This window comes from Phaethon aethereus (assembly GCF_964289735.1).
Source record: "Phaethon aethereus genome assembly, chromosome: 3".
In the NCBI taxonomy this organism is placed as follows: domain Eukaryota; kingdom Metazoa; phylum Chordata; class Aves; order Phaethontiformes; family Phaethontidae; genus Phaethon; species Phaethon aethereus.
In genome coordinates this window covers 87,958,707-88,066,723 of record NC_138576.1, presented here as the reverse complement: position 1 = coordinate 88,066,723, position 108,017 = coordinate 87,958,707, and the positions used below count along the sequence as shown (strand labels likewise).

General features: G+C 38.7%; 1 protein-coding gene across 1 annotated transcript; it reads right to left on the bottom strand.

Annotated features, from left to right (window-relative positions):
• Positions 1-23,032: 23,032 nt before the first annotated feature.
• WDR64 (WD repeat domain 64) lies at positions 23,033-102,703 on the bottom strand (the record flags this gene model as incomplete). The annotated part of the gene is made up of 27 exons (XM_081998567.1): positions 23,033-23,116; positions 23,741-23,821; positions 27,532-27,631; positions 29,873-30,058; positions 30,857-30,966; positions 31,369-31,430; positions 33,117-33,222; positions 34,304-34,437; positions 35,726-35,765; positions 37,157-37,250; positions 38,945-39,037; positions 40,336-40,466; positions 41,384-41,560; positions 43,840-44,009; positions 45,264-45,387; positions 47,331-47,479; positions 49,274-49,400; positions 65,475-65,614; positions 73,126-73,205; positions 75,889-76,023; positions 76,495-76,709; positions 78,346-78,453; positions 87,367-87,396; positions 91,408-91,511; positions 92,018-92,120; positions 101,603-101,733; positions 102,553-102,703. 27 exons carry the CDS (start codon positions 102,701-102,703, stop codon positions 23,033-23,035), a joined length of 3,165 nt encoding a protein of 1,054 aa, XP_081854693.1.
• Between the last annotated feature and the right edge of the window lie 5,314 nt (positions 102,704-108,017).

Genomic DNA, 108,017 nt, shown 5'->3' with positions numbered 1-108,017 from the left:
CAAAACCATCAGAGAAACCACCCTAGGAGCAAGAATGTATTTGTGTATGTTGCTTCTTACAATATTTACATGTAAAGAAGCTAAACACCAGTAAAAGTTACTTGGTCTAAGTAGAGATACGAATAAGGAACTTGTTATTTGGTCTAAGCAGAGAGATGAATAAGGAACTTATTACATACAGTAACCATCAGTTTTGTACTACTGCTGTAACCTGTATTCTGAATTAGTCATTTTGAGATGTCAGACTGAATGATCCGTTTCTGACAATATTCTTCACAGCGATTGCTCCAGATCGGTTCTATTACAGCAAAGGATCCATGGCATGCAGTTGAAGACAGCACATGTGTAACACCAATGAACATGAAAATTATAAACATTAAGTATACTCAAATCAAAAGGCATCACAGAATTCTGGCAGGACAAAGGTCTGAGTGCTGCAGCTAACCCAGAGAGTGGGGAGGGAGAGAGTGGAAGCAGGTCACTGACTGCAAAGGAAGCCGTGAGGGACAGGTGCTAAAGCAGTGAAACCCTAGGGCTAACGTAAGAATTGATGGTCAAAGTTAGAATTTTAAATCTGTATTTACATACTACTATAACTGCTTTCATTTTAAAAAGCCATGAACATCCATCTCACATACTGAAATCTGAAGTGGTTGCACAAGGGATTTTTACAAAATAGTCAAGTACACACAAAATCATACAATCAACATTTTTTTTTCACAGATCTAGTTGATGTTTTGGGACATCTAATGCATGGGATTGAGTTCCTATTTAAGCATCTGTAGCAATATTTCATTCTGCCTATTTGATAAATTAAATACAGTAAACCATAGTTTGATAGCCAGCAGGTGGTCGGCACATACACAGACTAGGGTGACAAAGGACTCCACAGTGCCAAACTTAATTTCTTCCTACTGGCAACACGCATGCTGGAACCTAGAACAGTCTCAGATGATCTTACAAGATGTTTCTTGTCCTCAGGAAATAACGTCTTCATATCTTGCTAAAAAGAGCAAGCATAATCTAGAAAGTCAGTAAAGAATGAGGAGAGAATTAGAACAAAAGAGAGACTACATGTGCAAGACTGAATTATGCAGATTTCCTCTGCACTCATAAAAGTGTGCTGTTTGCCTCATTTGTTGAGATAATACTCAGATAAGACTGGAACAAATGCAAGAGTGTGTGCGTGTTTCCAGCTGCAAGTAGTGAGATCACTGGACCAGAAGTCTGGCGAACACTTGAGAATAAAAATTACTACTGCACTGGAGTAGGTGTTTTTATTTACCGATTTTCTGAAATGAAAAAAGAAAGCATGATCTTTAACTGCTTTATTAAGCTGCTCATGGTGAAGATCTGTGAAGCTGGTGATTGAATCCTGATTAGGGGACATGTCTGTCTCTATGAAGAGAGTTTGAGAAATCATGATACTGTCTTGGACTGGAGAAAAAGTGGTAAGAGATGAAGAGGAATCAAATGTGGTACTTCGCTTGAAATTTCACAGAGTTTGAATATCTGGTACATTTGTAATTGCAAATAGGAAATTACTTATTTCTATGTATAAAGTTTTCCATTACTGAGCAACATGATTGTACATGCCCATCCAGGCCTCAGGGAATAGCATAATTGCCATAAATAGCGTAAATAATTAAATATTGCATAAATGTAATAACTAGTATAAAAGCAATAGCATAAATTCACTTCAGAGTACCTTTAAGAGCTTGCTTTTTTCTTTTTTCCCCTCTGTTTCCTACACAGGGAGGAACTATCAGATGGGCTTATCCTTGTGTGACGTGTCTGATGTGTCCTGGTGAGATCCTGCTCTCACTCTAGAAGGCCCAGCCAGACGTGGAAATGAAGAATATGGCCCTCTAGCAGTGGGCTGGCCAGAGCACACAGTTACGTTTCCCACATCAGGGCCAGCATCAGTCATGTTAGCCACAACACAAGCCATCTGAGATGTTAGTACTGCAGTTTGGCTGCAAAGATTTCAAGTTGGAAGTGAAAAATAGATTGTCTAGTGTAAAATGATCAGCAATTGACACGTTTTGAGTTTGAAATATGTAATAAAGCTTCTTTTTTTTGTGTGTTAGTTAACATAAAGGTATGCTTGCTTAAATTAAAACAGAATTTGCAGTGAGAAATGTATCTAGGCTAATATCTACCAGGTAACAGTTTATTTTTCTGCTTGCCATTTTGAAGTCAGTATAGTTCTTTCGATATTTTGACTCTGTTATATGGATGACTCAGTCAGCAGGGCAAAAAAGCAATGTTTCCAGAGAGTGGACAGCAAGGCTTAAATTCAATGTATTTTGAAAAGAGCACATATGAATTATAACTTCTGAAGAATAATGTGTGTGCATAGAAATAATTTGGGTATGGTGACAGCATAAGATGTTTAAAAACTGAAAATATTTATTAAATTCCTCTTTACTGATTTTTTTTTTTCACTCCATGATTCTGTCTATATTTGACATGCTCCAGAAGTTTTAAATTCAGTTGCAATTAGAATTCTGTTTGGATTATGATCGCTTCTCTTAAGAGTGATCGGAATTATGGATGTTGTCTATCTGGGCTTCTGTAAGGCCCTTGACATGGTCCCCCACAGCATCCTTCTCTCTAAATTGGAGAGATATGGATCTGATGGATGGACTGTTTGGTGGATGAGGAATTGGTTGGATGGTCACATCCAGAGAGTAGTGGTCAACAGCTCAATGTCCAGATGGAGATCGGTGATGAATGGTGTCCCTCAGGGGTCCGTATTGGGACCAGTACTCTTTAGTATCTTCATCAACAACATAGTGGGATCAAATACACCCTTGGCAGGTTTGCAGATGACACCAAGCTGAGTGCTGTGGCTGACACATCTGAGGGACAGGATGCCATCCAAAGGGACCTGGGCAAGCTCGAGGAATGGGCCTGTGTGAACCTCATGAGGTTCAACAAGGCCAAGTGCAGGGTCCTGCACCTGGGTCAGGGCAACCCCTGGTATCAGTACAGGCTGGGGGATGAAGGGATTGAGAGCAGCCCTGCCAAGAAGGACTTGGGGGTACTGGTGGATGAAAAGTTGGACATGGCGCCGGCAATGTGTGCTCGCAGCCCAGAAGGCCAACCATATCCTGGGCTCATTGAAAGAAGCGTGGCCAGCAGGTCAAGAGAGGTGATTCTGCCCCTCTGCTCTGCTCTGGTGAGACCCCACCTGGAGTACTGTGTCCAGCTCCAGATCCCTCAGCACAGGAAAGACATGGACCTGTTGGAGAGGGTCCAGAGGAGGGCCACAAAAATGATCAGAGGGTTGGAATACCTCTCCCATGGACAGGCTGAGAGAGTTGGGATTGTTCAGCGTGGAGAAGAGAAGGCTCCGGGGAGACCTTATTGCAGACTTTCAGTACTTAAAGGGGGCTTATCAGAAAGATGGGGACAGACATTTTAGCAGGGCCTGTTATGACAGGACAAGGGGCGATGGTTTTAAACTAAAGGAGGGTTGATTTAGACTAGATGTAAGGTAGAAATTTTTGACAATGAGGGTGGTGAAACCCTGGCACAGGTTGCCCAGAGAGGTGGTAGATGCCCCATCCCTGGAAACATTCCAGGTCAGGCTGGACGGGGCTCTGAGCAACCTGATTTAGCTGAAGATGTCCCTGCTCATTGCAGGAGGCTTGGACTAGATGACCTTTAGAGGTCCCTTCCAACCCAAACCATTCTGTGATTCTATGATTCTAAGAATATGTTCTTATATTAGTTCTGACATTTCTTTTTCCCTCAAACTGCTGAGTTCATGGGAAGAACAATAATCAGGGTAGACTATAATATATACATATCATTCAGAATGTCATGTGCAATTCAGTTAAATCTGCTTTTGACTATTCTCTGTAGATTAGATTAAAAATAGTCAAAAAGTGAACCTCTGAGTCAGAAGCACTGGAGCCAAGGAACTTGCATTGAAGGAAGCCAGAGCTACAGAATTCTTGCCCAGCTCAGATTTTCCTCTTTGATTTCTTAATCTGAAAGGGTGGATACCTTGGAGCTGAAGAGTTAGCATGATATGCATTAACATTCAGTTTGTTACAAATGTCTTCAGCCTGATTATCCATGACCTCTATCATTATCCATATCATTACATCTCCTAACTTCTATAAAATAATGGAAGTTTTATACAACAAGCCAAGGGCTTTGTTGGTTTCAGTAGAACTATCTTAAGTGGCCTAAAGATACTGCTCTTTAAGATCACCAGTGTCTCTTGGAATGAAGTAGTCAGATGATAATACTTTGATGACTTATTCCTTTAAAGAATACTGAAGTATTGCAGTTTTATTTTGCATAGATACCAGATGAAACTGGGTACTAGCACCACAGTGTGATTAGGTACAAGACTTATAGTAATATATACAATCCTTTCCTTTCACAAGGAGCTTGTGTATCTGGAGAATTTGCTATAAATTACTATGCCAAATCCCTGTTGTATGCTTTTCATTTCCTTGGGCAGTTTTGTAATAGTGACTGGCAGAAGACATTACAAATAGACCTGGAAATAGAAAGTGTAGCAGAAACATTTTTTTCCTTTACAATTCTTTTGTATCATAAATAAAAAAGAAGAACTCTACAGAGTATAGACCTGTTGATCCGTAATGAACATTTAAGACAGGTGCCAAGATAAGTGCGCTAAAGTATCTCTAGAACTGCTTCTTTCTCAACACTGCCTATAGAGAGGAAATGGGATCACTAGGTCTGATGTAGACAACTAACCTTTACACAGCCAAGGTAAAGCAAAATTAATTTTGTCCTCACTATGCATTACAGTGGACAAGAACATCTTACAGATTTTCAGTAAACTTCTTTCCCTACATTGTCTGGCACTGCTGGAATTGTCTTCACAGGGTAGATTAAAATTCTCACAATGAAAACGGGCACTTTGCTGAAGCTCACAGGTACAACATCCGCTATGGTGACATTAGTAGATCAGGTTTTTGGTTTGTACTAGTTTTTTTCCAAAATTTCAGTGAGTTCGTTATTGTTGCTACTATATTGTCTTCACTGCTTGAGAATTTGATCACTTTTATTTCAGAAAGTCTGGTTGGCAGTTAGTTGGACCATTTCATCAATTTGTTAGAAAAGAAATTTGATTTCTCTTTGATAGGTAGCAGTATTATGTTTACTGCACCATTTATCTGCCCTTTATTGACATTTCCATTTATGGACAGAGTATTTTCACACTTTTTTTTTAGCTTAGCTGAAAAGCCAGGCCTTAATACCACAAGCAAACTCATGTACACACTCGTGCAACCTTCAGAAAAGTCTAGAGGAAGACATCCTTAAACTACATTTAGTAGCAGAGGAAATTTATTTAAAAGCTCCTCATTTATCAGGACAATATTGTACCAATAATATTAGTAACGTCATTAAAACCTGGATTATCCACTTAATATTGCAACTGCCAACTGCTTCAGTCAGCCCACGCCAAGAGCACAATTTATGTGACCAGTACCTAACTTATCAAATAATTAGGTTAAATTGCTAATGCCATTTGCAGGCTTCAGCCCCTGACAGGTACAGAAGGGAATAGAAGAAAAGCCATACTAATTTCCTGCATCAGAATCCCAGGTACCCTCATTAGTCTGGTCACAGTTCCTATCTGCTCACTGCTGGCTGAACACACCATCTTACTGCCAGTGGCAACCTGCTCTCAGCCACCTCAGTGTGTTGCCAACATTCTGATTTGGTCATCTGCTCCTTTGCTATGAGTTCTCCGAGCTTGCTTTGAGTGCTCAAGCAGTAATTCTCAGCTATAAGAAGGAGCAGCCATGGACAGTCTCCTACTGATGTTCATCATGAAAACAAAGGTATGTATCAGTGTATAGGAGGAAGGCTGCCCACTTGTTCATATTCCAAAAATTCTGAAAAAGTGGAAAATTTAAACAAAAGTGTTTAAATTGCTGTAGTGCCAAGCACAGACTTATTCTGAAGAGTTCTTCTTAGTAGGAAGAGACTTAACCCTCTTTAGTTGCTAGTCACTGAGAAATAGCATAGCAGTAATGTGGTCCCAGAAAGTGCTCTCTCCTCTGTGTTTCTAACATCCCTCTGCTTTTGGCCATTTTGCCAGAAAAGTTGAAGAAAGCTTATATCCTTCTCAGGTCCCCATCCCTTCTACTTGCTTCAGTATTAGTTTTCACTACAGGACATTAGGTGAGATTGAAAGCAGAATGCAGAACAAGGACATTTGAAAGGTATTGAAAATAAAGTGCTCTCCAACCCATTTTGTGGGAAGATGGTGTCTTTAAATTCCATCCTCTTTCTGGAATTTCATTAGAGCCCCTGCTTCCAAATTAGTAGTGTCTGAAGGGAGGGAGCAGGTAGAGGTTCGTGACTCCTCCAACTGTGCTCCCTACCCTAAAATCTGGGGTCTCCTCTCATCCCAGTGAGTCCACAGGGACCTCCAACACAGTGGGATACACAACGGAGAGAGTCATGGCACCCAAGGGTGCAGGGACATTGTGGGGGTCATGGCTGGCTCTCCTGGCTGGGGGCACACTCTCTTCTACTCTCTGCTTGTTTTTTAACAGATAATGCATTTGGGACTTGCCTTTTGTCAGCTTGTTCTTCTAAGGAAAGAAGACTTACATGCTCATGCCTCTTGTCTGAATGTGTACCTGCAATAAATGTTGAAGCTGTAGAGTTATTTTCATGTAATTTGACAAAGGGCTAGAAGTCTTGAAGATACTGTGTCCAATTCATGAAAATGAGGAGAGGAATAGAATAGAGTAGACTAGACTAGACTAGACTAGAGTAGAATAGAATATATCAAGTGGAAGGGGCCTACAACAATCATGTAGTCAACTGCCTGACCAATTCAAGGCTGACCAAGATAATGCATGTTGTTAAGGGCATTGTCCAAGTGCCTCTTAAACACTGACAGGCTTGGGGCATTGAGCAGCTCTCTAGGAAGCCAGTTCCAGTGTTTTGAGCCACCTCTGGGTAAAGAAATGCTTCCTAATGTCCAGTCTAAACCTCGCCTGGTGCAGCTTTGAACCCTTTCCACACACCCTATCACTGGATCCCAGGGAGAAGAGATCAGTCAGCACCTCCCTCTCCACATCCCCCCCTCAGGAAGCTGTAGAGAGCAGTGAGGTGGCCCCTCAGCCTCCTTTTCTCCAAACTAGACAAGCCCACAGTCCTTAACCACTCCTTGTAGGACATTCCTCTCAGCCCTTTCACCAGCTTTGTTGCCCTCCTCTGGATGCATTCAAGGACCTTCACATTCCTCTTAAATTGTGGGGCCCAGAACTGCACACAGTGCTCAAGGTGAGGCCGCACCAACACTGAATAGAGCAGGACGATCACCTCTGTTGACCAGCTGGTTGTGCTGTGTTTGATGTGCCCCAGGATGGGGTTTGCCCTCTTGGCTGCTGACTCATGTTGAGCCTGCTGCCAGCCAGCACCCCCAGACACCTTTCTGCAGGGCTGCTCACCAGCCCCTCCTCTCCCAATTTATACTTGTGCCTGGTGCTACTCTGTGGTAGTGTACAGAGCTTAACGTCTGGTCCATGCCACGGAGTGCCCTAGGGTCTTGCTGCCCTGATCATGCAGACATATAGATCATGATTTACAAATCACAATCAGTGCCAGCTTTCCTTTGCATGAAAGCTACAGAAAGGGGTGAGCCTGGGGCACTCTGGTCTCCTCTAGATGTAAAGTTGACATGTATGCAGGGAATATACCTAGACCTGGAAAACCTGCTTTTCGGAAGTAGATTGCTGTCTATACCCTACTAAAAGAAATGTTTTTCCTAATCTGGAAATCAGGAAGATTGGGGGGGGGGGGAGGGGGGGCGGGGCAGGCACGAAATGAGGCTTCATTAACTCTATTTCTAACAGAACTGCTTTTCTCCTGCCACTACTTGCGTGTTACCTAAGTGTATTTTTCCCTCCAGTGATACTTTCTGTCTACAGCTGCAAATGGTGATAAAATCAGACTGTGCCCAGTAAAGAACAGCCTTGTAGACCTCTAATGGAAACTCAGGTGTGCTTGGATACAGCATGCGTGGCTCAATAAGTGGCAGTCCTTCCACTTGCTTATTAATCAACCGATACATAGCCTGAATTAAGAGAATGTTGTTCTCATATCCAGGTAACAGATTTTTTTAAGGTGGAAACATTAGCCTGAGCAGATTCCACAAGTGGAATAATGGCATTGTGACTAGTTACACTTTACTTAATGGTTTTCTCTTTGGAGGAAGTAAGATATGAGTAGTGGTAAGAAAAGGAGTTGTGGAATAATCACATCTGTCTTGCACCTAATTAGTTTATTTTCAGTAATCATAAAGGCTATTTTCAGATGTTTCTGGTAATACATTTAATCTCTCCCTCCAGGGCTACAAAGAGGCCTTTGAGCTATGCACCTGGGAGTCTGCTCCTGCAGTTCCCTTTTAACTTGCCATGTTTAGCAGTTTGTTGCTTTTGCATAGGCTCCACAAAATTCAAAAATTTTCCACTTAGGGACTAGTCTTACCCATTTATAAACAGACATACTAGTGACAGGGTGTAGGTTTGGTGAAAGAATTGTATTATCTGGATTCATAAGTGGTTCCACAAGAATTATGCTGAGCAACATTCACTCTGATGCATATGAATGATACTAGCTAATAGAGTTAATTGCTGTCAGTTATTGAGAGTCTTTATGAAGCTCAGCTTTATTAGTTGCATTTATCTGACAGTGTATACTGAGTGTGTTCTTCCTGTCTTACTAATCTGTAGTTTACCAACATTCAAGTAGTCTAAACAGGGATCATAAATTATGTCAAAGAAGTTAAAGCAGATCACCAACTGTAACAGAATGAAACAAGACATGGAAGCTCCAAATCAATAGTATGGATCACCACAATTATTCAGTAACCAGTCTACGTTCCAGAGTGCAAAGGGGTATGTAACACATCTATTGATGTGTTCACCAGCCACATTTCAATTTCCAGGAAGGCAGAAAAGCAAACGCCTGAGGTAGTCACTGCTTCAGCCATCTCAATCTAATCTATTTCTATGTTTGTCAGCAGCCTCAGGTCCTCACATAAGCCCAGTACAGTGCTTTGTCTTGATAGCTTGTGCTCTCTTATGGGTGTACTGAAAACAGGGAAAAATGCAGTCTTCCTTGGTCTTTACAATACAGAAGAGGCATAAAAGAATCATATTTCAAATTGCTGTTTAGCTTCATAGAATACTTTTCTTGTGCACATTGTCAGTATGAGGATGTATGAGCCACAGACATATCACCCAGTCACTGACTGTCTCTCTGAAACTTTAAATGTTTCTCTAATCACCTAGCACTGACTGCATTCATTTTGAGTACCCATAAGAAACAATGTCTTCCTGTGGCTAAGAGTATATGGACACAACATTTGTATAATGCACTAATGCCGTGAAATCTCCCTTGACAGTCTTGTTACTCCTCAGAGGTTTTTCAGTGCATCTGGTAGGGATGTATAGGAGAATTAAGCCAAGGAGGACTGCTATTTGTAGTATAATCCCAAATCCTAGCAGAGCCCCACTGAAGTTTGTGAGACTTTTGTCAAACCAAGACTAAGTAGCTCAGGGCCAGTTTACGCTGGTTAATATACCCATGCATTGCCTATTGATCTTTAAGAAAATATTGAAAAGGACAGACAGCACACCCAATTATCACTACCAATAGACAATGAGTTAGGTACCTGTTGTTCTGCACTCCTTACTAAAAATAATGTGAAGTGATACATAATGAGCAGCAGAATGGGATCCTGTTAATCAGCAACATGTAGCTGTGAACTGCTACATATCAGTACCAAAGTGAGAACACCAGGAAAAGAGATCATACCATGCTGGGTCATGGATGCAAAACTGAATAAGCATTGTGGAAGACTCTGGATTGTGTCTGACTCTTGCATTTAACTCTACTTTGGTTGATTCACTGTGAAAAAAACCCCCGTAGTCTGCCGCATCTTCCTCTACCTTTCTTTCATGCCTCTGTGCCTTCTTGTTAGAAATTGCTATATTTCCTCCATTCTTCATGTTAAGGTCCTTCACCTACTTTCCGTATTCCAAAGGACACCCCACCCCCACCCTGCCAATTTGCCCTTTTGTCTTTATTTCTCAACTCGGAGGTCTTTTCAGTCCTCCATCTCCAGTTGTTTCAGTCCTTTTCTCTGCCAGGCATACCTTGGAATGATTCTGAGTGGAGAAAATGTATTTTTCAGCCAGGAAGAGATAATGGGTGCCTTCAAATACATAGACGAGTGTGCATGCAAACAAATGTATCCTATCACCTTTCCTAAACTGAAGTCTCAGAAAAATTCCTATACTTCCCCCAGAAGACCCCAAAACCCAAAACAAGAATTAGGGCACCTATTTTTACCATTAAACCTCAAAACCCTCTGCATTACCAGTTTTGCCACCTTTATTGACTATATTAAGTATTCTGAGCTTACCATTGCTGCTTGTGGCAAGTTTTTTTGATCTCTAGAAACATATATCAGTATAGAGAACAAAAGCATGCTAAGCTTCTAGTATACCAGTGCATATTTTTTTCCCTTTTTGTGATCCTTTGTTGTGAAATGATATATCCCGGTGCAGATGAAGCCTCTGTGCCATGCAGCTGCATGGCTCAGCCTGGCCTCTAGAGACCTCTGGGACAGAGGGAGCCCCAGCTGAAGCCAAGTGCAATGGTCGGTTCAGTTTCACTTTTGAAGGTGCAGAGGCAGGAGCAACTCTCTCCCCCTTTCTTTATAGGTAAATCTTCAAACTAGTCCTGCAGTGACTACTAAGAGTTTAAAATACTCTGGATTTTTTTTTTAACCTCACTATAATGTAACTTTCCCTATGATCAGCAAAGAACTTGGAGCTTGTTACAGTTATTTTGTTCCTTATGCATGTGGACCTCACCCTTGTGCTGAAGAAGACAACAGGTAAATTTTCTAGTATATTCCTCCCTAGCTGCAGGTGCTTCTGAGAACACCATCCCTTTGAGTTAAAATCCTTTGGAAAGGTGTGTGTTTTGCTATGATTAAGTCCAGAATAGCAGTTCTAGCCTGTATTACTGTGGCTTAACATTTTTCCTCTGCATGCCCTGTATGTTGTCCAGAAAACTCTTTAAACCACTCCATGGTCATAGAGTTCCTCCGGACTCTCCAAATCTTCCCAGAGCCTGAGCTGTGCTAAGACAACTTTCTTCCAGTTTGGGAATTACACAGAGCGCTCTCTCCCCATATAACTTTAAGGCATGATCGAGTAGTGTTAACAGCTTGATTCAATCATTAACAAGAAGTTGCAAAAAGACAAGCAAACTACCACAGATGACAACAAATCGTTTGGCAAGCAGTGGGGAAGCAACAGCTGTGTCATCATATTTAAGGTGAGAGCCTGAGGCAAAGAAAACCTGAGTCCTTCTGAGGCAGGTGACCAGCACCTGGGAGTTGTTGCTGTTGATTTATTTAACTTGGTGCTGGGCCTCACTGCACCTGAGGTAAGCTGTTCCTAGACTTACATACTCTGCATGTGCAGTCTATTTTTCCACGAAAAGGGATTTTGAATAATGCTTGAAAATATTCCTTTCCCCAATGTTTCTGGTAATGCAAACACTGAACTAGCAAGTGAAGGTCTGTGTCTCAGGGAAATCTAGGGAAGCATGAACTATACAAGGACTTGGATAAAAGCTTGTTTTAAGTTAGTGGCTCAAGTAAAAGGACCTTTTAACTGAAAGGTTTAAAAGAAACTAAAAAAGCTGTTAATCATGCTCTGCAGGAAAACTGTAGACTAGATTTGCAGGGATCTGATTCCAGCTCACAGACTTTTACATGACTTTCAGTCCAGAAAGAGGAAAGGAAGATTGATGTTTGCTTTTTGTGCACAGGCTCCTCAGTGTGGACCAGCTTCAGTGTCTCTAAAAAGCCAGCAGGATTCCCTCATAGCAGGAAAAGAATATTTTGCTGCATTACTTGGGTGAAATTGCCCCCATCTTTTCTTAGGGTAGGCAGCTGGAGGGAGGGTGCTTCCATACTGCACCCTGCCCTCTCACTATAACTGGCTGCTCTCATACACACTCTCAGGCCAGGTGTTGTGGACAGATTCTGCAGCTCTTTCTTACTCTGTCCCTTGTCTGCTCCTCTTATCCTCTGCATTTCTGCATAATGATAAGGGCAGGACAGACAACAGGGCAGCCTGCCTCCATCTACAAATGCCTCCATTTACATACTCCTCATATGGCCTATATTGAGGTTTTTTTTAATTCATGGAAATGAAAAGTATCCTTTTTTGTTCTGCTCTTCACTGACTTTACTCATTTTACATCTGTCCAACACAGTTACACTCAAGGCTGATCTTTCTAGAGATGTAATGACTTCAAACCAGAAAGCATTGTCAGCATCTTGGTGAATTCCAGCTTTCCAAAAAATGGCAGAATTAGCAAGGGCTTAAAAATATCTTATATCCCTTGAAGAGAATGGAGACTTGAAAACTAAAGAGAATAGAGTCACTCCTTAATGTATTCACTGGTACTTATCTGTAATGCTATCAAATTAACTCAGCCTGGAGCATAGCTAGAGATACAGCTTGGTAGCACTCAATTTTTATCAGACTGCTTATTTTAGACAAGGCCAGTCCTGGTCTGAGCTGACATAGCCTCTAGTTTCTGTAACCATGTGAACAACAGAAAGATAGTTTACACAGGTCAATGACATGCAGATGTTCTATCAAATTTTGTTAGAATATTCTTATATTTCAGAGGTGAAAAAAAGGGAGGTTTTGGTGGTAAAAAAATTATTTCAAATATTTTTCTGGGATCTAGTGATTCTCTAGGATCAGACAGAATGACCAAATAGTGTTTGTGCTTTCTGGGGAAATGAAGGAGGCCCAGTAACCTACCATTTTCCTTGCCCTGTTATTCTGGGAGAGTCATCTCTCTTGGAAACACTGCATTAGTTACATCTAGCCACGCTAAGTGCCCTGTTCATTTTTGTTTCTCATATAAGTACTCTTCTTTGTGCTACATGGAATAAGATTAAAATAGGTTAATCAGTAACTAATTCTTCCAGCAGCAGCTGAACAGTCTCTCATGTGTTCCCAGCTGTAAGTAATCTAAAATCTCTTTTTTGCTTTTATGTAGGTACTGATATATTCCATACGGCTGAGTCTTCCAGCAGCAAATGAAGAATATGTATCTGTTCCTCCTTTCCATTTTATGTTTGCTTTTGAAAGCCACTGGAACCAAAGAGGTTATATTTGGTTATAATAATTTCACAGAATATCAAGTGGGCAACATGAACCTGATTCTCTCTGTTCCACATGGTGGGTCAATGGAACCCAAAGACATCCCTGATAGAGAGGCTGGCTGTTGGGATGTGAAGACATCCGCTTGTATTTTCTCTCATGAGTGTCCTCCTGGAAGTATTCAAAATTATAAGAAATGCAAAGTGTCTACCAATCAAGACAGGTATACTATAGAGGTGGCTCAGGCTCTCGCTGAAGAAATCAACAAAATTACTGATGGCTTCTTCCCGCATATCATTATAAACCACCTTCAGAGGTTCAAGATGGATGCTAACAGGGAAAAGGAAGAAGCTTCCTTTGGATTTCCCCAAGCAGAACAGGCCTGGGAGGAGTATATGGGATTTTTGACCACTGCGAAATCGCAGATGACAGGGGGACTGATTCTGGATATCCATGGACAAGCACATCCTGAACAGTGGATAGAACTAGGTTACACACTTTCAAAAACTTCCCTTAACTCAGACCTCTCTTCTGCATTGTGTTCCTCAATTAGCCATCTGGCCAGTCAACTAGACAATGTGCCTTCCGAGACTTTGGTTGTGGGAAGCAGAAGTTTGGGTAAATATATTGAAGAACAAAATAACAGTTATGTTTGTGTGCCTTCTCCATCCAATCCTAGCCCAAATAATGGGAACTATTATAGTGGTGGATACATAACAAAGACTTTTGGTTCCCGTAGTTCTGGCACCGTTGATGCCATTCAGCTTGAACTACCTCAGTGGGTAAGGGCAGCTGAAGAACGTCCCAGATTTTGTAAAGCCGTAGCAAGGGCTGTAATGAAATTCTGGCAAACTAACTACTGCAGCCAGTACCACCATGAATTTCTGCCATGCTGAAAGAGGCTCTCTTGTTAAGGTATCTTTCCATAATACAATAATGATCTGGAACAACAGAACAACTGATACACCTCGAACATTTAAGCCTGCAGTAATTGTGGATGCTGGTGGAAAGAAACTAACCTGCAAAGGAATACAGAGACATCGACATAGAGAAAATCCACAGCTAATACCAGCAAGTCCAGTAACACACAGCTTTGTACTAGGCCCAGCATTGAAAAGACTGCTTGAAGATGAGTGGGTATATTTGGAAGCATCACTTGCTTGGTATGCTTTTCTGTGCTTAATTTCTTTCCAGTAGCATCTTCTATTTCTAGCATACAATAAACAACTAATCTTCTAATGAATTCTGTGCAGTGCAATGCCTTAGTAGATTATCTGTTCAAAGAAATGAAGTGTCTCTCCTTTTCTTGTGACACTTAAGATAATTGGACAATATAATTGTGTAAAATGCTTGGGGCTGGGACCAGATTCTATTTGGTGTTTATAAAGCCCTAGGAGTTGGAACTCTTCAAGTAAACAGTAATGCTGAGCAATGACATGCAGTCAACTACTTCAGGTTTTGTTAATTTGATGAATTATGAAAAAAAGTCTGAGAGCATTATAGCACTGTAATTTTGTCACAGTTTAAATAGCACAACAGTAAGGTAGTAACTGGATGGAAGGCTGCTAAAGATATCACATACATATCATACATTTTTGACAGTTTTCCTTACAGCACGGTTCCCTCCTGAGAGCTGGTCCATTGATTTCATTCAGCATAGGATTAAACACTTGATTGTTATTGGGAACGATATTACATTATAGATGGGCTCTTCTGCACAGTGGAGAATACAGTGACATGAATAGACATGAGTACTAATCAGCTCTTGGAAAACACAGGCAATTAATAAGGAAAACCAAAGGGAGCAGGCAGCAAGACTGAAAAGAGTAAAATTAAAAAATTAAGAACCTCTGAAATCCTATCAGTGCCAAAGGTTGGGTAAAAAAGAAAAGAATGAGTAAATAGTCAATTCTGAGTAAACAGTCAGTTCTGAGGATGTAAATAGTCAGTTAATAAATTGAAGTGGGCTGTCTTACAACCACAGTAAAATTCTTTAGTTCTAACTATATGTAGGGACAATACAAAAGAGAAAATCTTACACAATTATAAAACATAAAAGCATCAAAAGAAGTGGGTAAGGAGCTCTCTGAATCTGAATTGAACATTTTCAATAATCTTTGAAGACTAGGCAATTTTCAGGTAACTGGAAGAGAGCTTATGTAGCTGTCTTTCAAAGGCAAATAGGACTTGGGGAACTACAGGGGTGTTAACTTTCATATGCTAATTGTTAATCATGGGGTGGATGAAAGGAACACAAGTAGTACATGGCAGATTACCTTTTGTCTGGTGCCACTTGGTTTGTCTGACAAGCTTGATTTTAGTTTTAATCACAAGGTTGCTTAATGCAGTAGGTTGAGCCTGGCAGACACTAAGTGCCCACCCAGTTGCTTGCTTACTTCTCCCAGTGGGATGGGGGAGAGATTTGGAAGAGCAAAAGAGGGAAAACTTGTGGGTCGAGATAAAGACAGTTTAATAGGTGAAGCCAAGCTGTGTGTGCAAACAAAGCAAAATAAGGAATTCATCCATTATTTCCCATCAGCAGGCAGGTATTTAGCTACTTCCTGGGGAGCAGGGCTTCAGCACGCTTAATGGTTACTCAGGAAGACAAAACCATAAACATCTTGATTTCCTCCTCCATTCCATGGGCTCTTATTGCTGAGGAGGACATTACATGGTATGGAATAGCTCTGGTCAGTTCAGGTCAGCTATCCCAGCTGTGTCCCATCCCAGCTTCTTGTGCATCCCGAGGCTATTCACTGGCAGTGGGAAAAAAACCCCATATTGATGCTGTGCGGGCATTGCTCAGCAATAGCCAACACAGTGGTGTGTTATCGACACTGTTTTAGTCACAAATCCAGAACACAGCACCATACAGGCTGCTGTGAAGAAAATTAGGTTCATCCCAGCCAGACCCAGTACCGTTGATCGTAATATTTTAAAATATACTCCAAGATATTTTGTTAAAAAAAAAAAGCAGTATTACCTCTAAATCCATCAGAGCCCTGTAACAAGTTGAAGGCAGGTAAATCATTGCAAGTCATTGTATAGTCAATTCATCAGAAGACAGTCTTTCCAAGAAGGCCAGCAGATCACAGAATCACTAAAGTTGGAAAGGACCTTCAAGATCATCAAGTCCAACCATTAATCCAGCGCCACCATGTTCCCTAAACCATGTCCTGAAGCGCCACATCCACTCGTTTTTTGAACACTTCCAGAGATGGTGACTCCACCACCTCCCTGGGCAGCCTGGTACAATGCCTGACCACCCTCTCAGTGAAGAAATTTTTCCTAATATCCAATCTAAACCTCCCCTGGCGCAACTTGAGGCCATTTCCTCTCGTCCTATCGCTGGTTACTTGGGAGAAGAGACCAGCACCCTCGTCGCCACAACTCCCTTTCAGGTAGTTGTAGAGAGTGAGGTGGTCTCCTCTCAGCCTCCTCTTCTCCAGACTAAACAACCCCAGTTCCCTCAGCTGCTCCTCGTTAAGACTTGTGCTCCAGACCCCTCACCATCTTTGCTGCCCTTCTCTGGACATGCTCCAGCACCTCAGCATCCTTCTTGTAGTGAGGGGCCCAAAACTGAACACAGGATTCGAGGTGCAGCCTCACCAGTGCCGAGTACAGGGGCACGATCACTTCCCTACTCCTGCTGGCCACACTATTCCTGATACAGGCCAGGACGCTGTTGGCCTTCTTGGCCACCTGGGCACACTGCCAGCTCATATTCAGCCGGCTGTCAACCAGCACCCCCAGGTCCCTTTCCGCCGGGCAGCTCTCCAGCCACTCCTCCCCAAGCCTGTAGCATTGCATGGGGTTGTTGTGGTCAAAGTGCAGGACCCTGCACTTGGTCTTATTAAACCTCATACAGTTGGCCTCTGCCCATTGATCCAGCCTGTCCAGATCCCTCTGCAGAGCCCTCCTACCCTCCAGCAGATCAACACTCCCACCCAACTTGGTGTCATCTGCTAACTTACTGAGGGAGCACTCGATCCCCTCATCCAGATCATCAATAAAGCTATTGAACAAGACCAGCCCCAGAACCGAGCCCTGGGGAACACCGCTTGTGACCGGCCGCCAGCCGGATTTAACACTGTTCACCACAACTCTCTGGGCTCGACCATCCAGCCAGTTCCTCACCCAGCGAAGAGTAAACCTGTCTAAGCCATGAGCCGCCAGTTTCTCCAGGAGAAGGCTGTGGGAGACGCTGTCAAAGGCTCTACTAAAGTCCAGGTAGACAACATCCACAGCCTTTCCCTCATCCACTAGGCGGGTCACCTGGTCATAGAAGGAGATCAGGCTGGTCAAGCAGGACCTGCCTTTCATGAACCCATGCTGGCTGGGCCTGATCCCTTGGTTGTCCTGCACATGCCCTGTGAGCACTCTCAAGACCAACCGCTCCATGATCTTCCCTGGTACAGAGGTCAGGCTGATAGGCCTGTAGTTCCCAGGATCCTTCTTCCGGCCTTTCTTGTAGATGGGCGTCACATTGGCAAGCCTCCAGTCTTCTGGGACCTCCCCTGTTAACCAGCACTGCTGATAAATGATGGAGAGTGGCTTGGCAAGCTCCTCCGCCAGCTCTCTCAGTACTCTCGGGTGGATCCCATCAGGCCCCATAGACTTGTGGGTGTCCAGGTGGGTTAACATGTCCTTAACTGCTTCCTCCTGGATTATGGGGGGGGGGTATCGTGCTCTCCATCCCCGTCTTCCAGCTCAGGGGGCTGAATACCCTGCGGATACCTGGACTGGCTATTAAAGACTGAGGCAAAGAAGGCGTTAAGTACCTCAGCCTTGTCCTTATCGACAATGTTCCCCGCCCTATCAAGCAGGGGATGGAGATTCTCCTTGGCTCTCTTTTTGTTGTTAATATATTTGTAAAAACATTTTTTATTATCCTTTATGACTGTGGCCAGACTGAGTTCTAGCTGGGCTTTTGCCTTTCTAATTTTGTCCCTGCTTGACCTAACGAGATCCTTGTACTCTTCATGAGTTGCCCATCCCTTCTTCCAGAGGTGGTAAACTCTCCTCTTTTCCCTGAGTCCCAGCAAAATCTCCCTGTTCAGCCAGGCTGGTCACCTTCCCCGCCAGCTCTTCTTATGGCACACGGGGACCACCTGCTCCTGCACCTTTAAGATTTCCTTCTTGAAGACTCTCCAGCCTTCCTGGACCCCTTTGTCCTTCAAGACTGTCTCCCAAGGGACTCTCTCAACCAGTGACCTGAACAGGCCAAAGTCTGCCCTCCGGAAGTCCATGGTAGCAGTTTTGCTGACCCCTCTCCTTACTTCGCTCACAATTGAGAATTCTATCATGTCGTGATCGCTAAGCCCAAGACGAGTAATATAGAAAAACCACTATTTTCCCCAAAATAGTAGGTAATAATGGCACTAGTTACATGGATTTTCCAAAACATTCACTAAGGTGACACACTTGGCAAAGATTTGTAACTTTAGCCAGACAAAGGATGATAGAATATGTGTTCTGTGACCTGAGTCATGTTGTGACACTCCTGGAATGCTGAAATGCCAGGAAGGATTCAGGGAATCATTACAGATTATTAATTGAATATGAGCTCAGTATGCACTGTTCTGGCTTAGAGGATGAACATGTTCTGAAAGCATAAGCAAGGAACTAACAGGCAGAAACAGCAGGGCGTATTAACTCTTTGTTGCATATCTGACGCTCGTAAGATTGTGAGTATAAAATGGAACTCTGAGGCAGACACTTAAAAAAAAGATAACTACTATGATGGAAATAAAAAGGCTACAGGAATCTGCCTTGTAGTGAGAGACTCGCAAAGCTCAAATTACAGTTAACTTTGCTATCAAGAGTAATTGGAAGGCTGATAGAAGCTGGGTAATGGAGAACACCGTTTGTGTTTTGCTTCTGCATTCAAAACAGCTCACAGAGCACGAGGTGTAATTTCTCTATCACACTCCCCTGAGTTTCTGTTTCATAGGGGCTTTTTGGGAGAACAGAAGCAAGGCCCTGGGGAGCATCTGCAGGGATACTGGAGCCGGACCTGTGCAGGACCTATTGGGTGCAGGACCTATTGGAGTTTACAGGGCTTGTTAGTTCAGACTGTGCCATGTTAGTGTAACACTGCTTACAGACCTGAGCTGGCTCCTAAAGCTGCCATGCGCTGCCCCTCAGTGAAAATGCCCAGCCTGCTCCTTACTCTCAGCTCAGACACACTGACCAAATCATGGAGAGCAGACACTGACTTCTTTGATTAAGAATAATCATCTCTGGAAAGGATTTTTGAAGGCTGATGAAGCTTAATCTGGCAGAAAAAAGGCAGCAATAATATTCAATATATGAAAGTCTAAACTGGACAAATTTGGAGCAGAGAGGAAACTTGTGGTTTTGACATGGAGAATAACTGGCAGCAAATGTACATTAAGAACCCTAGGATGCTCCCTTCAACTTGAAACCAAAATAGTAACACAAATAGGCATTTGGCCACAGAAGATATTCATGACACTCTGCCTTGTGCCACCCAGAAGGTTAGACTGGATGAACAGCCAACCTCCTTTGGCACTAAAATTCATATATTATTCTGTCAGAATATAAACCCAATTTTATCCATTCCTAATTATCCTAAGGAAGCAGATGTCTAATCTTAGATATCAGGCAAGAGTGTTTTCTTTTACATAACATATACTACACTGGTCCTGGTTAAGATCTTTGCCTCAGGGCCATAACAAATTCTTAGATGTTGAATGGGCTATCCAGTGGTTTCAACAGGAATGATTTTTACATAAACCCAAGATCCCTTCCCCTTTTGCCATATGCTTTCCCAAGCAGAAAGGCAGCTCATTATGCAGCACAGGATGAAAGATGCTGTTCAATATGATGCTATTATAACCTGTGCTAGTTAAAGATTTGGATTTCTTATTTAGATGAAAATAGAGAATAAAGCTTAAGAAGAGCAAAGCTTTCTGATGCTACTGGGCCATGGAAGAAGGGACAAACCTGTGTATTGGTTTCTTAAATGTTATAGAGGAGATCAGTTTCCAACATTTGCCTGTTCTCTTCCAGTGCTATCCAAAGATTCAGTTTTAGATTAAGGGTTCAGGGTCAAATCATAAAAATAGGGAAGATGTTAAGTAGGTTTTAGCACATCCTAGAGAGGAATAGTTTAAGACTTTCAATTAACGCAAAATCCACCAGAACAACATTGTTACTAGCCTCTCATTAAGTAAACAGCCACTGGCAACTGCTGAAAAGGAGCATGATTTCTGATCACCCCCAAAATATACCAAGTAACTTTTAGAAATTTTGGTCTTGTTTACAACAGTTCAGTGTAAGGAGTTCATATTGAATCACACTAATGATAAAATAATGCTATTATACTTTCACATTCATTACACCCTGAATCATACACTGACCTTCCCTTAAACACATCTACCATGCCCTAGGCTTGGTTTGTACCATATAATACAAATGATGAAAATAATATGTGTTAATTGAGTTGACCTATAGTGGTTTTTACTGTTTTAAATCTGCATCTGAGATTTCAATTAATGCAACAAGGAATCAGGATTTTGCCCTGAACTGACAGGCAGTAAATTGATCAGAAAAACTGATTTTAAAAAATCTTATGAAAACAGGTTTTCCCTACTGTGACATGGTAGTGCACTTCTGCAACAAAGCAGCATAAACCAGAAGGAATCTGAGCTGTTGAAAATTATTTTTTTGGGTATTATGGCCATTTCATTCTGTTAAAAGATCTGGTCAAGGCATCTTCTAAACAAACAAAAATACTGGTGCTAAGAGGTATTAGAATGATAATTCTGAAGACTTGTCTACATAGCATTAACAAAACAATTGCAAGGAGCTTTGCTTGGGTTTTGCTTTTTCCATTTCTATAATTGTGTTTAATTAATATAGTTAGCTGAGCTGAAAATAGTGCAGTTAAAGATGGCATGTTCTACAATGCTGTCACCTAAATCCAGGTATCTTTAAATAGGGCTGTTTCTCATTATTTGAACGTAGATCTCAGTCTTTCTTCTGTCTTATCTCCACATGATTAACAAGGAAATCTAAGTGTTTCTGGAAGAAGACATTTGACTAAGATACTTGTTCAACATCTTCATCAATGACCTAGATGAAGGGTTGGAATGTACCCTCAGCAAGTTTGCTGACAATACAAAACTGGGAGGAGTGACTGATACACCAGGAGGCTGTGGGGCCATTCAACGGGATCTGGACAGACTGGAGAGTTGAGTGGAGGGGAACCTCATGAAATTTAACAAGGACAAGTGTAGAGTTCTGCACCTGAGGAGGAACAACCCCATGCACCAGTCCAGATTAGGGGTTGACCTGCTGGAAAGCAGCTCCATGGAGAAGGACCTTGAAGTCCTGGTAGACAATAAGTTATCCATGGGACAGCAATGTGCCCTGGTGGCCAAGAGGGCCAATGGTATCCTGGGGTGCATTAAGAAGAGTGTGACCAGCAGGTTCAGAGAGGTTATCCTCACCCTCTACTGTGTGCTGGTGAGGCATCATCTGGAGTATTGTGTCCAGTTCTGGGCTCCCCGTTCAAGAGAGACAGGGTACTTTTGGAGACAATCCAACGGAGGGCTACGAAGATGATTAAGGGACTGGAACATCTCTCGTATAAGGAAAGGCTGAGGGACCTGGGGCTGTTTAGTCTGGAGAAGAGAAGGCTGAGAGGGGACCTTATCAATGTCTATAAATATCTGAAAGGTGGCCGTCAGGAGGATGGAGCCAGTCTCTTTTCAGTAGTACCACTGACAGGACGACAGGCAATGGGCACAAACTGCAGCCCAGGAAGTTCCACCTCAACATGAGGAAAAACTTCTCTACTGTGAGACGGAGCACTGGAGCAGGCTGCCCAGAGAGGTTGTGGAGTCTCCTTCTCTGGAGACCTTCAAAACCTTACTGGACATGTTCCTGTGCAACCTGCCTTCGGTGATCCTGCCTTGGCAAGGGCAGTGGACCAGATGATCTTCAGAGGTCCCTTCCAACCCCTACCATTCTGTGATTCTGTGGCATATATGTCTATGGAACATCCTATCAACTCTTTGCCTATCCAAGGATGCCAAAGCTCCTGAAACATGAGAGAAATGTTAGAGCAGTACCTCTGGAATAACATTTCTTGTTCTTCAGAGAAGACTGTATGGCTAGCAAAAGAAGAATTTTTGCAGATTTATGGCTCTGAATCTTTAAGTAGTTAATCATAGTGAGGTGCTTTTCCTTCTTGGCCATCAAGAAGTGGAGTGAGAAGGGCTTTTTTGTGAGTATCTTGTTATAATCATACACTGACTTCATTGGATTTTTTTTCTCTGCATGAAGGACTGGAATAGAAGTAAAGATTTGAGTTCTATCTGTTCTACTTAATAATGAAATTGATTTAAAAATAATAGAAAAAAACAAACAGAGAAAAAAGTTGAAATAAGGAACCTGCTAATCCACTTTCCTGAAGATGGATGGTATGTTTATTTGTCTTGACCCTATTCTCCACTGAAACCTGTCTCCATTGTCCATCCAGTGGTACTGGATATATCAGCTTTGTTCCACTGAAGACCTTTAAAAAATAAATTGCAAAATTTCAAGAACTAATTAATATATTCCAGTGAACAGAACACTTTGATAGTGTCTTGTAACAGCATAGAGAAAAAACCATTTGTTGTGCATGTAGCTCACAGAAAAAGTCTGATCTCATTTTTTTGTAAATCCATTGCAGTGCCATTGGCTTCAGTGTAGATGCTTCTAACTTGCCAAGGCACAAGACTCCCAGTATTCTATTTTCTTCTTCCAGAAGAAAACAAAACATAGATTTCCAAGGCACATTAACGATCAGAAGAATAGCACATGTGCCAACTATTTGAACATTGTGCTCCTGAGTTTTCTGTTTTCTGAGATACTCTGTAATGCTGCATGCACAAGCATTAAGTCATACATATTTGAATGCAGGGTACCCTATTCATCCCACCTAACTAGCCATATAGATGTTGGGAGTCTCATCCAACCTAGTTCCCTAGGTATCCTCTATACAAAGAGATCAGCACCTCTGCTAGGGGGGACTGTTTCCATCCTATGATAGGTGGGATAGACAAGGCTATGGACATTCCGGTCTTTCTCCATAGAAGAAACGACCTAGAAAGCCTTGCTAGACAGCTTGCAATACATCAAATCAATAGTACCCATAAAACAGTATTAACTTACAATAGCCAAAGCTTTGTGCAGATAAGAATCAATAGTTTTTGGGCTAGTTAAGAGTCCAGTCTGAGTAAAAAATTAGTGACATGAGGTTGAACAGGAGAAGTAAATGTCTGGAACACTCACTTTGCAGCACGCTCCCTTCAACTGGCTTCCCAAGCTTCAGCCAAATGAAGAATGGAGTTGGATAGGTAGTGATGCAGACCATGTTAGAAAATTAAATTGAGAAGCAGACAGTTAACAGCAGAATGTCAGAGTATGTGATTCTAATAATTTACCAGTGCTAATGGCTTTTGCTGTGTGAGCTACCGCAAAAGGTAGAAAACACTTGTGCTTACCTCATATATAGGAAGAGACCCAAACACTGCACCAGCCTCTCTGTTTCCAGACTCAAAACTTTCCAAAGGTTGTCTGTGGATCTGACCAGGAGAAGACAAAGTCAGTGCATTACTAGCTGAAAACAAAAGGTAATGAAGATATTACTTCTGTTATTGAATTGCATGGTAATATTTACGGTATCTGAAGAAATGTATATCATTACTATGTAGGGAGATTATGGTTTATGCACAGGTTTTCTTTGTACCATGTAAAGGCTGTCTTGAACTTTTTTTTAAATTAGGAGGGGATCATTCTTCTGCTATATATATTATAAAATGCATAACCAGCAAAATTCCAGCTTCCCAAAATCAAGACAGTTAACAACAAAATGCTTTTTATCACCTAAGTTAAATCTAGTTTTAAACCCTTAGTTCTCTCACCTATTAACACCTTGGATAAGCACAGTAAAGGAATAATTTTCAGTGTACTTGTCAGGCTTGGTGGATGCATGCTATCAGAGGACAGTGGAAGTCTAACCAAGGGGTAATGGAGTAAGAACTCCTTCCCAGATTCTAGCTTCATCACAGGGTTCTCAGTCTAGCTATCCTTCTGTTGGGTTTTGCAAATCACAAAAACTTCAGCAGCCAGTTGGGAAAGATGCAGATGAACAAGACATTTCTGCTGTTAACTGTTGAAAGTGTTGCTTTTTTTTTTAATACCTCAGGTACCTTGACAGTTCATCCACACTCACATGAATCCTGAGACTTACCTAGGTATTTGTCCTGGTTTCAGCCAGGATAGAGCTGGTTTTCTTCACAGAAGCTAGCGTGAGACTGTGTTTTGGATTTGGGATGAGAAACTGTTGATAATGTGCTGATGTTTTGGGTTGTTGCTGAGCAGTCAAGGACAGTCCAGTTTCTTGTGCTGGCCTGCCAGCGAGCAGGCTGGGGGTGCACGGGAAGCTGGGAGGGGACACAGCTGGGACAGCTGACCCAGACTGGCCAAAGACATATTCCCTACCATACGACGTCATGCCCAGTACATAAACTGGAGTTGGCCGGGGGGCGGAAATCGCTGCTCGGGGACGGGCTGTCGATCACTGGGTGGTGAGCAATTGCTGTATTGGGCATCACTTGTTCTTGTACATTCCTTTGTTGGTATTATCATTGTTGTTTCCTTCTTTTTTTGTGTCCTATTAAACCGTGTTTATCTCAACCCAGGAGTTTTTTCCCAATTCTCTCCCCCGTCCCACTGCGGGACGGGGAGTGAGCAAGCGGCTGCGTGGTGCTTAGTTGCCGGCTGGGGCTAAACCATGACAGTATTATACTTATGGACAGGGCAGGAAGTGAAACTGTCTTTACATAATATAGCTGTGATTTCACCCTAGGAAGCCAATTTATGGTCCTCCAAAAAGGAAAAAAACCCCACATCTACAGCCTGAAATACTGCAAAGAACTCTTGTTTCCATCAAATTTGAAAACATGAGTTTAATTTGAAAAGGTACATTATACAGAGATTTTCTACTTACATTTTTTCATGGTCTTACTAGTATGTTACTGAGTGTGCTGCAGTAGTAACAGTTTAAGAAATACCGTATCTTCAACAATGTAAAACATTCCAGTGTCTGCCAATTCTAAGCATTACTCATGTGCATTAATTACTAGGCATTACCCATTTCAGAAAGACAGGAAAACTTAATTATGGTGAGCTAATCATATACTCTAGGTATTTGCACAGCCACTGAATAGCACATCTCTAGTCTGAAGTGCAAACTGAAGTCCACTGGTTTGTTCTGCTCTAAGGCAAACAATAGGAAATCAAACCTTGTTCTCATCAAAAGCTTAATCAGAAGGGGACTCCAGTGTATCAAGTATCTTCTGCTATAAGACCTTCAGTGAGTCCTCTTTTCAAATGACTAGGTAAAACTAGGCAGAACCCACCTCTGCTGACTTGTCCCACAACGTATTCAACCACTGACTTTGCTACAGTAAATTTCATATTTTATACCCAGCATCAACATATTTTTCCCACTAATACTGTTCTCTTATTACACAGTGCTGTATCTACAGCTGTTGAACAGCAGGGGACCAATGATCAACTCCCATTACTTTGTAGTGCATGCCTCTATGGCACAAAAGCAGCTACATCAGTTTCCCTGTGGTTTAAACACAGGCTGTTCTGGAGACTGTGCAGCACCCATGACTGGTATAACTGTGACTTAAGTGAGCTCATCAGCTTGTTGCTGCCTTGGGGTGGAATGACAGAATGCCTCAAAAATGCATGCCTGACTGCCTTTGCTTAGCAGCAAGTAATCTACTAGTTTCAAATAGTCAAGCACCCAGATGAGATGAGAGCTGATCTTGTATCTTGGTGTCACAGTCAGCAAGCACAAATGAGAAAGGAAGAACTGGCTGGCAAGACAGAGCAATAAACAGTGGGAAGGTGTGTTCCACTCACCTTGTCATCTTTCACCCAAGGTACACAGAGGAAAGTAGCTGGTCTCATGGAGTAATGTTGTCTTTTACTGACTACTGTTTGGACATTAGGCTGGCTGCATTAGGATATCAGATTGTGGTACTTAGAAGACTCACAGTACCACAAATTTTAGAAGGGGATGTTAAGAGTTCACACCCCTCACTAGCTGTTGACCACTAACCTTTGGGGCAGAATGGTCAGAAAAGTGTTAATGGAAGCTTTTTTTGGCAAATGGCCACAGGATTTGTACGTTTTTCCTTTTCTACTACAACTGCAAGAAAAGTTTCATCTGTTTCGATGACTTCTAAGGGCTAAGTTGGGTAGACATGGAGGAGCTCCACCATTAGTCAATTAGGGCTGCAGAAAGTATTTCAAAACAATATCTAAAGTAACTCATAATTCTACTGGTTTCTGATTTGATGGGAACCCTGAAAGAACTATAGCGTATAACCAGGGATTCACTGTTGTTCTAGTATTTTTACACTTCCTCCAAGTAAACTTAAGATATTTAGGATTTCTATTGGAACATGTGAAAATTCTAGGTTTTTTTTAATGCCGTTAAACGAAATAAATGAATCAGTGTATGCTATCTCCTTTGTGGTGAGACCCCACCTGGAATACTGCGTCCAGCTCTGGAGCCCTCAGCACAGGAAAGACATGGACCTGTTGAAGTGGGACCAGAGGAGGGCCACAAAAATGATCAGAGGGATGGAACACCTCTCCTGTGGAGAAAGGCTGAGGGAGTTGGGGTTGTTCAGCCTGGAGAAGAGAAGGCTCTGGGGAGACCTTATTGCAGCCTTCTAGTGTTTAAAGGGGGCTTATAAGAAAGGTGGGGACAGAATTTTTAGCAGGGCCTGTGGCAACAGGACAAGGGGTAATGGTTTTAAACTAAAAGAGGACAGATTTAGACTAGGTATAAGGAACAAATTTTTCACAATGAGGGTGGTGAAACACTGGCAATGTTGCTCAGAGACGTAGTAGATGCCCCATCCCTGGCAACATTCAAGGTCAGGTTGGACGGGGCTCTGAGCAACATGATCTGGTTGAAGATGTCCTTGTTCATTGCAGGAGGGTGGGACTAGATAACCTTTAAAGGTTCCTTCCAACCCAAACTATTCTATGATTCTATGAAACTGGAATTTGGAAGCGTGAAACAATGAGAATGAAAACAAGAGAGGTTTCTTCAATCCCTCTGTTTATGCATTTTTGTTCTAGCTTGTCTATTGAATGAGAAGTATATGTAGGGTTATTTATAGCTAATTTTTAAATGAGAAATCCAATTGCATTTCCAATATGTTGTAAGAAGAGAAACAAATTTGTCATATACATTAGCTACCTTTGGAGAAGCCAGAGCTTTGAAAAACTTCAAGTCCTGAATTATGTCCACATGTTTAGTCTTTTTTAAAGCTGAAGGTGATCTGGTCAGTGCCTTCCACCTGTACACACAAGACAGAAAAAATCTGATGCTCCCATCAAAATGGCAATTTTGAGTCCAACATTCTTAGCTGGCTCCAAAATAAAATGATTTTGAAGTACAAGTTATTCCTTATATCTTCAAAATATAATTTATATTAGGACATTCATATGTGTCATGAAGTGCTTCACTAACACTTTGTAAATCCAGATACTGGCTTGTCATCTTTAGAAGGCTGGAAATGTTGATATAAGAGACACTAGTTACCACAGCTGGGTGCTAACTCACTGTCTGATAATGGCTTTTCATCATTTCTGTTAGTTCTGACTACAATTCCTGTATGCCATTTTCATAACAAAGAAAGTTTCCTCTGCTCATATATCTGGTTTCTAAAGTTAATCACAAGAAGAAATGATCTAGAGTGTCTGTTAGTGTAGGTTAACAGTTTCATTTATAACCAGAAAAATAAAGTCAGATCACATAAGCTAAGGAACTATAAACTACAGAGAGAAACAGAGACTATTCTTCTAAATGAGTCTCTCTACCTGCTGACATTTTTCAATAGATCACCTGAAGTGCTTGTTTAAACTGTAAGCACCTATGCTATTCAGCTGGGTTTGTACCTTTTCAGTGTATGTACATTCGGGGAATATCTGTTAGTAGCATTTATAACTTGATTTGTTAATTGAATTCTAAAACTTATTTTAGTGACTTATATGACAGCTATCCATTAAGCAAATGGTAGCAGCATTATGAAGATAACTGACTTGACCCAAGAGGAGCTTCTGTATCCTGTAAAAAGAACAAAGCCTAGCATCCATAAGTAACACAGCCTTTTGGATGACAGTTGGCTAGCTATCCATTACACCATTTGGTACAATTAATCCAGAATAATCGAGTTACTCTTGAGGTGACAGCACACAGAATGTATAGAATAATAAGGCTGAAACTTTCTATTGCGCAGTGCGTGGCCACCTTTTTTTTTTTTTTTTTAGTTCTCTGCACAGTTAAGCAGGCTTCTCAATTGCTTCCAGTCTGTTTAACTGATGTGTTTTAAATGTATGACAGCCATTCTCCTTTACTGAAATATTTGAAGAGTCCTCAAAAGTAGTCACAGTTTGACACAAGCATGTCATTTATGGAAAGTTTCTTTAAGGTTAGCTGGCTTAATTATAGTATCTTTGATTCCAGAGGTTTCAAACTAGCTGCTAACTATTTAAAAGGACTACAGGGGTTAGTCCTTCAAACACAGCCAAGCGCTTCTCTATATTGATGAATTACTGTTCTGACTTCAGTGAGGCTACTCACATCAGTAAGAACTCTATGGAATAATAAGTGTTAGCAGGATACCGACCTAAACAGGGTAAGAGTAACACACCTTAGAGATTTCCCATTGTCCCAAAGTGCTTTGGTTAAAAGGCAGCCTAAGAATGCTCATGGTATATGAAACCTTACCACTAAAGCATGCATAACTTTTTAAGCCCTGAAGTAATTTCTCCCATTTGGACTGCTTTGTTATTAAAGGCACCGTGCATGTTGCCTCTGAAGATTCCTGCTTCAGTTTTTCATATCCATTTGGTCAACTCGCTAATTAATGAACCAGGGAGCTCCAGTATTAGAAATACGACTTAAGATAGAGGGTCAAGGCTGTCTGGCTTGACTTGTAACTAACCCACATCCCTTGAGAACTCTACCTAGAAGGAGAGAGGTCCAACACTGCTGTTGAACACACAACATTTATGCCAGTATCAGAACGTCATGATCAGAGGTATGTGAATGTATCCATATGTGTTATGTACCTATAACATCCCAGCAAATTTAAGATGACCATTTTTTAAACTGAAAGATTAAATTTGGCTTATTCTTACAGAAGGATTTTGTAACTCTTCCAGTTAAGCTTTTCAATAAATTTTTTTGAACCCACAAGTATATCAGCTTGTGGAACTGGAAAGGAAACAGGCTGCTAACGTGAACAGTGTACATAACATACAGACTCTAATTGTGCTAAAATCTGAGACGATTATCTAGCCATCACTATTACTGAATTCAAATCCTGAATATCACCTAATCTTGACTGTCCCCTAGTCATAACAATTAAGAGTTTTTTCCGTGCTGTGTAAAAATGTTTTTTAAAAGGATTTTTCTAAATAACTAATAGGAAATACTAATATTTTTTCTGACCTTCAGGTGAAAGGTGCTTTTTAAGTATATTTTCAGAACTGTTCCTCCAATCATACACGTATATAAATGTATGAGATCTTACTTGTCCCTGTCCAGCATGAGAGGATATTCAAACTTCTTCTTTTCCATGTGCTTGCTTTCCTCTTTAATTATAGTAGGAAGGTTATTAACATCACAAGGCAAAATCAACCGACTGATATCTGATAATTCAAACTTCCTGAGTTGTCCGAAGTAACCAAGATAGTATCCGTTCATGGCATGCCAGAGCCTACAAACATAGAAGCAGTGCCAAAGGAGAGAAAGGAAAAATGGATACTTTTAGAAGTGGAACAAAAGTGAGAAAATATCTGTCTACACTATCAAGTTCTGCAGCACTGTTCTAGAGTTCAGTAGCTAGTCATAAAAAAAAAAAAAAGAGATTGAAGTTCACTGTTTATAATGTAAGTAACTTGAGAGTAAAAAAATCTCAGAAACATGTTGTAAAAAAATCAGAAAACAAACAAACAGTTCACCTTTATAATTATGAAACTGAAGAGTAAAGGCGCCAATATTCTGAACTGGTCCTAGAGTAAGGTGCTGCCACCAGAGCAGGATCCACACAAAATTTCCTCACTGATTCTCCCCAAAAAACCCAAAGAAACCCCTTCAAATATACTTGTTAGTCAAGAAGGAATTAGTTGTCTATAAAGCATCTTCAGACTGCGATGGTTTAATTGCATAAGCGTTGGTTAGATGCAATGCTTAGGACCCATGTCAATTTAACAAGTATTGAAAGCTAAAATAGGATTAGACCAGGAGGTCATTTAAAAAATGATGGGACTATTACCTATGCATTCAAGGTCACCTTGCTGAAAGAAAATGACAGTCTGCAAGAGGTCTGACTTCCTGAGAAAACTGGAAGTGTTATATCAAAAAATTAGTTTCTTTCAGGTGCAGAACAGAAAATGTACCCAATGTTATATTTTATTTAAGTTCTAGCCTATATACAAGTCCAGCAAGAAGAGGAACTTTGGAGTCAGTTCAATTGATTGGCCATAGCAGTAAGAAATATTAGTCATTTTTGTACCTGACTGAACCATCAATAGATGCTGTCACTACCACATTTTTCTCCTCTTCATGAAATAAGTCAACTACTTCAGTAGAGTGTGCCCTCCAGCAGAGCTCCTCCTTTATTTGCTGAGGGAAAAAAGCAACATAACCACATTTCAGGCAGTTCCGTATGCCACCATGCTTGATAGCTTAGTGGATTTATCAGCATGGCTTTCTGAAAATTAAGAGAGGTGAAAAAGTAATCCTTCCATGAAGTAGCCTGCAAATGGCATATCGTAGAAATGCCTCTCAGGGGACATGGAAAAATTCATTCTTAACGTAGCCTCTTTGAACACAATGGAATAATGCTAACAGCATTTTACTTCTGTTTTTCTTGTTTTTCATAGCATCAAGTTATTATTTTAAGCAAAGACATGACCTTTATGTGCAGGAAACATTTTTAGTCCCTGTAGAGCTCTGAATCCATTTTTCTCTGACTTATCTTGGTATACTGTTCAAGTTAAGAAAATCTGGCAGATTTTTCCTTACATTTTTACTATTTTGTGGATCTTCTAAGAATGAGGCAATGCTCCAGCGCATAATATGTCCCTCTGTTTATGAAAGGGAAAAACAAAACATCAATAAATTTCATTAGTTCTACACATTCACTGCTTGCTGCCATATGCCCTTTGTAAACACTGGGCAGAATGAAACAGAGATTACCAGCTAGTGAAAGTTATTTTAAGATGATTGTCACTATCTCATTGTCAAGCACAGAGTAGAAAAGAATGGACTATTCATTAATATGCAAAGAAATATATATACTCTTTGTAAGCAATGTGTTATTAACTGGATAGGTTTGAAATGGAAAGAACGTAAAGTTTTTTCTTTAAATGACATGAGGAAAAAGTAAAAGTCATCTTGTCAAGACAGTTATCTATTGCACAAAGTAGGTATGAGAGCTTCCTGGGGATTAAACTGTTTGTAAATCCTGGTAAAATGGACAAAGTTTGATTAATTGCATACATAATGAAAGCTTAATGTTTTACAACCTTTCAGTGCACTCATGTGAAGCTAGAATCAAAGAACCATTTTCCTTATTACCCACAACTGCTCAGTTTCCTGCCTAGGGTCCCTCTTCCCTGATGAAGTTGCCTCTTATCTCTTGTTTCTACTACGAAATAGAGGAATCTTTTGTGTAATTCCAGCTTTCATACCGGTCACATTTAGTTTCTAGGATGGTACATTTCTAAGCAAGCAAGGAGGCTGGCAGAGAAGTTAACCTTTTTCTAACAGGGAAAAATCTGTAAGGGGAACAAGACATTGGCAGTAGCACTGCAGATAAAAGAGAAGGGTGCAGAAAGCATGAAAAGCAAATACATGGTGGCATAAACACAAAAAGACAAAGGGAGAGTATCAGATGAATAGGTAATAGGGTGAATACTTTCCCACAACTAATTAAAAACCTGTTCAGTGCATGTTGCCTTCCTGAACTCATTTACTGACTTAAATCAATGGGGAGTGGAATCTCCGCTTCATTTTCAGCATCAACGTCAAGCTACTGCTCAGTTTTGAAACAAATGGGAAAAATCAAACTTCTGACAGCATAAGAGCAGGAAGCTGGCAGGAAACAGTTCTAATAGACATTTTAGAAGAAAAAGTGACACATTAAAGGACAAAAATCTCATATGACAGATGCAGAAGAGGAAAATTGCTAGGGTGATTCTAAAGCTTTGGAGGAGAATCAGACAGCAGACAAACTCTTGGACTTTCTGTTAAATGAAAGCCAGATTTGGTGTGAAATTAAAAATGTAACAATGAGCTTCTAGCACAGACCACAAGTGCTTTCTTTCATTGTATAGCAGCGTACTGCTGAAGCCATTGCTGTGCACTCCGTATCAGTGTCTGAAGCATGGCTCTTAGTACAGCCACAGCTGCAGTTTTTTTATTTAGTTTTATTACCACGGATGTGAATTTTTTGCTTGTTCTCAGCAGTAATCTTTGCCCTTGGTGTTAATACAGTAATTCAGATGGAAAGTATATGCAGGGCTTGTGAATGAAGAAAATTGTAAAATCTTTTATGATATCAATTCTACTGAAAATGCTATTAACACTAAGTTTTCATCTACCATCCTTTCATACTAGAAAATACCTTTTTCAATTATTTAATTATAGCTTTGATGGAGAAAGTCTGGCAGCATTTCGACCTTCATTTCCACATTTCTGGCACATTTACAGAATGATATTTTGTGGTCCTACAGACTGCCCTGAACCAAATGACTAACATGTTTACTCACCCTTACTGCCTGCCAAAAGCATTTTAGTGGAGATGTCTGTACATAGTGTTGTCAGAGGAACTGAAGGATATTTTGAAAATGGCAAAAGTTCTTTCACTAAATTTCCCTAAAATAAACAAACACACACATATTTGTCTTTATAATATCTACATGAAAAAAAAAAAAACAATCAATGCATCAGAAGTTGAGTGCCATTGATTTGATCTATTCAGCATTACTCAGCTCATATCTGTTCAGGAAGCTGCTAAAAAGGCAGTTTCCTAATCTACTGAATGACCCAGATAGCTGGGGTATATTCTTCTGGATTGCTCTCTCTTCTACATCAAAAGAACAAGTTATTCCACTCTTCAGGCAATTCAGTCTAGTTGTACCTGCCTCTACTTCACCACTTACCTCTCATTTGCTGTGCAATATCATCAGTATGCATCTCATTTGCTACTGAAATGTTGTTTCTTGCTGCAAATGGGCCCATGATGTCTCTGTCACCAACTTGTTATATTTTTCAAGTAAGTAGCAGCAGACTTTCTCCCTTACTGCCTCTTCAGGTTTGGGAGGAAGTGAAGGGGAATGCCTTGCTGATAAAGAGATTCTTGACTCTCTCATTCATGTATCATACAATGGTACTCCCCCTTCTTGCTGTATTTACTTTGTATCTCTTTGTTAAAGTAATATGTTTTCTGGAATAGTTTTATAGTTCTGAGGTGATATGACAACTAAGCCATTGGCACTCTGTTGCATGACTGGCTTTACAAGCTGAGTATAGCTGTAGCCACTCTGTGTTAGGATTCTATTCTCTTCTGATTTGTAACCCTACTAGTGCTAGCTGGCTTGTGCAATGTTCTGGACGTATTTCTCCTCTTCTGAGAGCAGGACACTCTGCCTTGTCTATCATCCTTTCTTAGAAGGCAAATGTGGGTAAAATATCAACTTCTAGACTTTCACATAACTTCACACTCAGTTTTTTTATAATTCTTTCAAATCATGTTTCTTCATTTTCCACTTGCCATTACTCCCTGCTACAGTTATTAAAGCAGAACAAATTTGTGCCTGTGGAAGAAACTATTAACCAAAAAATGCAATAAAATATCTACTGCTGCAATTGCTAGTTAAAAAGCATGTTTCCAAAGATTGGTAAAATTGTCTTCTCAATGGTCCAGTCCCATCCCAAAGACATTCAGATAGCTTACCTGAATACTCCATAGGCAGATACAGCCATTTTCATGAGCAGAAGCCAGTATTGGTGAGTGTCCTGCTACAGCTTTGGATAACTGTACATTCATCTTCAAGTATTGGATATTCTTATACCGAGTTGTGCCTTCTGCTTTGGAACAGAAATAATTATACATTTTCTCAACAATTTTTAGTACTGCTTTTGAATGCACAGAAATTACATAACACCAGGAAAAAAGTAACTTTGAAAATAAACTCCATCATCAAGATGATCAAGAACATTACAGATACGGGTAAAATTAAACCAAAAAGAAATTAGAACCATCTTCCTGCTTATCTAAACCAGAAAAAACTATTGCTCTATGATGCAAGGGAACATTAGAGTACAGCAACAGATTTTACAGAAACTGCAAGCATCAGTGAGAGTGGAGGAGGACTGCAAGACAGTGGTCATCAGGACAGCTGAGAGGCAGTTCTGCAGCCTCTACATGAGGCTTCTAGAGATTATTATAAATTCAGCAATGAAGTGAAGCTTAATAACTAAATGACACAACAATTCTGGAATCATAAATTTCTATACTTACTTCTGCAGTTCACAACTTTTGCTAAATGCAAGGTGGTGGTCACAAAGAACCTTTTTTTAAGTTCCTGCTGTGACTTCCCCAGAGCTGGAGATGCTGGGGGGTCCCATGAGGGTCCTCAGTGAAATAGACATTCAGTGGATGCAGGACCTAACATGAATGTCTATTTCATTGAGCAGCTATAAGGCTTAGGGATGTTCTGGTTTCAGGACATGTTTTCTTTGCAAAATAAATTCAGATTAAATCCACATTTCAGCTGACCAAATTTCTTGTTACTGGGAAAGTCTGCTTTCCAGCAGAGGATGTCTAAAGGATGCAGAAGAATCTAGAGGATTTGCTTCTTGCAAATTCATTGATTCCATTTGCACAGTTTTAACTCTTAAGCACTTGGCTCACTTTTGTTTCTGTCATTTTAAGGATATATACGATAGGGAAGATTTTTCCTTCTAAAATTTCATCTGCTTTTGAAGATCTTGTCTCTGAAGCCATTCACTCATACTTCACTCAAGTTGGCTCTTGCTATACCATTTCAATAATTCATTCCTCAAATATTTATGTGGAAAAGAAGTGTGTACAGTTGACATTCCCAAATTCTGCAAGTTTTTCAGCAACATGTCTATTTAGAAAAAAAACAGCAATTAAGCCCTTACATGTCCAGCATCCTGGCCTGGCTTTTGGGAAATAGCTGCAAATCAGGAGGAAGCAGAAGATGTTGAGGTGTGTCATCCACATACCAATGGTATCCAAATTATCTAAACACAGTTTGCCAGACAAACTGACAAACTCAGTTTCTGTGGTAATCATCTGGGCAGTACTCATGGATCAACAACATAGAGAATGAAAAACATCTTTCCATACCTGTTATCTGAGTATTAATTTCATCACTTTTTACATTTTCCTAAAAGCAAGGAATAAAATGCAGCAGAATTAGAAAATGGAACTTGGGTGTAACTACAGAACAGTTCTCTATTTGAAATTATTTTAAGGACTTTTTTTTTTTGATCGAAGGATTTAAATATTCCACCACTTTCCATTCAGTCTGGGAAAGCACTGAGTGAAAACAAGAAACATTCCATCTGAACAGAAGTAAAATCACAGATGAACAAATGAAATTAATTGGAATTTAGGAGCATGCTAAAGGTAAATCTGGCTGAATGGCACTAATTTCTTGGGACAAGCAAAGTTGATCACTTACAGTCATGTGAGTGTAACCTAGTCTCTTAGTTTAATTCAGAACATGCATATAGTCTTGTTATTGCCTTGAGTAAAGATGAACAAAGCATAAATAGCAATAACATTTACTCACATCTGCATCTTTAGTATGAGAATTGCCACAGTCCTTCATCTGTGCCTTACTATATAGGCTTCTGAGAATCCCCAGGGCTGACAGTAATCAGTATACTGGCCTCAGAAATTGCCAAGTCAAATAAGGCAGGAAAAACTATGCAGCCATGAGCGTTTGAGGTATCTTAGAAGAGGACAAGCCATGTCAATCTCATCCTACCTATTGACCTGTAAGGCTTGATGTGTTGGGCTTTTGGGGGTCTTTTTAAGAGCTGCAAATGACCATCCATTTTGTTCTTCTAATGACTACACGGCACAAGATATTGTATACTTTAGTTTGCAGGTAACAGTTAGGCCTGTGTCTACTTGGGAGTCTATGGAAGTGCCATGCTCTGCTGAAACAACATGCTGGAAAGAATCTGAGAGGTAGCAGGATTTTCCTCATTTTGCCTGCTTGCTATTTGTTGCTCTGCTGATGTGGCATGTTCTTCTGGCATAAAAGAACAAAAAGTGTCACAAAAATCATAGTGCTATACTTAGCAAAAATACACTAGTTGAGACACTGGCACCTTCATGGTAAATTAAAAAAAAAAAAAAATCATATTGTCATTTGAAAGAATGTATCCAAGCAAGTGTGGCTGCAATGTAGATGTGGTTCCACTTCTATTCAAGTACTTCATGATTTGTCTATTTTACCTTCCCCTTTGAGTTCTCTGTATGCCCATTTGAAAGTCTGAATTGCTAGTGATAAGCATCTGACGAACACTCTGATAGTCAGCTATTCCATGTATCACAGAGCCAGCTGCCTGACAGAATGTATTCTTAATTCCCCACCTCATTCATCTTAGGTGAACAAAGTTAATTTCTCTGTAATTCTTGATATTTAGTTTTGTGCATGGCTTTATGGAGGGATTTTAGTAAGCTACAGAATTTTAAAACCAAAACCAAAATGAAAACAGAAATTTGTTTTGAATGCTACCAAATCCATGAAGCCAATATACCTACCTTATGTAGGTTCAAAGAACTTCTCTTGTTCTCTAGAATGGTGCTGATATCACCCCTCACAGTAGCAGTAGTAGAGGGCAGGGAAGTAATTTTCCTGTGTGAAAGAAATTATTGGAGATCACTGACATTCTTGAAGATCCTGTTTGCTATTTGGAAATCAACATCATCCAGTGAAATAAAGCATAATAAAATAATGCCTGAATTGACTGGACTAAGGGTTGTTGGTGTTTTAGAAATTTATCCTACTAACTAGGCAATATTGCACAGCCAACCTCTCGTGTCAGGAGTTTCGAGCAAATTAAATCCATAGTAAAATTAACATTGGTGTTCATCCTCAAGAAGTGAAGGGGGAAAATTCAGTGCATGCCAATGGTTTGTTCCCTTCCATTTTACACAGCGTTTTGCTCTGCAAATAGTTTTCAATTATAGAAACTTATTTTCAATCTGGAAAAAAAAATCTTCAGAAATGGGATTCTATGGAAGAAACTCGGGAAAAAAATTTGTATGTGGTCTTCAATGTTTGTCATTCTGAGTCAAGAAAAGTTCTGACTGTGCTAATGAGAGGTTCTTGCCACGTAACTTACATTGGTGTCACAGCTGCTCTGTTTTTGACAAGTGTCTGAGTAACTGGGATAATGTAAAACCCACATAGAAAGTATGCAGCTGGGGTAGCCCACTTAAATTTGGACAGGTGGGCATGACTTTGTAATTTTTCAGTGTTTGAATTTACAAAGTTGCTAGCATTCTTGAATATTATGTGTATGTATATGACCACAGTCAAATTAATCCAGCTACCTGCCCAGTACATACAAAACATTCTAAGCCTATATGGTTCAAAGACATTGTAGGATCCTCTTGCCTAAGCATAATCAGAACTTTTTTTGATTTATAAAAAATCCTGTTTGTGAATTGTAATCACCACATTTTTAATTTAGCTAGGATTTCTTAAACTAATCCTTAAGCTATAATGTCAAAAAGCAAATTTATGTTCAATTATGTGGCACTGGTACATTTAGGGATGTAGTAAATGCATACGCTACTTGAAGGTTTTAAAGCAGCATAAGACCGTAAACTATCCTTATGATTCAGGAGAGCAAAAAGTCTGCCTAATTGCTTAATACATTACAGCTGCATAAGTATTTAAAACATACCAAGTCCCTTTGGCTACCACTGCCTTTGCATATCCATTGGAAGACAAGCACTTCTGAAATGATGTACAAGGTGCAATGCCTTTCTCTCAAAATGAGCATATTCGGTAAAATTCTGTTCTCCATCCAACACTACCAACCTATGCCATCTTTTAGTTTGTTTTAAGATGAAACTTGAGGCTGCACACTTCAATGAGCTTGCCTCTCTCTTCTTGTTTGCTGAGAGTATCTAACAGCATGAGGATTGTATCAGATTTAAAATAAAGCAAAAACCTGCTGCCACACGGAGCTATCTCACAGAGATAAAAATCAAAGAAGGTACAGTACACAGGAAAACTGATGCCTGACAAAAGCTAACCTCTGTTGAATTCTTCAACAGAATTGAGACCTAGGAGATCATTTAGAGGATAAAAGGATAGCTTAGTGGAGTGGTAAAAACAAAACATATAATATGGACTGATAAGCATTACAAAAGTTTAAGGATGGGAAAGTTAATTAACTGTTTGAACTTGAATTGATTACAAACAAAGAAAATCTCAATTTAAAACAGCTATCTTAGACAAACATTACATCAGTTTACTACAACAAAATTCCAAATGACTACACTTGTCCTGGGGGAAGATAAAATACACACAGTTACCTGGCATAAAAAGCACTATGTACAAGGAATAACATGGCATTGACCCCAGATGCTTGAAGAACTGAAGCCTGGTTGTCTTCATTAATTTTACACCTGAAAATAAAGATGCTTGTACAGGTTGTGTCAGATAGGTTGCATATTGTTCCCAGGAAAAGTTGCAGACTTATTTGTAATAACAAAAATTAAACATTTCATTTCCCAAAATGCATGTCACCTAAATGTTTTAGACACAGTTTTTCAGAATCAGCTAATCAGTTATAATGGATTAATGTCCATTAGTGAAGAGTAAGTACAGAATGTGCCTGTGCCAGGAAAAAAACAGGAAACTGATGGAATGATGAACATTCATTCAGCTAAGTATTTTCTTGAGAATTAGTATTTAAGAGAAAAGTAAAGTAACTTATGTTGAAGTTATATAGCTAATTTTATGTTAGAAAAGTACCTTGTTCCTGGCATTCAAATCAGACATGTGAACCCTGGGTAAAATACTCTACTTACAAAGCATTGACTTTTCTGTCTTCCATGCATCCACATGAATTGGCTCCCTCATAAATGGGGAGGCAAAAGCAAAGAAAGAGCCAGAGCCAGAAGTGCAGTTAAGTTTTGATTATTTCCTGTGGTACAGGGAAATTCAGCTCACTTTCTCACAAACATGCCAATTTTACACGTGAAGGATGCTGTGAAACTATTGGGTAGGATAGTTAAATATTGACTTTGTATGGTCTTAAAAGGCATGTATTCCATCACCAACACAGAAATACTGCCATGCTGCTCCACTCAATCTAACCAGACATATTGTCATTGTTCAGTTTCCTGATATAGCAGCTTAATCTGCATGAGAATATCTAGAACCATCCTATGCTCACTTTTTGTCACATTCCATGAAAAATTTTTACTCCCAAACCTCCAAAATCGCTTCAGATTTCTCCTTGTTGAATGTGACTTCTAGTCTTCTAGGTATAGACAATCATACTGATAATGTAGAGTATCTGCCATTATCATCTGAAGTAGCATTATTCCCAGATGTCCGCCCCAAACACAAAACTTCCAAAAAAAGGATGCCTCTACAGCTCAGTAGCAGCTTCTAGTCAATGACAGAGTGACTTACATAATGAGTTTCCTTCAGTGGCACTGCTGAGTTATGTTAAAACACTGTTCTTAATTACATCATCCCTTCCCCAAATGAGTCTCTCTCCATCACTTCTCACACCTGCAATATCAGGACTAGCTAGCAAAATAATGTGAAGTGGGGAGGGGGCATAAAATGCTACTTTAACTCCTGCTTGTCCATCACCCTTTACAGTTGGGTATCTTAGAATTTCCTGTACGCCATTTGAAAAGTTTGTATGAAATACTGCAGATCAAAATGAGTCCATGAAAGCGATACTTACAGGCATCTCACAGAGAGAGATTCAAAATCCCACAGAATTATTGCACCGTTTGCACTTCCTGTAGCTATCAAACTGCATCCTTCTACTTTTAAAACATCAAAACACTTCATTTCCACAGAAGGTACAAAATTCTACAAAGAACATTAAAAAAAAAATTGAGTAGGAGCAATGAGGACACTAGAGAGTGAAATGTTTTCACCGTTAATTTAACAAGATGCCTAAATTGAGAGTGTAATACAACAACTGCATATTGAATGCTGTTCTAATATTATTGTATTTGAGCTACGCAGAAGCACCAGAGAGAACCAGGCAGTGATAGTACTTGGAGACTCCCTGCTGCAGAGGACAGGGGCTGCCATCTGCTAACCTGACCTGCTAACTATGGCACAGTTGCAATTACAGCATGTAAGAACAGCTGTAAGAACTGAAGATTAATCAGAAGTAGGTATCTATGGAGCTAATGGAGATACTCTAATCAGGTTAAAGGAGTAAGTCACTGAACAGAGATATAATGACCTTTCCATAAACATCATTTAGATCTGCTACAGAGTCAGTGAAATTATACAAAACAAAACTCAAGTCTTGTGGAGTATTCAAGTTAAATTTGTCAACAATTGAAACATAAATTTGACGTACTATTTTACCAAAGCAATAAGAAGAGAAAATGAAACCACTTTAACACCCAGCTTGATCTTCATGTGCTGCTCTTACTGAAGGTCAGTCTAGCTATAGTAATGAAGGGCATTTCATTTCCAGAAGGCTTCATACAAGAACCTCAATTTACTATTTTGTACAGGAATATGATGTGTATGTTCAGAGCAGCTGCTTAATCATGGCAACAACCGTGCAATGGATTATTAGGCAGATAAAGCCCTTAGAAACAGTAATTTTCTTAAATGATTTATTTTAGACCTTCAGTGTATTGAAAAGTTTGAAATACGTATCTGGTTCTCATCCTGTTGCTGAAACATGAAATCCTTGAGGGCACAGTAATCATTTTACTTTCTAGACTTCTGTAAACGATGTGGAACTCTGAAATGTTTCTCACCTCTGTATCGTTCCTCAGAAAACTGGTGTCAGACAGCAGCTGAATATCCGGAAAAAAGTCACGTGTTTGTAAGGTGTCAGGCTTGAGTGACAGAGACACAACTGGATTCCCTGGTGGAAATGACACGGCCTCTGGAAGCACCCATGTGACATATAGATGCATTTCAACTGAGTTACCCTATTAAAATAACTGACTTAATGAAAGAGGAAGAAAAGGGTTTCTCTATTCAGAAGAAGATTATCAGCACATGTGTGTCAAAAGCTTGTTTTCTGTGCCAGACTGTACAAAAACAGCATATGCTGTTTAGGTATCACCTAGCATATGCTTGCACTGCAAACTGAAGTGCTAGACAGAGATATTCCAGCTCACTTTAAATTACCTGCTGTTATATTAGAAGCTGTCCAGCTGTGGAGTTCAGAGCTTTTGATTTTATTCAGTTTAACTACCCCCTTACAGTAAGTTGCCTCTTCAGTTATAGCTGCTTATTTTATTAACATCTCTGGTCTCCAGTTCATATTTACCACACCAGCAAAACTGGAGGTTATTCCACTTGTGTGAGAAGAAGCCGCCACAGTTCAGCCATGGCCCCGAGTCATTGATTCCTCCCCACTGTGCCTAGAGGCTACTGGGAGTTACCCTGATAGTTCTTCCGACTATAACAAATTCTCTTCAGTATCTAGTTTCTGCTTTAATTTTGGTATTTCTGTCTATTTTGGGAAGTGTTACTGAAATCAGCTCCTTAGGTTTTCTGCTGTTTTCACAGATGTCTTGAACTCCAGAATGAAGCAATGATTAAGATTTTAGTAAATCTTATGATGTTAAGTGTATCAAACAAGAAATACATTGGGGGAAGGACTGAAAATTGAGAGATCTATAGTAGATTCCTGCAAAGGATGAACTGGTTTTTGGGTGCTACTCAAGTTTACCTTGCTAACTTCTATATTCAGAGCCTCTTAAAAAGCTAATAATAATAACAACCTGTATTTCTCTTTATCACTGAATATTATTCAGTATATATTTTGTATAAAAAAGTTCTGCAATTATGTGAAACAGTATTAATGTATTTAGATTCATAAAGACTTGGAGGAGATTCAACTCCTCACCAATCTGTTTGTCAAGGTATACATTTACATTGCATGAATGATTTAACACTTTCAGTAATAACACTGTGAGGCAATTGGTGTGATATAGTATTTCAGAAAAATTTGAATATCAAAAGAAAACCCTGTATAAAACAGCTTTTTATTAGCTGGAGGCTGAAAAGTAATAAATTATTTACCAAGATGAGAGCTTATACATATTTTTCCCCTAAATGTACCATCTGTCTAGTAAAACTTACTACTTCTCTCCACAACCTTTGCTCCCTTGCACATAGTGGATTTAAAGTTTCAGAAAGAGAATTTTGTCCCAAGTAAAACATTCTAATTTGAGGAAAAAAATTCTACAGAAACTGGTTTGTCTGAGAAATGAAACCACAATTATTGTGAGCTCCAAATGCATCCTGTTAATTTTAGCTGAAGGAAACACAGGGGAGACTCTCAAAATCAAGCCAAGCAAGTCAATCTGATTTATTACTGTCTTGTTTCTTTGTATCAGTTCTTAAGCAGCCACTGTCTGGTAATTTTAGACACACACAAAAAAAAAATCTTTTAGCCAAAATCTTCTCCAATATTGCATGGTCACTTAGTCTCCATAGAAGGAAAAGAGGGATATTAGGCTACAGTTGAATAGGCCTCTGAGGTTTGTGAAACTGAATCCTGAGTCATGGGAGCTTCCTATTAGTAAATATTAAACGGACCCTCTATGGCATACAAATGACTGTCATGGGCCAGCAATATCTGAGTCTGAGGGCTCAGCTGCTGAACTGGGACAGTGATCTCTACAAAGGACAGGTATCCAGAACCCAAAAAGGTGATGCTGTGTCTTCTGCTGGCCAAGGAGCACACTAAGGCTGAAAGGCAGCGGTGAAGGCAGAAGAGTATGGCTGCCTCACGAGAACATGGCCCTAGGCCTGAGGTGCATTAAAAAGCAGGGCTCTGACCAGTGCAGTGAGGCTAAATTAATGCAATTAAATTAATGAAATTAACGGCAGCAACAGTTCTAACCAGTCTCAGCTGCTGGTGAAGTAGAAACTGTTTAAGCAGCGTAAACACCGTCTATAATAACAACAGCAATATTTTAAAGCTTTTACATTAAAGGATCTATAACTACTGAACCTCAATCACAAACAGAAAAGCAAACACAAGGAAAGAAATGATCAGAATGCTGAAAACTAGCAATGGACTAACAAACATATTAACACTTAGAAAGGCAGAAAGTGAATTTGATCACATGCACAAAGAGGGTTGTTCCTTGACAGTTTCTAAAAGTTTATCTACTAGTTAATGAAAAAGTCCTATTTTATCTCGAAAATCAGGAGCTACCATACGAAATTAGAAAAAGTATATTTGAAAAACCTGAATTAGTTTCATCTTCCCACTCTGCTCCAAAACAAGAAGTGAATGTTGGCTCTCATTAGCCTTCAGATAAACTATCTTCAGCAGACGACACTTGTCTTTGCTGTGCTGGCCCAAAGGCAAGGCTTTAACTTCCTGCCCGCTTTCAAACTCCCAAATTTTCACTGTTCCTACACACGGATAAAAAAAGTATACAAAAAGGAATGAACTTTCAGCAATAATCTGTGCTTCAAAGACATAAACTTGAACTGGATCAAACAGGGAAAGGAGAAGAAAAAAGAAAATCCAATTGAAGGTTCAGAGCTAGGTCACTGTCTTTCAAAAGCTGTAACAGTGTGTGTGTTTCTTAGGAAAGCACCCTTAGGGACAAAACTTACCAGAAAACATCTCACCACTAGCCCCACCATTTTTCTGTCTTTTTTCCATGTCTGTTTTATGCTGCAGCCCCGCATAAAAGACCACTGCCTATCTTACTTATGTTTCTGGACTAACATCATCAGAAAGCAAGCAGGGTGTGAGCTGTCAAGCAGAAGACTTCAGGTTCTGAGCTACAGCAAGGAGCAGAGGGATGTGGTTGCTGGACTTGTACCACAGAACTAGTGGGGAGAAGGAGCTACAGATACTGTCTTAAGTGAAACAGTTATTACATATGAATTCTCTTTTGTGAGACTTGATAGCATTCACCTTCTGTCATGCTCTTAAGATCCATAAAGGGTGCAGTCTCTGCTCCCAAGTATAAACAAGAAACATTTGCCAGTATGCTGTGTGGAAAAGGCCATCTCCTCTTTATGTGAGGCAGCTTTCACATATTGCATATATTTTAATACTTCAGGTGTGTACTCTTCAACATTTGAATGTGAGAAGAATTACTCAGTGATGTTAACAGATTACAAAATTATTAAAGTTTCCTGCAGAAGTCAGTGTAGCACTTGTGTATTGGAGAGGTCTTGTCACATTACCTAAAACTGATACACCTTAAATAATACATGTGAAAAATTCAAGAAGCACGTAGATATATATATACTAGTGTTCAGTGCCTGCAGATACTATAAAATTGAGCTTAGATACTACAAAATTGAAAAATTACTGCTTACCGTCTGCAGCCATTTAGCTACAGATCTAGGTCCTAAGTCCTATGAGGAAACATTTTTTCAGACCAAGACCTTTGAAGGTAGTCCTCCAGGGAGCAATAGGGTCTCTATTCCAGAGAGCAATAGACCAAACCAAGACACCCCCCTGACCCGCTCTTTTCCCACGACGGACAGCTGTGCATTCCTTTCTGTGCATATTTCCTCCCACCTTGGAAGGAAGACAAAATTCATTCTTCTGTCACTGAGACAGTCAAGGCAGAGTTCTGTCTGGTCATGTAGTATGTAATTTTAAATAAATGTAATAAAAATGTGGTAATTATTTAATTGCTTTACCATCACATGCCCCAGTGGCAAGATAAAAACCCTTTATTTCAACGGCTGCACAGGTCACTTCAGTATTCAGACCGTGCGCATCTTCAATCTGATATATTTGATATCCTGTTTCTAGGTCCCAGACCTGAAAAAATAAGATGGTAATTATTTGTACTACATACTCTAAAACTCATCAAACAATGTGTTCTAGTTTAATTGGAGAAAGATGACTACTTTCAAAGGCTAACTTTCACAGCCTTTGAAACAGGTTCTCTGTTACAATACCACACTACCATGTTCTTTTACTGAAATACTAGCGTAATTTCCCTGAAAACATCCCTCTCCCCAGAGAAGCCACTCTGACAAGAGGGGGCTTTGTTTAGTATGCTATGAGAAAGACCCTTGTTAAGTCTGAGAGACTTTTGTTAAATATAATGAGTTTTTACAGTGCAAAAGCAAAGAAATCTAACTAGAAATAATACTTTGAGCTATAATTTCTATGCTGAATATCAAAATGAGGATTTTCATAAACACTCAGAACAACTATATCTGATCATTATCTAATCCTTTTGGGAATTTAAGCAATGCCTTATAACGAAGTACCAGTACGAAGTTCAGTCACTATAGTGCAATAGCTCAGATTCAACTGGATTTATGAAGTAGCCAGTCATATACATAATGCAGTATTTATGAAGTAGCCATGTCATATGCACTGTCTGGATCTGATTTTCTGCAGCACCAAGTGCCCAGAACTATTTTGTAATGGTGTTGTAGCCATTGTGGTCTAAGGAAGGCAGGGTTTACAGTGAGAGCAACTTTACTGAGTGTATAAAATGAACAAACCTTCAGAAAAACAAGCCCTTCTCCACAGGAATGACATGCATCACCAGCTGGCCCAACAGAAGCTACCTCTCCCAACAAATCTTGCCATCTAGCCCCATCAACAGTTGATGAAAAATGCAGGTCCTCAGTACCTCTGATGATCATTGTCACACTGTTAACTACACCAGTAATGATTCATTTTATTCATCTGTTGGTTTTCTGACACTTGCATGGCAACTATTTTTTAGCAGTTCAAATGCAAATGGTAAGTAGGCAAGTTTAATCCTTTCATTAATGTTTCAACATAAACAGAGCTGTGATAAAAAGTGATAAAAGTGATCTTCATCACTTTATTTTTCTTGTTAACTGGCCATTACATTCAACACTTCTCCCTCACTGTATGACTTGAAATTCTTAAGGCTCAAAACAACATGTTCTAGGAAATCATCTGAATGAGAAAAGGATCTACAGAAGGTCAGCAAATTGGCTCCAGAACTGCTAGCCAAATAGAAGCAGATCAGACAAAAGAATAAGAATAATACAGGAAGATAAAAAGTCAGGTTTTATAGTTTGGGCACACTCTCTTGTGCCAATGAAACTTTTCAATTTTAGTGAAGGAATCTTTTTATCTGAGAGCAGCATCTTTTACACAGTCCTGTTTTTACAAAGTGGCTTTTTTCATGTTTTATACCAATCCATAGGATGTCTAAAGTACACATTTATATTCTACTAATCTGACTGGGACTCAAGCACTTCCTAAACTTTAAAGAGAAGCTTATCAGATATGCCTTCTGAATTGAAGAACAATATGTAATTGTGCTTGCATGAATTGTTGACTGGATGCACAGTTTGACATCATTGCAGTTAAAATTTTCCTTTGTAGCTACTGAACAGCCATTGGACTTTCACTACTATTGCTACACGTGCAAGAATCCATTGCAGGAACAGGTGAAGTATACCTGTTCAGCCAAAGGAAACAAAATTACAACCAAATCTGAAGCCTTGCTCAATCTGCCTGGTGTCTGCAGTGCAATTATGTCAGTGCAGGTCAGGGAAGTAATTATCTGAGGAAAGTAATACTGCTGAACCCAAATACTTTTTTCATCATGGCTACCACTTCCCTGGAGAATTTGAGCACAAAAATAGCCACAAAACCAACTCTTTGAACAATAAACACTAATAACTTACCTAATTGCCCACTAACTTATTTGTCATAAAAACCCCTGAGATTTTTCCAGTTTAAATGGTGACAAAACTTGCACTCACCTTCAGTATTGACTTAGAGCAGATAGTGAGAATCTGGTGAAAAGCCCTGTTGTAAACCAGAACATTGATGCTTTTCTCATGTGTCTGTGGCACCTGTCTTGCATCTTGTATCATATGAGTTAGGGGATAAATATCAATGACAGCTGAACCTGCACAGGTTGAGAGGAATGAGAATATATATATATGTTTTGTGTATAATACCAGTTACTTTCCCTGCATATAAAAAGGTTTTATGTAAACCAGAGGGTTCATATGAGTTCTTACAAAGAGGATAAGGAATGTGTTCTGTTTCTTGAAAACACCTGTTCTCTAAACCAGAAAACATTCACACATGCTTCCCACAAAGCACCAGTTAAACAATGGCTAAGTATTTACCTGCCTTAAACAACCACCTGCCCACCTTTGATGGGATTGATATCCTGACTCCAAATCACTAGGAGCCACAAATCCCCCAGTTCCAGAGTGGGTTGGTATGGAATGGAATGGAATGAACCCAAATAAATAAAAGTCTAATTGGCAGATAAATACTGGTATCCACTTTCTTAGAGATAAAGCAATTCTATCTGCAGGCAATGGTGATGTCTTTCCAGTACCTTCCAGTGCTCTCGGATCAGAAGGGTTGTAAAGACAGAGAGGCAGATGGGGATGGCAAGACAAAAGAAAGGACAGGGTTTTTACAATGAAGGGTGACAAGCCAGACTACACGTGCAGCCTCCTGTTGCCGTTCCAGTATTACTGTGGCTCTACCAGTAGAGGAGCAGCCGTCAGCAGTGAGTATGCAGCAAAGGATGAAATTACCTAATACTTGGCATAAGTTCAGGCGTAGAGGCCAGCAGCTTAGAAAAGGGCACAGAAGAAAAGCTATGGCAGTATTCAAATGAAGCATGAAGGTGAGCCGTGATTTATGGATGTTAGTGAACTCATAACTGAAAAACTCCTCTGTAAAGCCAGGTACATAGCAATGAGAATTAGTTCGCCCACATATAGCCTCAGTCTCTTGCCCTCTTCAGGGACAAGGAGACATTCACTTAGCCTTTTAGTGGAATCATTAACAGAGTCCAGAACCAGATTTTTACAGATATTTAGGCACTGCTCCAATCATTGTTTATAAGGGCAAAGTTACCTCATTTTGTCAATGATTTCTCCGTGTAAAATCCCTACATTACTAAGGCTTGAAAATCTCACTAACTTAAATTTGAACTGAAGGTCATATCTGTATCCTTTAGTGATTAAAAATCTTTAAAAACTGGACAAATTAATAGTCTGGGCATTTTAAAAATAAGACCTAGAAGCTGAAGTTTCTTAACCTTTGCAGTGTTTGCCAAATGTCCAAATACATATAACAATTTGTGGACTCTAGTCCAATGTATATATTTAGGCTTCTAAAACAAGTTTATTGGCACAAAGATTCGGCAGAAACTACCAGGTAACCTGAAAACAAAATGTTTCACATTCATTTTCTCAGATTTGACAAGCTTTGGAAGCTTTGCGCCTTATTCCTAATCCAAGGACAGAAAAAGCTGTCTCCAAAGACAATAACCTTATTTGCCTGCTATCTCTCAGGCCTCTATAGTCCCAGAACAGGTTCAAAGCTGGTTTTTTTCAGTGACTATGTCTCTGGAGCAGACAAATCCTGCTGGTTTCCAGAGTCTGTGCAGTAGGTACAGAAGGCTAATAACCTTAGTGATACCTGTGAAGCTCTGGTTCCCGCAGAGGTTCCAGGCTCCCTGCTACAGAGTCAGGAAACAGAGCCCAGAAATCTCAGGATGAGTTCCCACAGTATTTTATTCCTGATCAATTGGACATTGTGTCTGTTGACACCACAGATTGTGGGGCTTATTATTACCTTATTCCTGGACTCTACTTCAGTTGTATGTAATGATAAAGGAAATCGCATTCTAGGAAAAGGGGCATGCCCTCAGACATCAACTGTGGTAACATACCAGTGATAAGCATGCCACGATCATTGTCAAATACCATGGCAAAGGTCTCCATCTCCCCAGGACTCCCTTGATTATCATGGAAGACCTGCAGCAGTGAAAGGGTCTGTATATCCCACACTCTAAAAATCTAAAGAGAAAGAGAGGGAAGAAAATCTACTGTATCATGATTGGATTTTCAATCACTTTTTGTTTCTATGACAGTAATATTATAGCCTCTAATGGAAATCACATTGTTAAGCATGGTACATCCCAAAATAAGAAAGACAAATATCAAAGGTATCTTTATCCCCATTTTACTAAGGATAAAAGGCACAGAAAGGCTGAGTTTTGTAATCTAGAGCTGACAAATCTACAGCAGAATCAGATCTCCTGAGAACTGGCTCTACTCCTTAATGACAAGATGACTTCACTGTGTCATGCTTTTCAGTCACATACAGATAAATGCCAATAGTTTAAAAGCTTGTATTTGAATGGGACTATCAAATGGTGTGCAACAGTAAAAAGATAAATTTCAGAGGGTTCTGGAAAAAGGAATTCCTGAAATCTTTGACTGACAGCAGGTGCTGGAGCAAATCAGGATCAGGTCACACTGCAGAACGATCATTTTTATGCATATATAGTTCTTGTGCTCTCCATAAGCAAATGCTACTGATCACAGTTGGGGTACTATCCTGCAAGGAGCACTAGATATATTAGATATATTTGTTCTCACTTTCAGTTTCAACAAAAAACACAACACTTTCTTTGAACTCTAGAATTATTCATCAATAATTATATGTTAGCATATTATTCACCCTGCCTGGACAAAGCTATATTGAACTTACTGCTATCTCATGCAAACTGCTCTTCATCCTGCAAGAAATCATGATTTACTTTCTCAGATCCCATGGCTTTTAGTGTGGTGTATTTCACAGAATCACAGAATCACTAGGTTGGAAAGGACCCTGCAAGATAATCTTACTATGCTCTCAAAAGTTATTCTGTCATCAATCTGTTTGCAATTCTTATTCAGCTGCCAAAACTGTGGTGAGTTCTATATAAGCATTTGTGCAAGTGATTTGTATTCGTTCAATTTTGTTAGTAAAAGGTGGGGCTGCATTTTTAATTGGGAGTTTAACACAAAGACACATGTTGGTGCAATGCGCCCATCAATACTGGGAATGCTGTGGGCATTGACAAAAGTCATTGAATCTTTGCATCAAATGCTCCATATAATGTAAGTTCTTAAAACACATCAGGACAAAACCATGAAATATTTAACTCAATTTGGTAACTGAGCTGTGTCTCAGACAGAAATTTCACATGAATAATTCTGCTTCCTGAGCTACAGTCCCTGGAGGTCTTCCTCTCTCAGATGTTCCTTATTCTTTGTCACTCAGTTGAGATGTCGGTGGCTTTTCTTACATGATCTTGATGCAGTTAGTCAAATTCTAACTTCACAGTGTTGGCCAGGGAGCATGGCAGCATTAAGCAGCCAGCCTGCCCTGACTGGGGCTGGGCTGCTCTTCCTCTAAAAGAGCAATAGTTTTCAGAGATCTGATGAGAGGAAAAAAAAAATCCTAGGAAAAATCCTAGGGAAAACCACTGCTGTTTCTTTGATTCATCCCAGGATCTCCTGTATGGAGACAAACATTATGATAAAGGTAGGTCCAAGTCCAAAGATGTCTGCAGCAGACAGCTTAGGTGCAGATTCTTGCATTATATTACTGAAAACCTACTTAATTCACCCACAGGTAAAAGCAGCTGTGTTGGTACCTTAACTTGCCCACTGTGGAAAGACCATCCAGTAAGCCTCCTGAAACAGGCCTGAGCATCTCTCCATAACAGATGAGCATTGTAACAGAGAAAGAAGCAAGCGAAATTGGGACAGCAAGACTGCAAGTTCATTTTGAAATTACTGTTTTTTCTTTCTGACTGATATATTAGATAGAAGCATGGCTGGCACCTTAGAAAAACTTAAAAGAGATTAACCAGAAGAAAGAATGTAAAGCTCTGTTCATCACTTTCATACATAAAATTTCATAAAAGTTTTAACGACATAAGCTACTTGGTAAGGCCATTAACAAGTTATGCCCCAGGAAATTACTTAGAGCCAGTCTTATATCAGAAGTACTAGAAACTATTCTGATGCTTAACTCAAATTCAGCACAGTCAGGGTGTTGACCTGAAATGCTAGTGACCGGTAGCAGAAAGATGGATTAAATTATCATTAAAGACATTCAATTTGCAAAGTAATTGCTTTTAGCTCATCTTGCCTAACACCAAGCTAGAAATCCGATAGGAAGAACTCTGAAGAAAAAACAAGAACAATCTGTCAACCTCATAAAGAAAACAGCTACAATCAAATTCACTGCTGAAAACTCAGTTCCGTAACATTACTCACCTTTTAATACAAAGATCTTTGAAAACCTAAAACAGCCCTGAGAAGCACTTTCTCTGCTAATTTAGGATTAGAGAATTTTACATCTGCAGAGTATCACTTGTATCTGTCCATTTGATCACATAACAGCTTAAACTCTTTTTTAAATTTCTTAAAAATAACTACTTCAGGAAAAATTTTCATTTTACACCTATAAGCAGAGAAAGTAAGTGGTTTCCCAAATGACACACAGCAAATTGTAGTCTGAAATATAACCCACAAGTTTTGACTATTTCAGCTTTCCTTACCACAGCCCATTCCCTTCTTCATTTTGCAATCTATTTATTTTTCTGTTGAACAGAACATGTGCCCATTATAATTCATAGGCAGTATATGTCATATCCTTAGAAATGCTTTTAATAACGAGCAAGACTTCACTTGTGCATATGTTCATGTTATGAAAAGTTGATTGCAATTGCCAGGAGTTGTTTCTTCCAAAGACACACACTATACCATTGAGAATGAATGTTTGTTACTCTGGATGTTATAAAATGTTGAAGTATCTCTCTTTTTTTCACTTAAAGGAGGATCTCAGCATAGAAAAAACACCGTTGCCAAAAAAAAAAAGCCCAAAGCCCAAATAGAAGACTGTTCACTGTATGCAGAATAAAAATAAGGGAGACAGTAGTGGATGGAAATTATTCAGGGAGATAGATACACAGATTTTGAGATTACTGGAATTTCCATCAGTAACCTGATTTGAAAGGCAGTTACAGTGGATCCAGCAAAATTCTGAAAAGGAAGGGAAGAAAAGAAACAGATACATCAGTCAGTGTTTAAACAGATCACCTTTGGCACCAGGGAGAAGTTCATACATGGGTGTTTCAGAATTTTAAGTAGAAGAAAATGTCTCTGACTATTGTGTTTTTTTTCAGGAAAAGTCAAAAGGAAAAGGCTCTAAAGAACTTCTTACTGATATTAAATTTTCTCTGAGACAGTGCTGAGTCAGAAGAACCATGTCCATCACATTCCTCTGATGGACTTCTGATTACATTTCAGGAGTTCACTCAGACATGCAATTTCTAAAGCATACAAAAAGAGAAATAGTCATTGAGAAGGCTTGAAAAAGGAAATCCAGTTGAATAGAAAAAATTATGAAACTGTTCATCCAGCTGATAGTAGACCAGCAAAAATAGAAAGAATTGGTGATGAAAGTCTAGAAAGCTAGGGCCATGTTGTAGGTAGAACTTCAAGCTCAATTCTGGCACAGTCACAGCTAGAGCATGTAAAAACAGCTGTAAGAGCTGAAGATTAATCAGAAGTAGGTATGTATAGAGATACTCTATCAGGTGAAAAGAATAAGTCACTGAACAGAGATGTAATGACCTTTCTATAAACATCACCCAGGTCTGTTACAAAGTTGGTAAAATTACACAAAACAAAACTGAAAACAGACAATTCTAATAACCTCATGGACTATTCAAGTTAAATTGGTCCACAGTTGAAACATGAATTTGACATTTTAGCAAAACAATAAGAAGAGAAGATGATTTTACAGCAGAAGAACCTCTTGCACTATTTCTTGCTGCTTGTTCAGCTATTAATGCCAGTACCACATTCAGAAAATGCAGTCACTTAAAGTGACAGCAAAAATCTGGGCGCATCACAGCATTCATAAATCTCTTCCATTCCTTCCAGCCTTCTTACTTTCCCAGCCTGTGGGCAGGGATGGGGAGGTTACAAAAACAGCTGTTCCACATGAGCAATTCCCATACAAGGCGTCACCAGCATGGCCGCAAGATATAATGTCACTGCTGTTCCTCTGCATCAGCACACATGACTGTGCATGAATTCACGCATGAAGAGTGGCAACAAAAGGCATGCTTATTTAGAAATTAGGAGGTGACTAGGAGGAGTTGCCTTAAGAATGTTTTGTTAATAGTAACTTTGCTGTTCTACTTATTTATTGAAGAACTTCCCACAGCAGCCTGACAAATGCCAGGAATCCCTGAAGCCCTCTGAAAACATATTCTTTATGGCAAAACGCTTCTAGACTGTGTCTTCTGAAATCACAGAATACAGACTATATACAAAATGAACAAAACATATTAGGGAGAAGAAAGAGTGTGAAGGAGCTTCAAGTGCTTTTGGAAACAACTTTCCTTGTTACTGCTGTATCCACTTTACAGGAAAAGCTGAGCTGTACTTAGAGCGACATTATATCTCCAACACTGGCTTACAGTAATGAAAAAGTTGTTGGTTCAGTTTGGATACTAGCAGAATTGGCCTTGACCAACAGATATACCTTTTAAGAGTTAGTAGAGCAGGGATTCTTGCCTGTGTCCCCACATTGTGGCCAGGCTCCTTCACACAGTCGGTAACAGGCACAGAGAGGCATTCGAGGAATGCACGCTACCTCTCTTTCATATCTCAGCTGCAACAGCTTCAGCAAAGCACTCTGTTGTCCTCTCCATTCCCTCTGTTCTGGGGTACTCTTCCTGTGTCTTTCATTTTTCAACCCGATGGCAAAGCCACATAGTTACAGATGGAATTTCCCCAGACGCTAAGCAAAATTTGGAACCAAATTCCTCCAGAATTCAGAGGGAGTGCTTGCCAAAGCCTTCTGAGATCCCTTAACAAATTTAAATGTGCATATTTGCATATATAAACACTTTTCTCTGAATTACCGCCTTCCCTCAAGCACTAGAACTCAGAACACAGAAAAAAGCCTGAACTATTTTTTCCATCTGGTCTAATGCCTATGTTTTAGAAGCATGTAAAAACAGCAACACCCCTCTCTCATTTTTCTTCATACACACACAGAGACAAAGAGCAAAAGATTATTCTTAACAACTAAAATGGGAGCAGCAGAGGGAGACAGAACAAAGATAGGAAATAGGGCAAGACATAATTGGTAAATAAATGTTTTACATGCTCCCAGTACTATAAAGTTCAGTCTTGAGAACACTTATCTCCTGATGGGTTGTTACAAGGAGGCCACTGTGGAAACATGCTTTGACTTTGGAAGAAGTGAATCCTCTTCTGCCCCTTTCTGTCTGTAATTAACTGAGATAGAAAAGGACTAAAGTAGCCCAAGATTTGCTGACATGCCCTCTCCCCTGCCAAAAGTTAATCCCTTCAAATTACTGCTAGTTAAGAATGTGACCTTAAAACACTGCTTTAAAGAAAATATCTCAACAACTCTCAAGAGAACACAATAACTTCCTTTTAAACTTCCAAACTCTCACATCCTGCTGATATTTTCCATAAGTTAACAAAAACTTGTTTTTCAAAAAAGGCAGACCACTTTCCTCAGTTTTACAGAATGGTGATGCTGCAAGTCTTTAAAACAATTTATGAAAATACACTTGTGCAGGAAAATCCAAAATCCAACCACTCTTGGGGCACAAAGCAGCTGATTTTCTGTTGAAGTGTTTAGTTTATCTGCCCCTATTTGCTACACTGTTCAACTGTTTCAGGGGGTCATTGAAGACTCCAAGATCTAAGTGAAAAAAATTACAAATTCATACAGAACATTGAAGCCTTCAAAGACAAAAATCACTAGGCATGAAGCAGAGGTCAAACTGCAGTTATTTAATAGAGTAAGTTATCTGCAGAGTGCCGTTGTGTGTCTTGTGATCCCTGAAGGTGATCCTGCAAAGTACTACAACTCCCTGTAGTTATTAGAAGATTTAGAAATAAATTGATGTCAATGGGATTACTTGTGAGGCTAAGGCAAGGAGGATTTACCTCTAAGCATATTAATGCAATGTGGTGCAGCAGATGGTACTGTAACTAGTGCCTTATTGAGACAGTAATTTGGCAAAGTTCAAAATTATGAACATTTCAAATCACTTCCTCAGATAGTACTATTAACCTGGTAATATATAAGGTTACTTTTTTTTTCCCCAAACATGGAGGAATGCAGAAAAGAAATCAAACAAGGTTACATGCAATAGTGAGTCTAATTGTATAGCAGTGAGCCTGCAGGATATTTACTGGGTGCTATGCAATGACAGTCAGTGTATGCCTGTCTCTGTACTGTGTGCTGGGTGTGTTGACAATAGACCTACCTGACCCCTAAAGCAAAGATAAAATAAACCTCAACACTTCTCGAGAACAGTTTCAGTGGACATTTAGATGGTATGTGGGTCAGAAACAGGAAGCTAGACATGTAGGACAGAGGTGACTGTCCACGAACACCTGGATCAGAGAGTTCAAAAACCAGTTAGGTTCCTCCTGTCAATCTTCAGCCAATCTTAGAATGAGGCTCTCACCTTAGACATAGTGTTTGAAGTAATTTTCAGGTATACAACACGTCATTTACACTTTGAAGATCTCCTTTATCTTCATTGCCCCACAGAAAAAAAAGCAACCAGAAAGCTACAGGTCTGGAAATTTATTTTTAATATAGCTTGAGTCTTCTGTTCTGTAGGCTAATTTTGTAGGGTTTTTTTGCAGACTACCCATGAAAAAAAGTAATTTGAATAATGGAAATTGGAGCAGGAAATAACAGAAAATTGGGTAAGTTACATGAAAAATCTGAAGAAGACTATTCAATGTCCTTGAAGGATTATGCAATATAAGAGTAGAATAATATTCTTAATATCTGGGAAGAGCAAATAAACCAAAGAGAATAAATACACAGCGGCAAGGAAAGGATTAACTTTGACTTTCAAAGTGGTATACAAAAAATGTATCTGATATAGATGTGGCCATGTAATTTCTGTGAAGGATGACTGGAGCAGATTTACCAAATGCTTCTTTTCCAAATTATCTAGATTAAATGTAATATTGTTGATATACAGTACATTCCAGTAACAGCCGTGATTAGCAATGGTTTGACATAAATGAAGCATGCTTCCAGCTCAGCTGCTCCCATTTATTGGGAAGACAAATGACTGTATTATAAATATATCCTTAAAACAATGTCATGTGATTTCAAAATAGGTTAGATAAACATCCACACTAACTTGCACAGGCATTGATACAATCACCTGCTCAGTTCCAGACAGGCAAAAGACATTTATGACTTCCCACTGGGATATTGCACAGCCAGTTTCCCAATAAGCAGACCCAGAGAGAGAGGACTGGAGACTTGATAACATTAAGGTTTGAGTAAATTTGCAAAAGTCAGAAAATAAAAAAATTCATAATATATCTTACCTCCCTTTATCCTTCCTGAAACGCTAAAAATGTGCCCTTGGTTTCTGTAAGAATAAAACTAATATATATATATGAGTTAATTTAGTATGGGCAAATTTCAGCAAGGAAGTGTTTATGTGCTTGCATCAAGTTGGCTGCATCAGATTTTAAAGAAATTTGAATGGAATGAAACTCTGCCATGTCCCAGAATGCAAATGCAAGAAATCACCATGTTTATTGCACTATTCTCCTGCCACGTGTAAATGTGTGTATTGCTCTTTCAGTGTTGGCTGCCAAAAATGAAATTCCTTTTAAAGAGAAAAAAACGAAAGAACATTCCCTTCACTGATTTAAAACAAAGGTTTTGTGTTGTTTACACGATACTGTACAGTGGGATAAAGGCTGGGAATATGCTCCTTACCGTAGTCCTACTGATCATCAAACAAAATTGAAATTGTTTTTATGCACTGAAGCCTGTAGGCTCAAATCTTGCTCACGTGACTCACTTAAGTAGACTAATTCCACCAAATCCACCACTGGAGGTGTTCTAGTAAAATCAGTGGAACAACTGGTGTAGCAAATTTTGGCTTACTGACTTCCATTGACAACTCAAGTAGGAAAGACAGTAGCCTCCACTGTTCTAGTTGTGAACACTCTGCAGTAAGTGAGACAGCGAGCGGTTGTCACATTTCCTGAAAACTGCGTTGGTGACTTCTGCAGAATAATTCCAATCAAAGAGTTATATACATTTATATTTGTGGCTAATACATACACTTTCACTTTCATGCCAGTAACCTAATCTATCACTACAACATGCTGACACTTTAGAGAAGAGTCCACGTATTATATTAAAACCTGAGTCTGTATTTTGGTGCAACGACACAAAGGACAAGTCAATTCCTTCAGAAAAATTTAACAGTGTTCCCTTTTTTGGAAATATTTTCAATCAAAACGTAAGTCAAGAAAGACACACTGTAAGTGTAGTTGTGATGAATGTGGTTCCTGTTGGTTTGTGGTATATAATTTAACAGAGAGAATAGTTTGTGTTTGTGGGAAATCTCAACACAAGATTTGGAACATGTTCCTATGATTAGGAACAAATAGACCACACTGATATTTCAGATCTCCTAGTAAATTCACTTAACTAAACAGCTGCAGAAAAAGACATGGCTGTGGACTACAACTGTAACTGCATCTATGCACACTGTTATCTTTAAGGTCTTCACAACCTGGAAGATCAGGAACAAATTTATTTCCAGGAACATTATATTCTGAAGCAAGTCCAGCAGCACAGAATTATGACAATCACTGCCTGTGCTGTCCCCTCGTCCTCAGTGTCCCTGCTATGGAAGTACTAATTCATATTACTAAAGGACATACAGAAATTATTTACAAATCTGTGGCTCTGCCTAATTTTTAGATATTCTTATGTTACAAAACCAGGACAGTAAATTTAACTTTGGTGATAATTCAATGTACACATAATTTTTTCATAGCTGCCTGATAGCAGTTCACTAATAATTTGTTCCATCAAAAAATTCTTACAATATTGGAGCCAACGAAGTGCTCATGTGCTGGACTAGTTTAAGGAATCTTCGTTTTCTTAAATGGAACCATCATTTGAATTCAAATTCCAAACCACCTTCTTAATTGTTGTGATAATAATGATTTTTTTTGTTTTTACTGGCTCAGGGCAATCTCTTTTCAGTTACATTAAACATCACAGAAGTTTTCTTCAATGTTTTCCAGAAAGCTGTATTGCACACTGGCCAAAATGCCCCAGTGTAAATAAAGTCTGCTCAAAACAATTCACATGAATTACAAGTTTCAGTGCAATGTGTCCTGGGCTTGTCTGCCACCAAATACAGCACTGATTTTTGACACCCATGTGAGTGCGGTCTCTCTGCAGATCTATTGAGGTCTATCACAAAAAAACCCAAAGTGCTGCAAGAAGACAGGACTTCTCAGACAGCAGATGCTTCCCATGCTGATAAGTGGAACTGGTCTAGGGAAGAATAAGGAAAACCTTTGATATTATTTTTCTTTCACTGGATGTATTTGACCGATGTTAATTTTAAAACATCTCATGATTCTAGAAAAATGTGAGAGCTAGTGGCTAATTCAGCTCTGGCAGTGACTATTTTTCTTCTTGCAAACCAAGAAGCCATGCATATACATTTCAGATTTTGGCACAAGCTCTCATTTTAGAAGATACTGTAGAAAGATCTGGACTTACCTCCAGCTGTCTATGAATTAGATTGTGTAACACCACTTTGACTGGTTAAGAATGAATGAGGGCCAAAGTGATCTTGGTTCTTGTTTCTTGAAGAATATCTATATCAAGATCATCCAGATTACTTTAATGTTATTATAGTAGAGCTGTTCTGATTTTTATACTTAGTTTACAGCACTAAATAAATAATCAGTATTTCTTTTAAGATTACCTTATATACAGGGGGACTGACAGAAACAAGACTAATTGATAAGAAATGTGTTAGCCTCAGATTTTTTTTGTTTTACCACAGGCAGTGCTGAGAGCACAATGTCTATAGCTAACCTTGAGCAGAGTACTCAGGTCAGGTGCCACAATGGTACATGTAGATTTTACCATTATGTCTGAATTTCACAGTACACTGAAACAATAGTGTGCTACAGTTCATCCCATCAAAATCTCTGTTTTGTTCATGCCTAGGTTCATTTCAGTGGCAGTAACTGCTGGAATGTCGGGTGCAAGAGAATGGTGTGTACATTAGTCCTTATGCTAACGCTAAGTGGGGATGAAGCCAAGTTTTGCACCAGGATGAGAAAGCTGGACAGAATTCTTGAAATTCACAGTTTAGACACAGCCTGAAATTATGGCCTATCATAATGAAAACTGTGGTGCATAAGAATCTGATTTAAAGAAAATAATCCACATAGTACTCGCATTTTACTTTTCAGTAAAGTAATGCCAACACACAGTATAGCAAGGCCTATGTTAAAACAATTGCCAGTCAAATTCTCCAGTTCATTCAGGAAGTACGTTGCACATTTATCATAATAAATAAAGGCTAAACTATACTCTGCTGAATGAATGTAACTCATTCAGTTTCTGCAGTATTTTTAATCTTTGTGTATGCGATTACTAATTTACAGAATTAGAGACTTTCAGCTTGTCTATCATTTAGTGGGATCGAGCATGGGTTCACTGCAAATAGAGATTAGTCTTCTACTTAGAAAGGTGGGGTTTTTAAGTAGACTGAGACAGTAAGCCTCTTTATATTGGAGATCTGCATTCACTAAGGGCTGCCTAAACCTATGATATAACACTCAACCCTATCAAAGCTCTGCTCCACCCTTTTCCTCCCTCCCTCTGTACCTCCCTCCGCTACCACATACACATGGGACTTCTCCGTAGACACAAGTCATCTGCTGAGTAATCTGTACTTTTGGAATCATCTGTCTAACTCACAAAGTTAAGTCACATGAACATACTCAGGCAGTGTCAGAAGAGGTCAACTGAAATCCAGTCAGAGCATTGAGCAGCAGATGAAAAGCAAGCAGAACAGTCCTCTAAAATAAAGCACATGCATCTTAAAAATAACTTGAATAAAACAAGCATTGTGTAGGTCTAATTGATCCTTGGCATATTCAACAATTGGACTTCCAGACAATCAGACTGCTTTTTTTTTTTTAATATTGCAAGTTGTCACAGATCAAAAAGGTTAAATTGTTGTGTAGTCATATTTCATAATAAAAAGACTAACTCATGGAATGGAAATTAAAAGCAGACTTCAGAAGTGAAAACTGCAGCTGCAGAAAACACCTGAAATACTTGGCAGTGATCAAACCTACCACTTGCACACAGTGCACATAAAACACATGCTACAAGGTCCTACAACAAAAAGGCAACAACGTACTTCCTCATTTAAGTTATGGCACTGGGACAATCTCCATCAGTGCATAATATTGACCCTTGTGTTAAAAACGTTTCACTTATTTCTATTTACAATTTAAAGAGAAGGTCTTAAAAATGAGCATAATACAAAATAGTTAGTTTATGTCTGCTTTCCTAGACTTCTTGGATAACTTTAGTATTGCCTTTATTCTAGCATACTGTTACAAGTAACTTACTGGTTCTGAAGAACACTTGCACTTCAGAAACAAACACAACCCCTGTCCTTTATGGTGTTTTAGGTTTTTTTTCCATGTCTGCACGATTATACTGTTCTCTTCACAGAGACGTTTGTTTTGTATCTTGGCCACTGTGTTGCATAAGAGGTTTCTTTTGATACTTCCTTAACACACTGACGACTCCCTCCCCTTCTCCTGGGCTCCACTCTGTTTTCCATGCTCTGGGATGTTAAGACTATTTGAGCTAATAATCTGGTAAACTAGCTCTTCCACTGTAATATAAATACCCTGTGATTTCTATTTTTTTTGCACTAGTGCTGTGAAACTATGGTGTAGGATTGGTTCGTTTTTACATTTCTGTATAAACTATGGCATACATTAATGTTCTATAGTATGGAACTAAGGCCAATACCATCAACTGAATCCCCTTGTACTCTTGTAAAAGGTGTGTAACATTTGATGTACCTTTAAAACCATTCACTGGAGATTTTCACCCCCTCAACTCAGCCATTACTTCTTCAGGCTGCAAACGTTTGCTGCAGCACAAGTCTGAAACCAACAGCCAGTGTGATCCCTTACTTTTGAACTCTGCAATATAAATCAATTACAAATGGGCTGTGGAGATATTCTTGTGAGTACATTTGTGTATGGCTTTTCAGTCTTAAAAGTCCTCTGAGGTCAAGTGAGGGCAAAGCAAGGTAGTAAAATTCTTTGAATACTTGTTTTAATACATTTTTACACTTTGTTAGTATAGAAAGCTAATGCAATGTCCAAAACATACCAAAGAAAACTACCAAAAGACTGACTATTTGATTTTCCTAAACAGAAGCAGGAAGAATATGCTTTCTAGCTTTCTACCTCTATGGATATTAGTCCCTGGGAATGTAGCTCACATAATATCTTTAAAGTCATCTATCCAACATGAACTCTTGTCGTTCTTTGTAAAGTAATATGTAACAGATCATAGGAAATTACGTGTTACAATTCTAGGGAGTACAAGCCAGAAGTTAAGTGCAATATATGCAATCTAACTTAAACCTGGTTCTCTGATGGAAGATATAATTGTCCGCCTGTGAAACTATAATTTTCTCACTACAGTCACTTATGTCAGAAAATAAGAACTATCTATCCCTGGTGAGAACTAAGAAACTAAACTTGACTGGGAAGGTGATGCTGTTGTCATTCACATCTCACTTCCTGAAGGAAATGGAAACAAACAATATGCAGAATAGACAGAAATTTACTGCATTTCTGATAGAGGCCTTGACAGTATGAAGAATACCCCAGTTGTGAATACACATGTACCTAAAGAACATAGTGTTTAGCCTGACAATGCAGGAGAAATATTACAATCTTCTTTCAGGTTCTGTCATCAGAAAAAAATATTTCCCTAGTGCATTAGACTTAGGTTTACCTTTATGATGTTGTTTTGAAGCTTTGTAATTTATAAAGCATAAAAATATTTTTACAGTAAATCAAGAAAAATTTCAATATAGTCAAGAAAAATAGCCATACAGTATAAAATGAGCCTAAGCCTTCACATGTGGTAATATAACAATTACAAATCTTAATTTAAAAAAAAAAAGTATCCTCTACTTTTTACCTTGTTCTGTAGTTTTAGCTGAAAAATGTCACGATAATAAAGCCTTTATTTTAATATGAATATCTGACGTGCTTTAGGTTAAATTTAATTTTGGGAATGTCCAGAAAAAGTATCAAATTAATTTTCCTAAGTTTTTCCCTAGTTCTGCTATTCTGTCAAACAGCTGATGCAAAATCTGTTGAACATAAAGAGATTTTGTTTCCCTTGGTTACAATGCTTCCATGAGATCATTGATATCTCTCTAACGCATTTTCAGTCACGATATATAGGCTCTACTTGTTTTGCTTCAGTGGCCTCCTATATCACAGTCACTGAAAGATGAAAACAAAATAGAGAAAACCATTTTGATTTTTCTTATGCTAGGCAGATTGGAAAGCAAATTGGTCTTTGCTTTTTAGGCGGAAACAAATCATGTGCTTAACATAACTTTGAAAGTTCCCTGGGAAGTTGCACACTTTTGTGTAATATCTGGTTCTTGTCTATACAAACACAAATGTGCTTTAACTAGGTTGGAAGCTATCCTGTTACAGATAACCTTCCTCCGCTATTGTGTATACCTTATATCATATACAGATTGTAAATTCTTTGAGGCACAGAGTGATCAACACTTTATTTGTAAAGTCCTTTAGACCTTCTCTGTGAGGGATTCCTTCTTTTTTTGATATAGTTTTCAACTATGACAGCAAGATTTGCCTGACTTTTGATAGTCTAGGAATTTATCTCTATTTCTTTTTTATTTTTTAAGAAGTGAAATTTATGCCTTATAACTCACAGCCCTGTTTAAAGACCCATAGCTTTTAATTAAAACATACCTTCACATATTCATTTTCATGTACAAGTGATCTTATTGACGTATGTCATTGGCACAACTCAGCTACGTTTAGTTAAGGTCAGATGTCCACATACTTGGAGACTTGTAAAATGTATTTTGCTTCCCTCTGAGTCATCATATTGAATGACAGAAAGGCCCAGAAGGGACCTCAAGAGATCTTCCAGTCATTTACTGCCCCAGGGGCTTCAAGTCTTAGTTACTTTTCTGTAAATATCTCAGTGTACATTTGTTCCCCTTAAGTCATGTTTTATGTCTCATTCCATTTTTCCTACATGTATAGCTTGCAGGTTATCTGCTAAAACCCTTCTTAATTAGGCAGTAAAGAATGCCTGCAGCAAATGTATAGCGTTACCTACAGAACAGATAGGTATAGATGTGACAAAGGGGGAATGGTTATGGCTCCAGGATTATGTGAACATGGGAGATTTCTGACAACTTATTTTCAACTAGTAGTACTTTTAGAAGTGTGTGGGTTATTTTAAGAACAGGATTAAAGATATGGTATTTACTGGCACCTCAGTGAGCAGTGTAGTCAATTAGGGCAGAGGAGCAGCACAGACAGAATAGCTCAGTAATATTTCCTACATAACCCAACAAAAAGTTGGAAACCTTTGAGATAGATGGTTATCTCAGAGGACTTGCTTCATAGGAGGTATTTTTCACAGATCATACCTTCAATTTTAATGACCATTCTGAACTAATACTTCTGCTCAGGGCCTGCAGCCTTAACGAGTTTGGGGTAACTGGTTAATTTAGTATGTTCTCTATTCCATCATTATAGATGTTAATGAAAATACTGAATACTACTGAATATTGAAAATTTTGCACAGGACCCCTCTTGAACAAGCTCCATAGCCATTAATAACTACTTCTTCATGGGCATCTTATTTATTTTTGCACATATTTTACAAGTGTTTGTTCTCCCCTGAACAGTCTCATTTTCACAAATGAGATAAACCACTGGTGCCATGATTCCACCAGTAACTTAAAGGAAACCCATCCATTTCCAGCAGAATCTTGCAATATTTGGTTGAAGAAGTTTTATTATTGTTTTTATTAGTATTTCTGTTGTCCTGGTTTCAGCTGGGATAGAGTTAGTTTTCTTCACAGAAGCTGGTATAAGGCTGTGTTTTGTACTTGGGATGGAAAAATGCTGATAATGTACTGCTGTTTTCAATTGTTGCTAAGCAGTCAAGGACTGTCCAGCTTCTCATGCTGGCCTGCCAGCAAGAAGGCGGAGGTGCACGGGAAGTTGGGAGAGGGCACAGCCCGGACGGCTGACCCAGGCTGGCCCATGGGATATTCCCTACCATATACCATCATGCTCAGTATATAAGCTGGAGGAAGAAGAAGGAAGTGGGGGGACATTTGGAGTTACGGCATTTTGTCTTCCCAAGTAACTGTTATGCGTGATGCAGCCCTGCTTCCCTGGAGATGGCTGAGCACCTGCCTGCCCATGGGGAGTGGTGAATGGATTCCTTGTCTTGCTTTGCTTGTGTGCACGGCTTTTGCTTTACCTATTAATCTGCCTTTATCTCAATCCATGAGTTTTCCCACTTTCACCCTTCTGATTCTCCCTCCCATCCCACTGCAGGGGAGTGAGCAAGTGGCTGCGTGATGCTTAGTTGCTGGCTGGGGTTAAACCACAACACCTGTACATGGACAATGTTTTGGATCAGTAAGCCACGTAAAAGACACTGTTCAGGAAGAGGTCAGTAGTTGAACATGAGTCATCAGTGTAAGAAAAACTCCAGCTATGGATTTAGCAGGCTGACAGGCAGAGAGAGGGTAAATGAAACTGTAGGAAGTTTTGCAGGTGATCACTACTGAGTGAAGCATTCAGGTACAACTTATGTTGTACTGGCAGTTGCCAAAATAATATGGAAATTACCAGAATGTTAATATCTACTATTGTAAATATTCTTTTGTCACATTCAGAAAGAAAATATGTCAAATAGTTCCATTCTAGTCTTGCTTGTCAATACAAAATAATTTGGAATTTTTAAGCTAAAACTCCACCTTTTTATTATAATAAATGAACTGATAAGCAGTGAGATTAGGACTAGATACTAAGAGAAATACTTACTCAAAAACATTCCTACTTGCATATATAGCATTGATTTCCATGAGGGTAAGAAAAGTGTTTTACCTTTGCAGAGGAAAGGCTGATGACATGTTGATCTTTTTCATTTGTCACAATTTCCACAACACTATGTCGGTGTCCTGATAACTTCCCTGTAGGCCTACTGTTAATAGCAGGATGCCACAAACGAAGGAGTTTGTCATGACCTGAAAGAAAAAAAAAATATAGTAGAAAGACTGAATAGTCACTGGTATTACAAATAAGCTTCGTAATCAAGAGCTTACTGTTGATACGTCTCTGCTTTCATCATATAGGCAACTCCCACATAAGGATGTGAATTTTTCATTCTAAGGGCTGGATTCCAGCTTATGTTTTCATTGCTTGTACCCAAACTTGTATAAAAACACATAACTGATTCACCTTTCAAAGCCTTTTTATTTTGCTAGAGGAATGTCAGTGACACTGGATGTGACTACATGTGTGTATTGGGTGTGCGTGGCAAGGTTTTGGTAGCAGGGAGGCTGCAGGGGTGGTTTCTGTGAGAAGCTGCTAGAAGCTTCCCCTGTGTCCAACAGAGCCAATGCCAGCCGGCTCCAAGACGGACCCGCCACTGGCCAAGGCCGAGCCCATCAGCGATGGTGGTAGTGCCTCTGGGATAGTGATTTAAGGGGGAGGGGAACTGCACAACTGCAGCTAGGGAGAGGAGTGAGGATATATGAGAGCAACAACCCTGCAGATACCCAGGTCAGAGCAGCAGGAGGGGCAGGAGGGGCTCCAGGCGCCGGAGCAGAGATTCCCCGGCAGCCCCAGATGAAGACCATGGTGAGGCCGGCTGTGCCCCTGCAGCCCATGGAGCTCCACGTGGAGCAGATCTCCATCTGCAGCCCGGGGAGGACCCCATGCTGGAGAAGGTGGCTGCACCTGAAAGAGGTTGTGACCTTGTGGGAAGCCCGTGCTGGAGCAACCTCATGGCAGGACCTGTGGACCCATGGAGAGAGGAGCCCACGTTGGAGCAGGTTTGCTGGCAGGACTTGTGACCCCATGGGGGACCCACGCTGGAGCAGTCTGTTCCTGAAGGACGGCACCTGTGGGAGGGACCCAGGCTGGAGCAGTTTGTGAAGAACTGCAGCCTGTGGGAAGGACTCATGTTGGAGAATTTCGTGGAGGACTGTCTCCCATGGGACCCCACGCTGGAGCAGGGGAAGAGTATGAGGAGTCCTCCCCTGGAGGAGGAAGGGAGTGGCAGAGACAACATGATGAACTGACCACAACCCCGATTCCCCGTCCCTCTGTGCTGCTCAGGGGGAGGAGGTAGAAAAATCAGGAGTGAAGTTGAGTCTGGGAAGAAGAGAGAGGTGGGGGGAAGGTGTTTTAAGATTTGGTTTTATTTCTCATTACCCTTCTCTGATTTGATTGGTAATAAATTAATTTTTCCCAAGTCGAGCCTGTTCTGCCCATGATGGTAATTGGTGACTGATCTTTCCCTGTCCTTATGCCAACCCACAAGCCTTTTGTTATATTTTCTCTCCCCCATCCAGCTGAGGAGGGGAGTGATAGAGCAGCTTTGGTGGGTACCTGGCATCCAGCCAGAGCCAACCTACCACAATGTGCTGGTCCCATAGGAGCAGAATACTTCATTAGAAATAGAACTGGGGCTCATATTTTTTTTCCTTCAAACATCTAACTTAGAAAAAAGTCAAAACAATTTTTGTGTCCACTTAGCCCGGGAATGAAGGCATGGCCACCTCTATGGAAGAGTGTGGACATGCAGAACAGGAAGGGGAGCAGGCATGAAAACTAAGGGCAGAAACAATAACTGCTGGTGAGTGTGTCTTGTGTCTTGAAGTAAATGAGAATTAGTTCTTTCATATTTATTTGTATGTTCAAACATTAAATTTACCTAAAATTTAGGGAATAATCCTTGATTCCATTATAGATTAATCTTTTGGTACTATTTTCATAATAGTTTCCATAAATATTTCAAAACACAAAGATGTTAAAAATGTATCGGTAAACTCCTGGTTTTACATACTGATGTAAACACAACTGTACCTAGTGCACTGAAGTATTTCATATTTTTCACAGGAGTTTTATGAGAACATGAGCCCAGTTTAAATTTGACATTAATTAATTTATATTTTAACTTTCAATTGCTGGCAAATACTGCAATTGTATGAGTTGTATGCAATAAGCTGAACACTCTATTTTGACACATTATAAATGAAACAGCCACATTTTATCTAGATTTCAGTTTGAGTTTTAGTTTTATCTCAGCTTAAGGTGAAGTGCAGAAAGCCAAAAAACATAGACTAGGAAGTACATGCCCCAGAAGAACATTCACCCAACTTCAAGACTACAACACTCAGCTCAGTTATGTTAGCAAAGAGAACTTTTGCAATCTGCTCTCCACGGAACTTCCTTAAGCTTGTTCAACCTACTGTCACTGGTTAGTTCCTCCCTCTCTCTCTCCAGAAATCTATTCCTTTCCTTCTTAACACAGCAATATGTGATTCATTTAGGAGCACCCCATCTCCCTTTTCCTCCATTAAAGATTATTGTCCTCTCAGTTAAATTGATTCCACTGTTTATGTAGCTTCTCTCTAAATGAGAGAGGCTCACTGGAGAAACGATCTACTCTTAAAATAGCTACAACAGAAAGACATTTTGGTTTATGCCAGCTCATTTCACAAGTGTGACTGAGAATCCAACCATGCAAACAGCTGTACTGGCACAATGGAGGGATAACTTCTGCATAGGAAAGGGGAGCCATGGATAAGTAGCTGAGCAGCAGTAACTTCAGTGGGAACCAGTTTCTTTGCAGAGGAACTTTCATGCAAAACCATTCTAGACTAGCTGTCTATGCTGTAAGCATGGCAGGAAGTAGATTAAAAGGGCTATAATTGCACAACTGGTTTGTGAAGTCCTTTTAGATGGGGAAACTGCAAAACACGGTGGGCCCCTGCTCGCTTCCCTGGATGTTGTGTTAGGCCATCATAGACATGTTCTGCAGGTTAGCAGTGCCCTTGTGACTGGGCCAGTGTACATTACTGAGAAACAAGACCATGGGAGTAAAACAGCTTGCAGACCTTCCATGACATCAACAGGCGGACACAAAAATGGTAGATAGAAGCCTCCAGTGAGACTGGTGAGATCAGTTATAATGTCAAAGGGAACAGACACTGCTCCAACAACATGTCCGTTAGCAGCCCCAAAGATAAACTGTCATGTCTTAAAATGGTAGTGAACAAGGCAGAAGCTATTGACAGTATCTGACCAACTCAACTACATACCAGCTGCACTTTGGAGGAACAGGATTTTTCTTAGTCTTCCTAATTGCTTTGTTTATATTCCTGAGGTGATGGCAGAGGAATGAAGGGGAGGATAGTGCCCTTTAATTGTGGCACAGAAAGTTTCTTTTAGGAATAGGATCACTAATATATGTTATTTACTTAAGATATTATCAGAAAGAACAAGTGTAATTAGGAAATAAAACATTCCCCTACATTAAAAATACAGTTTGCTTCTCATGTGAAGTAGTGGATAGTTTTAGTTCCTTTTACTGATGTGGAGATAATGGTGGATTTGGTTATAGTAGAGATGTTCTCTTCCCTCTTTCTGGACTAATGCCAGATTGGCCCTAACATTCACTGCTTCGTTGCTTCACTGGAGCATTTGCTAGAACATTTATTCTCTCTGTGCTCCAAATACGCCTCCGGGATTCAGAATCCTGACACAAAAGGCATGGGTACTAAGCATATTCAAGAAAAGCTTGAAGATTAATTATCTGTCTACATATCTGACAGCAAATTTTTAAGATTCTTTGAAATCAATTATTTGAATCATAATGGACTCAGTTCAGTGTTCTCCCTTCCAAGATAAATAATTATGAAAGCATATGTATAAGGTTTTTTTAAAAGTCAGATTCTATGACCACAGCTCTGTTCTAGCTAGATGTTATGGATTCCAATATCTTCTTTGAACGTGTGACACTGTCAAATTGTCTCCCTTGCTTACACAGTTTTGCAATTTGTGTGGTATTACTAGTCTGCTGAGATGGCTCCATTTCAGTGGTGTTGAAACCCCCTTGAGAATAGCATTTTTTAATGGAAAAATGCTAGGCTTAGATTGGCATCCTCTGATAAACTAGGAATTAAAAATATAACTCCTGGTTTCTCTCTATGCTGCTCCTTTCACACAGAAGGAACCCTTATACTTTAAAACAACTTGTCATTCCTTCAAGCCTGCCTTTTAAATAATCTTGGGTTATAATGTCTGCAAAACCTCTTCAGAACAGTTAGACATCTGGTAAACTAACAGAAGTTCAGATGTTTATCATATCGACCAACGTCTCGTTCTTTTTTCTTTGTGCTGCCTTGTCTGTCTGCATATGTTCTTATTAAATTTAGACTGCATCATAGAAAAGAGTCTGCTACACTTCTGAGGGCTAATATTAGTGGAGTCCTGAGATGTGATTTCTATAACTAGGATTCATGGGAATTCCTGAAAATGTCAATACCAATGTATAGTGCCGGTAAAAAAAAAAAAAGATAGATGTTACCAGTTACTTCACTTGTGCCAGGAATACACAAAGGATACTGAGCAAGCACAGAGGACTTCCTTTTATCAGTCTTAAGCTGCTACTGCTAGATTTAAAAATCACTAATAGTTTTTCTTCTTCTTTATTGCTCACAGGAGAACAATAGCTGGATTTGAAGAACTAATAGTGTTAGAAGTTGATGTATCACATCATTTAAAACTGATCATCTCCAGCTTTTATATGCATACATAATTTGATTTTAACTGTAGCTGTTCCCTGAGGTTATGATTAAGACATAGTTGGAATTGAAATGGATACAGCACAAGAACAAACCCATATCACTTTACCATTCAACATAATAATGCAAAATTCTACATAGAAAAGTTATTCTAAACTACTGTGGGCTCCATATTTTACGCCACTATCGGGCTTTTATCATTTTACTGGTTGAAGTCTAGCTTTTAGCATGAAAAGTGAACTCTGTACCAGCTTTGCTTTTATTTTTCTTATTCATTATTATAAATGTCAAATATCTGGAAGACAAAATTAGGTGGTGTCACTGACAAAGTCATGAGCATACTCAAATACAACTAAATAAATGATGGAAGAGTAACTGTGTTAAAACATTACTTTTTAAATAGTCACTTCCCAGTGTAATAATACATTGTAGTATTCTGCATACCATTTGTGCTATAAACACCTGACTAAACAACCATAGGTTGGGGCTTAGTAAAGCAGATTTATCCCTGCTGAATACTTTACAAGCTAGCCTGCAATCAAAGGTTGGATTTTTCTTTTAATTGCTGAATCTGACATATAAACATAGCTTTTACAAATGTTTGTACATGCCACCAAGAAATCTATATATTATGATTCCTGAATTATTTACCTGTTCTAGTCTTTGATTTTTAGGGTATATTACAGGTAAAAATGCAGGATTCCTAATCAACAAGACTAGCCTATGTTAATTTTAACAGTTTAATTCTTTCATTAACTGGATCATCAACATGCGTTTCTCAGCCAGACAAGAGAGAAAATTGCCTTTTAAGATACAGAGACAAACATAGGTGCTCTAGTCTGACTGACTGCTGTGCTATTGTGAGCAGTGTATTTTACTGATAGAGCACTGAACTCTAAAGCTGAAGTTTTGAAGTCTTTAGTAGATGAATCTCTCAAGCGCTGTAGCATTATTCTTAATTCTGGGTGCAGTTTCGTTTTCACCTGGCTGATCTAAACTTCACAGTGCAATTGAAAGACATGATCCCAAACTGTCTTTGTCTTTGTCCATGCATTCCCACTGTCTCCTGCGACTCTCAGTAATCCAGCTCAGGAATAATTTACTTTTGTGTTCAAGGGAAGCAGCAGGGCCAAGCACTGGGAATGAAAGTGAGAGGCAGGAGGATGCCTTTTAATATCAAGATGAAGGCTAGTGGGTGAACAAGAAAGACAGGATTCCAACTCAAGGATACGTAAATGTTATGACCCAGGAAAAGACTGGAAGATTGTTAGAATCAAGTACAATTCTTACACTTTTTCAAAATCATCATTACAGAGTCCTTGAACATAATATTATTAAAGTTTTGTCATGTTGCCTATGCTTTCTGTACTTTTGTGCAGTGAAAGTCAAGACAATTTAAAATGCAGTGTTGAGAAAGCCCATCTCTTTCTAAAATATTTTGATTAGGTAGCTGTTTAGATGGGATAGGAGGTTCTACATTCCAAGTCTAGCCCCCAACCATCACAGATAAATATGCAATCTATCCTTTTAAAAAGTTCAAGCTTCATTTTAAACTGAGGAGGATATTTCTTTCTGCAACTGCCACTATTCAGAAGACTCTTTCAGAACATCACTGCTCTAATTTTTGCTCTAATATTTATTCTCCTGATAGTTTTATAGGTAGCAATGGTGTTCCTTGTTAATTGTCATTTTGCTAGGTTATAGAAAATACACTTTTTAAATCTCTCTATGATAGGTTTATTCTCTATGTGATAGGTTTCCTCCACCCTTTTTCCATATTCAACTAATCTTTGTCAAGCATGGCTCATATCAACCATACAGTGGATTCCAGTTACAACATGAAGTTTTACTAGTGTCAGATTCAGAGAAGCTAATGCTTTCTTACCTGCAGAACAGATATTTCAACTAACACAGATACCTAGGGCAAGTATTGCTGCATGAATGCCCTATTCCTATACTCTGACATAAGTGTTTATTGCTGGTCACTGTCAATGAGGGCATAGTGTGTTAGGCAAACCTTTGGTATAGTGTACCATAGCTATTCTTATTTTCTTAGGAAGTTTATCCAGATTTTTATCTTCTTCTGTTTCTGTAAGAAGCATTTTCAGTGTGTAACAGAAACTTTTATTAGTTCCTGTGTAATTGACCTTCTGTTCTATTCAGACACTTTGCCCTGGTTTTATTATTACAATAAAATCTTCCAGTTCTACCTGTAGGAAATACTAACCACATTCTGTTTTATAGGGCCTCCCATCTTTATGTCATCAGTAAATTTCTCCAGACTACTTTTCGTGACAAGGTAATCAATGTAAATAAGATCTCCTCCAAGGCTGAACTTCAGAATTTTCACTAATAACTTTCCTATAGTCCTATTGCTTTCCCATTAAATCTTGTGTCTAGAACATCAATAGAACTGCCTGATATTTATTTTGACATCTATCGCAGTTTTCCCTTCAGTAAACTGCTACAATTCAACTTGAATTGCATTATTTCCCATGTCTAGGTCTTCTTTTTTTTCCAAACTTATCTCACTGTCTTGCATACTATCAAGGCTGGACAGCAGATCCTTGGCCATTTTTTTCTTGTCGTTAAATATAGACATAAGAATTGCTATGTTTGCTATTGCAATTTTTAACAAAGTTTTAAGCAAGACTCATACTGAAGACTTGGAGATAGGCAGCATAAGTGTTACTCCAGGGTAGCTCAACATACGGTTTCTCCTGTTTTATTGTATAAATAACATGATACTTGAATGAAACCCAGACTGAGCCCTTCATAGATTCCTGTCAGGAAGTATCTCTTTTCAGAGTGAGGCTCCCAGCCATTAAAAACAAGATCTCTGTTTCCTATCATTTAAGACAGAAGCCATTATTTAAATTCTTAAGACACTAACTCAAATTCACAACAGAACAATCTCTTGGGAAAAAACCCCCAATACTTACCCCCAGTGACAATGACTTTTGCTTTTCCACAGTATGTGAAGGCATTGACTCCTCTAGGGACGGAAAATTCCTTTACAGGTCTGTAGTCATTAACAAAAGAGTTAATCAGGTAAGAAACATCAGGAAAATACAGTTTACTTTATTTTCTGTAGTATATAGAATAGCTGTTTGCATAATGTACACAATCTCTTGTTAAAAACAAATTGATTTATAACAGTGGTTTATAGTCATATAGACTTATAGTGATACTAGCATCAATAAAACAGGAACAGGGTGCATTTTCCATTAAAGTAATAAATCTCTGATTTGAACACCTGAATCCTTTATCAGTCATACTCCAAACAGAATCCTAAAATGGTAGCTGTTGCCAAAGTAAGCATTCACACATGTCTGCGTGCTTAAAGCAGTTCATCACTGAGGAAAGGCATCAAAGCAACTGCCTTTGCCTGTTTTAGACATGGAGGTTATTGTGGCCTCTATTTTGCGTAAAGTAAGTGCAGTTACTTTTCTGCTGCTTACATATAATGTATTGTATAATGCATAGTCTCTATTTTATCTATTGTGTGTTGTGTAATAACATGAAGACACTGCAAGTTTCTGAAACTGAAATGAACTATTCTGTTGTATTCACTGTAATGCACAGGAATTATAACAGCCAACATTGACTCAGTGTCTCTTCTAAAACCATCCTTTGAGCAACTTCTGCTTGTCTCTCGACGTTTCATACATTGCTACTAATGAGTGAATATTTTCTTGATTTTTGGATTCAGCATGGCTGACACCTGTCTCCCCAGGAAACGACTGTCAGTGTAAATAAGCTATAGAGAATTAAATGAGTATACATTTAAATTATTTCTTTGAAATCCAGACAAGTAGGTAGTTCATTTATTCTGGGCTAAAGAATAGCCATTAATATTGAAAACCATAACTGGGGATGAAGTAAATTTGACAAAAGACTCTGGAAACTTTGAGGATTAATGGAAGAGCTTGTTCTTTCTTGGCAGGTATAAATAAAAGGCTGTTCACTCCCTATTAGAGGGAGCAAAGCTTTCTTTCCAGAGCTCTAACAGAGGACCCTTAATTCTCTTGATAGTATAAAAAAGCAATTAATTGATTTAAATGTGTGATTGACAGATTTCCTCAGGATTTGTCACCTTTTTTCTTTAATTCTTAAATTTAATACTTCTATATAACTGTCTATCGGCTCTTTAATGAATGTTCTTGATACTCTTCCAACATCAGTGTGAATAAGGGGGCCTTTCAATAAGGGGTTCAGTGAGAAGTCCTGCCAAAGTCATGGCCTTGCAGCGGAAGCACGCTGTGATCCCATTCACACCTTTTTTTTAGATACTTTACAAGAAAAGAATATAACTGCTTATCAGCCATTATCCACAAAGAAACCTAACAGTCACATAGAAGACAAGATACATTGCACTCCTCTTCAAGCACAATAACAATTTCTTGCTGCAAAGTTAATTGGGGAAATTTGTAAATCATATAAATCAGTAAATCATATATTCAACCATAATTACTTATGGAATGGGCATTTCAAAGTGATTTGATCCACAGCTGTTTTTAGGCCTATTAATATAATTTTAACAGCTGTGTAATTTTTCAGTTGTCTAAATATAATTTCATTTAGCTGCTGCATGAAACTGCTTAAAGAAATGTGTTTATTGCAATTGGAGACATGATTATAGTCAGTGTTAAATGAAAAAGACCTACCAAGATATTTGCAGTTTATGTTCTGTACTACAAACAGTGTATGGTGGTAGCATATACCCTTTTGACTATACTTTGTTTTCTTTCTCCTCAAATTTATTCTATTTTTCCAAAACTCCCAATAAAATCAAATAAATAGGATTTCTCAGCTTTTCTCCTGACACAGTATGTGACCTTGGACAAACTATAATTATTTCATATTTCATTTTCCCCATCCACAACAGATATGCAAGACTCATAAAACCTTAAGTTATTGGATTGATGCAAGAATTACTATGTGAATGTTTATGGCCTGTATTGTACAAGAGATAAAACAGATTATCATAATTGCTGCTACTAGCCTTAAAATTTTGTTAATCTCTGGATGCACCTCACAGAGGAATTGCGAAGCTGATCTAATGTTTACAAAGCTTTAAGATATTTGAATTAAAAGTTCTACCTATACGTTATTTATAGTTCCTTTTTACATAAAATTGTATTTATATTATTTATTTTTTAATTGGGCTATAAACTCCTCTAAAGTCACAGACCAGTAAGGCTTGGAATCAGCTATAGCACTGATGGGCCATATGCATAAGGATATGGCACAAATAAGGAGGCCACAACCTCTTTCGTGCTGTATAGTAAATCCATTTCACAGCCCTCAGAATAAATTGCTTTCTTGGTTTAAGTTTGTGTAACTGAAACTTGTGAAACTGAAACTGTTAATGAAACATTCATACATGATATACATGTAACAAAGCAATCAATTTCCTAACTAAAATTTGTCTGCTGAGGAGATGTTGGAGGAGACAACACTGCCAACATAACATAACTTACTTTTAAGGGTTGTGAGTAATGAACATATATGGACAGCCCTCTCCTACATCAAAAGCTGACAAAGAAAAATGTTCAAGTATTTAAGTAGTTGTATTTTTGTTTGTGTTAATAATGCTTATAGAAAAAACAGCTTTCATACAACGGGATGGCATCTTGCAAGGCACTGATGTCATGCAGAGTTATAAAGCAAAAGGTGGATTTTTTCAGATGTCATATACTTACAAGTTGTCCTCTAGTCGCTTTATGTCATCCAAAACAAATGAATGAATGCTGTCTGAGGAGCAGGATCCAAAGCAATTTAGGTCAGAAATATACTTAACTTTCACAACCCAGTCATCATGTAGCTTGCGTTTAACACTAGGGATATAAATCAAGATGTTATTAGGATATACTAGCATCTACAGTAATATGCCCATAGATGGACAGGGATTTTGTCAGTGAGATTATACACAAGCAATGTTAACATTTAATATCCAGAGCAGATATAGAACCACTCATACACTTCTTTAGTCGCAATTATGCTTCCATCTAATCAGGCACAATAAAGCTGTGCCTGTGTCAAACTGGATTACAGCAATTGTGAATTCTTCCTTGGAATTTTACTCTGCAGCCTCTCTGCTGTACGATCTCTTGTAAGATCTCCTACTGAAAATGATGGCATTTCCTTCACACAAGAAGAAAATCATACTTACTTTAGTTTGAAAAATTATTTTCTTTGTTAGGTGGAGTTAATTTAGACACAAAAGCTAATCCTCCACTTAGGCCAGAGGAAACCCAATTAAAAAAAAAAAAATGGCTGGACATAATATTTTATCATAAGCAACTTACATGTTAAAAGTCTTGGAGTCCAAAACCTGAAGTGGTGATTCTTTTTTGCCTTTACATTGTTTCAATCCAAAGTGATCACTGGTCACAGTAAGCAGGTGAACGAAACCCTTATCATCTCCCATTAGGATATTATCCTTAGCCAGGTGATCTGACATAGTCACCGTGCAAACACAGAGCAGAATATTTTCCATTGGCTTGATGGTAAAGCAATTATGCTGTGAAATGTAGTAGATAGATAGTTTATTAGATATTGCACATGAGCCCTTAAATTGACTGAACATATCATGCTTATCTACTTATATCAGCATTCAATTCTTGACTTCGTTTTTTCAAGCTCCCCCTGTGCTAGCTGTTTCCTGCCATTAGAAACTCATGGAAGATCATTACCAAGTGAAGTTAAATGTTGATTTTAAGGATTTCAGTGAGGCTTTGTTTCATAGGTAGCCTTTTACATTTCAGTGAGGAAATATTAATTACAAACTTTAGGGAGGATCTCACCATACTGAAGTGGGATGGTGTATTTGCTAAGACTGTATATGGTTTTCTATTCAAAAATAAGATGCTAGCTAAAAGAAAATAGAAAATAGCCAAATTAAAGAATTATTCAAACCACAAAATGCAACAGTAACACACAGAGAGAAATTATATCAGAGTCCTAATTATTAATACAGCCTGGGATACCAAGTGTACTTATATGCGCAGGTGTTTCAATTTTCAGTAATTGAGATAGTGGTGAACGAATACAGCTGCAAGCCATTGTGGTATGTTGCTAGGTTGAGAAGGCCTGGGAATGGGATTTTGGGTCATACGCATTATACTGTTTATTGGTTCTACTGCCTGACTCCATTTGTTATTTTATAAAGCATCCTTGCCAACCTAAACTGGCAACTGTTCATGTGCCACAGAATTAACTACTTCAATGTTGTCCATGCAGGAACATTAAAGAGACATAACACATATATAGAACAGTCTATGTATTATTTCTGTGGTCTCAAAAGAGAACTGCTCCTATTCAGCCACAGGAGACTTTCAACATTCACTGGTGTAATGACTGCAGGAAACCTGGAGAATAATGAGTGGAGAATAAATTTTTGAGCCTTCCTTCCCAGGAGTCCAATTGGATTGACAGAAAACCTTCCATTGACCTGTCTGAGCTTGGGGAGTGGCCTTTGAATATCAACAACAACAAAAATCCTAAGACTTGATCTTATCCTAAAAATATTTACTTTGTTTCTTCTTATCTTCTCAGTCAACTCAGAATTGCTGAGAAAAGTCCCAGGAACAGGGGGAAAAAGTTAATGCATGGGTCAGAAATCCTTGCAAATTTTTTTTTTTGTAATAAGGCATTCAAGAAAACTTCAGCCATTTGGACATACACTATTAACATCAAGATGCTTTTGCTCTTGTAAAGTCATGAACAAAATGCAGGATATGAAGAAATATTTTCTTTAAATGAGGAAGTTATCTCAAAGGAGTCTATGTTAAATTCTTTGGAAAACTTGTCCCTTGATTCTTAATAGATTCCAAGATATACATGCACACACATTAGATACAAATGTGCACACATATGCATTACATATACATAGAATATAAATGCTTTGGTGGTTTGTTTGCAACATAGTAAAAATTTTCCCTCTTTATTCCAAGTTTTTAAGACACACTAATAATCCCACTCGGTGTGGAAAAGGTATTCCTTCTTCAGTATAAATTCCACTGTTTCACTGAGTTCCTACAAAGACAAAAGTTAATGCCTTCATCCCGTTAGACAAAAGGAATGTGAATATATATTGAAAACAAAGACTAATCTTTCGCAGGCTTCCTCTTTAACATTTGCCTGATCCAACATAATACCTGACTCCCTTTTGATTTATAGTCCCAGACGATGACTGCCCTTTCAGTTACAGCCACGACACATTTCAGCTGAGGTAGGAAATCACATCCAGTGATCCACGCAGTATCCTAATGAAAATAAAAAGGGTAGCTAAAGAAAGATTTTCTCTGTAAATTTATAAACTTCTCCGTCATTTAAGTACATATTTTAAACCATCTCCACATAAATCCCATATACTCTGCACTAGCAGCTGCTAGGTCCAGCCCCAGGTAACAGAACTGAGTGTTCTAACTCCAGGAATAGCTCATACATGAAATTACAGAGGTGCCAGGCTCAACCTCTGTTAACAGTGACTCACCTCAGATGCACAGATATTGCACATGAGAGGACACAAATACATATATACTGTTAGTTGAGCTGTAATGACACTCCGAAAAAAGCACTCTGAGCAGAGGATACTTAAGCTAAAACATCCATGGTAAAGCAAATCAAATTTTTACTTGGATATGGTTTAGTTGAAAACAAAAGAAAGTTAAAGGCAGTCAAAATTTCAGCTATAATAGCACAAACCCTACTGAAATGAAAGTTTCTGAAAATAAGTAACTGGTATTAAATAATTTTAATTCTCCCAGTAGGTAGATCAAATATTTATAAAGCTATTCATTTGCCCATACTAAGCCATCGTTCAAGTATACCTCCAGTTATACAGGTTTTAATGTAAAATAATTTCTATGGCAAAGTGTAAGATTATTGACTCAAATTCACTATCACACTGTCCAGAATTTTGTTTTTTTGTTGCAACATTAAAAACTGTTTTATCCCCCCCTCCCCTCAAATGTAATGGACCTTCCTAAATGACAGAGGGATTGAAATGGAATATGCTCCATTTGCTATGTCTGCTATGGCACAACTATCTATCACTTTAAAATAATTCAGAACAACTATAAAATAACACTGACTGAAACATCTTACTTTCTTTTCTAGATTAAAGTGACAAAGAAATATTTGACACAAACTTAAACAACACAGTTATTGCAGTTCTTTAAGTGAGCTACACCTACCTGTAACCTCGAAAAAATAGTTCCAGTGGAAGTACTTGATAAACAGCTAAAATAGGGACCTATGTTGCTAATGATACAGTTTACATCCACCAAGTGAGTTAGGAAGCAGAAAGCACAATATTAAATCCATAGTGAACGGAAGGCATCAGCGCTGCTGATGCTTTGACTTTTATTCGCATTGTTGTACACAATATTGATTTTGCTGTAAAGAGTCCAAAATCCTGACAGAGTGATGTCAACACTCTATTGCAGGAGAAAGCTTCTTTCCTTCCTAAAGGAAGGTGCTAATCCACTTACAAGGATTTCTTTTGCTGTTTTCTACAATAAACACATGGAAAATGTCAGTCCTGCAGGGGCCTTATGGGCTGCTTGGTAATTCTTATGGAAAACTTTGTTAACTGTGGCTTTTTGGGGTCCTTTACAATAGTGTCAGGTAACAATGATTAACTGGTATGAAAAAGCTGATTTTAAATTTGTAATTAAGCTACTATTTTGTAGTGCTGGCTTGTGATGATGCAGTCAAAGTAACAGAACTGCATCTTGCAAAGGTTTTGCAGGCTATCACATGCAGTGAGATGGTACAGAGGCAAAAGGAAGATCAAAACCAAGCAGTAAGGAGAATCTTTGCACTTGACTGCTTACAGAAAAAGTCTAAAGGGCAGATGTCCCTTTGCTTTCTTTTTTGTGTTGTAGTTAAATTTTAGGTAATAAAACAAGCCCTGATGAAAGGACTTAAAACACTGATATCAAAAACTTTATTTCATATGTTTGCCTAGAAATACAACCAAGAAGCTCTGCTATTGCTTTGAAATAATTAAACAAAACAAATCACATTACAGGACAGTGATCTGGGAAGGCATGACTAGTCCTTATTTACAGATCAATGCCCCCTCCCATGAAAAGTTTTATTCCCCATGTATGTTGCCCTGGTAACTGAATCTTTCCAAGTCAGTCAGTATATGCCTTGAGAGGGGACTTGACTTATCCCAGTTGAACACAAAGTATTTCTCACCTATTTGGGAAAAACAACTCATTTAACCTGTAAGGATAATCTTGGAAGACAGAAGAAAGGCAGATGTCTGATACCAGTTAAGGAAAAATGAATGGGAAAGGCTAGACATTAGCTTGGCAACTCAAGGGAAACGTCTTCATCATACTTAAATGTCTTTTAGGCATCTTAGCTCAAGGCTACTATTCTGTTTTCCCACACTGAAGGTCAAATTCAAATACTTTGAGAACATAGGACAGACTGAAAATGGCTGTTGTCATTCAGACTGGCAAGGGGATATTCTTCTCTCAGGGCACAATTTACTAATTCTAACAGAAGAATTAAGCAAAATATTAGAACAATGATACTCACATGCCCAGCAGTGAGCTACAGTTTCCAGACATATTTCTTTAAATGTCTCAAAGAGCAAATGTTTTCCTTTAACCTGTGCTTCAAGACCTACTATGAAAGTCTACTCTTCTGAAGCTTTCCTCTAATTGAGCTATATGTCACCTCTTCGACATTCTGTGAAGTCTTGTCTTTTTTTTTCTTATCCCATGTCTACCTACAGGTAAAAATGCACTGGGTATTTACTGGGTGCTCGCACCTGATACTGAGACCTTTAATTTTTTCTTTCAGATGAGGTCAGAGCCCTTTCCACAGGATAGAATAACTGAAGAGAGAAAGCTAGATTCTTTCCCATTGATGATAGAAACAGATGCCAGGGACCCCTTGCCCTTTTGAAAATCTGATATAGCAACTGAAGCCAATTAATTTATTTTAGATTTTCATACACACAGACAAATGAGATTCAACATTTCACATCCAGGAAAAATGAGAAACATTTAACTTTCCACAACTAAGCAACTAAACTGTACAAAATTTAGTTAGTTTCTTAATTACATTGGAGTCTAAGTCCATATACTTACATTCAACAGGGCCTTAATAATCTCTGCTTCCCACCAATCTACAGAATAACTTTGGTTCCAGTTTTATTAGGCAATTCCGGATATCAGTTTCTCCCTTACTATTCTCTCCATGTAGCTAATGATGCTGAGCTACCAAACAGGGTATGAGCATGGACTTCAACTTCTCTCTCTTGTCACAGTATCTGTGACTAGAAAAGACGACTGTGAAATGAGAACTCGGTAGCAGTTAGTCCCCAGACAAATGAAACGGAACACGCATCCATGCATTGCTATGTAAAGGTACCTTAATGCTTAGCATGTTCTCAGGGAAAATCTTTCTTTCATAGGGCTGAGGACTATTACTCCCCTAAAGAATTAGCAGTGAAAGGGAAACAGGTGTTGGAATAACACGTGCCTTCTGCTCTGACTGTTTTTACTCTAAATAGGAACAGCTCTATCCTCTAATTCATCGAGGGGAAGGCCTGCTTGCAGTTAAGTAAGCATTTAAAAACCAATCAAGTAAAATCAAGTTTGATCTTTCTTTTACAGCGAAGCATCCTAGCCATTGTATTGTAGCATTCACTGGCTTACAGACATGACTATCATTAAAATACTATTTCACTAAAAAGGGGAGAAAAACTGACAGAAATTACAACGTAAGAAGCATTAAAACCGCTTCTGGTTTGAAAGGTAAATAAGAAAGTGTGTTCATAGGAAGTTTTTTTACAAGATCTATACAAAGGCTACATACATCAACTTATGTCTAATACACACACAAATAAAACCATATGGTGTACACGTTCACATTTTCCTTACAGCATCTGAATGGCAACGAACTTTGAGTGACAGCAGAAAGACATAGATAGAGAAGCAATGAACACTCCAACAGGAGGAAAATGTTGGCCAAGACAGAATTTCTCTTGTAAGAGAAATCTCCTCTCTCTAGAAGATAAATATTTCTAATTATTGATTGGCAGTCTAAAAAAGTATCTGAAAAAGTCAGGTTTCAACACGACATGCAATTTGTATATGTCAGCAGAATGCAAGAATTAGTAAAATGTACTCCAGATTTATCCTCTTCTTTCCTTTTGCATTATTTATAGGCACAGTCATTTGATAATGCAACAGCAAAAGTAGAAAAAAAAAAGTGTTTATTGCACCAGTTTATTAGAAGTTGCCAGTCAGGGAAAGATCCAGCATAGAAAAATCAAAGTTTCCTGGAACAGGCAGCAACAGAAGTGTTTTCATGTACATAACTGAATCATTCTCATGTTAAGACAAATTGCACCAGTGAAATTACTTAAATTACACCAAAGATCAGTGGTTATAAAGGTCTGGAGAGACTACTATAATAACCAATTTTGGCTTCCTGCATAGGAAGCCTCCAGAGAATGTCCACTGAGAAGTTTAGAGCCTAACAGAGACTGAGAGATTGTTAAGTTAGCTAGCACTGCCTTCCAGGCCAGTTCTTGTTCAAGGACCTCAGCCTGTGGAGTAAACAGGCTGTGTAAACAGCAGAGCATGGTACTCTATCCTTAAGATCCAAAATAGAAGTTCTTGGCCAAAACAGACTCCTAGATTGGCTTGAGACTACTCAGAAACTAATAGTATGAAAGTCCTGAAGAGAGCAATGCACAAGTTAATAAATTAATTTGATACACTGAGAAGCGGCTGATACAAGAGAACAGTCTGCCAGAAACTATAAGCAAAACATGCTGCCTACTTCTAGCTTTAGAGTGAAGGCTGTAAGAATTTCTCTTAGCACTGCCATACTTGACAGAGAAACGAGGCAGTGGCACCAGATCACCCTTTTCATTATTTCCTTGTTCCATCCTGTCACTCCGGGGCTCTATCTTCACTCCCTCATTTCCAATACAGTTTCTGTTTTAGCTTGTCTGGCTCATCCACTGGCTCTGTTCATGCTCTTCTATGCCCTATTTAATAGACATTTCATTTTCATTCTTCAAGAGAAGTGACTTGTTCACTACCAGTATTCCCACCATCATCACAGATGTTTCTGTGCTGACTACTATTTTTGGGGCCTGTCAGCTGGAAAACTGTTAAACCATGCACTCTAGTGTTTTTTTCAGTGGTCATATTTTAAAACAGAAAGTCGTATAGTGGCAAGTCGAATACTGTACAGAGTTTTAACTGTATTATATTTATGCTTCTATTCTTTTCACTCAGTCACATAATCTGAGGTACTTTCAGGTACTCTCTACAACTACCTGAAAGGGGGTTGTGGCAACGAGGGTGTTGGCCTTTTCTCCCGAGTAACTAGTGATAGGACAAGAGGAAATGGCCTCAAGTTGCACCAGGGGAGGTTTAGAGTGGATATTAGGAAAAATTTCTTCACTGAGAGGGTGGTCAGGCATTGGAACAGGCTGCCCAGGGAGGTGGTGGAGTCACCATCTCTGGAAGTGTTCAAAAAACGTGTGGATGTGGCGCTTCAGGACATGGTTTAGGGGACATGGTGGCGCTGGATTAATGGTTGGACTTGATGATCTTGAAGGTCCTTTCCAGCCTTAATGATTCTGTGATTCTGTGATTCTGTGAATCTCATCAAGAAATGAAGTCAGGTTTTCTTGAAGTGACCTCTTCTCCATAACATCCCTGGAACAAAACAGTAAATGATCTGTACTCATAGCTGATGTTCCATTTATACCATGATGATGCTGGGAATGTTCTGATGGCTGCAGTTCAATGGATTTTATTTCTAGAGCTACTATGTTTCACAGCCTTTCTGGTTCAATATCATTAGGGCCAAGACCTCTCATGGAGTAAGTCTGTTCTGAAACACCTTAAGAATGAGAACACTGGATGGAACAAGGTAGAGGAACCTAAGGACTGTTCTGCATTTTTTAATCCACCCTCTACACACATCATTGGTTATCAATGGATGGAAGGTTTGCAGTCTGATAACTTATCTCTGAACTCAGTACCTTACTTCATTTGCACAAAGATGCATACAAATATATAGCTTGATCAGTTAGCTATGCCAGTATTGATGGTGTTAACACAGATGAAAATGGCATAATAACTGTAGTGAGAAAAGAATGGACTGTTATTTCTGCAGATCTGAAAAAGAGAAATGTAATCCCTGCAAGGCAAAGGCAGCTTTTTTTTTAATAGCTTTTGCTATTCAGAAATTATAAGGTATTCTTCACAGTTGTACATTATAACCATTTGGTGCCGAGGTCTTCAACTAGTATAGTTCACCATATCTTTAATAAGTAAATGGTGGGTGATGATTTACACTCACATAAGATATTGTCCTTTGATTTTTAATAAGTGTTTAGATAAAAGCTATTAAAACGCAGAGCTTCAGTTTTAATAAGCATGCTTTACAACAGAAAAATTGCAACCCAATTCTAGAGATATATGTCTCAAAGAATCCCCAGGTTAATAAATCTAATAAGATCACCCATTTCAACTGTCTGGAAAGCGTAATTTATTATCTCAAAAAAATCCAGAATTTTATTTCATTGCAATTTGGGATAAGGATATAGAATTTCAATTTTAAGAACAAAATAGCTTAAAATATTACATTGTGCAAGCATCAAAATCTTTTAACAACCATCAAAAAGTTCAGGAACCTCAAGCCCAGTAATAGCCATTTTAATTCTATTTTCAGTGCAGTAGTTAGAGAAAGGATGAGAAGAAAGTAAATTGGCTAAAGACAGGACTGTTCAGTGCAAACACTTAAATAAGAATGTTAGATAAACTTGCTTATGCCCTAAGACAAGGCAGAGCAAGAAGCAGAAGAGGTTTTTTAACTAGACCAACAGTCTATCACAATACTGATATCAAAATAGTGAATATAACAAGAACAACAAAAGTTAGATGACGTCATCAAATACTATTAAATCTTTCAGAAATAGAGCCAGAACGATTTAATAGGGTTGTGGGCATGGGCTTCTCTTTTCTCATCACTAACCATCAGCTCCTCAGTCAGTTAAATGTCCCTGGGAAGCCAAAGATTTTCCCCTGAAAGACTTTGCACCCTATGGTAGAAACTGCCATGCTCAGCAGTAATGATCCCAACTGATCCAGTGATCCCCAGCAGCGATGATCCTCCATCCCAAAGGGAAGGAATACAAACTATTTCTAACCTACTTTTTCCTTTCCCTAGGGAAGGCTGAAAAAGTGGAAACATCTCAGCTGGGAAAGGATAGGAGAGTGGCATGTAACAACAGAGACAGCAGATCAGGCTAGGCCACACAGATGTGGTGCAGAGCTTGAACAGAAGTGGGTGCTCATAAATACTAAACTTTTATCTGTGGGTACTAAAACTAGCAGTTTTGCTATTATAATTGTTTGTAATCACAATCCTAACAATTATGGTATTACACTATAATACTGAGAGATACCATTATGTTAAACATATCCTACTTTCACACTTTTATGGCAGAGATGACCTTCAATGGTGCCTAATTCTGCCATGGCTGCCAAGTATCATCCTACTGCCACAGCATAAAGACCTCCACATCCACTGAGGAATCAGAAGATTAGTGCTTCGTGCTCAGAAAGGAAAAGGACCCTGCAGCCTCTTCCCACTGAAGCATCAGGCTGCTGCTTCAGCTCCTTCCAGATTTTTCCCCTTGGCTTCTATGGGCAGAAGCACCAAATATTGTTCTGATCCTACCTTTGCATATTTGGACTGAGCAAGTTGTTCCTACAAGCAAAGCAGGAAGAAACTACTAAAATTCACTCTTGTAATACAGCTGTAGGAGAAGCTCTAAGTTGATTCTAGTAGAAGTTTCCAAAAGTTGATAGGTCCCAAGTACGTTTCTCACAGTTTAACTCTCTGCATTGATTCCACAGGTCAGACTAGTCCTTGCAATAAATTAAATGCAACCCAGGCCCAGGGCTGTTTTCTGATTTGGAGTATTAGGGCCTATGGTCTGGAGTACTTCTATTGCATTTTAGAACATCCACAATATGTGAGAGAGAATCAAAAAAATGTACTGCCCCCTGGCACCAGATACCTACATGGACTTCTAGTGCAAGGGGTCATGTCACTTTGTTAAGACTGATGACAGTTCTGTTGTCTGCAGGTCATCTGAAGGAAGCTCATGACCTAAAATCTGCAGTGATAGTCCAAGGATAAAAATGAGCTTTTAAATTATATACTGTGTAGCCAACCAATCTACCTGCAAGATGTAGAACTGTTGTTCACTAATGAACTTACAATTTTTCTTATTGAAATTTTACAGTGACAATTGAAGTGTTGGATCTTAGAAGAAAAAATTTTGGAAAGGTACCAGGTAAAGGACAATTTGGTACAAAAAGCAGCATTTATCTGAGGTTTCTTTTGATCAGAGGAAAGAAATCAAGTTACTCAATTGCTTCTATAACTGAAAGGAATAAATTGAACCTGTTTGACCTATGGCACCTGTCCTGGTTTCAGTCAGGATAGAGCTGGTTTTCTTCACAGAAGCCAGTGTGAGGCTGTGTTTTGTATTTGGGATGAGAAAATGTTGATAACATGCTGATGTTTTGAGTTGTTGCTAAGTAGTCAAGGACTGTCCAGCTTCTCGTGCTGGGCTGCCAGCAAGAAGGATGGGGGTGCATGGGGAGCTGGGAGGGGACACAGCCAGGACAGCTGACCCAAACTGGCCAAAGGGATATTCCATACCACACAACATCATGCCCAGTACATAAGCTGGAGTTGGCCGGGGGGTGGGAATCGCTGCTCGGGGACGGGCTATCGATCGCCGGGTGGTGAGCAATCGCTGTATTGGGCATCACTTGTTCTTGTACATTCCTTTGTCAGTATTATTATTGTTGTTATCATTGTTGCTTCCTTCTCTCTTGCTGTCCTATTAAACTAGTTTTATCTCAACCCACGAGTTTTTTCCCAATTCTCTCCCCCGTCCCACTGGGGGAGGGGGAGTGAGTGAGCGGCTGTGTGGTGCTTAGTTGCCGGCTGGGGCTAAACCACAACACACCCTATGGCAAATTATGCAGCACTCTCAAGGTTGGAAGTAGCTTTAGAATAATGCTCGGTTTCTAACTATTTCACTTTAGTACCCGCTGATTTTTAATTGAAATGATTTAACAGAAGAAGGAATATGAACTTACTTCAACACTGGTGGTTGCCAGAACCCTCATCTGAAAAAAACAAAAATATGTTGTCACAATAATAAGTTAGCAGTTTGATTAAAAATCTGCAATAGCCAAGAAAAAGAATTTGCAGTTAAGATCTTCTGAGAAAGATCTTTAATCTACCTACTGTCTGTTCCCCTATATATAGTGAGGAACTTAAAACCTCTCTTTCTCTCACAGTTGTTTCATGGTTTGTTTGTTGGTTTTTTTTTTTAAGTTGAGACGGTGGAATGAGGAAAATAAGACACCCCCCCCCCCCCCCATTTTTTACAGTGGAGTACAGATCAGCTGTTCTGATGGAATTGTGCTTCTAATGGTCCTTCACAGCTAGAACAGTTTCAGCTCCTGTAAGAGGTAGGATGTACCATACAGAAACCCAGGCTAATGCTGGCCCAGACAACATGTCACCTAGTGCCAGCAAAATACCAGGTAACACATTAGGCTGCAGTAGGAATATCCATATTGGTACAGCATCTTTCAGCAAAGTTAACTATTGGTGCACAGCATAGCATGTGACTCAAAAATGGAAGTGTTTAAAGTCACAGGGTGGTAGACATACCTGTCACCATCATCCAGTAGACACAGGGTTACCTTCTTTGTCCTTTAACAAAACTACTATTCAGTTTTCAAAAGCAGTTTCAACCTTCTCCCTTTTGAAGGACCCAGAGCTGCTTTTTCACCTCCTCTAGCCCCTGCCCCTCATCAGTACTTAATCAGTGGTGCCTCATTCCCACCCCAGCAATTCCACATTTCATAAGCCAGGAAGCTAGGATCAAAGTCTTTCTTCCCGTGGAAGTGTGATGTCCAGTGTCATCACAGACGGTCTTTGTGCAGAGTTTAAAACTATTGTTAATCAAGAGTTTAAAATCCATGCACTGTTATCAGATTTGGCTTTATCTACAGTGACATTAACATTTACATTCACTATTAATTCTGTGCTGATCAAGGCAGGAACCATGCCTGAGAACCTGAGAAGGTTAAGTGTTTCATGTTCTAGAGTAAGCAGGCAATGGCTGATAATGCAGAGCTGCATACAGGTGTTGAAGCACATTAGGTCCACAATTGTTGCAGAAAGCAATGTTTAGACCTCAAATAGACTCATAGAATCACAGAATCATTTAGGTTGGAAAAGACCTTTAAGATCATCGAGTCCAACCGTAAACCTAACACTGCCAAGTCCACCACTAAACCATAGCCCTAAGCGCCACATCTACAAGTCTTTTAAATACCTCCAGGGATGGCGACTCCACCACCTCCCTGGGCAGCCTGTTCCAATGCTTGATAACCCTTTCAGTGAAGAAATTTTTCCTAATATTCAATCTTAACCTTCCCTGGCAAACTTGAGGCTGTTTCCTCTCATCCTATCACTTGTTACTTGGGAAAACAGACCCACATTCACCTGGCTACTAGCTCCTTTCTAGTTGTTGAGAGCGATAAGGTGTCCCCCAGTCTCCTCTTCTCCAGGCTGAACAACCCCAGCTCCCTCTGCTGCTCTTCATGAATTGTGCTCTAGACCATTCACCAGCTTTGTTGCCCTTCTTTGGACACAGTCCAGCACCTCAATGTCTTTCTTGTAGTGAGGGGCCCAAAACCGAACACTACCCAAGGTGCAGCCTCACCAGTGCTAAGAACCTCCTAGTCTGCAAATTAATATTTCTTTGCCTTCACTTCAATTTCTGATAGCTGCAGATGTGTAAGAGAGCATGGGATTTCTTATCAGGGTTAACAAAAGTGTCCAAGGCCTCATTTAGACAATTAGATTCACTAGCAATTTATGTAGCAGATGATGGAAGTCTCTCACTGGTGAAACAGGAGATGATCTTGAAAGCTCTCCTGATGTATACAGACTAAGTTAAACATTCTTAAAGCCATCTAACATGACTGACACTAATTATTTGCTGATAAAAAATCTGATTAATTTTTATTTAACTGAGCTTTAATAGGTTGACAAGCAGTGATACGGTTTGCAACCTCTTTATTTTTCCTATTCTTATTTGTAAATCAGGTTTTTAAAAAAAATTTAACTATTCTCAGTTTCTACCCAGTATCAAATAAAACCTCCTTGTCTAGATTGTCAACTGACTCCAAGGATATAACACAACCATTAAGGAAATTGTCAGGTTATATTTGCTTTCCAAAGACCAAAGAGAATAATACTAAGCTGATCTCATGGAAAGCTTGGTTGCACTGGACATCAATTGCCACCAGGGTGAATGAACAGAATATGGCCCTATCTCTTTCTCCACATGTATGTTTCTTACTAGTCAAATGCCCCAGAAGCAGCACCGTTAAAATCTGTAGTATATTAGATTCACTAATTATATCTGACCAAATATTATTTATTTATGTACATGGAACACACTGACTTCTATGGCATAAATGTGCATCCAAGAACACCATATGTTTAATAATCTTAAAAATGCAACAGTTATACAAAAATAAGCCTCTCTGTCTATTTGTCAATGCACTGCTCACGAGCTCATATTTTGGCCCCTCCACTCAGAGCACAAGTCCCACAAAGCAGCATCTTCAGGGCAAGCATCTTCATATTCCCTTAACAATATGCTGCAAAGCCAAACTAGATAAAAAAGCTCACTAGCTGAGATTTTGAGGGCAGGTCTCTTTAAATACTTGGTCTTCGAGAGAAGAATAATGATGCAAAAGTTGCCAACTCTGTATTTGCCTTTGTGATGTGAAGACATATTCTAACAACAGGACTCAAATGACTGCAATACTAGAGAACTAGAGTTTTCTTTTGCTTGCATCAAGCTATATCAGAGCAATTCTAATGAAGTCAAAAGTCATTTGCTCAGATCAACTGAGATCAGAGATCATATCATGTGTAAAAGATTGCTATTGTAATGCCTTAGTCATTTTCAGAACATACAGTTCTATAAGTGGGATTTGAGGTCTCTAATTCACTGCATTAAGTAGCTGAGTGTAAAATCGTTTACACTGCAGTCACTGATGTCAGAGTGACACCAGTCCAGTCCATGAGGAGGCAGCAATTCAACTTGAAAACAGCATGGGAAAGTAGGGGGTAGGGAAGACAGCTATTTTTAACATTATACTTTGTGAAATTATTTTTCAGAGGTACATAAGCAGGATAATGCTCTGGAGGACAAAGAACTAGGCTTTCAAATAAATTATTTCAGTATTTACCAAAACTGCAGTACTGCTTTGTTGTTTAATCATGTACAGGACTCCTTTCTTGCTTTACGCGCTCTTGTCATAAGCATTATGCACTAGTTATCTAAAACCCCTAGAAAGCATTACTGCTGCTTTAAAGCTTTACTGCATTGTCTGAAACAATTTTTAATGAACTGGTTGTATTAAAATTGTACAAATGTAAAGCACCAATGAGCATAGATGTGTGTTGTACCTCATAGCATCTAAATAGTAATATAATCATCTGGGAGACTCATTTACAAATTCTACTTTAACATCTTGAGCCTGAACTTCTACTTAAAATGGTACAGATCTCCTTACAGTTTGTTGATAAGGGGAGTTAACTGTGAAGCAGTGTCATGCAGACTGTCAGAAAATTCAAGAATTTCAAGCTTCTAGATGTTGCTGTATTGAATAATTCTTCTTTGCAAAGAACTGATAAATGTTCTGTCCATTCTAGATATTCTCCGTAGCTGTAGAAAAGAGTTAAGTCTCTGGTTTCCGCTGTATATGCTAAAGTTAATTCCAATAGCATATTTTGTATTATGGGAAACTTTTTCTAAAAAGAATTGAAGATTATTTTCTATTAAAATAACTTCTGTTAAGCATGTCTTTTATTATCCATCTCTACATTCTGTCACATTCTGTGGACTCTTCAGTAGGTTTATAACTGTAAATAATGATGTTTATTTCCTAGTGTACCTAAAAATATATGAAAAGTTAACTTGAATAAAATGAGATTTCTAGATTTTTTTAGTAGGTAAGTTTGCATGCTAGGTCACATTTCACTCAGTTCCCATATATAATGCCTAATGGAATAATAAAAAAGTTTGTTTGAGTCAGAATTACCTGGTTGTTAAAAATAGTTAGCACTCCTTTCTGAGAAGATGTCACTGTGAAATCCAGATGGGGCACCTTCACTATATCCGTAATCACATCTTGTCTCTTGACAACTGTCAATGACAAAATATTACTTTTCATCTTACAGACACAGAAAATCTAAACAAACAGAACCCTAACATCAGAAACATTTTATCTTCCTGAAATCCATACTGGTACCAACTCCAAGGCAGTAATGCATTATATCACAGATTATCCTACATTTGACTTAAATAATCATGTTGCATTTTTAAATATCATTAATACCTTATGGCTGTATTAGTTCTTTCTACATTATTTAAAAATACAGAAAGGCAAAGAGTAACTGCATAAATAAATAGAGTCAGAAAAATTCATAACTTCAAAATAATTTAAGAGAATGGAGAACTGGGCAAGGCAGCACTGGAGTGTGCAGACACAATGAGTTTAGTAAAAAAACATATATTCTGGAACACATAATAATACGAAGCATGCATAATAACCAAAGACAGACATGCGATCTTATCACTGTACTTTCAATAGAGTGTGCAACATATGGCATTAAAAAAAATGTTTTTGGATACAAGATGAAGTATGTCACCTGCATGAGTAATCTGCTGTTTTTCGGATACAAGGAAAACCATGTTTTCTTCTTTCAGCTGGGAACACATGGCATCACTTTCTCCTATGAAATAGCCAAAAATCTAAACAAAACAAAATAGAACAAACCAAGCAATTTACAACAAAACTAATTCTGGAATATATGTTTATATATATAAAGTAAAATATTTATCTCACATTTTTCGCATTTAATATTCTTTGAGTAAGTTTCCCAGCGTTATTTGCCTTAACCATTAGCTGTCAATATGACTTTAGATTGCTGAGATCTGCTACTCAGGCACAATCTTTCTTCAATGTTTGGAAAGAAGCCAGCATACGCAGGGCTTCTAGGAATAAAAAACATCTAGTTGATAAAGCTGTTAGTACAGCTTTGCCTTATAACAATTGTTTGTAAATAATCATCTTCAATTTCCTTTTTCCAGTTTTACCTACTTGTGGTTCCTCTGCTAGACCTTAGCTAGAAGAAAAAACAGTAAAAGGCAGACAAAACAGACTTCTCTAAATGTATAAACTGAGAGATTCAAAGTAGCATATGGTTTAGCCTACACAGAAGAAGAGCTTTTCCATAGTTATGTAAATTCTAATTTGCCTGAAAAAAAATTGAATATGAAGTCCATTTTTAAAAATTCTTTTTCAGCCATCACCCTAGGCCTGGCAATGTTCCATTTGTACTGATCATGATGGACATCCCTACACAGGATATTCAGGTAAGTAGCTCATTTCTGCTCCAGGGTGTGACAACACTGCAGCTGAAATGCTCTTCAAACCTCAAGCTCTGTACCCAAGAGTAGGTTAGTCATTTCCTCAGGAAATTAGTTCAGACCCACTCAGCTGTACAGATTTTTTAATCTCCTTTCTCATATTATGGACATTATATATACTCACTTTTTTTCATGAGTTCTAAAAGCAATGCCCCTTTAGATGCAGGACAAAACTTTGCATTTTTTGTAGTTCGGTATCTTTCATGTTATACAACAAAACTCCCATTTTTCTTCTTTGAGAGATTCAGATGTACATCTTTCAAAAAAAATGTTCTTACACAATATTACTTTTCATCTCTCACTTCACAGCTACCTCCTTACCATGCACACAGTTATTATTGATGATACACCATCAGTCAATAAATAATCTGTCTATTATACCCCTTAGATTCCTCCTTCTAGTTTCTTGTAATATCACCTTGTTTTGCCATCCTGTATTCAAACAGGATACAGGATTTAGAACCCTAAATTCCGGGTGTATGCTCCTTCTGCAAAGTCATAAGAACATAATCTTCATGATAACCAGCATGAATCAAAAAGTGGTAATACTAGTAATTCATACATATGGGCTGTTTTTCATGTTATAGCATTTTCACAGTTTATTCTCACTGTTTCAAGTTCCATCTGAATCCCCCAATTGTTTAGTATTAAATAGAAGGGTACTGAAAGAATTAGTGTGGCTAGAACTTTATAATGGAGTGTTTCCCCAAAAAATCAAGGATATACTCTTTCCACTGTCATCAGTTAATATTCCTGTAGCAGGTGTCCACCTGTAATACGTATAAAGACAGTGTTACAGAATCACAGATTCACAAAGTCATGAGGTTGAAAAGGACCTCTTGGGATCGTTTAGTCCAACTCCGCTGTCCAAGGACATCAGCTACACCAAGTTGCCCAGGACCATGTCCAGCTGGGTTTTGAATGTCTCTAAGTATGGAGACTCCACAAACACTTTGGGCAATTTGTTCCAGTGTTTGATGTACCCTCATGGTAAAAAAAGTGTTTTCTTGTGTTTTCATTGTGTTGAATGTGAAACACATTTCATGTGTTTCAGTTTGTGCCTATTGCCTCTTGTCCTAGAATCACAGAATAGAATAGAATAGAATCATAGAATAGTTTAGGTTGGAAGGGACCTTTAAAGGTTGCCTAGTCCAACCCCCCTGCAATAAGCAGGGACATCTTCAACTAGATCAGGTGGCTCAGAGCCCCATCCAATGTGTCCTGTCAGTGGGCACTATGGAGAAGAGTCTCTCTCTTCTTCATTCCCTCACCCTGCTTAGGTACTTCATACAATGTTAAGTCTTCTCCAGACTAAACAGTCTCAGGTCTTCCAATCTTTCCTCATATGAGAGATGCTCCAGCTCTCATCTTCATAGCCCTTCACTGGACTTGCTCCAGTAGCTCCGTATCTCCCTTGTACTGGGCAGCCCAGACCTGGACACTGTACTCCAGGTGTGGTCTCAAGTCCTGAACAGAGAGGAAGGATCACCACATGTGATCTGCTGGCAATCCTTTTCCTAAACCAGCCTAGGATACTGTTGTCCTTTGCTACAAGGGCACGTTGCTGGCTCATGTTCAAAAGACCAGGGGTCTTCTGTGCAGAGCTGCTTCTCAGCTGGTCGCTCACCAGTGTATACTGGTGCATGGGATTATTCCTCCCCAGGTGCACGACTTCACACTTCCCTCGTTGAACCTCATGAGGTTCCTGTCAGCCCATTTCTCCAGCCTGTTGAGGTCCCGCTGAATGGCAGCAGCACAAAGCGCAACCCTCTGGTGTATCAGCACTCCTCCCAGTTTTGTGTTTGCAAATTTGCGGAGGATGCACTCTCTCTCATTGCCTAGGTCATTAATGAAGATGTTAAATAGTGTTGGTTCCAGTATCAACCCCTGGCATACACCACTAGTGGCTTGCCTGCAACTGGGTTTTTTATCACTTAGGAGTTCAGCCAGTATTCTTTTCACCTCACTGCCCACTTATTTAACCCATACTTTGTCAGCATGTCTATGAGTATGTTATGAGAGACAATGTCAAAAAACTTACTAAAGTTGAGGTAAACAACATCCACTGTGCTGCCCTTACCCACTACGCTAGTCACTTCATTGTAGAATACTATCAGGTCAGTTAAACATGATTTCTTTGATTGCTTCTTTGTAAATTCATGCTGACTACTCCTGATCACCTTCTTGTCCTATGTGTTTTTGGAAATGGTTTCAAGAATTAGTTGCTCCATCACCTTCACCAAGAATCAAGGCAAGGCTAGTTGTCCTGTACTTCCATGGATCCTTTCTCTCACCCTTATTGAAGATAGGAGTGACATTTTGTTTTCTTAAGTGTATGTTCCCATTTTCCGGGCAGTGGAGAACAGTCTCTTCACTTGTCTGGGGATTAAGGTTTTGGTAGGAGGACTTTTGCTTTAATGATACAGTGAGCTGGTATCAGGTCACTCCTGAGTCCTGACAGGATGCTGGATGCAGTGGTTGGGGGAGGCCATTAGCTGCCCTAAAGCCAACAGAGGTGGAAGTTCTCAGTGAGACACCTAGGTGTGTCCTGTCGTGCTTCCTGTAGGCATGAGGCAGTGCCACATCTAATTTTTTGCTTCTGCCCAGCAAACAGAACACTGCCCAAAGAAAAAGCATCTTAGAAATCAGTTACAGCTGCATAAATGGCTTCTGCTGACTCCAACATGAAGACAGGGGATCCCAACAAGCCCCACTCCATAATGTCTACCAGAGATTGACAAAGAGCATAAAAGGTGAAGCAAAATGCAATTTACACATCTTTCAGATGTTTGCTAATAAAAAAATAGAGCTTTCAAAGTGCCAGCTACATTTGGGAAAGAGATGCAGAGGTCAGTTTCCCAAGTCATTGATAAACAATAGATGTTTAGACTGTCCAGGACAAGTCTTTAAAATTTTGAAGCCAGTAAATGACTAAGAGTAGATCCTAATTTAACTAAAGATAAGTTTAAAATTACTTTTTTTTTTTTTAATAAAAAAGTGTCCTTTGAGTATGTGTATACTGTTGTGGAGACGACTGGAAACTTAGGAAACCCTTGAACATGTAAGTACTCGAAGAAGAGAAACATCAGGAGGATAAAGAAATAGGAACACTCACACAAGGCCATGATCTTTTAGGTCATGAAAATATATTTGGAAGATTTTGTGAAGCTAAAGAAAGGCCAGGTATGGAGTGTTAAATTTGAAAATATTAGATCTGTGAGAGTAGGAAGAGAGGAACAAAGGGTCAGTAATAGAGTTTTGGGAAAGGGGGACAGGGGGGAGAGAAAAGGAGACTATAAAAGAGAAATATCAAAAGAACAAAGTGACGTGTATCCCTCTTCCTTGACTTTCAAGACTGAGGGCATGCTCAGCAGTGCCAAAAGCAGCAGGGGAACACAGAATAACAGGGATGAAACAGAGTCCTTCTAAAAAAAAATCATTAGAAAACTGGTCCACAGACAGCAGACACCATGATGGCTATTTAGGATGTTACAGAAAGTAACTGTTATCAATGATACATTTGAAAAATTAAGTGATAAAAAGGAAGTTGAAGCAAGATCAAGGCTACTCACATTGCTCACAAGGGGTAATCAATGATATGTCCAAGTTGCAGTTTATAAATGTGATTTGTCTAATATAACTAGTAGGTTAATGAACATTATAAGAATGAATATATCAGGTAAGGGAGGCATATCTGTCTCGTTCACCATCTCTCTCAAACAACAGCTGGTCTCAACTAGAATACCCAGAATACTTTCCAGTCTTAAAAGGTCAATTACCATTTCAATAGAGTTTTCAAGCATGTAAAGGAGCAGATTTGCACCTTTTTTTCCCTCCAGAAAAAGAAAAGTTTTGCTTAAAAGGAGTGAAAAAGCTAAGGAGGATGAGAAAAGCAAGTAGGACTTAGGCTGGTCAAGTGTTAAATAGAGTAAACTTTAAAAAAAAAAAAAGTAAAAAGAGGAAGAGCTACAGGTATGGGTAGAAGAAAAAAAAGGGTCTGTGATCCTCACCAGTAAGTAAATATGTACATCTTTGAATGTCAAGAGGTGAAAAAGAGACAAGGAGACTTTAGAGTTGTAGTACAGCTACACTTATAAGCCTGTGGCATAGTTAGAAGAACAAAGAACACTGGCTTCATTCCTGACATTAGTAATTCTCCATGATTCTCTGAACTATTTTGAAACTGCAGAGTTTGTCAGAGAAACAAAATTTAAAAAGACCACCACCATGTAATACATAGGATACAAAGCAATGCCATTTTATTTTATTAGAACCCATTCAAATAAGTCTGGAAATACCTGGTTTGATCCAATCATTACAGATAGGATGTTACCACAACTACAGCAGATCAAAAGTTAATGCTGAAGTTATGGTTGATGTAAATTGGGCTTAGACAACAATCAAATGGTCAATGCAATGATTATTTTGTTTCACTGTAAGCTAAACCTGGAGAGTTCCATGAGTCAGCCATTTTCTTAATTCAGTTTGCATCTTTTTCTCTATGCCCAGACTACCCACAAAACAAATCTTATCCTTTTGTCCCGAAAGGAGCTTAGCTTTGTGCTTCATAATGTATAGATAGCTTGTAATACATATCACCATCAGATTTTCCACTAAACAGAAAGAAAACAAAAAATTGAAAAAGTCACTGCAGCTTTTCAGTGCAGTATTATATTTCAAACTGTGCTGGATAAAGCCATATCAAAGTAAAGAAATCAATGTCGGATTAAAGCTGATTCAAATAATCTGATCTTTGTCTATTTCATAACTGAATTACTACTTCCATCATGGATGAATTTCCAATTACTTTGTGTTAAATATTTCTCCCCACAAGAGAAAATAAATTAAAAACCCACATTAACACTTTAATAAGGATTCTTTTGAACAGAGAAATAACAAATATTTCTATTTTACTCCCTACAGCACTCAATATAGTCTCACTGATATCCATCTTCTACATGAAATGCATACTGTGAGATGCTGAAGATTCATTGAATACCACACATCTTTTTTTGAAGAAAGTTTATACACAGGGCATTTTAAAGGCTGTCATCAGTCAGCCCATGCTTGGTAAAATCTGAGGAATGCTCATAGAAAGGGTTCTGGATAATTTTATACCAGGCAAATCCCACACAGATTTCATGAGGAAATTAAAGGGGCTTCACCTCTTTTAATAGACCCCACACTGTGCTTGCTTGTGGAATTATGTAACTCAGGTAACTAGTCTGATTGTATTGGAAAGTCAGGTGAGGTTTTGGAGTAAAAGATACTCCAGTAAATAAACAGAGCTTTCTTCAGTTCTCTTATAAATTAATGAGCCTGAACATAATTTGCTACTATTCTGCTTCCCTCAACAAAGGACTGTTAGTCTGACAGTCACCATAAATTCATAAGTACTTTTCCCAACAGGTCCCTGCTTCATACCCACAGAGTATATCTTACTCTGTATAGGATATGTGTCTAGCTTGTCACATCTACATGAGAGATTATGGCACCTCTCTCCAATCCCATACAAAGAGCAGTAAGAAGTTTGAAATGAGGTAAAGAACTTTGAATAGTACAAGAATTTGACTAGTGCTATAATCATGCAGTACTTAAGCATGCCTGATGGCAGCTGGCCATTTCAAGAGCTTAGCTTAATATAGCTTAAATATAATTAGCTTAAATATAATTTACATTAAATCCAGAAATGTCTTTTCCCGCCCTATTTTTAAAGAGTTTCAAAGAAATGCTGAGCAAAGCCAGGACTTCACCTTTAAGTATCCTCTCATGTTGAAAGAGGAAGGAAGGAAAAGAGGATGACATGCAAGTAGGAGACATGCAAAGATAAAAGATTTCAAATTTACCTCTCACCAGGTGAATTTAATAACAGAGGAATTGGATGTGGCCTAAAGTTCCATCTGTTAAAGAGGACTTATAGGCAAATTCACTAGAAGGCAGTTACATGATGTTTGATGTCCTCTACATCTAAGTATTTCACAGATTTCCCCCAGGCCCTCCTTGAAGAAAATCTTTAATGCCTGACATAAGCAAAGTTTGAGAAAAATGTGACATTATAAGTAAAAACAATATTAAGAGAGGTATTAATCAGAAATGTTCCCAAACAGAACCTTATTAAATTGAAAGGACCAAATACACTGTTTTCAGGATGGTATTAGGAAATTACTTGATAGCAATTGTTGACAACATGTAAAGAACAGGTGTTGGGTTATCTTCAAGGTTCAAATAATAATCTGATGTTCCAGTGTAATGTAAAATGAAAATATACTAATGAATTTATAGTTCATGACACTTGTTAACACCTTGCCCTATGGCTTGAAGTCCAGCAAGGACTTCCCACATGTGCAATGCCACCTAAGCTATCACAGGAAAGCTACTGTGTGCTGGAAGTTATGTCCCATCTACACAATTCTGTCTTCAGGTAAAAAACAGCCAAACAAAATCTTGTAGTAACATATGATGATGGATGCTTTTGTACAGATTGGCTCTAAAAATGTAATAATCAGTCATTTTTATAGAACAGTTGCTTGAAACACTATACATGTGAAATACTTTTAAAAGATACTTTTCTAGAGGAAGTGTTCGTAATTTCTCATAACACACGCAAAAGAGCGAGCATCGTGTTTAAAAGAAACAAGACAAAGTACTTTTTCACAAAATGTGTAAAACTGTGGATGCTGTGGAAGTATCCTTTTTAGGTGGGTTCAGAAATAATTTACAAATGGATAGATTGAAAGTCCATCAAGAGATACTAAACACAGAGTGCAGTTGCAACTCTGGCACAGAAAATCCTTAAGCTATGTGCAGCCAGAAGCTAGGAGGGGTAAATCAGATCTACTACTTCATAGTTACCTCATTCTTACACACTTTTTACAAAGATTTGCTATTTACCACCATTAGAGATAGAAAAATGGATTACATGGATATCACCCATCTACAGACTCAAATAATACATACAGAATTCTCTGGTTAAAAAACTCTCTACTAAAATGCTGCCATACCTCTAATGCCTCACATTCAAAGTAAAGGCCATATTTATCCCTGTGAAAAGGGGAAGAAGGAGAGGAAGCAGAGGAAAGAGAGAAAAGAGAGGAAAGAGAAGAAAGAGAGGAAGCATTTCTGATGGTTTAGCTAAAGATAGACTTATCCTCAGAGCACAAATTGCATACTGTAGTCATAATGGATTTTTCATTTTGTCAAGAAGCCTGAGGCCAATGCACATCAGTGAAGTAGTTCAGGAGAAGACCTGGACATACTCAGGCTTCATGATCCTGGTGCCTGGTCAGGAACCTAGTGTATCAACCTTTGTTTGAGGATAAGCAGTTCTGGTAGACAACTCAGTGCTCTTTCACAAAACAAGCAGGAAAAATGTTTTTATTTAGTTAGGTCATGCTTTAACATGTATCCATGTGCATCTACATAATAGGCTCAAGGACCTTGGTTCAGAGAGAACAGGGGCCAACTTCCTCAACTCATGTAAACCAGCAGAGCACAATTAATGTTTAATAAGAATTTTGATTTGCAAGTTCACCTGATATACCAAGCAGATAGGGGTAGGACAGAAAAGTAGTTCACCTATAAATAAAAACGTAACCTACCTAGGCTTTATTTAATTCATTCTAATTAACCTTTCTTATCAGACCTCCAATGGCATGCCTTTATAAGGACAGATAGCTCTCAGAGTTGAAAAGAGTGGAATAAGAAAAATTATACATATTTGGAATAAAAAGTAGTCCTGCTTGCTGAAATTACTGGACTGATTTTGTAACCAGCACAGTATGAGCAAATCTTGCTCTTAAGAATCTGCTAGAATTAGCAGCATGGATTCTCCCATGTGTTAAGCTGTTTTGCACGGTATATTTAGAAGTCTGAAATTAGACAGAGATAGTCAGCAGAAAACCCAGTACAGGGGATGTCTTTAGGAAAAAACTTATAGAGACAACGCTGTCATTTGCAAAATACCCACGTTTACTCACATGAAAAAGGGGGGAAAGGCAGGGCTCAGCAAAGGTCTTCCATACTTAATTTTTCAGTGACATGGTGGCCTGAAAGAACTAGTTCTCACTCTAGTGAAATAGGTTAGGGATGCCTCTAGGGATCATTTTCATATTTACAACTTCCACTTACACTGAATATTGATCTTCTTTTGCTTCACATTCCATGTTTTGGCACTAGGAGCATAGGATTTTTCTTACTTAAAATTAAAACAGCATAGGGTATAGCATAACTAGAATGATAATTTAGCTAGAAAGAGCTAAATTTTTACAGTGTTACAAACTCCTTCAGCTCTCAAGGCACATACCAGAATGGATATCACTATCGAAATTTCACAAGAGAAATTCCAAAAACAGATTTTATCCTCCTATCTTCAAACGTCTTCCCTGGAAACTTGCATTTAATCAACAAATGGACACATACAAGTTTCTAAATTGTTTACTATCAAACTAAACATGAAGCCTCTTTCTTTCTCAACTTGTTAAAATTAAACATCACTTCTTGAATAGGATAACAGAAACAAGTAAGTTCCTCTAAGCCAGTTCTTCAGTTTAGTTTTTGTCTAGATCAACCAAAGCAATAAATTTTATCTAATTTTATAGCTTCAAAGGCATATCTGTTTTCAAAATATTTTTTTTTTTAGGAAATGAATAGCAGCCAGGATAAATAACAACATTAGAGTGCCCCATTATGCCATGGAGCTCACGAGCAACAGACTCATGAACAACACATAACCAACAGCTAAATACTGTTACCTTTTAAGATTCTAATTAGTTGTCTATATTTGATAAAGTTTTAGAAATCCTTACCTCACACCATTCTGTCCTTGCATCAAGGTTGTTGCTAATTTTCCTGAAAAAGGCCTTAACATTATGATCCTTGACTTCTGGACCAAAAAGTGTCTGTGTGATTGTATAGAATTTATCATAGTCTATCTCACCTGTATAGGAGGAACAATATCCACAGAGTTAAAAACTGTCAAGCTACAGCTTCTTTCCTTATCCCCTCCTACCTCCTGTCTTACTTCTCCTTCAATATCAATAGCATGCAAGATCTAGCTCCTCACACTCTATTCATAAAAGCATTTTGCAAAAAAAGAAGTTCAGTCTTAATGTTCAGTCTTTTCAAAACTACCTGGTTGGCAATGCATGACAGGAAACAGATAAAAGAATAGGTGCAAAATTCTCACCTCTTCTTTCTTCCCTTACTTTCATACTATGATTCTGGTTTGTTGATCTGAACCTGAATGGTGTCTGGGATAAAGTTTATCTTTTCATGCAACAATAGCCACTACTCTACTTTTTTTGAGAAAAGCAAAACTTTGCCCTCATTATTTACAATTAAGCAACTGGAATTACATAATTCACAGAATCACAGAAGCATTAAGGTTGGAAAAGACCTTTAAGGTCAAACAAGTCCAACCATCAATACCACCATGCCCACTAAACCGTGTCCTGAAGTGCCACCATTCATTTGGTTTTTGCTTTTACAGATCATTAGAAACGTCGCATTGTGCTAGCTTGTATGTGTGGCAACTCCACCAATTATATTTTGTGAGCAATCACCATTGCATTCTAATTTGACCAGAAGTCCTAACAGGAGGAGAAAAGCACTCCGTAGTGCAACCTGCCTATCTCTTGAAAAAATCAAGAAGTCACAGTCTGAACATTAATTTGAGGTCTTTCTTATAGTCTTGTCTCTATGACACCTTCTCTCCATATGAAAATTACACTTTTGCATCAGAAAGAGTATCTCTTACCATCATCTTTAATAGACAAGTCTAATCTCTCCTTTGTCTTCTGGGTTACCAATTTTTCAACTAGTTTCTGGAACTGCTTCAAGGCATTCTTGAAATCTAGCAATTCAACAGCAGAGCAACTCTCCTTATCACAATCCTCCTTTTCAGACATCCTTTATTAGCAGAGGACAAGGTAAGAGGGAGAGCTCTTCTTAGAGCCTGGTTGAAGTCTCGTTTTGCTCCTTAAATCTTAAACTCCTACATGAGTTCATATGAGATGCAGCTGCATGACAGGTATACCAAGCAGTACATAAAAAAGGTGACTGGCTTAGCATCTCAAGCTGGCTAGTAGTGAACTGTTGATGTCACAACCCTCGGTTACATCACAGAATCCTACTTGCTGAGCGGCCCTAGGTCACGAACCAGATTCACTAATAACCTGGCATGTGAGATTATTTCATGGTATCTTGTGCAAATTGGTGGTTGAAGAGGCATGAACTTTCTTACTTCCAGAGCCAGACAAGGATTTCATCAGGGTTCAATTCTGCTACGCTGGCACCGCTTTAGCAATATGAGGTCACATTCTCCCATATGAATACACCTTTGAGACTAGCTATTGGTAGCTTATATCTTTCAGACTTTTGTACTGAGTGAGGAGGAAGGAAGATTATACCAGTTATCTCTAAGTTTCATATTGTCTTTTTATGCTTTGGATTATTTTCAAGTTTTCTGACAAAGGCTGCACACGAACTAACACAGTTCTAAAAAGCTGCAACTGTGGCTTCGCCTGGATCCACACATCATTTGGTGAAGAACAACAGAGCCAATTTTCTGTTTATATTTGCTCTGTGACAGGAGAACTGAGACCAGCCTGATGATATCCTAGCTTGTGCTACTGCTGCAAGGCTCGGCCAGGGATTGCAATCTAGGTGGGGATGCCTGGTTTTACAGTAGCAATAAGAACATTTTACCAGGGATGTTAAGCTATGAATCATTACTCACGTAGTACAAAGAGGCCAAAGACATTCAATTCAATCCAAAAAGAAGTAGAAGAGCACTTTTTGATAGTTCTTGGAAGTAACATTGAATGTCTGCTTCCTTAGTAAAACTATCTCAATTTCTTGAATATATGCCTTGTTGTCCTCTTTATTGTATTCAAAATCCCTACTCAGTGAACTAGAACTTCCAACCTAGAAACCCAATTACGCTGCAGAAACATTTGTTTAATTGCATAAATTGTTATGATTGAGGTTGCAAGAAATTCAGTGTCGGAGTGGCAGAGTTTTAGTTATTTTCAGCTGTCCAGTTGCCTCTCCCTTAAGCTCTTACAGCCATTCAAACTCCCTTTACTTGTCTTACTTTAGTTTCCAGTCAAGTTACTGTTTCTTTCTTTCTCCTAACATACAACTAATGAGACCAGAGATTAAGTGTTGGCTCTTAACATGTGCTTGCCCAAAGCTCAGCTATATGTCTTACATGGTTACTGTTTTGAAAAGGGTCTGCATTTAACTCACACCTAATTTCACTCAGGATTTTAAAGTCAGAATACTCCTATACCAAGGTACCCCAAGAACCTTTCTGGTTTTTGTTCTCGGGGCATCCTTAAACACAAGCAGGATGGGGCTATTCAGAAAGCAAAATTGCAGCTACCACTTTCTTTTTGCCCTGAGCACTCAATAACTAATCAAACTCATTTGATATGCTACCAATTATGGTACCATACTTGGTATACCAAATTATGTCTTGAGATCAGACATAATTTTTGCCCTGCAAGAGTACCAGTCTCTGTGTTATACCTGTGTTATACATCTTTCTATCCCACTACATCTTAAATTCTTTATTGAATAGTGGAACCCTAGAGTATCCTAGTGGGGTGGTGGAAAAGTGAATTTATTTTTCCTTTAGCTGTAAGAGAATTAAATCCAAAACTATCCCCTGAATGAGTAACCTAGTAGCTACTGAAGAAGGGGCAAGTCCCGGTTCTTGTGGGAATATTCTAAAGAATCAAGCTTCATTCATTCTTTGGAAAGGAATGATGTAAAAAGCTGTATTCAAAGAATGGTTCAGTGCAGTCAGTTTTAAGAAAGAAGCATTTCCCTGAAAAAACAGGTGCTTGAAAAAGGAGTTTTACAATTTGCATCTGCAATCATTAGTAGTCCTCTATTGAGTAAACAGTCACAGTTTAAAAAAAAGAAAAGGCTGTAACTATTTGTAATTAATATGTTAATTACTTTGGATCATGTTATGATCACAGATTCTCTGCATACGGAAGCTAGTTATCTCGCTCAGGGTTCTGGATTCTACGCTACACCTCAGATGATCAACTTTCAGTTCCTACAACCCTTTATTGAATCTGCTCCCTTATGCCTTATTGCATTTTGCAAAATGTAAAGGTTTACCATTTTTTGACACTGCCATGTGAGGCAGTGTCCCCTACTGTGAAGTCAGAACTGTGTCCTTGTCTTGGCTCTGCCATTTCTTCTTTCTCAGTAACCTTATCAGGTTGCTAAAATCTGTACCTGTAAAACAGGAACAACATTCCAACCCTGAATTAGTTCCTTTAAAGTATTACTAGTCCTTATAAGTTAATGTCCACATTTTATTTGTGCAATATCTGTGGTTCTTTTTGTATCACTACACTATGTTGACAATAAATTCTGGCACCTTTCCATTTATTACACTACTCCCATGTTCACTGCACATTTACATGTATATTATTGGCATAATAAAGATAACTGAACTGTAATTCAAGGTGAACAATACTGCTCATAGCATTAGCTATGCTAAAGCAAACATGCATTTACATTTGTTCACTCATCTTCCAGTTAGTGAAGTCATTAATTCACATTCATTAACACAATCACATATTTCTGTGATCAACAAAATTCTAAAGTATTTCAGAGAGGCACATCAGTGATAATGAGTAGAGGCTGGTATCTTCTGCTATTCAAAAAAAAAAGGAGCTCATGAAGAAATCATGAGAAAAGTTGTTGTCCCTCTTTCTATTCCCCTCACCAAGGTAATTTACAATAATCCTAGATTATTTTCAGTTTTATACCAGTGCAGGCGTTAGTGCTTTATTAAGCAGATGATTAAGTTTTGAATGAGAAAATCCAACTAGAACAGACAGGCCAAAATAACCCCTTTGACCATAGTTAGTGTCCTTGCTCCCAAATTTAACAGAGATATCATGAATTCATGAAGTTTAAATCCAGAAGAGACCCTGACAACTTCTAATTTCACTTCCTTTATGTTACAGATCATTAAATATCAGCCATTTATCACTATAATGAGCCAAACAACTTTGTTCTAAAGTATAATTTGTGGAAAGGTATCAAGTTTTAATCTGTAGACACTAAGAGATGGAGAATCCATCATGTTTGTTACAAAGGTTAATTGCTCACATTGTTAAAAATTAAGCCTCCTGTTTGAATCTGTGTGGCATCAGCTTCCATTCAGCAGCTGTTGGAATGTCTTCACTGATTTAGAGTAATAGTATATTCTCCTACTATGGGCCTTTGTACCTGAATTTTTCTCTTGCTAATTAAAGCAGATTGAACTCTCTGCCTCCTACCGCAACACTTTCCTCCAGGACTCAAAATAATGTTTGTGATTCTTTTCCACATTTTTCAGCTTTTCAATATCTTTAAAGAATGCTGGTGCCATGTTGCTGTGCTATACCATAATGAGCAAATTGGTACTCTGGTCAAATAATGAATTCCAGTCTATTTGTTAAATTCACTTTTCACGAGACCAAACTGATCAACTTCTTTGTATTGTTTTTAGCTATTGATCTCCAGATCAGCTTTTCTATTACTTCACTCAAGGCTGATGACAGGCTTATTGGTCACAGCTTTCTTGAATTGCTGTGCATGGAGTCTTTGCTCCATGGAGATTCTGTAGTCAAAAGGAAAGGAGAAATTATATTTTCTATTTCTTTGTGGCTATCTAGAGGATTGATATCAATCAGGCATGTTCTAAGAATATCAAAATCAATTCTTCAAAAAACTGAATAAAGACCATAGTCTTCACACACACTTGGGAAAATCAGCTGAAAAACATTTATGAAACATACAGGGAAGAAAACAATTTGGTATTAAACAAAGTTACTAAAAATAATGTATGTAAGTGTCTCTGCGTGAAATAGCTAGCTCTTCAGGGAAAGCTGATATGCTACCTAACACAAGCAATCCAACTGGTGGAAGTTCTATCATTTCCACTGGGAAGAGCACAAAAGTTTCTGGGTACTCCTGCTCAACAGCAATGAGTATGTCTTTCGATTAGAAGAAGGAAAAGAGCTTGGCAGAGAAAAGCAGCACTGATTCCTGGAAAAGGGAGGGATAGCTTCAGGATGCATTTTCACTAGTTCCGACAGTATTCTCCAGGAAAATATCTCCCTTGTGTGTGAAGGTACTCAGTGTTTGGTCAGATACTGTATCGTGGTCAGAATTATGGTGTATTTGATATATTGCTTCCAGCTGAATCTTTGTTAATCCTTGTTATGCAGTGCTTCTTGTTGATTAATTTTTCTAGTCTGTGTCAGCTTGTACGACATCAGGCTATATTCTCATTTCCCAGTTAATAACAGTGGTTTGAGGTTTATAAAAGGTATTAATATCCATCCTTGGAACAGAGAGGTTAAGAACAGAAAGCTACGTTTTGTTCTCTTTCAACCACCCATGAAGAAACTTCACGTTACACAGCATAATGAAAACACACAGAAACCCTAGATAAGGAACCATTGCTTTCAGTACCAGCTGATTCTGTTGTCTTCGATGTTTAAACTCAAAAAATGTACAGTATAATTTTAAAATAAGATGTGGTGACTGAGTGGGCTGACATACAAAAGTGGAGAAGATAGGAACTGCATTAGAAGATAAGCAAAGTCTGAAAGAGAAATTCAATATTAAATTGATGAGTAGCAGGAAGTCCTTGCATTAGTAAGTCTACAGTAGCATTAACTGAATGAAAAGCATTTTCTTTCCTGTGTCCCTTACTGATACTGTGGAAATGGATACATTGGATAAGGAATATGGTAGAGTTAATGTTTATTCAGAAGTCGAACCTCCCAACTCTCCTCTTCTTACTACGTTAATCTTATTAGTCTCAATTATTGGAAATTCTCAGAACAGTACAAAGTTAATGATATGTATGTCTGTATGGGTGCAAAGAACAGCTACAGCAAGCTCACTGCAGAATTGGCAGCTCATTTGAAAAATCAATAATTTCCAATCTTTATCTCAAGAACTATCATAAAGCTATGAAATTCTATGCAAATTTTAAAATTCTGACCATGTCATTTGAACAGCTGATAACAAATAACCCAAAGCTACTGCAGAAGACAAACCAGCAGAAGGTGACAGATCTTCTTTCCTGCCTCTAACAGGCTGCCAGTCACCATTTCTGGTAGTCTCATTCAAAGACAAATTGTCCCCAAGTAAAATGATGGTTCAGAATACCCCAAAGAAAACACAGTAGATCTAAAA